Here is a 144,179-nt window from a genome sequence, read left to right as displayed (position 1 = left end):
CTCCTACACAGCTGCTTCCCCTTTCCTCTGATGCTACCAGGTGACACATTCCCGGCATTTATGAACCTGTTTTGTGAACAGAAGCAACTCAACAAGAAGAGTTCTGAACCAAATATTAGAATAGTATGTTCTATCTGCATCATATTATATCTGTATTTGAATGAGACAAAGTTAATGTCACGTTGAAAATCACTGGGATTAAAAAAAAATGACTTCTCAAAAGTGTAGCAAGGCCTTCATTACACTTGCCATTTAGATGAGGGCTTTAAGGCAATAAAAGATTGTGTTAGTTACTTTTCTCTCATTGCTGAGGCAAAAATACCCAACAACCAAAGTTAAAGGGGGAAAGGTTTATTTAGCTCACAGTTTGTAGAAGTTTCAGTCCATAATCGACTGGCTCCAAGGCAGGGTAGCACATGGCAGAGAAGCAACAGTTTGTGGCAACAGAAGACAGCAAAAGTTGGGCCGGGGATTTAGCTCAGCGGTTTCACTGCCGGCTGCGCAAGTGCAAGGACCCAAATTGGATCCCAGGTGCCAAAAGAAAAAAAAAGAAGCCAAAGACAGCAAAAGTAACAATGGAAGAGGGAGGGGCCCTCAACAGCATCTTTCTGCCCCTCTTATCTTATGCAGATTACTTAGGGTGGGTAGCACTCACACCCTCAATCCCAGTGCCCTGGACCCTAGCATTGCACCATGAATCTGTTTCAGAAAATCCTATGACTGCATGAGGCTTTGGGAGGAATCAAGACACAAGCCATAACAAAGGTTGGAGAATATCCCTAAAATGACTCTGGGGATAATGAATAGAGGCTATAAAAACACTCAGTTCCATTGGCTCCTATTCACCCACAATTCACAAGACCTTCCAGAGAAAAATCAATACGATTTTCTGAACATCTATAATGCACAGCTTGAAGCTTCACCGTATTACATTTTGTATTATTTCTTGTGGGTCTTTTCTCCTTGAGTTATGTTGTATGTTTTGCCATGTTAACATTATTGTGAATCTAAGTAAATTGATACTTTAATTATGACTAAAGTGACTATGTTTTGACAGCACTAACTCCATTTTGAGCTTTCTCTTGTTACATAAGCCGTAACTGAGCCAGGTGGCTGGCTGACGTTGACAACTGATGACTGTGTTCCAAAATGCAATGAGATAGTTGGTGTCTGGAATTTTTCCCTTCAAAATTGAAACCTGAGAATTAAGATAACATACCTTCTAGGACTATAAATCAATACCAGTATCATCTTTGGGCTACCATTTGAGACACATTTGCTGTGACTCCACTCTGTAAAGTATTTATTCAGGATTGGTACCAGCCACCAGAGGATTTGGTCAAGTGAGCAAGTCCTTTAGTTCACTGCTAATGACTTGAGAGCAATAGGAACACACTTGTGTGTCACCTTGAAGGGAATGGTCTCCCAGACCACTTGGACAATTGCCTCCATACACACATGGTATTTGGCTAGTTACCAGCCCTAAAGCTCAAGTAGTTTTCTTTTACCTACTTTTGCCTATATTTTCATATATTCTTGCTTATTCTGTTTTTGAGTGCCTTGCAATAAACAAACTAAATTGGAAACTACCTTTTTTTTTCCAACTTGACTTGTCATTTAATTAGAGAGTAAGAGCCTGACCCTTTTAGAGAAATTATGAGGTTAGACCTTGAGGTAAAGTAGTCACTAGGCACTGGAAGAGTAGCAGTGGTACAGTACTTGCCTAGCATGTCCAAGGTCCTGAGTTCAATTCCCAGTGTCCTCTCCAAAGAACAAAAAACAAAAACTGTCACTAGGTATTAGGGAACCCTTGTCAGTCCAGTGTGATTTCCTGATAAGACAATTTCTTCCAGGCTCAACATAATAATAAACACTTTTTCTATCTCAATATTAACAAATAGTCACCATATTCAAAAAACACTTTGGGGTTTAATTTAATAATTTTCTTTATACTACCAGTAATCCTATGAATAATAAGATAAAACCACTTTATATAGATGGCTTTATTGAAATTATTAAAAACAAACCTACAATGAACTTAGTTTAAGCATCTAATTGTTTTTTATTAGTGATTCTAGAAATGGGCAATAGGTCATTCATAAAACAGCATGGTGTGTGATGAGCTGAGTGGAGTAATTTGGGACTATAAACAGAAACGGACTGAAGAAAGCAGGAACAGGAAACAAAAGCAAATTGGTTCTTTCAAAACTACTGACACAGCAAAGTTCCTTATGATGCTGACTCAAGTAAACTGGGCCCCTCCTGATAAGCTGTTGTGAGTTTACTGCTTTTTGGAAAATATGCCCATTTCAAAATTCAGTATGAGTATGCATGGCACCTACCACGAGGGACTCCATGGTTTGCTGGATCCAGGAGCTCAGTGCAAATGATTTCCCATGAACTTCATTGAACAATATCTTTAAAGTGTCAGGAACCAGCATTAAAACAAGATGAATAAACATTTGAGCAAATTTTTTGGATGTATCATCACTTGGGATTAACCTTTAACAAAATGCTATGAAACATAGTTTTACACAATTAGATCAAGAAAATTTACCCTTTACTATTGCTTTATGCTTCCCCAGGAGCTTTTCCCCAAAGCTGTCTGTTTTGATTCTTCTATCTGGAGCCTAAAGGTATCTTGTAGCCCCTCTTTTCTTTCAAGTAAAAGCAGTCGCATGAAGAAAATAAAAAGGAAAGCACACTTAAGATAATAACAATACATGTCTGACTGCTAAAGGTGATATCTGGTGCTGTTTCCTCCTGCCTTTCCTTCCTTCCTTCCTTCCTTCCTTCCTTCCTTTTTGCTTGGGAAAAGGAAAAGGAAGGAAGCACAATGCTTAAGAGAATCTTGGAAATATTCTCTCACAGCTAATTTATTATTCTTTGGCTTTTATGGGATTTTTTTGCCCTCCTGTGGCCTTAGAGTTTCTATTGTGTTATACTTATTCATTTATACATCTTCCTCTATTAGACTGTTAGCATCTTGCACTACATATTGTGGTTTCAATGTGTCCCTCAAAATTAAAATCACAAAGAGGCTCCTCATCATCTACCTCCTTTTCAGGGGTAAATTTTAAAAGTTTCAGGATGAGTGATGGAATTATATACTGCTAGAACACCCATGGGCACCTTCTCATAGCATACCAGGCAAAATGCACTCTCCAAACATCACTGCCTTTCTTTTCAGGGCATTCAGAGAGGGTGCCCTTCTCAGAAGATAGCTGGGAAGAAATAACCATGGTAAGATTCTAACTGATTTTTCATTGAGTTTGAATACCTCTTTTCAATGCTGGAAAAAGCAGTCATGATGCAAGGATAAATTCTCCCTCAAAGGCTTATTGCTACACTCTCTCCTTCCCACACAGACAATTTTACAGCCAGCCTAATTCCTACCACTATTTTTTAAGGAGGAGACTGATTACCTTCCTGCCTTGGAATAATTACAGTAGATGCTCCACTATTATAGGCATTTGACAAATGTTTGGATATGTTCAGAGAAGGCAAATTTATAACTAATTAACAACTATGTTAGTTACTTTTCTCTCATTGCTGAGACAAAATACCTGACACCCAAAATTAAAGGGGAAAGGGGTTTATTTGGCTCACAGTTCATAGAGGTTTCAGTCCATAGTTGGTTAGCTCCAAAACAGGGTTGGCAAACAGACATCACAGAGGAGAAAAAACATGGCAAGCACAAAGTAGCAAAGGCAACAAGGGGCCCTTATAGTGTCTTTCTGCTCCTTTTATTTTATTCAGACTATCGAGATTAGGGTGGTACCAAAGCAATTACTCTCCAGTAGTGGTTTAGTAATCACACACCCTTAATCCTAGCATCACACACTCTAGATTCACCCACCTATGACCGCATAAGGCTTTGGGGGGACATCTAGACCCAAATCTTAACAACAGCTTCTGGCCATTGGCAGAGGCTGAAGAGTTCAAATGCAGAGCCTTGTTGTAAAATGACATAGAAGAGAAGTTTATGCAGTGGAGGAGTATTTTTATTTTAGATCTCATTGGCCCACAAACTGCAACCAAATGAGACATTTGAGCAGCATCTCATCTCCTCAAACGAGCAATATTCCAAATCTATCTCTTCGTAGTTACTATGGCTCAGATAACTTTAGCTTTATGTGAGGTGCACACCTATAATCCTAGCTTGAGGTTTGGGGCTGAGGCAGGAGATCGAAGGTCAAGGTCAGCCTGGGAAACTTAGTGAGACCATGTCTCAAAAAATAAAAAATTTGAAAAGTAAAGCATGTATCTCACCACTCCCTGGGTCCAGTAGGGAAAAAGAGAGAAAAAATAACAAGAAAGAATATATGCATTGTTGCCTTGAAGTGGAATATCAGAAACATGATTTTGTGTCTCTCACTTATCTGGAATTTAAAGTACTGAAATAGTTCAGCTTTGTTACTGTAAGAAATTGCTATAGCTGACCATACATGAAGTGACCTCAGTTGTTAGTTTATATTTAGTTCATAACATATGTTGGCATTTACCATTATATAAATTTGGAATTACTTGCTGTTAGAAAATAAACTGCTGTATCCTGTTGTCTATCTTTTATTTTGCTCTTTATTTATACTTTGGGTTTCTTATATAAGAGAAGCCACATATAAGCTTATACGTCTACTGTAGCACTTCAGAGCTAATACTGAGATTTGTCAAAACTCTTTCACTTTTAATGGCAATAAAAATCATTAGTCCCTCTGCTTCTGGCTTTGCAAATGTGGTTTTTCTACATACACATAAAATAAACCTGTGGTAATGATGAACAAATATTAAATATTCATGATGAAATAAGTATTTAAAATTATTAGTTGATTTTGTTTTATTTATATTAATAAAAATTCCTAGCCTGCTTTATTAGTAATTAAAATGATTTATTTTGATTCTTAATGTAATTTCTCTAAAACACAGCACATGATTCTGTCTGTAAATGTGCAATTACCAGTTGAAACTGCATTAATCTTTTAAGCTAATGAATTAAATTGTGTGCTTTGATAGAATTATTCACTAAACAGCTTAATATCAAATTATGGAAACAAAAAAATTTGAAGCAAGTCAAAAATAATAGCAAAATTATCATCAAATATCAGCTCCCATTTTCCTACACTAATCTGTTTCCACACGTGGAGTAGCATTGCCTCATTTGTAAGCCTATCTTAATGAATGAGAGGAGAGGACTATATTTTAATAAGAGCGGCTCATAGAATCCCAACTCTGAACTGGTGGTAGTGACAAGGTTCCTTTGCTCTGATTCATCTTTTGCAGAATTTCTTTACTGGAGAGTGGCAATCAGGTTTTCTTAAACAGTAGCAAAGTTTTATTAAAGGTAGAAAAAGAAACAAGGTCTGCAGAGCGAGTTTGGGCCAAGTAAAAGTAGGAAAAGAAGTACACCCTAAGACATGAGGATGGGCCACCAGGGAAGAGTGAACACAGTGGCCTGGCAATCCTATTTTTAGAACACTATGAAAGAACAGGAGAGGGGATGGCAATGACTGCTCTGAAAGCAATAGGATTTTTTTTCTGGTACCGGCAATTGAACTCAGGACCTTGCACTTGCCAAGCTGGCACACCACCACTGAGCTAAATCCCTGGCCCAGAAATAGGATTTTTAATAGTAGAAATCGCCTGGGAAACATTATATTCTCATCAGACTCTTGGGATCCCATAGAAGTTGTGTAAAGGGGCCAATCGAGACACATGGATAAAGTAGAACAGAAATAACATATGGTAAGTATATGAGGGGGAGCAGCTTGCCTCAGATAATCACTATCATTTCATGTGTTCAGGTGGACAAAACAGCAATAGGAAACTGGCTAGTCTGATACACAAAAAGACCTTTACAAAGTTGTAATAGTGTCCACACTTCCTGACTACCATTGTGATGCTGAGTTGAAATACTGCACTTCAAAAACATTTTTGCCACTGTCTTAAATCTTTTGTGTAAAGAAGGACCAAAGAAAGAAAAAGACATGAAAAACAGAAAGCACTAAGGTCGGTAAGAGTCACTGGGGCACCAAGATGAATGAGACACAGTCTGTACACTGCTGTCTTGGGATACAAAAATTACAGAGAAAGATAAAATGAAACATTGTAAGTTCTATTTAGAGGTAGGAGCAGGAAAAACATCAGTGGAGGACAGGGCAGGTATGTTTCTTGAGGGAATCAGAATTCTCACAGCATTTGAGATTGATATTGAAGAAATAATAGCTGTTTTCAAGGGGGAAAAATGCAGGTGTGATGTTACAGTCTGGAAAAACATTCTTAAAATCTGGCCTTTGCAAGATAAGAGTCCATAAGAAAGGAGCATAAATTGCACAAGACACAAATACAGAAGAGGCTGCAAGTTCTGGTAGCAGCCAGAATAAGAAGTTCTTCCAGCCAGAGGAGGCACTGGGTTTCTAGCTTTAGTGTCAATCAGGATCACCTGCAGAGCTTGTTGAATCACATACCTCTGGACTGAAGTGTTTCAGTTTCGGAAGGTCTGGGATGAGGTCCAAGATTTTGCTTTGCTAACAAGTTCCCTACAGATGTTGATTCTCTTGATCTGGGGACCACCCTTAGAGATGATAAGATATAAGGGGTTTGGAGTTCATCTGGAGGGCAATAAAAAGACAAAACTTTCCAGGAGAGATGGCCATAGTATTGGCTTTGGAGTCAATGTGTGAAATATGACTAGAATATGGGAGACTGGTAACAGGAAAATCAATTAGGGATTATTAAATATTCTGAGACATATCAGAGAACTTGCTATCATAGAGAAATCTGGGGGAAAGAAAAAATGGCAAAGAAATATTTCTTAGGTGAAGCAACTGTATTAGGCAAATGTATTAGGCATCCTGTTGGAGTTGAGGGTTGAGAAGAAAGAAGTGAGAAATGACACAACAAATGTTAACCCAGGACCAAAATGGCATAATAAAGGAATTAAATGAAGTATGGGATATAAAATATTGAAGTAAGTCTTAAGGATGAGTAGGATGATTTCCAGTTGCAGCAATATTTTCTTATACCAAATTCAAAATAATTCTTGTACAGTGCTAAATTCTAAGAAGAAATCTTTTTGACATACAAGAGTAGCATACAGTGTCAAATACTATTCAGAGGTTAAACAGGGTACCAGGTTTAATAATATTGGATTTTGCCTGCAAGAGGCAATGTCGTCTCAATCAGTTTTTAAAGTTTACTCAATGCAAGAAAATAAATTAAACTATAATCAGTTGGAGAATGCAGGTGAGGTAAGAAAGCAGATACATCAAGTGTGACTACTCTTAATAAATGTGGGCTTGGGGCTGGGGATTTAGCTCAGTGGTTCCGGTGCCTGCCGTGCAAGTGCAAGGTCCCAAGTTCGATCCCCGGTACCAAAAAAATAAAAAAGAAAAGAAAAAAGAAATGTGGGCTGGGCACGGTGGCACACACCTTTGATCTCAGCACTCAAAAGGATGAGGCAGAAGGATTTCTGTGAATTTGAGACCAAGCTGGGCTACATGGTGAGTTCAAGGACAGCCTGGATTACATAGTGAGACCCTGTCTCAAAAAAAAGCAAGGAAGAAAGAAAAAAGAAATGTGGTAAAGAAAAGGAAGAATAAAATGGTTTGACCAGATGGAATTAGTGGTTGTTTGAGGATAAAAGGAATTTTTAGCAGTTTGAAAGTCAATGCCAGTGGAAAGGAAAGATTCTGAATTCCTAAAATTAAATATGTATAGCTAGTTGAGCAAGACCCATAAGTAGGTAGGAAATGTTAAGATGACAGCTACAGAGTGCTCTTTTTTCTACTTTTTTCCATATCAATAATAGCTAAATATTTGCCCTCAGAGACACTTTCTGAAGGGAAGTTAGATGTGAATCTCAATTCCTAAACTCACTTGTGCCTGGTTCTTTATTTTTTAATAAAGCAACTTAGTTGCAGTTTCCAAACCTTATACCATGAAACTTAATTCTTCCTGGAGTCTTTTCCTGTCCAATCCAGATTTGCACTCTAGTTCTTGAATCACAGGAAGTGATATCAAGGACTTCTGGCCAACTGCAGCCATCTTTGGAATAACCCAAGTCATCCCTTGACCTTGTCACTACAGCTCCTGCAGCTTTGGCCATCTTTGCTGCTATGTTATCTCCTTTGGACCAAGTGATCTCTTGTGAGACTGCCCAGTGCCCTGCTAACCATACTCAGCGTCCTTCCTCCTGTGAGTCTTGCTAGCTTTTCAGGAACCAACACCAAGAAGCATGCAGAGTGCTTCTGCTCTTAGGACTTCTAAGCCTACCTCCTCCTTCTCCTTCATCCTTGGGAAGCTGCTTTGTGCTATGCAGGAGTATTTGCTCCTTTCTGTGTATTCAAGACACTCTATCTCTGCCGTTAAATTACACCTCATCCTTTTCCTGCTTTCTCCAGATCCTTTCAATTCTCTGAAGGTTTGAGGTTTGGAAGAAATAAAAGAACAATTTGCAAGCCAGTTTCACTTTCCATCCTGCTCATAAATTACTTGAATAGTTGAAATAGGGTTAGCATGGAGGTGGAGACAGAAGGAAAGCAAAAAATATAGAGGGGGAAACACACACACACACACACACACACACACACACACACACCATGTGCCAGTATGTGTATCATACATTTCGCATGTATAAGCCTCATAAAACCATAGTGAAGAAATAATATCTTCATCTTAGAAGAAAACTGAAGCTTAGGAGAATGAAGTTACTTGTCTTGGTTTACTATACATAGTAGAGCTAAGAATTCACCTTTTAAAATCCCCATTTGAGGGAGGCATGTTGGCACACACCTGCAATCCCAGCTCTCATGAGGCTGAGGCAGGAAGATTGCAAGTTTGAGGCCAGCATGGGCTACATATTAAGTTCAAGGCCAGTCTTACCATGTAGCAAGACTTTCTCTAAGAAAAACAAAATGAAACCAAAAATCTCATCTCAAACTTCTTTCAATTAATCACTTCACTAGCCTCTGATTTCATTTAGGAATGATGAATTTTGAAAGATTTAATGACATGCCTTTACATAGATTTATCAGAACATCAATAAGCTTCAGAAAGATCAATTCTCCTAGAGATAGAGGGAGATGGGAAAAGGGAGAAGAAAAGGGAGGAAATAAAAAGGATTAAGATGTGTTACATACATGTACCAACTCCCCACAAGGAACATAATCATTATGTACTGCCAATATAGACTAAAAATTTTTTTAAAAGAAAGGTCAATCCTGCCTTTTAATGAAATTTTAAAGATAGAGGGTAACCTTACTTCATAGAAAAATATATAAAAGTGAATTTTAACATAAATATAACATCAAATATTTTTTGAAAATTACTGCCTTAACTACAGGTTTTTTGATAATAGAGTTAAGACATATATGTCTCTAAAATGGTCTAATGCATTGCCTATAGTGAATATTAAACAGTAATTTATATTCCCACCTATAAATGGACCTGGGCATTTACTGAGTTAGTCCTGTATAGCACTCAGGGTGCTATATGTTGACATAGAGAGGGGAAAGGCAGACACTCCATCCTAGGAAAGAGGGGGAACACTATGACCACTTACTGTCAAGAAACATGCTTATTTTAAGATATCAGACATTAGTTAATTTTTTTAAATTTTGAGGGCACTGTCAACTGTGTTAATGATTCATAGTGTACTAGAATATGCAATTTAGTATGTACTCAAAGTAAAAGCAGAAAAAGACTGAGAAAACATGAAAAGTTTTATGACATTTTAGAAAAGAAACTTAATATACGGATCACTCTTTTCAACCAATGGCTCTGGACCTATTGGATATCTATGTACAAAAAAAAAAAACTAGCTAAAACCTTATACCTTTCTTTAAAAAAATCACTCAAAATGTAAAAGACCTAAATATAAAATACAAAACTCCTAAAGATAACATAGGGGAAACTCTAGACGACTTTGGGTTTGATGATGACTTTTTACATATCACACCAAAGGCAGCATCTGTGAAAGAACTGATAGGCTGAATTTCATTAAAATTAAAAATTTCTGCCCTTTAAGTGACACTGTGAAGAGAATGAAAAGACAAGCCACAGACTGCAAGAAAACATTTGCAAAATTCACATGAAATAAAGAACTCAGACTCAAATTAAGCAAAGATCTTCTAAAATTCAACTATATAAAAAACCACATGACTAATAAATGGGCCAAAGACTTTAATAAACATCTCACCAAGAAGACATACATATGACAAATAAATGAAAAGATGTCCCATGTCATGTGTGACCAGAGATGACAATAATGGGATGCTACTATGTGTCTGTTAAAATGCCCCAAATCAGAATGCTGACAACACCCAAATGGTGCAGAAAATTTGGAGCAGCAGGAATGCTCATTCATTGCTGACAGAAGGCAAAAATGGTATGTATGGTGACTTTAGAAGATGATTTGGCAGTTTCTCATAAATCAAAATATGCCATATCATCCAGCAATCATGCTCCTTGGTACTTACTCAAAGGACTTTAAAAACTTATGTGCACACAATAATCTGCACAAAGTTATTTATAAATGTTTTATTCGTAATTGTCAAAACTTGGAAGCAACCAAGATGTCCTTCAGGGTTGGAGATTTAGCTCAGTGGTGACGCTGCCTGCCTTGCAAGCACAAGATCCTGAGTTTGATCCCTGGCACCAAAATAACAAACAAACAAGATGTCCTTCAGTAGCTTCATGGATAAATAAACTATGGTATATCTAGAAAATGGAACATTATTCAGTATCACAACTAAGCATCAGTAGCTTTTGTCAGAAATGAAGTCAGAAAACTATGTATATATAGATGGAATCAGAACTATAGATCTATGAGATTATTTAAATAGTTAAATCAATGTGAGGTGTGTGCACCGAAACAAGATATGCAACAAATTTTCTGCCTCCTTGAATTTGTCCAGTGAAGAATAAAATTCACTAATATACCTTAGTCCCAGCTGCCATATTGAGTTGCCTGATTTCCAATCTGTTATCACATTTTAAAAGATATTGTATGCAGGTGTAAGCACTGTGGAGTACTATTCTGCCATAAAGAAGGATAACTTGAGTCATTTGCAGGAAAATGGATGCATCTTTAGACCATAATGTTAAGTGAAACGAATCAGACACACAAGCTTAAATATCACATGGTTTCTCTTATTTGAGAAACTGAGTAAAAACAAAGAGCAAAATAAAAGATAGATTATAGGAAATAAGGAGATAGATCATTCCAATAGGGAAGGGAATCAAGACATGGAGAGAGAAGGAAGGAGGGAAGGGATAGGGATTTAAAACAGGAATTGGGATGTCATGTTCACGTACCAACTCCATATAAGGAATGTAAACATTATGTACTGTAAACATATATCAAAAAAGGAAAAAAGGAAGAGGATTAAGGGATAGGTGGAAGGGGAAGGGATGGAAGGGAAAGGGGATGATAAAAGGAATTCAGATGTGTTATGTACATGTACTAACTTCCCACTACATACATGTACTAATAAATTAAAATTTTAAAAATGAATTATACTACCCCTTTTTCCTGATATGTCATTAATGCATTTATTGTGAAGTATATATCTATATGAATAGGAAGGTTGATACCACAATAGGTCAAATTAACAAATATATTTTTTATTTTATTTTTTCAACAAATATATTCTTAAGGGCACAATAACTTAAATACCAAAGGGTTGGTACTTGGTATTCAAATGCCAAATTCTGTTTGCCATGTGTTTCTAGACCATCGAATGAGCCTAGATTCTCATATTAAAAGGAGTAAAATTTTGAGATCATGCAGCAGGGTTTAGGCTAGTACTGTCCAACAAAGCATCTGTGTGCTTCCCTCCTCCAGCGCTCCTGGGGGTACCAGCTTTTTTGGAAGAACATCTTAGAGGAGGCGTGCTCCTTAGTCAGCAGTCCTGGACTCTGTGAGATCATAATCATAATTTCATACAGAAATTTTGAGAGAAGTCAATAAACTTTGGCAATGCAATTTGGGCCTATGAGCTTGTTAGAGAAAACATGTAGTGATCATGAAGGGTTGATGACAGTTCTGGATCCTCTTCTTTAGGACCATCTGTTTTCATTTATATTCAATTGTTCATCTGTTATTCATTCGGGAAGGTTTAGTGGTAGCCTAGATATTCAACCAGTTGAATATTCATAGAAAGGTAATATGGTCAATGGTCAGAAAATATTGATGGAATTCACTTTATATGTAATATACATATAATGGCAATAATATATAATATATACATATTATATATATGTATATGACTAAAATAACAAATTTCCTTTTGTGTGGCTTTTATCTTTTTCTTTGTACTGGGAATCAATATGAAAAATAATGGTGCAGCTTCTGAGGCAAGTATCCATTCATTTCTATGATTCTTAACCTTGAGTTCTTATATTCTGAAGGTGTACCATAAATGTTTTCCTTTAACCTGGAATATCAGATAAACACTCATATGTAAAGCTTTAGTTTTATGTTAAACCAAGTAAGATTGTTTTATTAAGTAGGATATAAAATTCACATAAGATTTTAATACAAAACACTTGGACCACTTGGGACTACAAACTTTAGACCTTTAGAGACACATTGACTCTTCTCTAAACACTTCTCTTTCACTCATTCATCCTAAAACAGAACAATAAAGGCACAAGACATGAATATTTTTAAAATGGTAAGTTGGAGTTTGTTAATATGAAAAGCTTTTGTTCCTTTAAAAATGTCATTGAGAAAAAGAAGAGCAGACAATAACTGAGAGAAATATTCACAATATACATACCTGACAAAAGTCTTATATCACTGATATATAGGAATGAAAATTTAATAAAAAGACCCATCAATTTAGAAATGGGCAAAAAAATTGATACATACCTCACAAAAGAATATAAATGTACTAATAACAAGTTAGCACATATAGTGGACAAAAATATGCTTAACATAATTAGTCATCAGAGAAATAAAAATTAAGACTACAGGCAGACACACAGGCCCCAGCTGCAAGGACACCAGTAGCATGAGTGCACAGGCCCCAGCCAGAGGACCACCAGGACACCAGCAGCACAGGAGCACAGGCACCAGACAGAGACCTGTCAGAATATGATCAGCAAGGATGTGCAGGCCCCAGGCTGAGGCCCACCAGGAGAGTAGTGCAGCATAGGGATCCAGAAGGCCATCATTCTGAGCCCAGGAATTGGCGCAGTAGTAAGCAGCAGAGAGAGGGCCTCTCTGAGGCTTGTTGAGTCTTGAAGCCCACTGGGAAAACAAAGAGTCACCTCAATAAAGGCACAACAGACTTCAGCAGTTGGTGAGTTGTTGGGGTCAACACCTCCTACCAGAACCCAGACTCTGTGGGGGAAGGACAGCTTGAACCTGCATTAGAATCGTGCAGAATTCAAATCTGAAGGAGGTCAGGGAGCTCAATTCCAGCCTCTCGGGCTGAAAGCAGCCTGAACTTCAGTGGACTATAGCTGGCTCACTGAGATCAACCGACACGGATCTGTATACTACCCACATTGTCCACCAGTGACAACAGAGACATGCCTTGAAGGGGGCATTTTTCTTCTTTTCTTTTCTTCTTCTTCATTTCTCACATTTCTTGTTCCTGTTTTTGTCCTGTTTTTTCTTGGTTGTTCTTATTTTTATAGGTGTGAGAATACATTTTCTAGTTTTTCTGTTGCAGTTAGTTTGTTCTGTTCTTGTTTCTGTTCCTTCTTTCTCTCTTTTACTTCTGTCTTCACCAGTTTCCCAAAGTTCACATGATCTTCCTGTGTCCTCTAGTCTTACTTCTAACATTTCCCTCTCCTTCTATTTCTCTACCCCCACCCTCTCCCCAGAGGGTAAATTCACTATATTGAAGGGGTTATTTTCTGCAAATATATTTCTAGTTGGTTCTAGATTTTGATATATAACCACAAGTCTAGTTCATGTGGTCAAAGGTGATAGATTAACAATTACAATAGTGTGCCATGTTCTAGGCTGTGTTTGATACTATTGTTGATGCTGATTGTATTACTTTGGCCAAGGTGATGTGATTGTTCTATTCAGTTGTCCTTGCTGTTATACCAAGACTGAGATTGCCTAAGAGCCATTACCAAAATCCAAAGACTCAAAACCCAAAGGGCAACTAAACCTTGAAGACAATACAAGAAGTAGCCATTCCCTAAGGGTTCTAAATGCTAGCAATAAAGATACTTGCAATAAGCAATTTACAAGCAGCAATCTGGGAATTAAACCAAAAACATCAACAACAAAAAATAGAAATGAGAAAACACCTAAACAAGACTCAAAATAAGACTTCCAGATCACCAAAGGCAACTCCAAGAGGTAAAGAGATGGTATAATCTGAAACTCAACCACCTGGACTCCCTGAATTGTCAATAAAAGAGGATCTGGAAAAGATGAAATCAGAAATAATTTCTCATATGAAAACAGAGATGGTGACCATAATGAAAGAAATGATTACTAACTCTAGAGTAGACAGAGACAAAAAAAAAAAATAGAGGAATTGAGGAAAATGATAGAAACCATGCATACCCAGGATAGGAAAGAATTGGAAAGCATAAAACACATCCAAGCAGATATCCAAGAAATTAAAAATTCCATTGAAAAGTTTCCACAGTAGAATAAGTGAATGTGAGGACAGAATTTCAGATATAGAAGACAGGATTGTGGTTAACAAATAGGAAAACAAAAATTTCTTAAGAATAGCAAGGGACCATGAGAAATCAGTCCAACAGCTACTACATGATACAAAAAAGAATAAGTTAAGATTGATTGGGCCGGCCCGGGTTCCAAGCGCGCACGCTGCTGGACTCTCCTTCCTGCTTTTCTCGGGTGTTACAGTCAGTACTGGCTTCTCTGTTTCTGGGTGTGGGGGACAGGAAGTGGCCTTGACACCCCACCCACCCCCACCCCCCACCGCTCAGTGAGGCCTCGGCTGTGCCTCACTGGAGGAGTGCGAGTGCCCTGGCATCCCTGCTCCATCTCACCAGGTCCGAAGAGCAAAGGGGGCAGGTAAAACAGAACTGCAAGGGAAGCCCATAGAAGATTCCCCAAAAGGCAAAGGATTCGGAAACTTCAGATACGAAATATCCCGCCACTCTTACATTGGAAAGTGCTGGATAGTTTACTACTCCAGTATGGAGTGGTGGAGACCTGTGAGCAAGTCAACACTGACTCGAAAACTTCGGTTGTAAATGTCACCTACTCCAGTAAGGACCAAGCTAGACATTTAATCTGATATTAAGAGTTACCGAAATTGCAATCAAAATACCAAAAGTATTCCTCACAGAACTAGAGAAAACAATCTTAAAATTCATGTGGAACCAGAATAGCAAAAACAATCCTGGCCAACAAGAGCAAAGCAGGAGCCATGACAATCCCAGTTTTGAAGTTACTTTAGAAAGCTGTAGTGATAAAAACAGCAGGGCACTGGCACAAAACCAGATGTGTGGGTCAGTGGAACCGAACAGAGGGAGCAGAAACAGCCGGGGGCACATTCAGTCATCAGATCTTTAGCAAAGGGAACAAAAACATGAACCAGAGGAAAGAAGCCTCTTCATAAATGGTGCTGGGAAAACTGGTTGTCCACAGGCAGAAGATTGAGTCTAGGCCCATACTTCTCACCTTGTGCTAAACTAAAATAAAAATGGATCAACAATCTAAATATTGAAACAATGTACCAGAAGATAAAATACATAAAACTCTTTTAAAAACACAGGTATAGTCAACACCTTTCTGAACAGGATGCCAATTACACAAGAAATAATGTTGAAAAATCAACAAATAGGATCATATAAAATTAAAAAGTTTTGTACAGCAAAGGAAATAACCAACAGAGTGAAGAGACAACCTTATACAATGGGAAAAAAATTTTACCAGCTATTCCTTAGACAGAGGACTAATATCTAGAATATATAAAGAAAAAAAAATATATATATATTAAAATGCATAAAAATATATAAAAAATTATTCCCCTGATAAAAGACCTAGTCAAAAAATGGGCACCTGAAATGAACAAATACTTCTCAGAGAAAATACAAATGGCCAATAATTACATGAAAAAATGTTCAACATCTGTAGCCATTAGAGAAATACAAATTGAAACAACACTGAGATTCCATCTTCAGAAAAAAATAGCTATCATCAAGAAATGAAATAATAACAAATGCTAGTGAGGTTGTGGGGGGAAAGGAACTTTCTACATGGCTGATGGGAATGTAAACTAGTACAACTACTATGGAAATCAGTATATAGAGTCCTCAAAAAACTAAAAATAGAAATTATATTTGACCCAACTATTCTCTTTCTAGTTATATTCTTGAAAGAGACGAAGACATCATATTACAGTGATACATGCATACCCAAGTTTATAGCAGCCAATTCATAACAGCTAAACCTTGGAAGAGGCCTGTATGTCCATCAACAGATCAATGGATAAAGAAAATGTATTTATACACAGTGGAGTACAGTACTACTTTGCCATAAAGAAGGATAAACTTGAGACATTTGTAAGAAAATGGATGTACCTTGAGACCATAATGTTAAGTGAAATAAATCAGACACACAGGCTTAAATATTGCCTAGTTCCTTTAAATGAGAAACCCAAAATATAAATGTAGAGCAAGATAAAAGATAATAGGAAGCAGGGAGATCTTTTGCAAAAGGGGAGGGGGACCAAGAGATGGGGAGGGAGGGGAAGAGAGCAGAGGGAGTGGAAAAAGAACTAAGGTGTGTTGTGTGCATGCACCAACTCCCCACACACAAGGAATGTGATCATTATATACTGCAAACATGGACTAATAAAAAATAACAGCAGCTGAAAAAAAAGAATAATACATGAGATTTCATAAAGACAAAAAAATAAAAAAAGATTGATTGGAGTTAGTGAAGGAGTAGGAGATAGCACAAAAGACATAAATAAACTGCTCACAGAAGTAATTGCAGAAAACTTCCCAAACAGGGAAAAAAGACTTTGACATAATGATAAGTGAGGCATACATATCTCCAACTAGCCATGATCAAAAAATTCTACACCTAGGCATATAATAGGAAAGATTCCAGAAATTCAACACATGAACAAAATATTAAAAGCAGTTATAGAAAAGAAACAAATAACATACAAAGGAAAGCCCATCAGAATCATAGCAGACTTCTTAACACAAACCTTCAAGTCAAGGACAGCCTGAAGTGAAATATTTCAAGCTGTCAAAGAAAATAACCTCCAATCCAGATTGATGTACCCTGCTAAACTATCTTTCAAAATCAGTGGAAAAATAAATACTTCATGATAAAGAACAACTTAGGAACTTCATGAATATAAAACTAGCACTCCAAAAATTTCCTAAACAATATCCTAGGAAATGACAATAAGGGTCACAACTCCAGGAAGCCCAACAGGATGAATCCATCAGGAAAAGTAAGAAATTAAACGCAAAGTGGGGGGGGGGTGCGGAATTCAACAAGAAAAGAGCATGACAAGGATAGGTCAATACATATCAGTTATAACCATCAATATTAATGGTCTCAATTCACCAATCAAAAGAAATAACTGGCAGAATGGATCAAGAAGCAAGATCCAGCAATATGCTGCATACAAGAAACAAACTTAATTCAAAAAGAAATTCATACACTGAAAGTCAAAGGATGGAAAAAAATGCTCCATGTGACAGGAACCCAAAAGAAATCGGGGTAGCTATTCCATTTACAGACAAAGTGGATTTCAAACCAACACTAATTAAGAGAGGCAAAGAAGGTTGCTACATCCTTGTACAGGGAACAATCCAAGAGGAAGAGATCACAATCATACATATATATGCTACAAATAGTAATGCATCCAACCATATAAAATAAATATTAATGGACATGAATAATCAAATCAGCACAATCAAATAAGCAATCAAATAATCAAATAAGTACATCATATAATCAAATAAGCGCAATAGTAGTGGGGAATCTCAATACTCCACTGTCACAAATAGACAGATCAACTAGGCAAAAAAATCAACACCAAAACAGTAAAACCCAACCAAACTCTTGGACAAATGGACTTAATAGATGTTTGCAGAATGTTCCACTCCACAAAATCAGGATAAACATTCTTCTCAGCTACACATGGGTCATTCCAAAAAAAGTTATACCACATGCTAGCTCATAGAAAGTACACACAAAGGAATTGAAGTTATCCCCTATATACTATCAGATCATAGTGCAATAAAATTGCAGAGAAATAGCAAAAGAAACCATAAGAACTTCATAAACACATGGAAATTGAATAACACCTTCCTGAATAACCAATGGGTCACAGAGGAAATCAAAGAAGAAATCAGACAGTTTCTAAAATTAAATGGCAATCCCTATACAACATATTAGAATTTATAGGACACAATGAAAGCAGTCTTACAAGGGAAATTCATAGCAGTGAATACTCATATTAGGAAAACAGAGTGAGCTCAAATAAACAACCTAATACTGAACCTCAAGCTTCTAGTGAAAGAAGAGTAAGACAGACCCAAAGCTCATACAAGGGAGAAAATTATAAAGATCAAGCAGAAATCAATGCAATGGAGACTAAGAGAACAATGCAAGAATCACCAAATCAGAGAGTTTAATCTTCAAAAGAATAAATAAAATTGAAAAACCCTTAGCCAACCTTATCAAAAAAAGGAAAGCAAAGGCTCAAATCCATGCAATTGGGAATGAAAAGGGTGAAATTAAAACAGATCCAGCAGAAATCCAGACCTACTTTGAGAACTTGCACTTCATAAGATGGAAAACACAGAAGAAATGGACAGATTCCTCAATACATGTGAATTACCAAAGTTGAACCAAGAAGATATAAAAATTCTAAACAACCCAATATCAATCAATGAAATTGAAAATGTAATTAAAAACTTAGCAAGAGAGAAAAGCCCTGGTCCTGATGGTTTCACTGCTGAAATCTGCGAGAAATGTAGAGAACTAATGCCACTACTGTTCAAACTCTTTAATGAAGTTGAAAGGGAAGCAGTACTCCAAAATTCATCCCAAGAAACAAACATTACCTTGAATCCAAAAGCTGATAAATACCAAACCAAAAAAGAGAACTACAGGCCAATTTTCCTAATGAACATAGATGCAAAAATTCTCAGTAAGATACTGGCAAACAGAATTTAGAAGATCATATACCTTGACCAAGTGGGATTCATCCTAGGGATGCAACAGATGTAAATCAATACATGTACTACACTATATTAACAGAGTCAAGGAAAAAACCATATGATCATCTCAAGCTATTCAGTAAAAGTGTTTGACAAAAATCCTAGACCCATTCATGATAAATACCCTACAGAAAATTGGAATAGATGGTCTTTATCTCAACCAGATAAATGCCATCTATGAAAAAACAACAGCCAACATCATACTAAATGGTCAAAAACTGAAACCTTTCATGCTAAATTCAAGAACAAAACAAGGATGCCAACTATTGCCACTTCTGTTCAATATAGTTCTGGAAACATTAGCCACAGCAAACAGACAAGAGAAAGAAATAAAAGTAATAAATATAGAAAATGAAGAAGTTAAATTGTCATTATTTGCAGTGAACCTCATACTCCATATAGAAAACCCCAAAAACTCCACCAAAAGACTTCTAGACTAAATAAGTAAATTCAGTAGGGTAGCTGGATACAAGATCAACACACAAAAATCAATAGCCTTCCTATACAAGAAAAGCAGACTCACTGAGAGAGGAATTGGAGAAACAACTCCTTTCACAGTAGCATCCAAAAAAAAAAGAAAGTCCAAGGAATCAATCTAATGAAAGAAATCAAAGACCTCTACTCTGAAACTACAGCACTCTGAAAGAAGAGATCAAAGAGGATATCAGAGAATGGAAAGACTTCTCATCCTCCTGGGTAGGAAGAATCAATATAGTGAAAATGGTCATACTTCCAAAACTGCTACATTGATTCAATGCAATCCGGATTGAAATTCCAACAGCATGTTTCACAGAACTAGAGAAAAGAAAATTAAAAAATTCATTTGGAACCAGAAGAGACCTAGAATAGCAAAATCAATTCTAGGCAACAAAGACAGGCAGGGGATATCACAATCCCCAACTTGAAACTATACTACAAAGCTACTGTGATAAAAACAGCATGGTACTGGCAAAGAGACAGATCAGAAGATCAATGGAACAGATTAAAACATGCAGAAACAACTTCATGCATACTCAGACACCTCATCTTTGACAAAGGAGCAAAACACCCTCACTGGACAAAAGATAGCCTCTTTAATAAATGGTGCTGGAAAAACTGGGTTTCAACTTGCCAAAGATTAAAAGTAGACCCATATCTCTCACCATGCACTAAACTAAAATCAAAATGGATTAAAGATCTAAAAATATTAAAACAGAAACAACAAACCTGGTGGGAAATAGGTAAAGTAGAACTCTTGAAGACATTGGCATAGAAAAAGACTTTATGGACAAAACCCCAGTTGCACAGGAACTAGCACAAAGAATCAACCATTGGTATCTCATCTTATTAAAAAGTTTCTGCACTGCAAGAGAAACCACCAACAAAGTGAAGAGACAACCCACAATATGGGAAAAAATATTTACCAGCTGTTCCTCAGACAAAGATTTACTATCTAGAATATACAAAGTACTTTAAAAAACCAGACCTCCCAATTTAAAGACTCAATCCAAAAATGGCCATCTGAAATGAACAGACATTTCTCAGATAAAGTAGAAACAGCAAATAAACATATGAGAAAATGTTCAACATCACTGATCATTTGAGAGATGCAAATGAAAACAATGCTGAAATTCCACCTCACTCCAGAAAGAATGGCTGCTATCAAGAAATCAACCAGTAACAAATGCTGGCCGGGCTCTGAGGAAAAAGAACCCTTCTCCACTGTTGGTGGGAGTGTAGACTGGTGCAATGACTGTGGAAATCTGTATGGAGATTCCTTGAAGATCTAGGATTAGAGGTCCCATTTGACCCAGCTATTCCCCTGCTGGGTATCTTCCCAAAAGAATTAAAAGCATCATACCACAGTGATATATGCTCACCTATGTTTATAGCACTACCGTTTGTAGTAGTTAAATCTTGGAAACAACCCAATTGCCTATCAACTGGTGACTAGATAAACAAGATGTGTTTTGTTTTGTTTTTTGTAAAATAGAGTACTATTTAGCCATAAAGAATGATAAACTGGAGACATTTATAGCTAAATGGATGCACATTGAGGCCATACTCTTAAGTGAAATAAATAGGACACACATGTATAACAACCGAATCATTTCTCTGGTGTGATATAATGACAGTGTAAATGAGGACCAAAATGTATAATAGATAAAACAAAATAGGAAGCAAAGGTTCAAAGCGGAAGGGGAAGTGGGGAGGGGTGGAAAGGAAAGAAGGGAAAGAAAAAATATGAGAAAAGAAGGAAAAAACAGAGACAAAGCTTTTCTAAGTAGGGTGGGGTGGAGAGGTGGAGGGGTGCAAGGGAGGGAAGGGGAATGAAAAAAAAAAACAAGAACTAAAATATATCATGTTCAGGTACACATTCCCAATGATGAACGTGGTCATAATGTATACCTAAAGTGTACCAATGAAGTTGTTTTTTTTAAATGAAGATTTCAATCCAACACTACTACAGTAGTAGTAATTAGCTAAAGTTAAAAATATTATCAGGTGTTGGTGAGTGTTCTGGTCTGATTAAACACCTCCAAAATTCATATGTTGAGTTCTCACTTTGGTAGCTCATTTACTAAAATTATAACAATACCAAGAAGATTACCAAGGCCCCTGCACAGTTGCAAATTCGTGAAGCTGTCAATATTCATGTCTGCAAAATCATGAAGTGATCAATATTTTTAAAAATTCATATATTGAAATTTAATCACCAATGTGATAACATTAAGAGGTGCAGCCTCTAGAAGATGGTTAGATCAAAGACTCTTTGTACAAGAGGTTGAACAGAGCACTGTAATCCTCTTAGCCAGTCTGCCCTGTGAGGAAGTAGCTGATGAAGTAGAGAGTGCGCCTTGATCAGACACCAAACACACAAGCAAACTGATCCTGGATTACTCAGCCTCTAGAACTGTAAGAAATAAATTGCACTTATTTTACCACAACCCAAATGGTCTAAACAGAGTTTGGGGCCTAGAACCAAAGTGCTTCTATAACAATTATTTTTAATGTGGAAGTGACTTTGGAACTTAGTAATGCATCCAGGCTGAAAGAGTTCAGAGGTGCAGGCTTTTAAAAGCCTAAATTGCTGTGAATAGAGCAGTAAAGGTGATTCTGGTGAAGGCTCAAAAGAAGACGGCTGAAGAGGGCATCTAGATCTTAGAGATTATCTAATGGAAAGGAACAAGATGTTTGCAGAAATATGGGTGATCACGGTAGTTTTGATGAGGTCTCCCAGAAATGAGAAAAAAAGGCATTGGAAACTGGAAAAAAATGGCCATTCTTATTATAAAGACGCAAACAGCTTGACTGAATTGTGTCTGTATTCAAGTACTTGTGAAAGGTAGAATTTAAGAGTTATGAACTAGGATAAGGGCTGAAGAAATCCCTAAGCAAAATTTTGAGGGTATGGTAAAGCTTCCTTGACTGCTTATCATAAAATTTGAGAGGAGAGAAATAAAATAAAGATAGAATTTATAATCAAAAGGGAAGCAGAATTTAGAAGTTGGAAAATCCTCAGCTTATAAAGAATGCAGAAGCCAGTTCAAGATAAAGCACCAAGAGTGCGGCGAAGGGAAGGTTTGATGAGGAGATTAGTATGGATAGAAGGAAGCAGACATTATGGGAAAATGACACAAAAGGCATTTTGGAAATCTTTGGTACTGTCATCCTCATCATAGTCCCAGGGTACCAGGGCTTGAGGGCAGAATGGTATTGAAGGAGAGGCCCAGGGCACTCACTGAACCTGGAGGGTCAATGCCCAGGGCTGCCTCAAGTTTGTGCCTTCTGCATTCTAGCATTCTGGAGAATTCTTCTCAGCCACCCCAGGTATGGCTGCAGTGACCCTGACTGTGGTGTACTCTGCCATGACTGTTCCTCTGGAAGTCACAGATACTAAAGCTATGTGTCATCAGCCTGATGCTAAATCTCCAGGTGCAGAGTGCACAAGACATGAAGACAGGGCTACCTCCAAGTAAATTTCAAAGGATGCCCTGAGGCCCAGGTAAAGAACTGCAGCAGGGGCAGGGCCACCACAGAGAGTTCATGATAAGGTAATATTTAATGGCATTATGTGATGGGGCCATCTATGAGACCCCAGACCAACAGACTCACTGGGGTGCAACATCAGCCTGACAGAGCCATAAGCACTCAACTCCAACCTGTGAGTCAGGACCAAAACCCTACCTTGCGTTTTCCAGAAGGTGGGACATAAGGTCAAAGATTATTCTTAACCTTCAAGATTCAATGTTGCTTGCTTTGATGGATTTTGGATTTACCTGGGACCTATTACTTCTTTCTTTTTCTCCCTTTGGGACTGGGAATGTCTAGCCTATGCCTGCCCTATCATTATAGGTGGGAAAAATATAACATTTCATTCCACATGTTCACAGCCATAGTCTAATTTGTCTTGGGATGAATTGTGCCTTGAATCTCACTCATAGCTGATTTTGATGATATTTAGATGAGACTCAGATTTACACTTCTGGTGTTGGTGCTGGCATGAGTTAAGATTTTTGAGGCTGTGAGAATGGAATGAGTATACTTTACACATAAGAAGGACTCTAATTTTGGGAAGGGCCAGGAGTAGAATGCTATGAGCTGAATCTACCCTCCCAAAATTCATATCAATATGATAGTATTAAGAAGTAGGGCCTTTTAGCAGACAATTAGGTCATGAAGGCTCCACCCTTATGAATGAGATTAGTGTCCTTATTTTCTTTTTAAAAAAAGACTTTATGCATCATCTATCCCTTTATCTCTTTGCCATGTGAAGACACAGTGTTTGTCACTTTTGCCATTCATTCCTCCTTTTGTCCCATGGGAAAAAAGCAACAAGGCACCACTTTGGAAGCAGAGAGCAGCTCTGACCAGTCACTAAAGTTGTCACATCTTGATCTTGAACTTCCTAGCCCCTAGAACTTTGAGAAATAAAATTTTTATTCTTGCACTGGGTCCTGAGATTGCTCTTCTATAGCTCTCCAGACACATAGGACAGAAACAACTACAGTGCTCTTAGGAGGAGAAGGAGGAAGAGAAGGATAGCAGGAGGAGGAGAGAACACAAGTTTTCTGGCAAAAATTCTTTTATTTTTTCCTTAATCATAAGGAAAAATCAAAGTCCAGGATTAAAAGAAATACTTCCTAGAACCCATGTACAGAGGAAAGAAATTTGTGACAAGGAGCAGCAGTACTTCAAATTTGAAAAGCCTGGCATAGGAATAATTAATTTGAATGCTCTGAGCTCACAGGTTTATGGAATATAAAAATATAAAAGTTGTCATATTGATCTTTAGTTAGACATGGATTAAATTCATAGTTAAATAAACCAGGGAAAAGAATCATAGTAATTTCAAATCCAAAATTAAAATCAACAGCCATAAGAACATCCTGATGATTCTAGAATCATTGGTATTAGTAAATAAAACAGCACGTAGACTAAAATAGACTCAGGGTGCATCAACATAACAGGCAGGAGATTGAATATAGGAAAGAATATTTTGTAATTCATTTTGTTTACTTGGTTTCTATCACACTGCCCAAAAGTCTACTCTCATATCTCAATAGCCACTCTAAGTTTACATCTTTAGTTTTCTATCCAAGAAATAATTCTTTGTGAGTAAACTAGCCACTACAGTTGATGATTTTCCTTTTTTGTCTTTGTTCAAGAGACTTGAACACTGGGGACCTATGGAGAGTCTGTGACATCCTTATTTAGATCTATTAGATTCTGTAAGGATTCTTTAACAATTTCCAGTTTGCATATTCAAAGGTAATAGCTTCATTTAAAAAGAAAAATCATAATTACTGACCATTATAGCTCCTCAGCATTAAGGCAGGTTTAGGCCATGGGTTAGCATTGACATGTGTAACACTGTGCTGAATGGTACAGGTTATGGGCTCCAATTTAAATCCAATTCCTTTACTTTTTAACTGTGTGGTCCTTAGCAAGTCATGACACCTTTCTTAGAAACAATGGTAGAATACAAAAATAATCACAGTGAAGCTCCTTCTTAGAAGTGAATGTATTTTCTCACTCTTTGAACCTGGAAGCCTTTGTGATTTACTTTGAGAACAGAGACAGTACAAACTAAATAGACCAGTTCTAAGTCTGGACTTTAAGAGCTATGTATTGCATTTTCTATTCCAGCGGTTTTAGAACTCTGAGAATCCCACAAGAACAAGCCTAGGCTTGTTGATAGAAGATTGAAAAATTGTATGGAGAGAGGAGTGCTAGAGAGAAGCCCTGCTAAAGTCTTTAAAGGTCGGTGAGGCCCCACTGACTCACGAGCTGATCACAAGTTCATATAGTTCAGCCAAGGTCAATTAAACCTTTCCAAGACCAAAGACCCAGCCAGCTAAGCCCCATCTGAATCACCAATTTATGGAACCATGAAGTAAATGAAAGATTGGTATTTTAAGCCATTGATTTTGTAATTAGTGTGTTAATTAAAGCTGAATATGTAAATGAGGACCAAAATGTATAATAGATAATGTGAAATAGAAAGAAAAGGTCCAAAGGGGAAGGGAAAGTGTATATGTGTATGTTGGGGTTGGGGTAGGGGAAAAGAAAAAATATGAGAAAAGGTAAAAAATGGAAACAAAGTCTTTGTATATAGGGAGGGATGGAAGAGTTGAAGGGAGGACAGGGGAGTGGGGAAAAAGTAAGAGCCAAGATAATCATGTACAGGTACAAATTCCCAATGATGAGAGTCATCATATTGTAACATAAAATGTATCAATAAACAGTGAATTTTTAAAAAGTCAATTGATGCAGATATTTCACCAGTAAAAAGAGATAACAAAAGTATCTAACTGATAGGATTGTTGAAAGATGTAAAGGAGACAATACATGCAAACTACTCTATGGTTGGTCAGAGTAAGTTCTCAAACATGTTATCATTGGTAAGGATTATCTTGTAGAGCTTTTTCAAAATTGTGACATTTCATGTGACTAATATGTTATCCCATAGCCAAGAAAATCCCCATTTTAGTAACACAGTTACATCCTAAGTTACAGTGCCACATTCATACCACACTGTCCAAAAACTGATCTCTGACAAGAGAGGTGGAGGTGCACCTCCAGTTGGTCACTGTTAGATGTGAATGTGTTGCTAGTGAGCAGAGACAGAAACCCTGTGGTTCTTCCTACTGATCAATAGCTTATATTGTTCTAGCCATTAAGTAAGCTTTTTGTCTGATGTCGCAACAATTGGTATCAGGCAGATGTAAGGAAGGAAGAAAGGAAAACATGGAAATAACATCATAAAGAAGACCAAGAGGACCATATAGAAGAAACTTGAGAAGAATATCTTGTTGATTTCTGTTTCATCATTACTGGAACACTTAGCAATATTCCATTAGACAGTACTGTAGACAATGATGTTCATTTAAACATAAGATTTAAATTTTCATTGAAATGATTTTTTTCTTCATATTCCCAAACTCCAAAATATAAAAGATATATTACCAAGATTAAATTCTAAAACACATTCCTAAACTTATAATGCTGATGAGACGCTAATCCTTTTTAATGTTCCCTTCATTTTTTGTCATAATTCTTTTACAAGTCTATCTCAGTAGTGCATTAACTGTTACACTGACAAGTGTTAATGTAGTTGCTTCTTCCTCCAGAATAACTATAAAACTGCAAGGCTTTTAGATTTAAGACATGAGTATAAATATTCAACCCAGGTGTTTCGTTATCACCTTCTACAATCACAAACAATGATATCTGTACTTACATAGCTCTTTCAAAATGTCTTAAATTGTAGTCTATGTGTGTACCAAGTTATGTTATATCCAGAATAAGTGGATAAAATACATCAAAGCCTGCTGACATATTTATTTTTAGGATAGTTCTGTCATATGCACTTTATAATCATATTTGAAAATCCAGCTGTAGAAATGTATGCATACTAGATAAATGACCATTGGGCACTTGCCAGAACATAAAATCAAACTGTATATTTAGTAAAAGAGATTTCAAACCAGAGTTAGAGCAATTCATCTTTTTAGGTTAAAATAGCCAATTAATCATATAATTTTTTATCAATATATAACAATTCTTTTATGCTTATTTAAAAAGATTACAACATTTTTCTGAAAATACTCCCTCAAAGTTATTGCTTTCCTGGCTTTTAAAAGTCTTTTCTTATCTTAAATGTTTTTATAAATAGTAGTGTCCTTTGTGCCCAATGTAATCAGTTTTCTATTTTCAGTAAATTCCAAAGAACTCTGCCCTGCGCAAGAAATATTGCTCAACATTCCAGTGGATTGTTTCTGTTAGCAAATGCAATAGAGAGAAATGTCTTCATGTGTTCTAGACCTCAGTTCCAGGAAGGTAACATGTTCAATCCAAGTTTTATATTCCTCCAACTAGGAAAAAAACTGTTATTCCAAAAAGACACCAAATGCACTGCTTGAGCCAGAGTTTATGGATATGCTCAATATCAGTTATTTTCTCTTTATCAAAGACATACTCTGGTTCTAGCCCTATGTACTCAGTAAACATCTGAACTAGAACAGCAAGTGGTCATTATTAGTAGATACTTTGTTTTAGATTTTTGGCAGTTCAAATGAGAAGCACATAAAATATTGGTCACTTTGAGATGCAGATCATTTGGGAAAATATTTTGCACTTTATGCTCCTAAAAGTTAAAATAAATTTTATTTGATGAGAATGATATATTAGCTTTTTTAGGAACCAATAAGTGCAATGAATGGAGCCAAGGTCTATTCTATATGGCCTATGGAAATGTGTTAGGTGGTTTTGGGGTGCTGGAGTCTCCTGGAGGTGGTTTCTTTCTGTTCCTGACAAACAATTGAATGAAACAAGCATAAATGGTGGAAAATTTTCACATTTATTAAAGGTAGAGGAAAAAACAGAAGGGTAGGGGGAAAACAGGCTCTGCAGAGCAAGTTTGGGCTGAGTAGAAAGGGAGGAAAAATAAAAATACAGTCTATAATGCAGGATAGGCTACCGTGAAGAGGCACCATAGCCTTAATGGTGACTCTTTTTTTATTTCCCACATTGGTATCACGTCAAAATCATCCTGTCAAAAACCTGCTCAAGTTCTCATGAGAAGTCCATATACAGGGATTTGGGAACAGTTCCGCACATGTACTCTGGGATCTTGTCACACCTCCTTTCCCAGCTAATTTTAGCCACGTCCTTATCTGCCTGCCTCAAATATATTTTATAAGATATGGGTGATTCAATTAATAGAATGAGTAGAGTGTTGTCAGTGTTGCATGTTCAAAGAATGAGCAAATGCTATCCCTGTTATTTTTCTTTCTTTCCACTGCCACTACCTCTCCTATTCCATTTAAATGAATGACATGTCTCAGCTTAGACTATGTCATCAATGGAGGTTTAGAAATCTTAGATATAAGGAACTTAATTCTTCATATTGCCCTAGCTTAGATGGAACACTATACTTCAGCCTACCAATCCAACAAAAGACAAGCTTATTTGTCCTGTCCATCTCTTTCCCTGCTGCTTTCACTTTTGAGCTATGTCTTGATTCTTACCTCCCTTAGTTAATATCTGCCTCTTTCAGCAGTTGGGATTTATAAGCTGTGTGAATTTAAGGGAAAATGGGAAGAATGCAAGAATGGACTGCTTTGGTGGATCTGTTGTGTTTGATTTTTCTCTCAAGGATCTCAAACAAACTGTATATTTTTGTACAGTTGATAAAATATTTAAGTTAATGAAATAGATCTTATATTTTAAGAAACATGTATTTTCCCACCCTCCACAGCCCTTGCAAGGACAGCAGAGAAAAATGAAAGCTATAAGCCTACATGAAGAAAATGGACAAAGGACTATCAACCAATGTTTACGACATTTCTAGAAAGTGGAAATTAGACAGAAGAGTTTCTTATGTATTAGCAAGGGAAAAACCATCGGTTAAGATACACACACTAAAAGATGGCCTAAGGAGAGAGCAGACTTTCCAGGCAGAATTTCTAGGAGGTCTTTAGGTTAAGTGGATGAGCACCACTAAATCATCAGAGTACAGACAGAAAAAGAAAGCATAGGATTAAAGAAATAAAGACTAAACACAGGAGAGAGGTCAAAGGAAGCTCCAAAATGAAATAGATGGAGTAGGTCTGAAGAGCACCCTGTTGAGATCAGAACAAGAACATGGAGTAATGCATGTGGGGATGCTGTAGAAAGGAAACCAGAGAGATAGACTAAGATATAACACAAATATATTGGGAAGAGGGGTGGAAAAGAATCACAGCAGTATCAGCATGAGATTTCTTCATTCCATGGTATGCAACCCCAATAATGATAAAGTAGACCAAACAAAAAACTACAACCACATTAGTTGCAAATATGTAGACATGAGCAGAAGCAACTAAAATGCTCATTTTTTTCTTTTGTGGTGAGGAACAATGGGGATAAGAAACCTAGGACTACCTCTAAACTGTAAACCATAAACCTTAAACCCTTAAACCTAACCCTAATATGAACCCAAACTCTAACCCTATACATGAACCTCAACCCTAACTCTAAACCTGAACCCTAATCTAAAAACCTTTTCTAGAAATACTTATGACTATCTTTATATTAATGAACTTCATAATAAAAACCATTGAATACTCAATAGGCAAAAGGCTACAGTGTTATGCCTGTCATACTGAAAAAAAATTTGATAAACTGAGAGAGAATATTTTATAGCTGTGAATCACATCTACAATGCTCGTAATTGACACAAAACTTGCACCTATATAATCTTTTTTTTTTTTTTTTTTCTTTCTGTACCAGGGATTGAACTCAGGACCTTTCGCTTTTGAGGCAGGTGGTGGCATCACTGAGCTACATCCCTGGGCCTATAATCTCCATTTTTAATAACCATACAATCTGCATAAATACACATGCAGATAGAAAAATGAAAAAAATAAAATATACCAAAATGTTAAGAAAAGTTATTTATGGATAAAATTTGCTCTTTGTACATTGGTGGGGGGCGGGGCTAAAAGAAACTTTAATGCAATAGTTTAAATAGATAGCTTAACAAAATCAGTCACTTCAAATAAATATATTACAAAGAACTAAGAAGCTTGGAGGGGTCACTGCTGGGAGAAAAAGGCAGATTCTGCCTAGAGTGAAAGGACACTGACCTCAAGGACTCACCCCATCCCACGAGGAGCAGCCATAACCACCGGGCTCTTGCAATACTTTGGGTAGCTCCACACAGAGGACAGCAGCAGAGTCAAAGACAGAGCCTCCAAGGGCAGAGTTCAGCCTTCCTACCAAAGGGGGCCAAGACTAAAGGCACCGGGGCTCAGATACAGCAGACTGTGCCAAGGACAAGATGGGGACAGCAGCTGCACCCTTGGGGAGATGGCAGCCCTGGAGATGCAGCTCAACAGGCTGCTCTGCGTGTCGCTGGGCAGTGTATCACCCACCTCTGCCCAGGGGTTTAGCCTGTTCAGATTAATTGCAAAGAAGGAGGGTCTGCTAACACTACAAGGCAGCACTCAGTCTGTACACAGTTGGGGCAGGAATAAAGCCAAGTGCTTTGCTAATGAGGACCTGTGTGTGACCCTCTCTAGCTGTCTGGAGTAGGAATGGGAACACTGCTCCAGCCTCACACTTTACCTGGAATGGGGAGTTTTGTGGCAAAACAATGTTTGTGCTTGACTACAATGGGCTTAAAGAAAAGCCCCACAAGGGGTGAAACGCTGCTGCCTCTTAGGGGCTGGGGTAGGGGGTGCTTCAGCGCTCCCTCCGGGGCATGCTGGGTTTCAGGGGTGGATGCAGAGGGAAGGCCCTGGCTTCCCTGCAAAGGTCAGGTAGAAAGCTCCTGCTGCCTTTTTGGATTTTCATTTCAGGTTCTGGATAACTTCCTGCAGCAATTTACGTGCAGGGCCGTTCCTGGGCTCTATCTGTAGGAGGCTGCTGATGTCTGCAAGGCTGGATTTGTAGTCCTTCAGTGCCTTATAGGCTTGAGCACGTCTGTAAAATGCCTTCACATTTTTTTCATCCAGCTCGAGGGCTGCTGTACGGTCCTTCACTGCCTCCTTGTACTGCTTCAGGACTAGATGGCAGAGCGCTCTGTTGCTGTACGTGGCAGATTTCAGGTTACTAAACAAGAGGCTTTCACTGTACTTCTCAATAGCTTTCTTATGGTTGCCCTGCTTTACAAGCTCATTGCCTTCTTCCTTCAGAACTCTGGCTGTCTCCACATCCCCAGAAGAAGGCACTCTGTTCTTCGTAGCTGTAGTTTCTTTGGATTTGTTTTTAGGTGTCTCTTTGTGGTTCTCTGAAGGCAAGGAATTTCACCTCTTCTGGGCTGAGACAGACACTACAGGGATAGCAGATAGCTTCAGTCGCCATTCAGGCCCATGTGAGTCCATGAGAGGTCTAGTCATTCTGTTGACACTTTCCAGGGCCAACGTGACACTATTGTCAATTTGCAGCACAATCCTATAGTCAACATAGGCCAGAGGTATCTCCGGAGCCTCAAAAGCAGACGCTCGCCGCAGCAGAAGCTTCATGCTAAAGGGAACCAAGGCCAGTGCTGAGGTGCAGTCTTTGGTGCAATCTGTGCAGTTTCCATCCTTTACGTGACAGGCTGCTCTGTTGGAGCAGCCATACAGCGCTGATGCTTCGAGGTACTGGCGGCTGCGGAAGCTCTGGTTGCCAGCATCGCGGAGCCCCTCCACAGAGTCTGGGAGTTTGGGAGCAGCCCGGCCCGACCAGCAAGAAAGGAGCGCCACGTTCCCCCACCTGCTCTTTGTACATTTTACATTTTAAAAATAAAATTAACATTTATTACTTTGAACACATTAAAAATGAGCATATTTTAAAATTCAGAATGCATTTATAATGAAAACATTAAAATGTATATTCTTATAAAATATTTTAACACAAAGTATGAAACTTGAATCTATAATAAATACCCTTGTCTTTTAAAATTTGAGTTTACGTATTCTTTTGTTTATTTGTTTGTTTTTTGTATGTTTTGGTAATGGGGATCAACCTCGGAACCTGAGCTAAATCCCCGGCCCTACATATTCTTTTTGATCTAAGGGTAGAGGATGTTATTTGTAATTCATCCAAACTCATCTTTAAAAATTTGACTAGACAGTTCAGTAGTCTATTTTTACCACATATCTATCTAGGGCAAGAATGATGATAACCTAAAGGTTAACATATATTCATTAGCAGTGTTTTTACTAAATCAGAGAACAACATAATCCAAACAGTCTTATCCTTCTTCTAAACCAAAATGGGGTGGGGGCGGGGGAGTGCCATGGACTACTTTTTGAACTTTTCCCCTCTGGTTTCTCAGAGCATAGTATTTTTAGTTCCATAAGTAAAGGACATTCTTAAAGCTATAAAGTGGGAGAACATTATCCTTATTGCTAAACTACCAAATATATTTTCACATTGACTACTTCATAATTTTTGTTACTTTGAAAGTATATCAAAACAACTTGGAAGCACATATCTCTTTTAGCTTTTACAACTTAAAATGAACTAACACTGCACTAAGAGCAGAAAAGAAACAACTCTTCTGAAAATTCTTATGATTAACTCTGTTAAAATGTATAATTTATTTGTGTTTGAACAAAGTACTTTCCTGTGATATTTTCCTACTCCTCCTGTTTAACTTTCCCTATAAAATGGGAAAATATAAGTCCTGTTACTTTACACCCTAAATGTAAATGCTGATGACTTATCATAATTTTTTCTAAGTAACTTCAGAATAAAAAAGCTGTTTAATTTATGTTGTTAAATGATGGTTTGGGTCTGGAAAGGAGGAATTGGTACTTTCTATGCATAATTTAATTCTCTTTGAGTTGTACAGTAACAGTATCTTTTACGTATGTTAAATATTATGGCTAAAAAATCCATACTTAATGAAAGCTCTTCCCTGCTGTGAAAAAAGAGTTAAAGAAATGTTTGTTTGGTTTTTTTTAATTACACACAACTTTCTGAATACAACATTATCACCAACAGGCCTCTGTAGCACTGGCAATATATAAGCTCATGCAAATGAAAAGTCCATAGCTAGACCTGGCTTTGGATGGAGCTTCCTCCAGCATTTCAAATAATGTCTTTTCATTGCTTCTACATGGTAGATTTTCTCTCAAATACAAATGGCTATCAATTTTTGACTCACATTCTTACCCGATTCTGCATAGAGAGAGTCTCCTGTGGTAGCTACTGTAGAAAGCAAAAATATTTCATTCTCTTAAAAGACCCAGCAAAATTCTTTACCTGCAGTCAGGTTTTCTCATCTGTCAGTGTCTGGGCATAAGTAGAATGAGCTGTAAGGAGAATGAGGTCACTTCTGAATTAATTTCCCCTAGAAAACTGAGTAAATTCCCCTAAAGAAGGGAAGTACCTGCTGGGCTGTAAATAAGTATGAGGGCCATCACAATTATGTACAGTTACTCACTGTTAACAATTGTTTTTGCTTCTTCATTGTCAGAGAAAATAACCAAAATAAAAAAAACAGTTCTATGGATTTCAATACTCTGACCAAAGGATGTGATATACTTTTGACTTGAATATAGATTCAAGTCTCAGATTGAAGAACAGAGAAGACAGGGATGATCTCATGATATGTCAGACATTATGTTAGTATTTGGAAATTACAGTTATATTTGAGCTTCTTAAAAGACATTTGTGAAGCTATTGCCAGAAAATTATGATTTAAATTATAGAGAAACTAAATCTTTGTAGCAAATGTCATATTGATCACATATACTTATAAACAACCCTATCCAACAAATAAATGTATTTATTTTATGTACTAGAGTTAAAGGTTGGAAATGATTTATTCTAGTGGGCCCATTAAAAGATAGAGCTCTTCGAAAGTTACTTTTCCATAGAGCTCCTCAAAAATTATGCTCTTTGGTGACTCTCATTTACCCAAGACAGAAATGTCCTTTCCCTTTTCCATTTCTTTCCCTTTCCCTATCCTCTTCCCCCTCCCCTCCCCTCCCCTCCCTTCTCTTTCCCTTCTCTTCCTTTCCCTTTCCTATCTAACCATTCAATAATTCCTTGATTTTTACCTCCTTAATATCTCTCTTTTCTTTATTCTTTTATCTCCATAGCAACTTTCTACCTTGATTTCCCTTTTCTTTCCTGGACACTAATAGTCCCTTATCCAGTCCTCCAGCTCTTACCTCTTAATTCCCCTCCTAAAATATTACCAGAGTATTCTTAATTAAATAAAATTCTAGAGTCCAATACTTCCCACTGTCTCAAAAGTTAAAGCACCTTAGGCTAATAACAAGATTCTGTTTCTCCGGTCTCATTTCCTGCAAATGGTTAGTGCAAATGTTTTGATAATTTCATGCAATGCTATTATAAATGTTATGAATAGTCTTGTATATTATCTAGGTACTTGTGAGAGAATTTATCTGAGGTATATCCACACTGTGGTATTGCTGGTTCTTTTTTTGGATACTGTATGGAATAAGCTAATTTTTTTATTTTTTATTTGTTTTCTTTTTATTAGTACATGTTTGCAACACATAGTGACTACCTTAATTGTGGGGGCTGGTACATGTACATGAGACATCTTAAATCTTTTCACAACTCCTTCACTCCTCTCTCTCCCTCCCCCTGGCCTCTATCTGGTCATTCATGTACCTTTTGCAAAAGATCAATTTACCAATTTCGAATTATCTATCATTTATTTTTTCTTACATTTATTTGCAATTTGGGCTTCTCAGTAAGAGAAAACATATATTTAAACATATTTCTAACATATTTCACTTAACATATGGTTTCAAGATGAATCTATTTTTCAAAAAATGACTGGAATTTATGTTTTTTTATATCAGAGTAGTTCTTCTCCCCCCATTAAGTTTATCAGTACATTTTAGGTATAAAATACATTTACATGCATCATTGCGATCTTGTACCATTACATGAGTATCTTGGTTATTATTTTTTCCCCTTCCCCTGCCCTCCCTTCACCCCCTCCACCCCTCCCTATTTGCAAAGATTTTGTTTCCATTTTTTTCCTTTTCTCATAGTTTTTCTTTTCCCTTCTTTCCTTTCCCCTACCACTCCCACTTCCCCTGCTCCTTTAGACCTTTATTTCCTATTACACAATATCAATTATAAATTTTTAAAATTAAAATATCAAGACCTAGGAGACATTGTGACAGACTTTACAGAATTTAAAAGGATATAGAAAGCATATTACAAAAATCTGCTTTGAAATAAATTTGACAACTTCCAAGAAGTACCTTGGAAGACAAATTAATGAAACTAACTCTGGAGGAAATATAAAATTTGAATAGCACCTATTAAAGAAAGTATATTCCTAGCTTGAAAACCTACCTATATGACAACAGCAGGCTCATATACATTTTAAATGATAAATTATATCAAACATTTAAAACAGAAAAAAAAGGAACACTTCTCCCCTCATTTTAGGAAATCAACATTGTGCTAATCCTAAAAATGGACAAAGATAATAGAAGAAAAAGTATGAATATAGATAGAAATTTGTTTTACAAAACAGGCTATTAGAAGTCAGATCTGGCAGGATGTAGAAAGTGGTTTTGTTATAGGGATGGCAGTGTTGGTTCAGCATTGGAAGATCCATCCCCAAAAGTCATCATTTTGACAGAGGAAAGGAAAAAGCCATATGATCCTGTCACTAGTCGGAAAAAAAGTATCAGACTAAATTCTGTTCATGGTAAAAGCTATCAGGAGACTAGAAGTAGAACAGAACCTTCTCAACAGATTAAAGGTATGTACTCCATACTTCCAGCAAAAATGCCTTATATGAATGGAGAAGATACAATGCTTTCTTCCTAAGGTGGGGAACAAGGGCAGATATGCTTACTCTTCATCTGTCCATTAAACTTTGAAACATAGGCCTAAACCAAAATAGTCTGGCAATAAAATGACACAATTAGGATAGGATTGGCAAGGTAGAAGCAAAATCTTTATATGTAGATGAAATGATCATCTACAGAGAAAATACTAAGAAATCTCTAGGAGCCCCTAGAACTTGTATTTGAATTTAGCAGGATTAGAAAACACAAGGTATATATAAAAATTCAGATCTATGTATACTTGCTATTAAAGAAGAATTGGATATTGCAATTTAAAAGTTATGTAGGAGTACAAAGGACCTAGAAAAGTATGAAGAAAAAGAAACAACAAGTGTTGCAAGACATTTAGTACCTAATTTTAAGACTTCCTCTAAAGCTACAATAATCAAGGCAGTGTTGATGTAAGGAAAGACACATAGATCATTGGAATAAAACAGAGGATCTAGAAATAGAACCACAAATACATGGTCCACTGAGTTTTGAAGGATTATTAAACATTAACATTTTATAGAATATAAACTCAATTCAACAGAGAGGAAAAGACAGTGTTTTCAGCAAATGGCACTAGAACACCCGGTATCTGTATATAAAAAATTAACCTCAACCCTTTATTTCCATACACAAAAATAACTTGAAAGGATCTATGAACCTAAATATGAAAGCCTAAAACTATAAAACTTTAAGAAGAAATTACAAGGGAAAATGTTTATGAATTTAGGGTAGGCAAGAACTACCTAGGATACAAAAAATATGATGTATAAAAGAAAAAAATTCATAAATGAGATTCCATCAAAATTTAGAACTTTAAATGACATCATTAAAATGAAAAGTAGTCCTTAAAGCCCTGCTGCCACTCCTAGCCCAGAGGAAGGGGCTTCCAGCTCACCATTTCTCCTGCTGCTCCCACCCCAGAGGAAAGGGGTTTTGGGCCGCCTTCTGTCCCGCTGCTCCCAGCCGAGAGGAATGGGCTTTCAGGCCACCATCTCTACCGCAGCTCCCAGTCCCTGTCCCACCTCTCCCAGCTCAGAGGAGGAGATCCATGTGGGTGCCAACAGCACCCTGCCGCCCCCCAGTAAAAATGCGAAAACACATAAATAAGCCTCAAAACCAGACTTCCAGATCACCTACAGCAACCCCACAGGGAAATGAGATGGAACACTCTGATACTCAACCACCTGGACCCTCTGAACTGGCAACAAAAGGGGATCTGGAAAAAATGAAATCAGAAATAATTTCTCTCATAACAGGAGAAATTGTGCTCCTAGTGCAAGACATGATTAATAAATCTAGAGAGGAGCTGATGAACATGATGGATTCCCAACATAGGAAACAAATGGAATCCATAAAACAGATGCAAATAGATTTCCAGGACATGAAAAACCCCATTGAAAGTCTACACAGCAGAATGAGCCAATGTGAGAACAGAATTTCAGATATAGAAGATAAGATTGCAATTAATGACCAGGAAAAGAAAAATTGTTTCAAAATTATAAGGTAAAATGAGAAATCAATCCAGTAGCTGCCAGACGATGCGAAGAAGAATAACATAAGACTGATTGGAGTCAATGAAGAAAGAGGAGAGAGTGCAGATGACATAAAAAAAAACTGTTCACAGAAGTAATGGCAGGAAACTTCCCAAGCAGGGGAAAAGAGCTTGGCATACAGATAAGTGAGGCATATAGGACTCCAAATAGCCTTGATAAAAAAAAAAATCTACACATAGGCATATAATTGTTAAGATTCCAGAAATTTAACAGAAGAACAAAGTTCTCCAAGCAGTTAGAGAAAAGAAACAAATCACATACAAAGGAAAGACCATCAGAATCACAGCAGACTTCTCAACACAAACCATCAAGGCAAGAAGAGCTTGGAGTGACATATTCTAAGCCCTAACAGAAAACAGCCTCCAACCCAGATTGATGTACCCTGCAAAACTATCTTTCAAAATGGATGGAGAAATAAGATACTTTCATGACAAAGAGCACCTTAGGAACTTCGTGAATACCAAACTAGCACTCCAAAGAATTTTACACAATATCCTAGGAACAGACATTGAGGATCACAACCCCAGGAAGCAAAGCAGAATGAAACCATCTGGCATGACAAGAAATTAAATGTCAAGGGGGAGAACCCAACAAAAAAAAAGAGTCATGGCAATGACAAGTCAATATGTTTCAGTTATAACCATCAACGTTAATGGTCTCAATCACCAATCAAAAGAAATAGACTGGCAGAATGGGTCAAGAAGCAAAATCCAACAATATGCTGCATACAAGAAACACACTTAATTCAAAAGGAAACTCAAACACTGAAAGTTGAAGGGTGGAAAACAATACTCCATGTGACAGGAACCAAAAAAAAAGCGGGAGTATCTATCCTCTTTGCAAATCAAGTAGATTTCAAACCAACACTGATTAAGAGAGATGAAGAAGGACACTACATCCTTGTAAAGGGAACAATCCAAGAGGAAGAGATGACAATCATAAATATCTGTGCACCAAACACTAGTGCACCCAACTATATAAAACAAATACTAACGGACATGAAAAGTCATATATGCACTAAAACAATTGTAGTGGGGGAACTCAACACCCCACTGTCACAAATAGATAGATCAACTAGACAAAAAATAAGTAATGAAATACTAGAACTCAGTCGAACACCTGAACAAATGAACTTAACAGATGTTTACAGAGTCTTCCACCCCACAAAATCAGAATACACATTCTTCTCAGCTGCACATGGGTCATTCTCCAAAATAGGCCACATACTCACACATAGAACATGTTTAAGTAAGTGCAAAGGAATTGAACTTATCCCCTGTATATTATCAGAGTATAGTGGGATGAAATTGGAGATCCATAGCAAAAGAAACCCAAAAAATTTCATAAACACATGGAAATTGAACAACACACTTCTGAATAACCAATGGGTCACAGAGGAAATTAAAGAAGAAATCAGACAGTTCCTTCAACTAAATGACAATGACAATACAACATATCAGAATCTATGGGACACAATGAAAACAGCCTTACGAAGAAAATTCATAGCAGTGAATATGCATATTAGGAAAACAGAATGAGCCCAATTAAACAAATTCATGCTGAACCTCAAGCTTCTAGAAAAAGAAGAGCAGGACAACCCCAAAGCTCATACAAGGGAGGAAATTATAAAGATCAGAGCAGACATCAATGCAATGGAAACTAAGAGAACGATACAAAAAATCAATGAAGCCAAGAGTTGGTTCTTCGAAAGAATCAACAAAATTGACAAACCCTTAGCCAACCTTGTCAGAAAAAGGAAAGAAAAGGCCCAAATCCATGTAATTAGAAATGAAAAGGGTGAAATTACAACAGACCCAGCAGAAATGCAGAGGATCATCAATACCTACTTCCAGAACCTATATGCCAATAAGATGGACAACACAGAAGAAATGGACAGATTCCTAGATACATATGAATTACCAAAGTTGAATGAAGAAGACCTAAAAATTCTGAACAACCCAATATCAACCAATGAAATTGAAAATGTAATTAAAAACTTATCACCTAAGAAAAGCCTGGGCCCTGATGGCTTCACTGCTGAATTCTACAAGACATTTAGAGAGGAACTGCTGCCACTACTCTTTAAACTCTTCAATGAAATTGAAAGGGAAGCAATACTCCCAAATTCATTCCTGGAAGCAAGCATCACCTTGATCCCCAAAGCAGAAAAAGACCCAACTGAAAAAGGGAACTATAGGCCAATCTCACTAATAAACATAGATGCAAAAATCCTTAATAAGATACTGGCAAACAGAATGCAGAAGATCATCAAGAAGATCATACACCCTGATCAAGTGGGATTCATCCCAGGGATGCAGTGATGGTTCAATATACGCAAATCAATCAATGTAATACACTACATCAATACAGCAAGGACAAAAACCATATGATTATCTCCATAGATGCAGAAAAAGCATTTGACAAAATCCAACATGCATTTATGATAAAAACCCTACAAAAAATTGGAATAGATGGTCTCTACCTCAAACTGATAGAAGCCATCTATGAAAAACCAACAGCCAATATCATACTCAATGGTCAAAAACTGAAATACTTCACACTAAAATCAGGAACAAGACAAGGATGTCCACTATCACCACTCTTGTTCAATATAGTTCTGGAAACATTAGCCATGGCAATTAGACAAGAGAAAGAAATAAAAGGAATAAAGATAGGAAATGAAGACGTCAAATTGTCATTATCTGCAGATGACATGATACTCTATATAGAAGACCCCAAGAACTCCACCAAAAGTCTTCTAGACTTAATAACCAAATTCAGTCAAGTAGCTGGTTACAAGGTCAACACACAAAAATCAATAGGTTTCCTCCACACCAATGACAGACTCACTGAGAGAGAAATAGGGCAAATAATTCCTTTCACAATAGCATGCAAAAAACTGAAATACCTAGGAATCAACCTAATGAAAGAAATCAAAGACCTCTTCTCTGAAAACTATGGCACTCTGAAAAGAGAAATTGAAAATGATATCAGAAAAGGGACAGACATCCCCTGCTCCTGGGTAGGAAGAATTAATATAGTGAAAATGGCCATAATTCCAAAACTGCTCTATACATTTAACGCAATTTCAATTGAAATCCCAGCAGCATACTTCATAGACCTTGAGAAAACAATCCAAAAATTCATTTGGAACAAGAAGAGACCCAGAATAGCAAAAGCAATTCTAGGTAACAAAGACATGGCAGGGGATATCACAATTCCCAACCTTCAACTGTACTACAAAGCTATGGTGATAAAAACAGCATGGTACTAGCAAAGAAATAGACCTGAGGACCAGTGGAACATATGAGAAGATGCAGAAACAACGCCAGACACACTCAGCCATCTCATTTTCAATAAAGGAGCCAAACCGCCTCACTGGAGGAAAGATAGCCTCTTTAATAAATGGTGCTGGAAAAATTGGCTTTCAACTTACCAAAGATTAAAACTAGACCTATATCTCTCACCATGCACTAAACTAAAATCAAAATGGATTAAAGATCTAAATATTAAAATAGAAACTCTGAACCAGTGGAACAGAATTTAGGTAGAACTCTTGAAGACATCGGTGTAGGAAAAGATTTTATGAACAAAACCTCAGTTGCCCAGGAACTAGCACAAACAATCAACAATGAGATCTCTTCTTATTAAAAAGCTTCTGAACAGCAAGAGAAACCACCAGCAGTGTGAAGAGACAACCCACAATGTGGGAAAAAAAATCTTAACCTGCTTTTCCTCAGAAAAAGGTCTACTATCTTGCATCTGTAAAGAACTTAAAAAGATCAGACCTCCCAAACTTAAAGACCCAATCTGAAAATGGGCATCAGAAATGAACAGACATTTCTCAGACAAAGAAGTAGAAATAGCAAATAACTACATGAAAAAATGTTCAACATCACTGGTCATTCGAGAGATTCAAATGAAAACAATGCTGAGATTCTACCTCACTCCAGGAACAATGGCTGCTATCATGAAATCAACCAATAACAAATGCTGGTGGGTCTGTGGGGAAAGAGGAACCCTGCTCCACTGCTGGTGGGAGTGTAGACTGGTGTAATCACTGTAGAAATCAGTATGGAGATACCTCAAAGAACTAGGAAAGGAAGTCCCATTTGACTCTGCTATTCCACTGCTGGGGATCTTCCCCAAAGAATTAAAAGAATCATACCACAGTGATATATGTGTTCATAGCAGGACAGTTTGTGATAGCTAAAACTTGGAAACAGCCCAGATGCCCATCAACTGGAGACTGGATAAAGAAAATGTGGTTTTTTAAATAAAATGGAGTACTACTCAGCCATAAAAAATGAGAAATTAGAGACATTTATAGCTAAGTGGATGCACACTGAGGCGATACTCTTAAGTGAAATAAATAGGACACACATGTATAAATACCAAATAGTTTCTCTCATGTGAGAAACTAAAAGTGTAAATAAGGACTAAAATGTATAATAGGTAATGTGAAATAGGAAGAAAAGGGGCAAAGGGCAAGGAAGTGGGAGGGGTAGGGGAAAGGATAGAAGGGAATGGGATTAATATGAGAAAATGGAAAACTAGGAACAAAATCTTTGTAAATAGGGAGGACTGGAGGGATTGAAGGGAGGGCTGGGCAAGAGTGAAAAATAAGAACCAAGAGAGACTATGTAAAGGTGCAAATTTCCAAAGATAAATGTCATTATATTGTATACCTAAAATGTACCAATGTTTAGAATGAATAATCGATAATGCAAAATAGGAAGAAAAGGTCCAAAGGTGTAGGGGTAGTGGGAGGTGCAGGGGAAAGGAAAGAAGGGAAAGGAAAAATGATGAGAAATGGAAAAAATGGAAATAAAGTCTTTGTAAATAGGGAAGGGTGGAGGGGGTGAAGGGAGGGCTAGGAATGGGGAAAAAATAAGAACCAAGATGCATTATGTAAAGGTACAATTCCCAATGAGAAATGTAATTGGGTTGTATACCTAAAATGTACCAAGAAAAGAATTTAACAAAAAAAAAGAAAATTAGTCCTTAAGGAGACCATATTTACAATGTATATAACCTATGACCAGAATATATAAAGAACTCTTACAGCTCATTAATAGACAACCCAATTAAAAAATAGACAGAAGTAGATGATAAAAAGCCAGTACAGCACAAGGAAAGGTGTGCAACTCTAGAATCAGAAAAATACTAATCAGTATAATAACAAGATTGAATTATACACTCATTAGGGAGATGAAGTTAAAAATTTTAAAACTCTTATCATGAGTTTTTTCTTTTTGTTGGATTCTCCCTCTTTGTGTTTAATTTGTCACGCCCGATGGATTCATTCTGGTGGGCTTCCTGAGCTTGTGATCCTCATTGTCTTTTCCTAGCATATTGTCTAAAAATTTGTGGAGTGTTGGTTTGGTATTCATGAAATTCCTAAGTTTCTCTTTATCGTGAAAGTGTTTTATTTCTCTATCAATTTTGAAAGATATTTTTACAGGGTACATCAATCCGGATTGGAGGCTGTTTTCCTTTAGGGCTTGAAATACATCAATCCAAGCTCTTCTTGCTTTGAGGGTTTGCGTTGAGAAGTCTGCTTTGATTCTGATGGGCTTTCCTTTATACATGATTTGTTTCTTTTCTCTATCTGCTTGTAGAATTTTTTTTCTTCTGTTTTGTATCTGGAATCCTATTATATGCCTATGTGTAGAATTTTTTTTTATCAAGGCTATTTGGAGTCCTATATGCCTCACTTATCTGTATGCCAAGTTCTTTTCCCCTGCTTGGGAAGTTTTCTGCCATTACTTCTGTGAACAGTTTTTTTATGTCATCTGCACTCTCTCCTGTTTCTTCATTGACTCCAATCAGTCTTATGTTATTCTTCTTTGCATCTTCTAGCAGCTGCTGGATTGATTTCTCGTGGTCCCTTACAATTTTAAAGCAATTTTTCTTTTCCTGGTCACTAATTGAAATCTTATCTTCTATATCTGAAATTCTGTCCTCACAATGGTTCATTCTGCTGCGTAGACTTTCAATGGTGTTTGTATCTCCTGGAAATCTGTTTTATGGATTCCATTTGTTTCCTATGTTGGGATTCCGTCATGTTCCTCAGATCATCTATTTTTTATCTGTGTCCTCTCTAGATTTATTAATCATGCCTTACACTATGGGCACAATCTTTGCTGTTATGTGAGAAATTATTTCTGGTTTCATTTTTTCCAGATTCTCTTTTGTTGCCAGTTCAGGGAGTCCAGGTGGTTGGTTATCAGATTGTTCCATCTCGTTTCCCTTTGGGGTTACTATAGGTGATCCGGAAGTCTGTTTTTGAGGCTTGTTTATGTGTCTTCTCATTTCCGCAGGGTGTGGGGGTGTGCTGCTGGCACCCACGTGGCTCACCTCCTTTGCCTTAGGAGCGGTGGAATAGCAGCCAGGGAGCCTCTTCCTGGGCACTGGGATTGGCTCACCTCCTCTGCCCTAGGAGCAGTCGAATTGCAGTGGGGGATCCTCTTCCTGGGTGCTGGGCCAGAGTAGTTCTCTAATATGTATAAGCATTACATACTCTTTATTCATCTACTGATTGACATATAGAGCACTTCCAAGATTTAACTACTATGAACTGTGCTGCTAGAAACATGAATATGCATATATCACTGTAACATAATGTCTTCAATGCTTTCAGGAAAATACTGAGAAGAGGAATAGCTGGGTCAAATGGAATTTTTACTTTTAATTTTTGAAGAATCTCCATGCTGATTTCCATAGTGGTTGTACTACTTTACATTCATATTGACAATGTAGAAGGGTTTCCTTTCCCCCACAGCCTCAACATCACTTGTTATTATTTGATTTCTTGATGAGAGACATTCTTTCTGAAGATGGAATCTCAGTATTTTAATTTGTATTTCTCTAATGTTCAGTTATGATGAACATACCTTCATGTATTTATTGGCCATTTGCATCTCTGAGATGTGTGTATTCATTTAAGTTAACCATTTTTTTATTGAGTTTTATTTTGGGGGTCTTTTTGAATTCTTCATATATTCTAGACATTAGTCCTCTATCTGAGGAATAACTAGCAAAGAATTTTTCCCATTCTTTAGGGATTGCCTCTTCACTCTGTTGGTTGTTTCCTTTGCTGTGTACAAGCTTTTTACTTGGATATAATTCCATTTGTTGATTCTTGATATTGGCTCTTGTTCAATTGGGGTTCTGTTTAGAAAGTCCTTGCCTCTGCCTATGCTTTCAACGGTTTTACCTATTTTATCTTCCAACGGATTGTTTCTGTTTTAATGTTTAGATCTTTGATTCATTTCAATTTTAGTTTAGCATATGGTGAGAGATAAGGGTCTAGATTCAGTCTTCTGTAGATGGATAACTAGTGTTTTCAGTACTATCTATTAAGGAGCCTATCTTTCCTCCAGCATGTTTTTGGCAGTTTGGTCAAAGATAAGATGGCAGAATGTGTCTGAATTTGTTTCTGCATCTTCTATTCTGTTCCATTGATCCATGTGTCTGTTTTTGAGCTAGCACTATGCCATTCTTATCATTGAAGTTTTACAGTACAGACTGAAATCTGGGATTATGATGCCTCCTGCTTTGCCCCTGTTACCCAAGATTGCTTTTGCTCTTTGGTTTTCTTGTTGTTTTATATAAATTTTAGGTTTTTCCTATTTTGCTTTCCTTATTTGGGTGAAGAATGCTATTGGTATTTTGACTGAGATTAAAGCATTTGAGGAGTACTGACATATTTTCTCTGAAGTTCTTGTAAAATTCACCAGTGAATCCATCAGTTCCTGGGCTTTTCTTAGTTGGTAGGGTATTTTTTTAAATAACTGCCTCAGGTTCATTGATTATTATTGGATTGTTTCACCATTTTTGTCTTCTGTGTTCATCTGTGTCTAGAAATTCATCTGTGTTTTGGTAATTCATCTGTGTGTAGGAATCTGTTCATTTCTTTAAGATGCTCCAGTTTGTTAGAGTACAATTTTTCATAGTAGCTATTAATAATCTTCTGGATTTTAATAGTTTCCATTTTTATTTCACCTTTTACATTTCTAATTACATGGATGTTGTTATGGCACATATCTAGATATTCTTGCAAAGCCTCATGTACTTGTAGATAGGGCTTTTGGGTATGACGGGATCATGGGTATGTGATACGAGATCATGTGTGTGTGGACTTGATTCATCCACTGATTGGTTTAGCATAGTTTGGGTGTGGATGATGGAGTTACTGAAAAAGGAAGACCCATCCTGAGTGTAGGTGACACCAACCAATAGGTTTGTAGCCTAGATGGAATAAAACAGAAAAGAAGGAGGAAGTCTTGCTGCCTCCTGCCTCCCATGCCATGGACTATTTCTCCTCTGCTATGCCCATCTGCCATGCTGCCTTGCACTGGAGCCAACTTACTATGGACTGAAACTTTTACAAAATGTGAGTTAAAAGAAACCTTTCTGCCTTTAACTTGTGAGTGTCAGGTATTTTGTCCCAGAAATTAGGAAGTAACTAAGAAGATTTAGGTGTTTTCTTTCCTTTGTTAGTAAGTTTGACTAAGGGGTATTTCATTTTATTTATTCTTTCAAAGAACCACCTCTTTGATTCATTGATTCTATGCATCTTTTAGTTTCAATTTCATTAATTTCTTCTCTGATCTTTATAATTTCCCTCCTTGTACTAGGTTTGGAGTTTTTTGTTCTTGTTTTTCTGGTACCTTGCTGTACCTCATTAGGTTATTTATTTGAGCTCACTTTGTTTTTATAATGTGAGTATTGAAATCAATAAATTTTCCTCCTAGTACTGCTTTCCTTGTGTCTCATGTGTCTCGTAGGTTTTGATATGACATACTGGCATTATCATGAATTTCCTGAGGTGTTTTTTATCATAGAATATCTTTACTTCTCCTTCAATTTTTAAAGATAGTTTTGCAGAGTATATAAATCTGTGTTGAAAACTGTTTTTTTTTTCTAGAGTTTGAAACACTTCACTCCAAGTTCTCCTGGCCTTTAACGTTTGTTCTGAAAAAAATCTGTGTAATCCTAGTGGGTTTACTTTTTTAAGTGATTATTTTGCTTTTCTTTGACAGCTTTAAAGATTTTGTCTTTGTGTTAGACTTTTGGGATTTTGCTTATGATATGTTGTGGATAGTTTCTTTTTTCATCATAGTTATTTGACATTCTGTAAGTTTCATTTACCTATACATTGAGTTCTTTCCCACACTTGAAAAATTTTCTGCTATGGTTTCTGCATACATTTTGATTCCATGTGTTCTGTCCTCTAATTTCTCACTCCACAGAACCTTAGGTTAGTCTTTTTCACATCATCTGGTAGCTCTTTGGTGAATTTTTCTTCCTCTCTCATCATTTACAGGTTTTCTCTAGGTGTATCATCCTGAGCTTCCATTTTGTCCTTGATTTCTGAAATCCTATCTTCACATTAAGTCATTTGTTCTGTTTATGAATTCAATAAGTTCTTTATCTCCAGATTATCTGTTTGGGACCTTTTTATAAATTCTATTTCTTTGGTAAATTTTCATTCATATTTTGAACATATTTTGAACATATTTTGATAATCTCTTCCAATTTTTATTTGTTTCTGCTGTGAGAACATTGGTCTTTTTTTTATAGTTCCGTTATCTTTTGAGTTATGTCATCTTTGAGCTCGCCAAGTTTTACTGGTTCCCTTTTACTTGTTTTGTAAAGCTCAGCTATCTAGAGATTGCTTTCTTTTCCATCAGTGCTCTTTGGATTTGCTTTGGGAGAGTTGGGAGGTATTTTGTCACCTTGTTTTTTCATGTTCCTATTTTTTTTTATTTGAGCTGAACAATGAGATCAAATAGAGTTTAGAGAACTTGTTGTTGGTATGAAGATCTCTTAGTGAAGTTCTATTTTTCAGTGATGTATAAAGAGATATTGTCCAGGGCCGAGGATTTAGCTCAGTGTTTCTGCTGCCTGTCTTGCAAGCACAAGGTCCCAAGTTTGATCCCCGGTACCGAAAAAAACAAAAAAGATATTGTCCACCATTTCACCCTATTCAATTTAATTGGGTTGGATCCTGTTGCTGCATTGTAAGGAGAGAATTTTACTGGTTATAACGGCAGCTACAGATAAAGCCATACATCAACAAAAACATTAAATCTTGTTTTGATAATTTCACCCTTTTGCCAGTACCATTTACAAACTATATATAGTGCTTTTTGTGGTTTGTCTGGGATGCAAAGGGTAGGGGAAAGAAAGGCAATATGTCAGTGGCAAAAAAGGGAGGTCAGAGAAATGTCAATAGGTAAAAAATAAGAGGTCAGACTCTGTTGGAATTATTTTTATAGCTGGGGTAAAGGGTTAGTGTTGAGGGAGGTTTAAAAGAATATTTGTGTAGGTGGGACAAGGTATGTAGATGGGTGGATTGTATTTAGAGATTAAGAGAGGCTGTGAAATTGTCAGAACCTGTTAAAATGTGTGTAGGTAGTTTTGTTTGGCTTCTCTTAGCCTAACTTTGTTGAGGATTATGCTGACCTGCCCCTGAATGCTGTTAATTTATACCACTAGTTAATTCTTATTAATTAATGCACTTATTCAGGCCCTGTTATATTTTTACCCTTAGATAAGTGGAAATAATGAGAAGAAAGGCAAGGAGGTGAGATAATAAGGAGAAGGGGGGGAAATTATTGGGATGGAAGAGAAGCACTACAAGAGTGAGCACTCGAAGAAAACCTTGAAGAATAAATTATAATAATTAAACAATGACAATAAGCAAGAATGAGAATAAAAAAGTGAAAAAAGAAAAAATAAAAAGATGACACAAATAGAACAAAGAAGGAAGAAAACAATTACAACCAAAATAAAAATAGAAGTAGAAATCTTCACACCGCTGTTACAGTATTAACTCAGAGCATCCACACCATTCTCTTTACATTAGAGTGATAGTCTGATTGTAAGCAGCTAAGGAGTCTTCTCCATGGACCAGACAAGTGCCTGCCCAGAGCCATGAAGTTTTGCTCCCTTTGAACATGTCCTAATTGCAAGCTGTGCTCCAGGTCTCCATGGATCCAACTGCCTTCATTGATTTGAGAGGATGTCAGGGATGCCTCATCTTTCCTCCACAGGCTTTCCTTTCCTAATATATGGCCAAGGGCTATTGGCCCAGCTGCAGTTCACCATTCCTATGCCTGCAGATGTCTATCTGTCTTGTCCCTGCCCATAGAACCTAGTGCCATCCCTAGGATTGGCTGAGAACTCCATTTGCCTTTGCAGGGCAAGGGACAGGACCTCACATGATCCTAGGCTTTCCAGATTTTAGAAAAACAGTAGGAGAGCACCTACTCTGTCCTGGCTTATAGCAAGTTGCCCTATGACCTGGCCACCAGTGTTTCTCCTCTGTCAGATCTGCCCTGCTCCACTTTGCTCTGTGTGTTTAACACAGACCCAGTTTCCCCTGTGCTCTGCAGTCCCCAGCTATGAGGCACCGGGGGCCACCTATGGGAGCAAGCAGCAATTGTGGATAATGTGCTGAATGTTCCAGGGAGAGTTGGGGGACAGGTAGGGCAAATAAAGAGTTAAATCCCTGCTAGAGAGAGAGTAGCTAAGAAAAAAAAAGGAGAGGCAAGCTGATAAAACCCTGGATTATTCCATGCCAAGGCCTCAATTCCCTCCTCCCTCCACCTCCAATTAAGCACAAAAGAAACACATTGGTTGGGGGGGAGTGACTATACTATGGAAAACTCAGTATATATAATATACACTAACTTCTGGACACTAACACACCCATATATGAGTACATATATATTTTATTATTCTCCTACCAATTAAACCCTAAATGTATCATTTTTGCTAACTAAGCCTTGAGTATGAGGCTGCTGTAAATCTCACAAGGTGAACACCTGGACAGGACAAAGAGACCAAAGAAGTGCTTATCCAAGAATGTACATGAAAGCAATGGAGGGGAAATGGTCAAATCAGGGGGTCTCAGAGCCCAGAATAGCTAATCAAGTTGTGACAACTCTCAAGGGGCATAGTCCCTTTCTTGCCACGTAATAAAGGAGGGTAAAAGCAAAGACCCGTGATCATGGGCTCCAGATTCCCTGCCTGACTCCAGCAAGGTAGCTGTCTATTTCCTTATTTCTCTCCCCTTTCCAATAAAGTGCTTTTGTTTCTCCTTCTAATTTATATCTCAAATTCTTCACTTATATAAGTTTAAAGACCCTAGATAAGGATCTACCTCGCCAGACACTATACCACGAACAGCACTCCCATCCTCTGTGGGGCAAATGAATAATTCACTTTTTTCTGTTGGTGAAAGCTTCTCCCTCCTCACAGTTCCACCACTCACAGGTACTGGAGTGCTATTGTTTACAAGATGTGGGTATGTGGCTATTCCTTCTGTCCTATTCTTCTGCTTTCAGGCTTCCCTAAATCCCCAAGTTGCATATGGCTCACTCACTGTGCCTGCTAGGGAGGTTAGAGAGATTGTGAGTCTGTTCAATCAGCCAGACCGACACTGAAAGGCTAGCTTCCTCCCTCAATCTGATTCTGAACCAACATGGTAACCCCTGGGTCTGGAGTGGAGGGTGGAGTGCTGTGATTCAAGAGTGGTCTGGTTTCCCTTTGTATACCCCCTAGACACTGGATTTTAGTCCGGCTAGATTCTCCTTTTATTTATCCTCCTGAATCAGACTTTATTTTTTGCTCCTGCCTCAAGGTATCTGCTTTTCTCCACCACCAATTTGAATTCACTCACCCTTGCTGTTATCGCCTAGGTGGCCATCTTCTCCCTTTCCGGTATTGCTGGTTCTAAGCATATGCCTATATTCACCCTTATTAGACTGTGCCAAATTGTTTTGCAAACTGGTTGTACACCTTGTACACTCACCAGAAAAATTTAAGATTCCTACTGACAATAACTTTAAGAAAACTTATTTGATTTTTAAGTTTTATAAATCTAACAATTACCTTATGATAGCATCTTTTCATGTGTACATTGCTCATTCAAGATACTTCTAAGAAATTTCTATTGCCTTTCACACACTTTTTCTATTGAATTTTTCTTCTATTACTTTTTTAGATGTTCTTTTTATATTCTGAATACTAACTTTTCACTATTTATACTTAAAAATTCTTCATTTCTAGTTTATTTTTCCCATTTTTTGATGGACATATGCATTGAAGGTATTCTCAAATTTTATTTCAGTGGTTGAAATCACATCAAGAAGTTGGAAAAGGAAAGATTGCCATATCAGCTGGGAATCATGGGAGATGAAAGTTTAGAGTTCTTGGGGCTTCTCCTGAAAAAAAGAGATCTCCCGTGATTTCCAAAACCTTCAACTTTTCCATGGTTCCTTGCTGGAGAAATTCTCTGTAAAGGGGAAGAAACTAAGTCTCACAGAGGTGAGGTACATGTCCCAAGAATCCTGGTGGTTACCCCCTCCATCACTAGAATAAGGAAGGAAGTGGTGAGGAAACATGCTGGAGTAAGAGAAGAGGCTCAGATGATGGCCTCAATCTCAGAAGACTTTCTGTCCTCTTCTAGCAAGGCCACTCCAAATATTTGGTCTTACAGATGTTCAAATTGAGAGCCTTAGGGTCATTTCAGACCTGAACCTGTGCCATTAGGATCCAGATTGCCAGCTCAGCTCCTCCACATCACTGACTCCACTGAGGATATGACATGAAAGAAGAAATATGAACACTGGGGTCACTTTCTTCAAGTGTTCTGTAGATAAGAACCTGGGTTGGCAGAGCAAGTGGGCATAAAAGAACCATGTGCAAAACACATGGATGGGGATGATTTGGCTATTCTCCAGGATTGGCCATTTGAGCTTTTGTCAGTTGAAGCCGAAAAGAATTTCCAGGTTGAAGGTGAATGGAAGATCATCCCTACTTCATATGAAGCAGCTCTGTAGTGAGAGGTCAAGCTTGAAATCCCAGCCATAAACCTTAGCATAACTCATGGATCTCATTGATGCTGTATTATCCACACAAACATCGAAGTCATATCTTGAGAGAAACCAGGGTGTTTGTTAGTTTTGGAGCTATGAAACTTTGACACTTTTTAAAGACAGGTTAGGCAACTGTCCCTCAGGGTACACACCTAAGCTTTGTGGGCAGGTGTCCATGAGAACGGCAAGTAATAGTGCAGCAGTAATGAGCCCTTGCTGTATTTCCTTCACTTGTACCTTGGCTGTTCATGCTAGGCTTAGCCCTAGTGCCTGATTCTCTTACCCTTTAGGGTTGGAATGCACACAAAGACATAATTTTAATTGTTTTTCCTTTCTTCTCTTTCTTGGTGGGATTTTGGGACTCTGCCATGTTATGGTTGCCCTTCCTTTTCAGTTAAATGAGCCAATAAATTCTCCTTCATGCTTCAAGCGTTTAAATTAAACCTCTGTCACCTGTGTGAAATAGCTGCAGGATACTGAGATCAATCTCTAAATAATTTTCATCCTGACATGTTTGCAGGTCTACCCTCACAACCAATCTTCCAAGAAACTGCCATTTTTTTAGCCAGTAATTAAAGTATGGAATTTTAATATCAAGTTAATTTCTTTTCATATTGTTTGTGCAGTTTGTTTTAAAAACTATTTTCTCACCCTAGTGTTATAATCTCCTTTGCAAGTGCTTCTTCAACTTTATCATCCCTATAATCATCGGAAAATATTTTCAAAATGCAGATTTAGCCTGAAGGTGATGTTGATATTGCTTCAGATTTTACTTTCATTTATATTGTTCACATTTTTGTCTTTAATCCACCTGAAAATAATTTACAAATGGTATAACACAATGCTGTATATTCTTCTCTACCTATATAAGTAGCCAGATATTTTTAGAATTATTTACTTAATAATCCACCTTTTGCCTACTAATCAATAATGCAGTATTTGTCAGACATAATTTTCTATACTCTGGGAGTTATTTTTAAATTGTCTGTCTTGCACTACTAATATTGCTATAACAATTTTAATTATAGTTTTATAGTTTAAATCTCATAGAACAAATCCCCCAACCTGTTTTTTATCTCAAAATTGTCTTAGCTATCTTCTGGATCTCTTTCAATTAATCTGTATAATCTTAAATTCAAAGAAAAAAATGTCTAGACTGGTTAGAATTGCACTGAAATTATAAATTATGTGAGCTAAATATCTTTATTGACATCCAAATATGAACATAGTATGTGACTCCATTTATTCAGGTTTTCTGTTTTTATCTATAATGTTCTATATGAAATTCACAAACATCTTTTATATTTGTTCCTAAGTACTGTTTATTTCCTATTTCTTTTATTTAAGGTTAATTTCCATTCATTCATTTCCTATATGGAAATAAATGTGGTTTTTATTTATTTTGGTACCAGGAATTGAACTCAGGACCTTGCAGTCGCTAGGCAGGTGTGGCACCACTGAGCTACATCCCTAGCCCTAAAACTGGTTTTTATATATTGATCTACTATCCAAAGATCTGCCAAAATTCCATTAATTCTAAACATTTGTCTATAGCTTATTTTTTCTACATAGCTCTCCTGAATATCAGTGAAAAAGAAATTTTAAAACACTGTCTTTTCCTCTGCTCTTGAATTGAGTTTGTGTTCTATAAAATGTTACTGTTAAATAATCTTTCAAACCTCAGTGGACCATATGTGTGGTTCTATTTTTAGATTCTCTGTTTTATTCCAATGATCTATATGTCTTTCCTTACATCAACACTGCCTTGATTATTGTAGCTTTAGAGGAAGACTTAAAATTAGGTACTAAATGTCTTCCAACACTGTTTTTTTTTCTTTTTACTTTTCTAGGTCCTTTGTATTCCTACATAACTTTTAAATTTCAATATCCAATTCATTTATAGCAAGTATATATAGATCTGAATTTTTACGTATACCGTGCATTTTCTAATCCTGCTAAATTCAAATACAAGTTCTAGGGGCTCCTAGAGATTTCTTAGTATTTTCTCTGTAGATGATCATTTCATCTACATATAAAGATTTTGCTTCTACTTTGACAATCTTATGCTATTTGTTTGTTCTTATTGCCAGTCTATTTTGTTTTGGGCCTATGTTTCAAAGTTTAGTGGACAGATGAAGAGTAGGCATATCTGCCCTTGTTCCCCACCTTAGGAAAAAAGTATTGTATCGCTTCCATTCATATAAGGTGTTTTTGCTGGAAGTATGGAGTACATGTCTTTTATCTGTTGAGAGGATTCTGTTCTACTTCTAGTCTCCTTATAGCCCTTACCATGAACAGCTGTAGAATTTAGTCCAACACTTTTTTTCCAACTAGTGACAGGATCATATGGCTTTTTCCTTTCCTCTGTTAAAATGATGACTTCTGGGGGTGGATCTTCGTGCTGAACCAACACTGCCATCCCTATAATAAAACCACTTTCTACATACTGCCAAATCTGACTTCTAATAGTTTGTTTTGTTAAACAAATTTCTATCTATGTTCATACTTTTTTCTTCTATTATCTTTATCCAGTTTTGGTATTAGCATGTTGATTTCCTAAAATGAGGGGAGAAGTGTTCCTTTTTTCTGCTTTGTTTGATATAATTTATCGGTTAAAATGTATATGAGCCTGCTGTTGTCATATAGGTAGGTTTTCAAGCTAGGAATATACTTTCTTTAATAGGTGCTATTCAAATTTTATATTTCCTCCAGAGTTAGTTTCATTTATTTGTCTTCCAAAGTACTTCTTAGAAGTTGTCAAATTTATTTCAAAAAAATTTTTGTAATATGCTTTCTATATCCTTTTAAATTCTGTAAAATCTATCACAATGTCTCCTAGATCTTGATATTGTGACTTTAAAAATGTATAATTGATATTGTGCAATAGGAAGAAAAGGTCTAAAGGAGTAGGGGAAGTGGGAGGGGTAGGGGAAAGGAAAGAAGGGAAAAGGAAAAATATGAGAAAAGGAAAAAAATGGAAACAAAGCCTTTGCAAATAGGGAGGGGTGGAGGGGGTGAAGGGAGGGCAGGGGAAAGGGAATAAATAAGAACCAAGATATAGCAAGTAAAGGTACAAGATCCTAATGATGAATGTAACTGTATTTTATACCTAAAATGTACCGATAAACTTAATGAAAAAAAAAAAGAAAGAAAGAAAGCAGCCAGGCATGGTGACACATTAGTAATGTCATCACTGTAGCAGGTCTAGGCAGGAGGATCACCAGTTGCAGCCAAGCCTGGGGAATTTAGCGACTTAGCAAGAAAGTCCCTGTCTCTTAAGTAAAAAATAAAAATAAAAAAAGCTCACTGTCAAGGCCTTGGGTTCAATCCCAGTACATCAAATGAATGAAGGAAGGAAGGAAGGAAGGGAGTGAGGGAGGGAGGGAAGCAAAACAGATCCAATAATAGAAAACGGATTCCATAAAGGAATAAAGACAGCAAACTTCTCATTAAAAACAATGCAAACCAAAGGACAGGAGATGTTCATTGTAGATTGAACCTATTCTTCTAAAACTGAATATCCAACAGAAATATCTTTTGAAAGTCAAGGTAAAATAAAGCTTTTTCACTATTCATCATTTTTAGTATTCATCATCAAACTACCATTATAAGAAAATTTAAAGGAAGCCCTTCAGGGAAAAGGAATACTGGGAGAAAATGTGGATCTGGAAAAGGAGTAAGCAGCACCTGAAATGGTAGGTACACGTTTAGACTTCAAATAGACTACTTACTACAACATTAGATGTTTTGTGGAGTTTATACACATGTAGAAATAAATATCTGACCAAAAAGCCTGTGCAGAGAGTGAAAGTAGATTGTTCTAAGTTTCTTAAATTGAAGTTATATAACAAGTTAATGATACATATTACGAGAGCAAGCACATACAGGTGTGCATGTGTAGGTATATACACACATATGCACAGAGCTATTATAAGTCAATAAAAAACTTTAAAAATACTCATACTAAGGCAAAAGAATCCAGAAAAAAGGTAATAAAAGAAAAGTAACAATAAATGGTAAACATATAAAAGGTGGTACATTAAATCCAAAATCCGGTTAAATGCAATGATCCAAACCCTTTAGATTTTGGGAGTCCGTAAAACAGCAAGATCAAACTACATGTTAACATCAGGAAATCTATTTTAAATACAGTTACAGATATATTAAGAGATGGGAAATAAGTACTGTAATAACATTTTCTAAAGCAAGCTGGGATGCTATATTAGTATGAAAGTAGATTTCAAATGAGAACATTACAGAGAAAAAAAAGGTCAATTAATAAAATAAGTCAGTTATCAACAAAAAGTCTTAAATATTTTGTGGATTTTATGCTCATTGCACATAAGCTCGGTTCTAAATTTTAAAATGTTGAGTTAAACACTTTGCATTTAAGAAACTAAAAAGGAAAATCAAATTTTAAAAATTTTATTAGTGAACCAGGTATAGTGTTGCATGCGTACAGCCCTAGCAAACTGGGAGTCTAGGCCAGGAGGTTCAGGTAAGCCCACAATTTCAAGACCAACCTGGGCAACGTAGTGAGACATTGTCTCAAAAAAATATATGTTTTTAATTTTAGTGATTTAATAGACTTTGGAGAAAAACATACACTTCTACAGCTCCCATTCCTACAAGTATTAAAAAATATAAATCACCAAATATATCTTTAAATTTTTTAATAAAAACAAATCTAAGGGCCAGGGATTTAGCTCAGTGGTTTTGCCACCTGCTGCGCCAGTGCAAGGACCCGAGTTCGATCCCTGGTACCAAAAAACAAAAATCAAATCTACATGTTTTTAATGTTGCTATCAGTAATGTACTGTTTCCCAGCTTTTTGTTCTTTAAGTGGCTTAAGAAACCTGCCATTTTCACTGGAAATATTAAAGCTCAAGTGACACAACAATTAAGTTTTAATTTTGTAGTTTAAAGTTTCATACTACCTCCACCACTTCACCCTCTCTGTATCCTTCAGCTTCAAAGAAAGGACAAAGACAAACCTGGGGAGTATTAAATGTAAAAATTAAAGCTATAATGTTATTTCAGCTCAAAACAGTGTTGTAGTTTGTAAAATTGACAAGGTCCTTTTATTTTTTAATGCTTCCCCAAGTGCTGGTCAATTATATAAAGCTGTAATGAATGGCATGAAACATAGCTCCAAAGTCTTTGAGTTTTATTTTGTAAGGAATGTATTACATGTTAAAACATCACATTAAAATGATAGAGTAAAACAAATATAATAGAACTACTTTTTCCAATGCAATAATTCTTAGCTTTGCTTTTGGTGGATGCAATTTTTTTTCAACCCTTTCTGATCAGTTACCTGATGCATTCCTCAGTTTTCCTATATGGTCATTTATCCAGATCTATTGAGAGTATAGGGCAGACAGGGCAACACTGACTAGTGATTTTTTTTAGCAGTATAACTTTCTATCCAGCTTACAGAAGAATTAAGAGGTCAGAATTAGTGAACATTCCAATCAACTAAGGTTTAATTATGGAGCTATAAATAACCCCTCCAGGACCCTTTTGCATTACTTTCTCAAGACCTTCAAGCTAATCAAAAGGGGCTAATTTATTGTTAGAAACTACTTAACCAAATTACCAAAGACAGAAAACTTTTTACTATTTCTAAAAAAGCATAATAAATAATTTGGCAATCTCTTCAATGAAGTCAAATTTGCTTTATTTTTCAAAAGATTATATTGTTAAACGAGTACAGAGAAATTCTTTGTAAGTGTAAACATATGGCTATTATTATGAATTGATTTTATTAGTTCCTGTTGAAACTGTTAAACGTAAAAAAACCTAGATTCTAAATTTCTACATGACAACATACATAGGTAATGTTCTATTGGACTTTCAGCAGATTCTTATGCTTTGTACATTATATGTAAATTAGGAGACTGGAAATGTTTCAAATCATCCAAGTGTATGTATATTCACTTTATATAAAGAAAAAAGGAGGCTAGAGACAAAGAGACTTTTCTTTTGTCTTCCACAAAAAGCTTGAAAAATGTTTCTTTGTAAAATTGGAATTGAGTTTTTTCAAAGTTAAAATAAGATCTTGTTTTATGGACCGGGAATGTAGCTCAGTGGTGCTGCACTTGCCTGGGAAGCGCAAGGTCCCGAGTCTGATCCCTGTATCTGGTACCAAAAAAAAAAATCCTGTTTTATGTGAAACTACTTGTTTTAACAAAAGATAAACTATTGGCACATTAACCACAAGGTGGTGCTATAATTCCATTCTGGTACTGATGCTTTATGCACTAACAGACTATACTAGTTATCTCTTTTTAAAAGAGATTTTTATAAATGTACCTCTCATGTAGTTGGAAAAATAAATCTAATTGGATTCATTACATATGCTATTAAAAGATAAGTAAATTTATACTAAATTGTATGCTTCTGTATGCTAACATAAAAGTTCAGTTTTAAATGACTAAACACTAATCAGAATATTAAAAATGCTTTAAGTCTTTACCTATACCTTAAAGGTAATATTTTATATTTGAATATTGAATTATATAACAGAAACAGATGAATAATAAAATATAATCAGATTATCAATAAAAGAAAAGTACTTTACCCTCCCAATAAGTCAATTTTCTTGATTTTCCAGGATTATACTTTTATTTACAAAGTTAGAAAAATGTTTACATAAAAATTATAAAATGATTTTAATTGTCTATTTAGCTTCATCTAAGGCTTTTACACTCCAAAAAATTTTAGTTTCTTGTCATTAAAACAGAAAGGAAAACCTCACTGTGTATCTCTGAACACTGGCTGAGGACCTCCTGGGTCTGTGCTGCTGCTCTTAAAATGTGACATACAATAGAGCACTAAAATACTCCATACATTTCTCACAGTGAACCTGCAGACCTGTTTTGCTACAAAAGGAGAATTACATTGTTACCTTCTCAATGTTAATATTACTACTTTTTGACTGAGCATGAAATAGCTGTGTTTTTGTTTTATTTAATTGTCAATGAGCACTTCCGACTTTTCATTACAACTTTTTCGTCAGCACAGATGGCAAGACGGTATGTATGAGAGCCTCTTGGGTACAATATGCAAGTCCTAGCTGGAATGCTTCCAACAGGATGTAAACCATGATCCTCAAGCCTGTACTTTAAAAAACATATTACTTAGCACACTGCCAACAAATGTCAACACAAAAATGCAGTGCTTGCTGTAATGACTTCACTCTGTAAAAGCAATGTACTAGCACATAAGTTTTTCCTAAGAAAAGTGAGAGAGTAATCAGTATAAGAATAGTTCAAAAATATCAAAGTATTTATTCAATAATGAATGGAAAAACTCATATACCAAAAGGAATACAAATTCTTAATAAAAATATTATAGTATATTAAAATTATATGGAATGTTCTTAAAATATACAACATGTACAGTAGCCAAAGTCCTACAGAAATTCATGAAGAAAATTCTACAATTAGTGACTTGGGCATTTTAATAACTCTGCAGTTTCTTCAAACCTGAAATATAATAAATAAATGATGTATAAGTAAATAAATAATTCATAATGAACAACAGGATATAAGTTGTTAAAATTATGCTTTTGCATCTAAAATAAGTTTGAATTTTTTCTTATTTTTAGCTAGAGGTACTACAGTACTAGTAAATTTTATACTATGGCCAGAGGAGAAAAAAATTAGCCAATTCTTGGTGCATTGTTATTTCAGTAGTTTTTTCAAGCTTTAAAAAATTATTGTATGTAGTTTATTTGGTTACATAATATTTTAAAAATTATATACAGTATTCTCATATAATTTTGCTTTATATTTCTTTTGAACTAGTCTTTTAAATATCAGATGTAATGTCATTTGTACTAGATAAAAGTATCATGACTAACATTACCTTATAATAACTTATTAGTGATACTTTAACAACTGTGAAAATGTCTCCAAATATCCATCTCTAGGTTTATTATTCTTATTAATCAGTTATCAAAAATAACACTTCATTAACTACCAACCAAAAATATCTTTGAACTCTTTAATCCAGAGTTAATTCCATTAACACTGTTGTACATCACTTGTTGGAAACCAAAACAATGACTCATCTTACAAACACATAACTGTAGGTGGATTTATTATCCACTGGAGTCTTGAAGGAAATTCCACACCTGACTGAGAGACCTTTAAGGTTTGAAACACATATGTACATTCTATATATATTGCAATCCAACACAATTCCCTATAGAGAAATGAATTTCTGTTGCCCATTTCTGTTACTTACATTTTTTTCATCCTTTCCATTTTCTGGATTGTTGTTTCCTTTAATTTAAAAAGCAACAAATTTAGGTGATTTCTTTAAGTAAATCATCCTCAAAAATGGACCATGAACAAATAAAACAGTCTGAAACATTTCATTAAGTACTATTTATTCATCACAGAGAATGTTTGAGACTAAGATTTACAGTTTTGCCATTTTTCTTGCCAATAGAATATGACGAAAATCAATGCTTGATTGTTTCCTTGACCTTTGGAAGAAATCATCTAAGCAGTTGTCAGTTTTTCTTACCTCTGAAGTATCTTTCAAACCACAGTAAGTAATAGTTGAGGCTCTGGGAGTTGAATTTGTTGATTCTGTATTATAACCAGAGGACAGAGGCATATTTGCTGGCCTCTCAATTTTGATTTTTTCATCTGTGAAGACAGAATTAAGCATCAAATTATCTTTTCCTTTTACAGTAGTGTCAAATATCTAAAAATTTTATTTACAGATGGAAGAAATATAAATATTTTGATCTAAAATAGCTACAGATATAGATCAAAATATGAATTTTTCGTATTCTTTCAATAGAGTAGCCTGTCTACAAACAGAGATCTAGATGTTAAAAATTGGCTCATAAAAAATACAGAAGGCAGCCAGGCTTGATGGTGCATGGTTGCAATCCCAGCTAATCAAATCAGGGGGCTGAAGTAGAAGAAAGGAGAGTTCAAGGTTAGCCTACGTAACATATATTTCAAAAAAAAAAAAAAAATTGCAAAAAGCAACACTGTCTACTATACTAACAATCAGTTTGAATAAAACAGTAATTTACCTTTAAATATAAGCCACTTATTCATAAGCCTCTTTTCTCAAAATGGTGGAATTTACATTAACTAATAAATATGATGAATTTATCATGATGATTTTATCCAGCAATGCTTGGATTTTTTACTATTCTATTAACTAGGGAATTTTTTACTATTGTTCTGTGGTAAGTGGCAATTATTATCAAACTGACTATACAGTATATACCTTTTAAAAGTCAAGAAACATCCCATCTTAAGTTGACACATATGGAAAAACAATACTTAAAATTCAAGTAAAATACACAGGATTTTTTTTGCCCCAAAAAACTAAACAACATTTCAGATATCTTGATATTATTAGTTTGACAAAATGTTGGTACATTTTTTTCTATCACTCAGTCAACTATGGGCCATCAGAGATAAGACATGCTCCTATCAAATTAATCCTATACATCCTGCCCTGCCTTTTAGAGTAAATTTGGCTGTGAAAACAACCCACTTCCCCCCAGAAAATCAGACACCCATTTAAACTGTTTTACACAAAAACTTTTACTGTAAGCCTTTTCTCACAACTTCAATTAGGTCTCCTAATTCCAAATCCTAAAGGAGAATGCAGTATGGCTTTTGGGATTGGTTATTTGCTGGGTTAGGTGCCTATTCTTGACCCAGTTGGCTGAGCGTAGGGGTCAAGATCACAACTCTGAAAACTAGCTAGACCCAGATTGTTTAGCAGGAGCTGTGGCTAACAGGTAATTGTAAGGGGTAATTTGAAACTAAGAAGGAACTATCATGCCCTAAATCTTTTCTTATTTTCTATGGGAACAGACAGGTGTCCTTTGAAGGTAGTGAGTATTTCCTATGTTAATCCAAAAAAGAGGGAGGGAGGAAGAAGCCAGAGCTGTGAAGATAGACAGCACAAAGGGTGAAGGAATGGCTGTCTTGGCCCAATGTTCTGGGCAGGGATGTGCTTCGTTAGTAGAAGAAATCTAGTATTAAGTAGGCTGGCAGATTATTCAAAGAGACAGCCCCTTAAGGGACTCCAGGGAGCATAGACAGAACACCAGCCATGAGTTTAATAGCCAGATCAGTTAAGTGCATATTACTTTCAGTGACAATTCTTCTCCTTGCTTTCCTGAGCCTTTTATAAGTCTTATTTGTTTAAAAATCATGGTTTTGCCCCCCAAAATTAAAAGAATCATACCACAGTGATATATGTGTGCCCATGTTCATAGCAGCAGTTTGTGATAGCTAAAACTTGGAAACAGACCAAATGCCCATCAACTGGAGACTGGATAAAGAAAATGTGGTTTGTTTATAAAATGGAGTACTACTCAGCCATAAAAAATGAGAAATTAGAGACATTTATAGCTAAGTGGATGTACATTGCGGCGATACTCTTAAGTGAAACAAATAGGACACACATGTATAAATACCAAATAGTTTCTCTCATGTGAGAAACTGAAAGTGTAAATAAGGACTAAATGTATAATAGGTAATGTGAAATAGGAAGAAAAAGGGCAAAGGGGAAGGAAGTGGGAGGGCTAGGGGAAAGGAAAGAAGGGAATGGGATTAATATGAGAAAATGGAAAACTAGGAACAAAATCTTTGTAAATAGGGAGGAATGGAGGGACTGAAGGGAGGGCTGGGCAAGAGTGAAAAATAAGAACCAAGAGAGAGTATGTAAAGGTGCAAATTTCCAATGATGAATGTCATTATATTGTATACCTAAAATGTACCAATGATTAGAATGAATAATCGATAATGCAAAATAGGAAGAAAAGATCCAAAGGTGTAGGGGTAGTGGGAGGGGCAGGGGAAAGGGAAGAAGGGAAAGGAAAAATGATGAGAAATGGAAAAAATGGAAATAAAGTCTTTGTAAATAGGGAAGGGTGGAGGGGGTGAAGGGAGGGCTAGGAATGGGGAAAAAATAAGAACCAAGATGCATCATGTAAAGGTACAATTCCCAACGAGAAATGTAATTGTGTTGTATACCTACAATGTACCAATAAAAGAATTAAAAAAAAAAAAAATCATGGTTTTGGGCCAGGGATATAGCTCAGTGATTCCACTGCCTGCCTCGCAAGCGCATGGTCCCGAGTTCTATCCCCAGTACAAAAAAAACAAAAACAAAACAAAAAAAACATGGTTTTTTTAAGCCATGCCATAGGGGATATCAAAAGAAGTGGTAACCAAATTCAGGTTAGAAAGAAAAAGGGAGGGCCAGGGATTTAGCTCAGTGGTGCTGCCACCTGCCTCACAAGCGGAAGGACCCGAGTTCGATTCCCCTGTACCAAAAAAAAAAAGAGGAAACCAGTCACCCCTGACACCAGGCCCCTGAAGCTAGTCATCTGAGAGCTTCAGTGGTGACTGCTAAGAGATTCCTGTGAACAAAGGAAATGTTCTAAGGTTTGGGACACTAGACCTAGCCACTTCTTCTTACATAACCATTAATCTTTTACCACCGACTTGGAGGATTACACCTTTAACCAGTAAGAGAACCAGATGAGTCTTTTACTGTTCAATAATTTGTAAGGCAGTACTTCCAAATCAAGGACCCATGTGTATATCAACCAACTTTTCAATATTTTTATATTATTTCATATATAATTTATTATATTCAGAAATGAATTCATCATTTTTCCCAAATCTCCTCCTCCTGAATTCCTTATTTAGGAACAACCATCCAAACACAGAGGCCAAACAAAAAGTCACTCTTGACTTTTCCTTTCTTTCACCACTTGTACTTCTATCAGACCAAGGCTTTTCAATTTTAACATCCAAATATCTCCCAAATAAATTACCTGCTTGTTATCATCATGACTGGTGCCTTAGTAGCAACTCTCATCTGAGACTATAAAAGTGTTGATAAAAATCTTTCTATGACTTCAGGGTAAACTCTATGATTTGGTCTTTCTACTCTTCTGCTTCAACTTCCTTCAAGTGCCTACATGTAACCTTTTTTAAAATCACAATGGAACAAATCACATTCTTTTTTAGAGCTATACTTTGGTTAATAATATATTCTTTTCTTCTGAGGGGAAACAGGAATAAAACAAAGTAAACAAAACAAAACAAAACACACTACTGAGAGTTGGTAGCAGTTGGTAGTATCTAGCAATTAACCCGAGTTACTATTTCCCCTAATGAAAATAAATAATTTCATAGAAAACGACATCATATGAGATCATGAAACAGAAAAATACAAAACCTGGTATGTGTGAAGAGACAAAACAAGGATGCTATGTAAATCACAAAAGTGACCAGATAAGCCCTCTCTCCACTAACATGAGTGCTTGTTTTCCCTGAAAATTTTAGCTCCACTTCATTCTGATCATCAGTCTTCAAACTTCTGCTCCCTAATAGCACCAAAATCAGAAGAGTCCTAATTTCTTTAAACCCTCTCTAAAATCATCCAACAGAAGTACAGTCCTTAGAAAGCTCTCCTACCTCAGAGACACTGAGGTGCCTTACTGAGGAACACTGTAATTTTGATAAAGGAAAAGCAAATCTAGAACCTCACAAAAATCATTCCCAATTGAACATGATTCTAATACTAGAGAGGCAATTACTGCTCTCTGCATCCAAATGAAATCAAACCTTCTGCTTCCAAGTAGCATGCATATGTAAGGTGTAATGTATACAGCTTTACAAACTTGAACCTTTAATTTATCTAGGCTAGCTTATAAACTCTATGAAACCAGCTATTTACCTTATTGATAATCTATAGTCTTTTTCAGATAGTGGTCCATCTTGTCATTCTGAATACAGTGGCTTAAACTTAGCTATGTCCTTTCTCAATAGGATTAAGATATACTGAATTCTGTAGTAATAATGTTATTAAAAACAGTAAGCTCAAACATTCAAAATCGAGTTCAAAAAAGGCAATGTTTTGCAAATAGCAGATTCAATGTTCTTTCAATACATAAATACTTGAACTCTACTGTATGTAGATATTAGAGACAGAAGTTATATTTTCTACCTGCTAGATAGACTACAAGATAACAATAGTGCTCTCAGGAATCTTTAGTTAAGCTTGAATATTTATGAATAGATGCATGAATAATCAAAGGAAAAAAAGTCAAAATTTTACTAAATCTGAAATTGGTAGTCTATAATAAACTTAATACCTAAAATAACATCACAAATGACTGAATTTAATAGACTAATCACTGAAATTGTTCTGTGCATAATGAAATAGGCATGAGCACTAAATATGCAGTGGTTAAGGAAAAACCTCAGAGCCAGTCCCCTGAATGCAAAAATATCCTTCATTCAATAACAATGTGACCTTTGGCAGAGTTACTTAATCTCACAGCAGCTCACTTCCTCATCTATAAAATACAGTACAGATAATAACAGTACTTATCTTGTATGGTTATTTTGAGAATTAAATAGATTAATATAGTAATTACAACAATGCCAGCACATAGTGCCATAATGTATTGTTACTATTGTTATATGTACTTTAAAGATATAATGATGTTGATGTTGAACACCCACATATATTAAAATTTAATGTCATGAATTTTGAATTGTACAAACTCTCTTTTATAAATGATTTAATATAAAAATGAGAAAATTTAGACCTTTGTTTTTTCAAAAAATATGAGAATCAAAAGAATAAAAGCTGCTGGTGAAAAACAGAAGAGATCCTTCTTGCTCTGTCACATTGAAAATATCACTATGAAGTTGAATGACATGAAGAGACCATCAATGAACTGCCTGAATGCAAGAGATTTGGAATACTTCACAGGTTACTAAAAATTTTTTTCTGTTATATGTCATTCACATACAAGAATGCTATTACCTATATTTGAAAATTAGAAATTCTAGAGGTCTATTTTTGTTGTTTTACAGCACTTTATTATACTAGAATGATTAAAAGACTAAAATGTCTCTTAAAAGTTTGCAACTTTATACAATGAAATTTATTTATCTATGTTATCTAAGATATGTAAGAAGTTCATAAAGCAATATTTCGCTTTAATTACCTATACATTCGTTAATTTCTTTGTTCTAGAAGATTTGAAATTTTTAGAAAATAAAAATAAGGCTTGAGAATAATAAAATTATGCAAAATATTCCTTTTCTGAAAGCCCTCTAGCATACCACCAATACTCATACCAGTAAGAACTTACCAGGAGTCACCAGATCTATGTCACTACTGGAAACATAGTCGTCACTCATTGCATTAAACTCTACATATTCATTCTGGAAAATGGTTAAATATTTAGAACAAAATGAAAAGTGTTTTCATTTTATAGGGCCAATCATAAAATATAACAATAGTACAAGAAATACTTAAGCAACTTTATTTACAAAGCAATACATAAGAATTCCTCTGTATGAGAAATAATCTTTTAACTGTGCAAGCAGATAGTAAATATTTTGAATCTACCAACTTTACTGTAGGAAAAAAAAGATAGACCAGAAATTGAATTCTAGGTAATAGAAATACATTTCTCAGACTTGATAAAGCAATGGTAAATTTCTATGAAATTCACATCTTGACTGAAGTTAGTAAGTAAAAAAAGAAGAGTTGTATTTGTAAATTTTCCTCTTTTATAACTTTTCCTGCAAACTGGAAAGACCATTTGTGCTATTTAAGATATAAAATAATTTGAAAGTTTACATAAACAAAGCACGTATATTCTTGCCTCAGTTTGAGCACTTCAAGTTCTATTATCAACTAAAAGCTCAGACTATCTTAGTTGATGAAGACAAAAATAGCCATAATAAGAACAAGAAAGTGGGCCACATTTAAACAGGACTTTATTCTAATTAAACATTTCCCCATTATCTAAGTATTATCATATTTAGTATTTCCAAAAGAATACACACATAATAAAAGGAATACTTTACTTATCTAAGATATGCTATACATCTCAAGGAAAGAAAATACCTTTTTAGACAAAAGCATTTCTGTTTCAAGAAGAGTGATCCGACTTAAAAGATTAGTCCAGGTTTTTTCATCTACTATCACTTTCCCTTTCATTGTTTCTTCCAAAGAGTCTAGCCTTTTCTCTATCCAAGTCAACTTATTAAGTTTTTCTTGACATTCAGCAAGCATAGTTTGTAGTGTAGTAATCTCTGGTTTACTTTTTATATCCTGAAATGATTAAAAAGATTAGAGACAATAATATATAAGCTGAAGTTCCTTTAAAATCAATGTATTTCAACTTCCATTCTATTATTTCAGTAGTTAGGAAAGGTAGTACAGCATGAGAATTAAGAGAGCTATTGGTGAGGACAGACTACTTAGACATGTAAACTACTTCATCTGAGAAGTATAATTTGATGCCCTCATTTCTTCATTTAAAAAACAAGATAACAAAAAACAACAACAAGATAACAATAGTATCTACTTAATATGTTTATTGTGAGTTAATATGCATAATATACTTAATACCAGGTAGTACAATAAAACTGTCACTAAATACTAACTAGCAGGCCAGGGATTTAGCTCAGTGGCCCTTGCAAGAGCCAGGTCCTGAGTTTGATCCCCAGTACCAAGCTCCCCAATACTAACTAGCTTCTTGTAAGATTGCTAGCATGAAGCCAAGAGGAAATAACTACAATGACAGTGCACTGACATTATTTATTGTATCTTGTAATAGGTAACAGCCCTAATGGCCATCTGGTAGGTTTTATAAATTGTCAATTATATACTAAGATGAACAGATGTCAGAGAACATAGAAAAAGAATAGAATAAGATGTTTTAGCAGAAACAGCAATTAGACACATAATTGGATTTGTGGCAATAAAGAATAATAAGCATGATACTCTTAGAGACAGAAAAAGGTAGCAAGAACCAAGAAAGGAAAATGAAAATGACAGGGCAATGAAGTACCAAGATTTTCCATTCACGAATGTAGGAAATAAGTGGTAGAACATCTCCACTGCACAAAATGTAGATACCTATCTTACTAGGTTATAAATTCCTTGAAGCCACATCATGTCTTACCTTTCCTTGCATTACTCACAACACATAGCCAAAATTCTAAACAGAAGTGAAATAACATCTGTTAAATTATATTCAGTAAAATTTAATGATTCTTAAGTAATAACACAGGTAATGTGTCATGATTAATAATTCCAAGTTAGAAATATTCCAAAGTTTAAATGCTGAATTAATCATGGACATCAAAGTAAGAAACCTTGGTCTTTTTAAAAAGTTCAAAATTCTTACTTCCTGCTCAGCCTTGGTTTCAAGGACCTGCACTTCAGTAACCTTTATTTCAGAAGCCTTTAAGTCTGATGCATCACATACTTCATTATCATCTGTTACCGAACATTCTGTATCTTCCGGAATGTTACCATTGTTTTCATTATACAGGTGACGAATCACCACAGCTTTCTTCTGCAGAGACAAACATGTAAGAAATACTTCAGTGGTTTTACTACCACTATTTTAAACATACATCCAATAATTTTGCAAAAAAGAATACTTAGCCTTACTTTACAGATTTAAAAAGATTTAAATTACCACAATTCATGTATATATCAAAATGTTATGAACTATTATTACAATATTCCATGTGTGATGATGAAATTATAGTTTGGACTTTTAAAAGCATTTTTGTATTTTAGAAAAAATACTGAAGTGTTTAAAGCTGTTTGAATTTTTCAAAACGTTGGGGAAAGTGGTTACAATGAAGACAAAACAAGATTGGCAGAGTTGATAAATTGCTGAAACTGGATGACAGATATTTACAGATGTTTTAAATGTTCCATAATAAAGTTTTCATATAACTTACAAATAAATAATAAAGAACTAGCTATGTGAGAACTCATTATCATTTCTATTAAATCACAATATATTAGACCTTTAGCAAATAACTCAAATTTCATGTCAAAAGGAAAATCATGACAAAAAAAGTTTGGGTCAAACTATGTAGTTTATACAACAGGGCTCTTCTGCCTATTTTTCCTCTAAAAATAGTCTGAATATCTACTATAGAACTTAGTATATGTGACAAAAAAAAAAAATCACAAACAGCATTTTGTATAAGACATTGAGAAGGAGACACTTTGCTGTGGCACTGACTTAATTTTTGTCTAAAAACAAAGACATCTACTTGTGGATTGTAACTTTTTTTTTTTGGTACTGGGGATCGAACTCAGGACCTTATGCTTGCGAGGCAGGCGGCTGAACCACTGAGCTAAATCTCCAGCCCTGATTGTAACTTTTATAAATCTGAGAACTTTTAATATTCACTCAGGTTCTTGATATTTAAAAATCTTATGTAGATCATTTAATTTTGATGGGAAACCAAGAACTTTAAGAATATTGAAAATAGGTCTAATGTCTCAAAATGTTGCATTTTTCTTTCTTAGAGCAACTTAGATTACCCTAGAACCCCTATATTGAAAATAAAAGATTGAGAAAAATATTATATCAACTTACACTTAATAAGTACCTAAGTATACCTAGTATTGTGCTAAGCACAATGAAGGTAAATAAAACCAGTTCAGAAAATCCCTATTTATACACAATATAAATCATTTAATAATTGGAAAATAAGATCATACAAAACTAGTAAGAGGTGACTTAGAGATGCAAGCAGATGAGAAATATGCACAATTATGCAGAATTTAAGCCTCTTATAACTCCTTTTTTATTGCCCTCATTACTTGGAGCAAAGCAAGCACATTTAAAAAAGTTATTGGCACAAGAACCTGTTTTGAGGGTAAAATTACTTTAAAAAGTGTGAAATTTTTTAAATATATTCTATTTTTATAAGTCATTTAGAGTGGATTCAGGTAGAAAGAGTTCCCTAGACAGTACTTCAGCCAGAAACTTCATATCCTTTAGCTTATTACATACTGATTATTCATCTGGTATTCTATCCTTCAATCTTATAAAATTTTCCACAAATGCAAGATGTCTGAAAGTACATTTATCACTACAAAATAATATTTTGGCTTAAATCTCTCTTGGACATGGAAAAACTATATCCCTGAGTATACTGGATTAATTTCACCACATATGCACAATGAATACAAAGGCAAAGATATCAAAGAAGGAAAATATTCAAAACACTAACCCCAAACCACACTTCACATTTGTAGTTTATCAACTGTTAGACAATTCATACTCCTGGTTACAGAAATATCAATGTATAAAAATGAATCATCATAACTGTTGGGAGCAATGCTACATAATTCTAGGGAAAAATCATTTGATTAGGCCTAGTTCTTCCACCTACAGGCCAGCTATGGCATTCCAAGACATAATTCCATTTTGGCCTCAGGTCACAACTGAGATCTCAATGATCCCGTGATGCTGTAATGCTCCAGGACAAGACCACACCTGCAGGAGACACCCTGGGAGGAACCAAATCTTCATCTGCATAGTTGCTCATTGTTCTTAGATTTCCAAGCCCCCACCCCTGCAGCCCCTCCCCCTTTTGTTACTCCTTGCTTATCCCAATGAGAAGTACTGAAATCTACATATTCACAAAGCTCAGCTTCTTCTCTTCTCATTTGTCTACCTTTCCTGTAATTCGCCATGTGCTGCCCTGGCTTGCAGGAGACTAGGACTTACTGCAGAGGTTCTAGTAATGTCCCCTTCCCCTGTTCCCTACACATAACCATCTTCATTACTAAGGGTAGGTTTTTCATATACTATATTCTCATGTTTTAAGAAGACCAGATACATAATAAATAGTGTGGATAACTGAATAATATAACTATATAAATCGTCAATATTTTCCTGGGAAATGAGGTAGAATTGAAATTAGAAATAGAAAGCTTAGTTGATTTTATATTTGTGCTTTTCTTGTAACTTCAGGAATGTCTTTCAAAGAATAAATGGTACTTGCTGTTAAAAAAATCACTATAATGTAGTATAGTGATGTGTCATCAAGTGCTAGACAGAGAAGTGAATCTTACATATCAGATTCATTAATTAGATAACTTATACTACATGACATGTTTTCTTTGTGTTTTTTCTACCTTTCCTGAAGTCATAAATCTGCCAGTGACATCAAAGCCAACAGGTTCTGCAGGTGCTTTCTCATTGCTTGATGAAGGCTCTGAATAAGCAGAAATGATTTTTTTTCTTGGTTGTGAAGGAGTCTAAAAATCAACAATAATGTGTTAGACATAACAAATTTTGTGTGAAAACATAATGTAAATTCCACTATCACTTAAATATTCACTTCTGAAATATAAGTGACAAATAACGACACTAATGAAACTATGTCTTTTAAAAAATAAGTGATGAAAATGCATTATCTTTGAGCTTACCACTAGCAGTTCCAAGTCACAGATGTGTACAGTGAGTAGCATTTAAAGCAAACATGAAACTTTATAAGGTTACCCAAAACTTTGAATAATGTAATAACTACACTATGTAATAATTTGCTAGTGTACTGATTTCATGTATCAAAATACTGAGCCATTTTGCATAAGTCAGCAGTAAAATCCATTCATAAAATTACCTTATTAACACCAGTCAATTCTTTGTGCTTTTTCATCACACAATTCAAAATATCACAAATAATCTGGATTTTCCATTCTGCGAACCCATGCTGCATAAATTGCGCTTTTGTCAAAATTGGTTTATAATCAAATTGATCACGAAGAAGCTGCAAAGGGGAAAAAGACTTATATAATAATTAGGAGCAATTCTTTCCTTAATTCAAAATGATAAATAGTCACCTGGTCAGGAAGAGTAACAGCTTTCTTTGAGAGGACAAGGTGGATCAAGCCATTAACTAAAGGTTACTGAAGAGATTTACAGAGCTGTGTGAGTCATAACCCAGGAGGAGAGGTATCCAGGTAGAAAGCAGGTGGCTAGGGATGTGCCAGAGAGATGGCAAAACACAGTCAACTGTCAGAAAGTTCAAATATCTTCAGAGGTAATGGAAAAATTCCTTAACTCATTAGAATACCATACTAGATGTCAGCAACCTACAGTTGTATTTAATTATTCTACCACTATGTAAATTTTAGATAAGTCAAGAGGCCTTTTGAACTCAATCTCTCATTTGTAAATGGGCCAATAGTTTCCATAGTTCTGCTACATGGAATCCTAGAATTTCTTAGAGTGCCACTTAGGCTTCTATGAAACCCTTCTGGTATTAGTGGCAAAAAAACAGGAAGATTAAATAGAGACTATATATAAAGCTCCTATTTCATCAAGTGCAATTCTCTTTGTTAAAAATTAGATTTGATAAATAGGTTATACCATAAAAAAGTTTCAGAAAACCATAGTATTTGACAAAAATGATAAAAATAGGTTTTTAAAAAAAGTCAAATATGAGTTTAAAATTCAGTATTCATATAGAAGAAATAAGATATAAGACTTGATATAAGATATAAGACTTGGTCTCAGACTTCAAAGAGCAAATTATCCCAAAGTTTGAGTCTTTTCTTACAAATAATTACTTCAGCTAATACTTCCATGAACTACAACTTTTACTGAATGTAGTTATAGTTCTTTTCGTGTTTTTTTGATACCAGGGATTGAACTCAGGACCTTGTGCTTGCAAGCCAGGTACGGTGCCCACTGAGCTAAATCCCTGGCCCAGTTATAGTTCTTTCTAACTTCTGCCAGTAGACCAAATTTTACTACAATTTGATAGAAAAAGGGCAAATGATAGCTATTAACCAATGTTTACCAGTTGCCGTAATTATTAGAGTAGAAAACATTCACAAAGCAAACTTGAATTGATTTCAATAGAGATTTTAATGAGACAGATGCATATAAAATATTCTGTAAACTATATGTACTGCATACACAGTGATGTACCATATTTAAAACATTTTGGTCAATGATGGAACATGTATACAGCAGTGGTCATATAAAATTACTATGGAACTGAAAAAGTTCTATTGCCTAGTAATTTTTTTTTTTTTTGGTTCCGGGGATCAAACTCGGGTCCTTACACTTGCGAGGCAAGTGGCAGAACCACTGAGCTAAATCCCTGGCCCCCTATTGCCTACTATTTTTACTGTACCTTTTCTATGTTTAGATACACACATACTTACTGGTATTACAATTGCCTATAGTATTCAGTACCCTAACATGTATGAGTTTGTAGCCTAAGAGCAGTAAGTTTAACATACCATATAGCCTAGGTGTGGTAGTAAGCTATACTATCTAAATTTGTGTAAACATACTCTGATATTTACATAATAATAAAGTCACCTACTGACACATTTCTCAGGATATATGCCCATTGTTAAGTGATATGTAACTGTATTTAAGGAGTTATTAAAATATTGATTTTAAAAAATAACATCTAAATAATTATTACTTCATAAGTTCAAAATACCTTATAGACAGTATCTGTAAAGCGCAGGTCATTCTTTGCTAGGAGCTCTACATTACATTCCATGAGATGTTCTGTTACAAAGGGTGAGTACGAGGTAAGAGAATAGCTGATGATGGGCAAAGCTGCTGCTGTGTCTCCCTTTATCAAACTGTTAGGGAAAAAAGAAAGGCTTTCAAGGAGCATAATTCTTAAAGTTTTATAATGAAGGAAGTATTAAAAATATTATCAATAAACAACACTATAGCCATAATAACTGAGTGATACATGTCCCTCCAGAGTCTACCTCCAACTCTAAATCTTTCTAGCAAGATTATCCAATACTATTATCCATCACTTAGTATGCTCAAAAACTTAGTACAGTATAGTCCAACAGTCTAGTCTAATAGTCCAGTGCCAACAGTCCAGTTGTAGTGCTAGCCACTTTATTTCTCAAGAACACCATAGTTTTCCAAGCAGTTATTGTTAGCTATCTAAACAGATCTTATAAATAGTTTATGTTGTGGAATAATCTAAAAAGTATCATTCTTAATGATAGTCTTGGGTCAATAAGAAAAATGTTTAAATACTACACAGAAAACAGGAAAATATTGGCACATTTTACGATCATTCCTATCTAAAATGTATTTTTAAATGCTGATATTTAAAAGTGATGACAAGAAAACTTCTCTACCCAATCTGGTTAAGTCCCTGAAATCCAGGATAGTCAAGATTTTCCTACTTTGAAGAACCAAGACAATAGGTACAAGCTGGGTACCAGAAGGTCAGGCCTGTAGTCCTAGTACTCAGGGAGGCTGAAGCAAGAGGATCACAGATTTGAGCCCAGCCTGGCAACTTAGTGAGACCCTGTCTCAAAAAGTAAAAAAGGGCTGGGGATGTAGTTCTGTACAAAGGCCCTGTGTTCAATTCCTAGTACTGCAAGCAAACACACACACACATACACACACACACACACACACACACACACACAATAAAACCAAAATGATGATATGCACATAGTATCGATTATATTTGTTTCCTAACTTCTGTTTCTCACATGTGATACCTGTAATAACCGTAACTGGACTTTTTATTCTCCTTTCATTCATAGTATTCTCTTGGGTTTAGCTCTCCCCAGTATATAACCACAATATCCACACTTAGATGTAAAGCCCATTACTTGAGCTAGCTGGTAAAACCATTACTGAGTAGCTGGTATAACCAAGTTTTACTCTATACTTGAATATATGCCTAACCTGGACTTGTCTCTCGATACTTGTCCATTCACTCAATCTCTTATCAGGTTCAGTTCTAGATGTGGAGACACAACAGTGAACAAAACGAAGTCCCAGACCTCAGCTTATATTCTAGTGGGGAAATATTAATAAATCAATCAATGATGACAGGTAAGAGTATGTGAAATGAAGAACCAGAAATTTTAATACAGAGAAAGGCATAAAGCCAAGAACAGTGGCATATGCCTATAATCCCAGTACTTGGGAGGCTGAAGCAGGAGGATTGGGAGTTCAAGGGCAGCTTGGGGTACATAGTGAGTTTGAGGACAGCCTAGGCTACCTCGCAGTATTATGTCTCAAAAATGAAAACAAATAAAACCAAAATAAAGTGTATCATATTAGATTAGCATAAATATAGGAAAAGTATATATTGCTACATTCTGTATAAGAATCTTCAAGGATAGCACAGGTTGCCATAAGAAATCCTGCTAACCAGAATCTTCCCTATCAAAAAGAACATATGGCTTAAATGTATAAAGTCTATGCTCCATAAATGAATGAACAGAAAAACTGATAAAAAATAGTAGCAATCTCTGCTCATTATAGATTTATTTAAAAATGAGAAATACCATCCAATTGAATGAGAGTGGTAGGCTATAAGAGTAATAAAATCCTTTATACTTCTATAAGTTTGAAATTATAGAGATAATACATTATATTGACACATACCATGTTTATAAACGTATCTTAAATTCTTGGGTTGGAATTTTTCATTAATTCATATCTATAAACAACTTTCTGAATTGACTGCTTTCCAAAATATTTTGAACATTTCAAAGTAAATTTAAATAAGAGCTAGACAAAAATCTTTGTCTTTCTTTAGGTACACCTCCCATGTCATTTAGTATTTCAAATTTTTAGCAAAAAGAATACAACAAATAAATCTGATATTATAGCTTACCCAACATAATCCACCTCTCTAGGATAATTTAATAAGCGAAGCACTTGTTCTAGTTTCCGTAAGCTTCTTTTTAAGTCACCTGTTGCCATTATTTAACATTAGATTCAGCTCCAATTCTTGCAATACAATTTTTCACCTAAAAATAAAAATCCATGAATCACTTTAAATCTGTGTATGTGTATGTTTTGAAGTTTCTCTATTTTATTTTGTACATTTCTCTGATGAGCACTTACCAAATTTTATTTTATCCTATTTATATTTCTCCTAACTTATTCTCTTCCCTACTGGCCAAGTACTTCCTGCTTAGAGTATATCTACTAGAAATTCCTGAACATAAAATAGGTTTCCACCTTATCCCCCAACATTTTTCCTTACAAAAATAAGTTTCCCCTATATTCATGTTATTATAATTCATGACATTTTTCCACATGTTTAAACTTAAACAATAAAATATCATTTGGAAAGACAAATCAAGTTGAAATAACCTCCATTAATGCTTATTTTAGATGCTAATGAAAATTACATAATACTATCAGTGAAAATAGAGACAAAAAAGAAATTTAGCATAGAAATGGTCATTGTCCCTACAGCTCTGACCTCAAATAGTCGCCAATCAGATGCCGTTTTTAAAAATAAAAATAAGTAAGTTAAAAATAATTCTGGGTTCACCAATAACTTATTCAGCTAAGCAACTACCTCTTTACTTCCTTGATAAAATAACAGAGTTTTACAGTCTGAAGAAATTGAACTAAAGAGGTATCAAATTTGGAACTATCAAGCAAGGCAAAGAATACGGAACAAAGAAAAATATAATTTCTTCGTATACCTCAGCTTCAACAAACTGCTAGTTATATCCTCTATGGTAGCAGATTGGCAAATTCTACTTTAGGCAGAGTAGATAAAACCTAGGGAAAAAATACCTTAAAACTAGGCTGACATTTGAGGGAGGCTTCCAATGAAAAGGTCAGGGTCAGATCCAATAAGCTTGGAGCAAAGTGCATCTGTACACAAGCTATAGCCATGCATCTTTTTTTAGGGACTCATGCTTAAAACTGAATATAAAATCAATATAAAACAAATTAAGGGAAGAAAGATTTGGTGAGTACAGTCAATGCATAAAATAAAAGATCATTTCAAAATGAAAATTATAGATACTACTCGATTTATGATGTGAGTTATGTCCTGATAAACCCACTGTAAGAAAAGCTGCAGCTTTGTTTTTTGGTACTGGGGCTCAAACTCAGGTCCTTGTGCTTGTGAGACAGGCGGCAGAACCACTGAGCTAAATACCCGGCAGTTTTGTTTTTTTTATTTGAAGGAGGGGCTGGAAATTGACAAGCTGATTCTAAAATTTATATGGAAATGTAAAAGCTAAAGGATAACAAAGTCTTGAAAATCAAATTGGAGGACTTAAACCACCGTACGGGAAGACTTATTATAAAACTAAATTTGGAATTAGTGAAAAGATGGCAAAGATGACTAGGGAAGCAGATGTGACTTGGTAATAATAAAATCCCAAGACACATGTGCAGAGCAGTTCCCAAAGTCCTGCACATGGTCATCTCTTGAGAACTCAAGCAGGTTTTCGATCTGATGTCAGCCTGAGGAGTGGGTGACACAAAAAGGTCGTTCATGCTGAGTCTTTGCCACTATGTCCTCTTGCATAGTGGTCCACCCTCTCCCTGTAGGGTGTATTTCCTTTCCTTCCTTTACTTGGCCCAGACTTGCTCTCCAGAGCCTTTTTCCTACCTTCAATAAAACTTTGCTACTGTTTGTACTTGTCTTGACCAATTCTCTGGTAAGGACAGAAAGAACTTAGAAACCACCTCCAGGAGATTCCTGCACCTCTAAATGCAGTAACACATACACTGACAACAAATTTATGTCAAAGGTGATACCGAGTAGCAGTGGAAAAGGGACAATTTTTTCCAACACATGGTGATGAAAAACAAGTTGCTGATTACACTTTTACATATGGATATTTCAATCACTACTTCTCAGCCAATTAATTGGACCATTTACATTTTTAGGCAGAGGGACTTTCAGGTACCATCAAATGGGAGATAACTGGAAAAAAGAGGAAGTAATCCTGAAATCAAATTATACAAAGTACTGGCCAAAAAAGATCAAACTTACTTAACATCTTTTAGGATGTCTGGGGTTAGATGGACGCATGGCAGCAGTAAAAGATTTTCTAGACTAAACCAGGTGTGGTAGCATACACCTGTAATCCCAGGACTCTGGGAGGCTGAAGCAGGATCACAAATTCGAGCCCAGCCTGAGCGACATAGTGAGAACTTGTCTCAAAATAAAAAATGGCTGGTGATATAGCTCTGTGTGAAGGCCCTGGGTGTCAAACCCTAGTACTGAAAAAGAAAAAAAGTATTTTCTTACCAGCCTTTACTTTCCTGAGAAAGATGAAGTAGAAACTAATTTGGCTGTAATTGAAAAAAATCTATGTTTGGGTTTCACCACTGGCTAATGTTTGTAGATCTTAGCTTGCTTTAGGTTTCTGGACTATGTAACTTAACACAATCCTTCTCAGGTGCTTTCTTCCCATAAGACATTCATTAACTTTTAAGTGTATCTCTTCCCTTAGTCCTTCCAAATGTACACTCTATCTTTCCAGTACATGCAATTTTGTTATGTGTAACACCGTGATATCTTTCCATTTTTCCTTTTTCTGATGTCCTGGGACACATTATTTCTACCCTGGAAATGAAATTTTTGAATGCAAAGTATTTCCCTGGAACACATCCTTTTCAGTAAGAGCAGAATAAATATTTTGTAGACAAGTAAAATACCAAGACAGTTTGGATCTGTAGGTGAAATCAGTAATAAAAATATAGGAAAAATAAAGGGATTAATAAACGTGAGCAGTATAGAAAAAGATTTACAGCTACTGCTGTTCATTTTCAAGAAAGGCTTTACTGAAAAAATTGTTAAAATATTGGAAAATAAAATTAAGATATTAAAAATAGCCAATCTATTGGTTGTGCATATTCAACAGTAAACCTAGAAATGAAAAATAACTTTTACTTTGAAGAAACTGATTGACATTTTTACTTTATAATCTTTATCAAAAGAAATTTTTTTTAAAAAGGAGATAGTACACTCCTTATACCACATTCCATCTTTAAGTTATCAATATTGCTGCTTCCTGGCTTCCTCCAGAGTTGTTTACAAGTCAAATTGCTCAAATGAATTTATGGAAGACGCCTTGAAATGGTACACCACAGTAGTTTAAGATTTTTAACCCAATTCAATGTCATGGCAGTTTTAAGTCATTAAAATGACTGTCAGTGGGATGTTACTGGATTCTGTGATTTCCGTTCAGAATGAAGCAACTACACTGACTGTAACGGTGGATGGCTAGGAGTGTATAGCTCATAACCCTCTGTATCACCTAAAAAAGTGTCAGAGGAACAAAGATGAGTAAAAATTAAATATATGAAGATTTTTTGCAAAAAAAAAAAATGTGAGGCAACTACTGCTACAACAGGTAAGAGAAGCTGAGGAAAGAAAAAGCACTTCAGTTAAAGAGCTTAGTGGCACTGCTGTGCTCATATAAAACTTGTTAACTGGTTTGCAAATATTTCTGGAAAATAGTCTAGGACAGCCATAATTTCAGATCAAATAAGAATTAAGATTTCAGGATTGGAAGACGAAGATAGGAAGATGGAGAAATATTTGAAACACCAAGAAAATACAGGTAAGGAAAACACAAACTACTTGGAACTCTTCCTTATAGTCAGCTTTTTGAAGGAGCCAGACTAATGCTCAGATCAGAGGGACCAATAGGAATCGGTCAATAAATTCCCAGCCCTAAGTACAACCCAAATTTGAGAGGATTAGCTGTCATGATTCCTCCTACTTCGTGTTATAACGAGCTGCGTACACAGGCAAGTCAAATCTAGGACTCCCCTCTCGCCACTTAATCTAAATGAACGAAAACACAGACCTGATAATTTGTCTGCACCGGGGGTCTCCGTAAGGACAGCAGAGAGAAGCGATCTCTGAACAAACTAGGGCGCACCCCGGCCAGTTCCCTCGGGTTCACCAGCAGCAACCGAAAAAAGAAGCGCCCTCACAAGGGCTCCGGCAGAGCCCAGCACGGGGGAGGGGTGGGGGGGAGGAAGCATAAGTAACCGGAGGAACCGGCCTCCAGCTGCCACTCCCCGCGCCCGGGCGCGGTTCTCGCGCCGACCGTTTGTATTCGCAGCGGCGGATTCAAGCCCGCCAGGCACCGCGGCGATATCTTCAAAGCGGCCGAATTCCGCCCTGCAGATTCCATACGGCGTTCGTCCAGACCCTGAGAAGACGTGACTCATCGAGAGCTTCCTAAATGGCCAATATTCGATATTAAGTTGCAGTTTAGAAGTAAGTATAATTTTGATGGTTAGAGTGGCTCAGACCTCGAAACGAGAAACAAGGAGTCTATGGCGAATGTGAAATAGCAGGAATTGAAATGCTTCTTTAAGGGTCAGAACTCGAACGTCACTTCCGGCAACAATAGGAAATGTCAACTCGGACAGTCTGCTACGCTGACTCCAACAGCTTGAGGTGCTCTGAGTTCCCGGACTTCTAGTGCTGTTTCTGGCAACTTCAACACTGTCGTCTTCACCGGCGTGAATACGTGAAGTTTAGACAGGCTTCTCCAGGGCCTGGGCACCAGTTCCCGGCTAAGTCACTTTCTTTTTGGCTAAAAGCCCCAGCCAAGAGGCCGATTCGTCGCGGCGGCGGTGGAGTTCGCAGCTCGCTCAGGTACAAGCGTCAGCCCAAATATTCCAGATCTCTTATGTTTGTTTCCTGTACACTCTCACTTTTCTACTCGGAAATAGCCGGTACTTGCCAGTTGGCAGAAACTGGCCGACCAGCAAGAGTTTAGAACCAATGACAGTGTAACGCATCTTGAGTGACAGCAGCGATGGCTTATTAAAGTGAAGAATCAATGTTGGGAGGCCGGAAAAGGTGTTCTTGTTTCTAGGCTATTGGGGTATAGGTCAGTTTGGAACTCTAGGTAGTGACCAGAAATAAAAGCCAGGAAATAGCAAGGGTTACTTTCCTTATGACCAAGTGTTGCTTTTCAGGTAGTGAGACTATCACTTGGGTGCTTAACCAGTTTTTGGTTCTTTACAAACTTTTCAGTAATAAAAATGCAAAACGCGTGCGATTAGGGTCACGTTAGATTGTCAGTTGCTACAACAAATGCGGGTTATAAATTTTGTTAACCTCATAATTTATCTTCTCTTGTTTGTTCCTCTGTGACTGGGCTCTTACTGCTCGAATGACAGCGCTGAATAATATTATTTATTGGAAAAAATTACATAGATGAGTCCCAATTCTCAGTCGTTAGATTTTTTATTTTTATTTTTAAATTCCATTGATCCAGTAGTGAAGCAAGGCAAACAACAAGGGCATATGAATGACATCATTAACCTTGGTTGGTAATCTGTTGTCTTTAACCTTGGTCTTAGTGGATGGGAGTGGATGATCCACCCTAGTGAGCTAATGGTCTTTGGGAAATCCCAAAGGGTGGTATTAATTACAAACTTCCTTTTATCCCTTAGGGAAGTATGTAAATCTGGCCATTTAATTTCAAGGTCTTACCTTCTTTGGATGCACCTCCTGTCACTGTTTTAGTGTGTTCTCATCTTCTGTACTGACTCCTTCCAGGGCCTTGGCCCTGTCTGACTGCCTGTTAATTTCTACCTAATTTACTTGGCTATGATAGATAGAAGGCAGGTCAGTGGCAACCTTTGTAATCAAATAGGGATGAGAGAGGTCAGTGTTAGAAGTGTATTTTAGATGTTTCTTTTACTCTTTTATCAAGTGCTTGTAGTAAATCCTTTTAAACTGAAAGGCCTTTTCCCTTGTTAAAAGAATTTTAGAAATTGCCAAGCAGTTTTGAGAGTATATTTCTTTTTTTTTACACTGTGCTCAAGGTTGAACCTAGGACTTCATGCCTGGTAGGCACATGCTGTGCCCTGAGCTAGTACATCCCCAGCACCTGGATGTTTCCTTTAAGTATTACTAGGTGGATTAGGTGGGAGGTACCTACTTCTTTCTGCATTGCATGGCTGCACATCACCAACTCAGCTTTTGTCAGTAAACCATATACACTTATTGGGAAAAAAAGTGCAGGCTTCAATGTCTGTTATAACTGTGTTTTGGGTATGACCTAAAAAATTGCCTATGCTTCTTGAAGGTTTGAAAATGTAAATCCTTACCTGTTAGTAAAATATTATCGAGTTTATCTCTTATGCTTCAGTTACCACCAACCTTAATTTGGCTATTCTCAAATTGTAAATTTGGCTTTTAAATTGGAGCTTCCTATCACGTTAACATACTTCATTGGGTATAGCCAATTAGCTACTATAATTTTGCGCCCTTAGATGACTGGAAAATTTTAAACACATGCTTGATAGAATTGCACAGTTGAAATGCTTTCATGCCCAAAATGTTTTATGGTAATAACTTTTAGATAACCCAAAACATTCATCATAATTTATTACCTATGATCAGTTTAATGGAGAATGCTTTGTGTTTTTAGTAGGCTTTGGGTAGATTAAAAATATTTTTCTTGCTTTACAATACAAAAACATTGAATTACCAAAGATTGCTCCTTTCTTTGATCGCAGTACATTAAAATTAGTTATTCAGATTTATGTCTTTGTAGTTAATTACAGCTAATTTTTTCTGCAGTATAATACATATTTGGAAACTGAGGCTATTCTATTGGCTGGTCCATGATAATGCATCACAGTCATTAACACACATACATACACACACACAAACTCATGTTGCTTTTCCATTAAATTATTTTACTTAAGTAATATTTTAGAACAATTTTAAGGAAAGACATCTATTTCTGGCAATTTATCTTTCCTGATTCTTTTGCTCTTATTGTTTTCTTTTTCTAAGAACTTTCTTGACAAAGATTCTATAATAAATATCTTTGGCTGACTTGAGTAAGTTCATAATGTGCCACCTTTGCAACTATCCATCTCCATAATTCACTTCATGTTGTAAAGCTGAAAATCTACATTCAGTAAACACCCCATCCCCACACCAAACCCAATCCTGGTAAATCACCATTCTACCTTCTATATCTATGATTTTACTACTCCAAATACCTCATATAAACAGGATTATACATTATTTGTCCTATTGTGACTGGCTTGTTTTAATGTAGTGTTGACATTTTAACAATAGTAAGTCTTCCAGTCCATGAATATGAATGTTTCTATTTATTCATGTCTTCTTTCATTTCACTTTTTAGATTTCATTGTAGAAGTCTTTCACTTGCTTGGTTAATTCCTAAGTACTTTATTCTTTTTATTGCTATTGTAGATGGAATTGTTTTCTTAATTTCTCTTTTATATTGTTCATTGTTAGTGTATAAAAATACAACTGATTTTTGTATGTTGACTTTGTATCTTGTAGCTTTGCTAAATTAGTTAGTCCTGAGGGTTTTTATCATTTTGAGTTTGTTTTTGCAGAATTATGGTTTCCTACATGTAAGAGTCTATCGTCTGCAAACAGTGATAGTTTTACTTTTCTTTCCTATTTGGATGCCTTTTATTTCTTTTTCTGGGCTACTTTCTCTTGGAACCATAGAATTTTATTGCTAAAAGAGACTTTGGCATTCAAAACCCTTGTTTTACAGATGGGACAATTGACTTCAAAGTTTGTGACTTCCCTAGTTCTTACAACTAGCCAAAGAAGGAGTGCGAGTCAAATCTATGTTTTCTGTTAGTCTCTTTTCACTATTAAATGTTTTCCAGTTTCTGACTTTCCTCATATTTTTGGCTACCCTCAATATTTATTTTCTTTTGACAGCTTGCTTTTTTATGTAAAACTGATTGAGTGAGAATTGTTTGTTTTGTTTTTTAATTCCCCAATGCTCATAGGAATAGCCATTGCAAGATAGTGTAATGGACATTTAGGAGGTGGGCTGGGTGAGCTGCCATGGCTGCTGACAACTACAATTGTGCTTACTAAATAGTAGTGCAGTAGAGTGAGAACCAGTATTAATCTGAATAATACTGGTGAGAAGTATGATAAATTTTATTACAAGAAGACAATAGAATATTTCTTTAGTAACAAATGCAAGCCTAAAACTCTCAGATTTTTGGTTATGTTTGAATAACACATCTTGCTTTTCACATTTGTTTAGATGCCATTTTGATAACATTCTTTATAGTATAAAATTAAAGATGGGAAAATTCTTCAGAAAACAAAATAATACTGTAAATCTTTTTACATTTAAAAAAACCTCTACAAATGGTAAGCCTCTTAGTAAAAAAAAAACCCTGCTCTTTCAAGACCAGATCTTTAAATTTAATGAGTGGGAGCTTTTTTATGTGTTTGCTGTACCTTGTGACCTCTTAGTACTTAGCTATTTCCCTTTTCTCCTTAGAAAGACCTCCTTGTGGAGTCACTTTTCTTTCATTTCTCTGCAATTGTTGCCTTTAAATTTTAGGAGTGTGATTGGTTATCAGGTTTTTTTCTTTTTAAAATTTCTCTGCCCACTATACTCTAAACTACTTTGGTGGTCTATTCTTTTGCAAGTAGAGAAATACTAGCTGCCAATTACATGTCTTGTAGAAAATATTTTCTGAGCTAGTCTCTCACATCTTATGCCATTGAATAAAATCACATGCTACGACTTCTATTTAAAAATATTGAGAGGGTGTAAGAGAATTTCTCTGTCCTTAAAACTTAATAGAATTTGTGTTTTAAGGATCTTTTTGTAACATATTAGACCTTTATCTGAGATAGAACATTTATTTACAGATTCTACTATTTGGATGCAATAAGAAATATTGATGAAAGGTAACCATTTGTAATGAGTATTTAAATGACATGACACTATTCATACATCTGTCGGTCGTCATAGTTCAGTAGTTTAAAACTGAGCAGAAAGAATTTTATGGAACTTTTCTACTTCAAACAAAAGTATATAATATGCCTGTTTGAGACCTCTAGACTCTTCTGTTCTTCCCATTTTCCCTTGTGTAGATTTGATATACCTATATGGTGTAGAAATTATTCTTCATACATAAAATTGTCTCTGCATCAAGTGTCATTTGAATGTTCACTACCGTGAAATTACTAAAAGCATTAGTACAGTCACTTTTTCTTAATGATAATTTATTTGTTTCATATGTTAATAGGAATTTTGTTTGTTTGTTTGTTTGTTTTTGGTACTGGGGATCAAACTCTGCACCTTGTGCTTGTGAGGCAGGTGGCAGAACCACTGAGCTAAATCCCCGGCCCTGTAGGAATGTTTTGATTAAAACTTCTTAATATTTAGTATGCAACAGCTGTTAATAAAATTATATCTATCTTATTTTATGGAAATACTCTTTGAAAAAAGCATAGCCATTACAAAAACAGCCAATCAAACATACTATCTCTTAGAAATGTAGCCATCTATTGGAATTAAATAGTACAGAATATTATTGTTCATATAAATCTAATAAATTAATAACTGATGTAGTTGTTGGTAATTAATTCTTAGTTTCACCTGCTTTCTAGGTGAAAGTTTTCTATGCTATGTTACGATAGATTTGTTTGGGCTAAAACTGTACTTCTTTTTTAAATACTCTTTTAATGAGAAAATTACATATAAACAGAACCATAGAATCTTATTTGAAATACTGAAGATCACACAGCAAGTTATATCATAAATGGAGCTTTAAATTTGCCTCCCATAGTAGGAGTGCCCTAAAAAAACCTTCTATACATTTCTATAAAGCACGTTATGTACTCTACATTCTCTAATTTTTTTTTTGAGACAGGGTCTCACTATATAGTCCAGGATGGCATTGAACTTGTGTGATCCTTCTGCCTCAGCCTCCCACGTGCTGGGATTACAAGTTTGCACCGCCATGCCTGGCAACATTCTCTAATTTAAGACTAATAAAACTAGAAGTTAATTTCAGTAAAACCAAAAAGACCTAGCTAACTACATCCATTTAGATTTGTTTTTTAAATAACTCTTCAATAAGTATTTGGTCAATATGTAAAAAAAAAAATTACTATTAATATTGCTATTGTTACAATTTTTTAATAGAAACAAGGATATTCAGTATAGGAATGTAGGAGACTTAAAACTTATTCTGATATTTAAAATGTTGTTAATAAATAAAATCATTATATCCACATTTATTACAAATATAATATTCAAAGTAATCCAAAATAACTAATGTTATGTACTTTTTAATTAACAGTTACACTGATTTTTACTACTCTGTTTTGCATGTACATTTGAGGTGTATGTGTGTGGTGGGGGTACGACCCAGGCCCTCACACGTTAGGCAAGTGTTGTATTGCTGAGCTACATCACCAACCCTACATTGTCTCTTTTATAGAGAGGTAGGAGGCACACAAATAATCTTTGCAATTATATCTCAACCTAGTTACCAGTACAACTTAGGATATAGTCAAAACATCACTATAGGATTTCTGTGGTTGAAGATTTGTATTCCTTGATTGTGTCTTCCTTTGATCTATGTAGTAAATTATATGACTCATAGGTCATAAGTTTTTGACAGCTGAATTTCCGAAAATGCAAAATAGTTATTATCAGATCACACCAAGAGCATTCATTAAAGTTCCTCCTCTATTCTTTTTTAAAAATAATTTAGTTGAGGTATCATTTTACAACCAAAAATCTTACTTATTTTAAATGTACAATTCTCTCTCTTTCTTTGTTTCTCTCTCTCTGTCTCTCTTTCTCTCTTTGTTTCTCTCTCTCTCCAGAGGTAATTATAGACACATATGTTTCTTGTATGCTTTACCTAGTTTCCTTGGCAACATTTTATAAATTATAATACACTATCACCATTAGGATATTGACATTGATACAGTTCAATTGTCTTATTCAGATTTCCATAGTTTTATTGCTCATAAAAATGGATATATGTGTGTATGAAGTTCTGTTAAAGTTCATATAGATGACACCACAATTGATGTACTCAGCAGTGGTAACACCACAGGATTTCTTCATGCATCCCTTTTATAGCTATACCTAGCTCCCTCCTAACTAATAATGAGTATCTTACCCCTTTTTTTAAATTGAAATTTTTCTCTTAATTGAAAGAGTGCCCTAAATATAACACATTTGCCAATCTTGGGTGGTTCTTGTTGCCAGTACATTGACACAGAGGGCAAGAGAGCTATCTGCAATACAGGCTGAAGCTTATAGCTGAGGCCCTGATATCAGTTTGAGTGGCTGAAAGAGATGTGTTTAATAAACCCAGAAACACAAAATTATCAAAAGAAGTCCCAGATAATTAACTCAATAATTTTTCTTGTGGAATATGTCAATATTGTTAGAGACCTTCTGTAATGATATTTTGGAAAAGGATAGTGGTAGAATGTGTATATGAAAAAGTGTACCAACTCCAATGTCAGTATTTGACATAGGAAAATCACTTTACTTAGACATCGAGAAATGAAAGACCAAGAATCCAAAAGAAACAAGAAATGAAAAGCTAGTTCATTATAGATTGTGAATTTTTTTCTTTACATGTTTTAAGCACTTTGTGGAGGGTGTGCTTTCTTATAAAGCAAATGCAAAGCAGACTGTTTTTCTCATAAGCAGATCACAACCTATAAATGCTTCTTAATCCACCTTTCATTTTGACTGATAACCTCCAGTCCCTGAAAACTTACACAAAAATAAAGTTAAAAAGCACATTTTTTAAAGTCTCCATTAGGTCTAGGGATATTTACTATCTTGGGCTTAGTTTTCTTCACTAGGATATATTAAATGGCACTTTCAAGTTTTGAATGACAATATCATATTAAATTCATAAAAGAAATCTATCAGAAAAATATAGATAATTTTTGTGAATTAAAGTTCCCTATTTTTTATTTGTTTTAGAATAATTTATACTTGATACTTCCTAGAACTCAACTGAATATTGCTTAATTTCTTTTTTCTTAAATTTTCACTAGTACATGTTTGCAATATATAATAATTACATTCATTGTGGGGAGTTGGTACATGCACATACACATATTAATTCTTTTTATATACCCTTCCCCTTTTTCCCTCCCCTCTTTATGGAATTTCTCATGCTACCCTTTTATAACTATACTTCTCTCTTGGCTAGTGTTGAGTATCTTATTATGTGCTTATTTACTCTTTGTATATCCTCTTTGGTTAAATGGTTGTCTCATGCCCATTTTTTAAAGTGGATTATTTTTTTACTCTTAGGTGTTTTTGGTTTTGGTTTTGGGCTTTTTTGAGATAGAGTCTTGCTATGTAGTTCACTTTGGCCTTGATCTCACTATGTAGCCCAGGCTGGCCCTGAACTCATTATGCAGCCCAGGCTGTCCTTGAACTCATGGCAATCCTCCTGCCTCTGCCTTCCATCTACTAAGATTACAGGCATTACTCCACCCAGCTACTTTGGGGTTTTTGAGAATTTTTTATATACTCTAGATAATAGTCTTTTGTGAGATGAGTGATTTGAGAGTAATTTCTTTTAGTCTGTAGGTTACACTTTTAGCTTCGAAATGTAAGTTTTTTAAATCAAAGATTTTCAATAATGATGAGGTCTACTTTAACTTTTATAGATCATGCTTTTGACACTAAGTCTAAGAACTCTTTGCCTAGCCTTACATCCTGAACATTTCCTTCTATGTGTTTTTTTCTAAAAGTTTCATAATTTTATGTTTTACATTTATGTCTATGATTTGACTTTTTTTTAAAGGTATAGAGTTTAGGTCAGTGTTGATCTAATTCAATTCTTATTACTGTTTACCATTCATTTATTCAATTAATCAACAAATATTAAATGAGCATGTGATGTTCATGGCACTGTTTGGTCCTGGATTTGGTCCATGTAGCCTATTTTGTGGCATCAGTTCCTCATACACACAGTGACGCTAGTGTGTGCTGGAGCTGTGGACTTCTCTGTGCAAATCTGTGGTATTGTTAATGAATAAATAGTTAACACAGAGCCATACAAAGCAAGGACTATGTATATGTATATATGCATGTGTGTGACTATGTATTATATATGCATATATGATATATATGTGTCTATGATATGTATGCATTTAAATTTATACTTATTAAAACATAAACTTTATAGAAGTGACTAAAAGTGCAAAATGATACATGAGTTCTAAGCTTTTGCTATTACGAACTGTGCAGCTATAAACATGGATGCACATATATTGCTGTGGAAAACTGTTTTTTTATATACTGTATCAATCTTAACAAAGTTAGCTCCAACTTACTTTACAAATTTAGTAGTTAGTTTTTTTTTTCCTAGTAGCAAAACTAGAAAAAACTAGCAAGTTAGAAAAAACTAAAAAATTTGGGTGGGTGAGGTAGGAGGATCACATGTTCAAGGCCAGTTTAAGCTGCATAGTGACTTCAAGGTCATTGTGGACTACATAGTGAAACTATCTCAAAAAAAAATCTAATAGGCATTTTTCTAAAGTTCACAGATCCTAAATTATTGAAATCTAAGATGAACCAGAATTAGGACTACTCAGGTATTTAAATCCAAAATAATTAGATGTACTCCAAAATGAAAGAACAAAAATAAAAGTTATTTAAAAGGAATGGAATTAATGAATGAGTTAAAAATTATTATTCACTCAGCACCCAGAAGGAGGCACCCCACCGCTATTCCACTTTCCTAGGGCAGAGAAGGTGAGCCAGTCCCAGCACCCACAAGGAGGCTCCCCTGCCGCCATTCCACAGTCCTAGGGCAGAGAAGGTGAGCCAGTCCCAGCACCCGGAAGGAGGCTCCCACACCAGCATTCCACACTCCTAGGGCAGAGAAGGTGAGCCATGCAAGTGCCCAACCTCCCCCCGTGGAAATGAAAAGACACGTAAACAAGCCTCAAAAACAGACTTCCAGATTACCTACAGAAACCCCAAAGGGAAACGAGATGGAACAATCTGATGCTCAACCACCTGGACTCCCTGAACTGGCAACAAAAGAGGATCTGGGAAAAATGAAATCAGAAATAATTACTCAGATAACAGCACAGATTGTACTCATAGTGCAAAACATGATTAATAAATCTAGAGAGGACACAGATAAAAAAATAGATGATCTGAGGAACATGATGGAATCCCAACACAGGAAACAAATGGAATCCATACAACAGATGCAAACAGATTTCCAGGAGATTAAAAACTCCATCAAAAGTCTGCACAGCAGAATGAATCAGTGTGAGGACAGAATTTCAGATATAGAAGATAAGATTGCAATTAGTGACCATGAAAAGAAAAATAGCTTTAAAATTGTAAGGGAACACAAGAAATCAATCCAGCAGCTACTAGACGATGCAAAGAATAACATAAGACTGAGTGGAGTCAATGAAGAAACAGGAGAGAGTGCAGATGACATAAAAAAAACTGTTCACAGAAGTGGTGGCAGAAAACTTCCCAAGCAGGGGAAAAGAACTTGACATATAGATAAGTGAGGCATATAGGATTCCAGAAACCAAACAGAAAAAGAAAATTCTACAAGCAGGTAGAGAAAAGAAACAAATCATGTACAAAGGAAAGCCCATCAGAATCACAGCAGACTTCTCAGTGCAAACCCTCAAGGCAAGAAGAGCTTGGAGTGATGTATTTCAAGCCCTAAAGGAAAACAGCCTCCAACCCAGATTGATGTACCCTGCAAAACTATCTTTCAAAATTGATGGAGAAATAAGATACTTTCATGATAAAGAGCTCCTCAGGAACTTCAGGAATACCAAACCAGCACTCCAAAAAATTTTAGGCAATATCCTAGGAAAGGACAATGAGGATCATAACCCCAGGAACCCCAACAGAATGAATCCACTGGGTGTGACAAATTAAACGCAAAGGGGGAAAATCCAACAAAAAGAAAAAGTCATGACAAGGCCTTTAAAACTTTTAACTTCATCTTCCTAATGAGTGTATAATTCAATCTTGTTATTGTACTGATTAGTATTTTTCTGATTCTAGAGTTGCACACCTTTCCTTGTGCTGTACTGGCTATTTATCATCTAATTGTGTCTACTTTTTAATTGGGTGGTCTATTAATGAGCTGTAAGAGTTCTTTATATATTCTGGTCATAGGTTATATGCATTGTAAATATGGTCTGTTTAAGGACTACTTTTCATTTTAATGATGTTATTTAAAGTTCTAAATTTTGATGGAATCTCATTTATCAATTCTTTTCTTTCATACATCCTGTTTTTTGTATCCTGGGTAGTTCTTGCCTACCCTAAATTCATAAACATTTTCCCTTATAATTTCTTCCTTAAGTTTTATACTTTTAGGCTTTCATATTTAGGTTCATAGATCCCTTCAAGTTATTTTTGTATATGCAAATGAAGGGTTGAGGTTAATTTTTTATATATGGATACTAGGTGTTCTAGTGCCATTTACTGAAAACACTCTCTTTTCCTCTGCTCTTGAATTGAGTTTATACTCTATAAAATGTTAATGTTAAATAATCTTTCAAAACTCAGTGGACCATATATGTGTGGTTCTATTTCTAGATTCTCTGTTTTATTCCAGTGATCTATATGTCTTTCCTTACACCAACACTGCCTTGATTACTGTAGCTTTAGAAGAAGTCTTAAAATTAGGTACTAAACATCCTCCAACACTGGTTTTTGGTTTTTCTTTTTACTTTTCTAGGTCCTTTGTACTCCTACATAACTTTTAAATTTCAATATCCAATTCTTCATTTATAGCAAGTATACACAGACCTGAATTTTTATATATACCTTGTGTTTTCTAATCCTGCTAAATTTAAATACAAGTTCTAGGGGCTCCTAGAGATTTCTTAGTATTTTCTCTGTAGATGATCATTTCATCTACATATAAAGACATTGCTTCTACCTTGCCAATCCTATCCTAACTGTGTCATTTTATTGCCAAACTATTTTGGTTTGGGCCTAGGTTTCAAAGTTTAATGGACAGATGAAGAGTAAGCATATCTGCCCTTGTTCCCAACCTTAAGGAGAAACCATTGTATCTTCTCCATTCACATAAGGCGTTCTCACTGGAAGTATGGAGTACATGTCTTTACTCTGTTGAGAAGGTTCTGTTCTACTTCTAGTCTCCTGATAGCTTTTACCATGAACAGCTGTGGAATTTAGTCCAATACTTTTTCTCCAACTAGTGACAGGATCATATGGCTTTTTCCTTCCCTCTGTTCAAATGATGACTTTTGGGGGTGGATCTTCCAATGCTGAACCAACACTGCCATCCCTATAATAAAACCACTTTCTACATACTGCCAGATCTGACTTCTAACAGTTTGTTTTCTTAAACAAATTTCTATCTATGTTCATACTTTTTTCTTCTATTATCTTTATCCAGTTTTAGGATTAGCACAATGTTGAGTTCCTACAATGAGGGGAGAAGTGTTCCTTTTTTTCTGCTTTAAATATTTGATATAATTTATCATTTAAAATGTGTATGAGCCTGCTGTTGTCATATAGGTAGGTTTTCAAGCTAGGAATATACTTTCTTTAATAGGTGCTATTCAAATTTTATATTTCCTCCAGAGTTAGTTTCATTAATTTGTCTTCCAAGTTACTTCTTAGAAGTTGTCAAATTTATTTCAAAAAAGATTTTTGTAATATGCTTTCTATATCCTTTTAAATTCTGTAAAATCTGTGGTAATGTCTCCTAGGTCTTGATATTTTAATTTTAAAAATGTATAATTGATATTGTGTAATAGGAAGTAAAGGTCTAAAGGAGCAGGGGAAGTGGGAGGGGTAGGGGAAAGGAAAGAAGGGGAAAAAAAATATGAGAAAAGGAAAAAAATGGAAACAAAATCTTTGCAAATAGGGAAGGGTGGAGGGGGTGAAGGGAGGGAGGAACGGGGGAAAAAACATAAGAACCAAGGTACTCATGTAATAGTACAAGATCCCAATGATGTATGTAAATGTATTTTATACCTAAAATGTACCAATAAACTTAATGGGGGAAAAAAAGAACCTAAAAAGTAATTATTATTCCGTATTTTATTAATAAGAAACTTGAGGACCAGAGATCTTAGGATAATCAAATTTTGTGTTGAAGTTTGATCCAAATCTTTTTCACATCAAAGTTTTTGTGCTGTCCATAAAAACAGTAGCCTGAGAGAGCAGCTGCAGATGGGAGCAATAATAGACGCAATAAGCAGTGACAGAGGTAAAAGAGATGAGAATCAATGATGAAGAAACAGATGGTAGAATGCTGTTATTCTGCATAGGCACCAGCAGCTCTGGGCATATGGTGTGGTAGTTTAGGATAAATGCTTTGGATTCAGGTTGACCCGGAGTTTGAATCCTAAATCTTGCACTTGCCAGCTATGAGACCTCAAGCATATTTACTTAATGTCTTTATTAGGATAATGATACCTACTTATTAGGATTGTTGTAAGAATTAAAGTAAGATAATAAAATAATTAAAAGTGATTGACACAGAGGATTAGTTTATTGCACAAAAACAGTATTGTTGATTAACATTTATATTATTAAATTCTATGTACATTAATATTCATAATATTATGCATAAAAGTAAGGAATATGGCCAGGAATTCTTAAGAAGTAAATTGTCACACACAAAAAAGGGTTCTGGTGGTGGGGTTTTTTTTGATGTTTAAAAATAATTTCTCTGCCTCTTAAAATTTTTTTTTAAATCCTTATCAAAAAATGCCAAAAGTAATTCTTACCTAATGTTTTGATGTTTTCCCTAATAGAATCTCTATTTCTACTCATTTCCTTAGCAGTGGTTTTCAGTGTGGTTACAATGAGCCATAGGGGTGTGATTCTTTTTTTTTTTTTTTCTTTTTGCTGCTTTCTCCTTTCTACATCCTCTCCCCACCCAACCTCACCCCGTGCCCCTTGTCTTTTTCTTTTTCTTTTTTTTTTGTTATTAAATTCTTTTATTGGTACATTGTAGGTATACAACACAATTACATTTCTCATTGGAAATTGTACCTTTACATAATGCATCTTGGTTCTTATTTTTTCCCCATTCCTAGCCCTCCCTTCACCCCCTCCACCCTTCCCTATTTACAAAGACTTTATTTCCATTTTTTCCATTTCTCATCATTTTTCCTTTCCCTTCTTTCCTTTCCCCTGGCCCTCCCACTACCCCTACCCCTTTGGACCTTTTCTTCCTAGTTTACATTATTGATTATTCATTCTAATCATTGGTACATTTTAGGTATACAATATAATGACATTCATCATTGGAAATTTGCACCTTTACATAGTCTCGCTTGCTTCTTATTTTTCACCCTTGCCCAGCCCTCCCTTCAACCCCTCCATTCCTCCCTATTTACAAAGATTTTGTTCCTATTTTTCAATTTTCTCATATTAATCCCATTCCCTTCTATCCTTTCCCCCTAGCCCTCCCACTTCCTTCCCCTTTGCCCCTTTTCTTCCTATTTCACATTACCTATTATACATTTAGTCCTTATTTACACTTTCAGTTTCTCACACCAGAGAAACTATTCGGTATTTATACATGTATGTCCTATTTATTTCACTTAAGAGTATTGCCTCAATGTGCATCCACTTAGCTATAAATGTGTCAATTTCTCATTTTTTATGGCTGAGTAGTACTCCATTTTATAAACAAACCACATTTTCTTTATCCAGTCTCCAGTTGATGGGCATTTGGGCTGTTTCCAAGTTTTAGCTATTACAGACTGTGCTGCTATGAACATGGGTGCACATATATCACTGTGGTATGATTCTTTTAATTCTTTGGGGAATATCCCCAGCAGTGAAATAGCAGGGTCAAATAGGACTTCCAGTCCTAGTTCTTTGAGGTATCTCCATACTGATTTCCACAGTGATTACACCAGTCTACACTCCCACCAGCAGTGGAGAAGGGTTCCTCTTTCCCCACAGCCCTGCCAGCATTTGTTATTGGTTGATTTCATGATAGCAGCTCTTCTTTCTGGAGTGCAGTGGAATCTCAGCATTGTTTTCATTTGCATCTTTCGAATGACCAGTGATGTTGAACATTTTTTCATGTATTTATTTGCTATTTCTACTTCTTTGTCTGGGAAATGTCTGTTCATTTCTGATGCCCATTTTCAGATTGGGTCTTTAAATTTGGGAGGTCTGGTCTTTTTAAGTTCTTTATAGATTCGAGATAGTAGACCTTTGTCTGAGGAAGAGCAGGTGAAGATTTTTTCCCACATTGTGGGTTGTCTCTGCTGGTGGTTTCTCTTGCTGTGCAGAAGCCGTTTAATAAGAAGCGATCCCACTTGTTGATTGTTTGTGCTAGATCACGGGCAACTGACGTTTTGTTCATAAAATCTTTTCTGACACCGATGTCTTCAAGGGTTCTACCTAACCTCTGTTCCAACTGGTTCAGAGTTTCTATTTTAATATTTAGATCTTTAATCCATTTTGATTTTAGTTTAGTCCATGGTGAGAGATATAGGTTTAGTTTTAATCTTTGGCAAGTTGAAAGCCAATTTTTCCAGCACCATTTATTAAAGAGTCTATCTTTCCTCCAGTGAGGATGTTTGGCTTCTGTATTGAAGATGAGATGGCTGAGTGTGTCTGGCGTTGTTTCTGCATCTTCTCATATGTTCCACTGGTCCTCAGGCCTATTTCTTTGCTAGTACCATGCTGTTTTTATCACAGTAGCTTTGTAGTAGAGTTGCAGGTTGGGGATTGTGATACCCCCTGCCATGTCTCTGTTACCTAAAATTGCTTTTGCTATTCTGGGTCTCTTCTTGTTCCAAATGAATTTTTGGATTGTTTTCTCAAGGTCCATGAAGTATGCTGCTGGGATCTCAATTGCAATTGCCTTAAATCTATATAGCAGTTTTGGAAGTATGGCCATTTTCACTATATTAATCCTTCCTACCCAGGAGCAGGGGATGTCTGTCCATTTTCTGATATCATCTTCAATTTCTCTTTTCAGAGTGCCATAGTTTTCAGAGAAGAGGTCTTTGATTTCTTTTGTTAGGTTGATTCCTAGGTATTTAAGTTTTTTGCATGCTATTGTGAAAGGACTTATTTGCCCTATTTCTCTCTCAGTGAGTCTGTCCTTCGTGTAGAGGAATGTTACTGATTTTTGTGTGTTGACCTTGTAACCAGCTACTTGACTGAATTTGGTTATTAAGTCTAGAAGACTTTTGGTGGAGTTCTTGGGGTCTTCTATATAGAGTATCATGTCATCTGCAGATAATGACAATTTGACTTCTGTATTACCTATCTTTATTCCTTTTATTTCTTTCTCTTGTCTAATTGCTGTAGCTAATATTTCCAGAACTATATTGAACAAGAGTGGTGATAGTGGACATCCTTGTCTTGTTCCTGATTTTAGTGTGAAGGATTTCAGTTTTTGACCATTTAGTATGATATTGGCTGTTGGTTTTTCATAGATGGCTTCTATCAGTTTGAGGTAGAGACCATCTATTCCTATTTTTTGTACGGTTTTTATCATAAATGCATGTTGGATTTTGTCAAATGCTTTTTCTGCATCTATGGAGATAATCATATGGTTTTTGTCCTTGCTGTATTGATATAGTGTATTACATTGATTGATTTGCATATATTGAACCATCACTGCATCCCTGGGATGAATCCCACTTGATCAGGGTGTATGATCTTCTTGATGATCTTCTACATTCTGTTTGCCAGTATCTTATTAAGGATTTTTGCATCTATGTTTATTAGTGAGATTGGCCTATAGTTCCCTTTTTCAGTTGGGTCTTTTTCTGCTTTGGGGATCAAGGTGATGCTTGCTTCCAGGAATGAATTTGGGAGTATTGCTTCCCTTTCAATTTCATTGAAGAGTTTAAACAGTAGTGGCAGCAGTTCCTCTCTAAATGTCTTGTAGAATTCAGCAGTGAAGCCATCAGGGCCCAGGCTTTTCTTAGGTGATAAGTTTTTAATTACATTTTCAATTTCATTGGTTGATATTGGGTTGTTCAGAATTTTTAGGTCTTCTTCGTTCAACTTTGGTAATTCATATGTATCTAGGAATCTGTCCATTTCTTCTGTGTTGTCCATCTTATTGGCATATAGGTTCTGGAAGTAGGTATTGATGATCCTCTGCATTTCTGCTGGGTCTGTTTTAATTTCACCCTTTTCATTCCTAATTGCATGGATTTGGGCCTTTTCTTTCCTTTTTCTGACAAGGTTGGCTAAGGGTTTGTCAATTTTGTTGCTTCTTTCGAAGAACCAACTCTTGGCTTCATTGATTTTTTGTATCATTCTCTTGGTCTCCATTGCATTGATTTCTCCTCTAATCTTCATAATTTCCTCCTTTGTATGAGCTTTGGGGTTGTCCTGCTCTTCTTTTTCTAGAAGCTTGAGGTTCAGCATGAGGTTGTTTAATTGGGCTCGTTCTGTTTTCCTAATATGCGTATTCACTGCTATGAATTTCCCTCATAAGACTGCTTTCATTGTGTCACACAGATTCCGATATGTTGTATTGTCATTGTCATTTAATTGAAGGAACTGTCTGATTTCTTCTTTAATTTCCTCTGTGACCCATTGGTTATTCAGAAGTGTGTTGTTCAATTCCACGTGTTTATGAAATTTTTTGAGTTTTTTTTGCTATAGATCTCCAATTTCATCCCACTATGGTCTGATAACATACAGGGGATAACTTCAATTCCTTTGCACTTACTTAAACATGTTCTATGTGTGAGTATGTGGTCTATTTTTCAGAATGACCCATGTGCAGCTGAGAAGAATGTGTATTGTGATTTTGTGGGGTGGAAGACTCTGTAAACATCTGTTAAGTTCATTTGTTCAGGTGTTCCACTGAGTTCTAGTATTTCATTACTTATTTTTTGTCTAGTTGATCTATCTGTGACAGTGGGGTGTTGAGTTCCCCCACTACAATTGTTTTAATGCATATATGACTTTTCATGTCCGTTAGTATTTGTTTCATATAGTTGGGCGCACTAGTGTTTGGTGCATAGATATTTATGATTGTCATCCCTTCCTCTTGGGTTGTTCCCTTTACAAGGATGTAGTGTCCTTCTTCATCTCTCTTAATCAGTGTTGGTTTGAAATCTACTTGATTTGCAAAGAGGATAGCTACACCCGCTTTTTTTTTTGGTTCCTGTCACATGGAGTATTGTTTTCCACCCTTCAACTTTCAGTGTATGAGTTTCCTTTTGAATTAAGTGTGTTTCTTGTATGCAGCATATTGTTGGATTTTGCTTCTTGACCCATTCTGCCAGTCTTTTTTTTTTTGATTGGTGAATTGAGACCATTAACATTGATGGTTATAACTGAAACATATTGACTTGTCATTGCCATGACTTTTTCTTTTTGTTGGGTTCTCCCCCTTGACATTTAATTTCTTGTCATGCCAGATGGTTTCATTCTGCTTTGCTTCCTGGGGTTGTGATCCTCAATGTCTGTTCCTAGGATATTGTGTAAAATTCTTTGGAGTGCTAGTTTGGTATTCACGAAGTTCCTAAGGTGCTCTTTGTCATGAAAGTATCTTATTCCTCCATCCATTTTGAAAGATAGTTTTGCAGGGTACATCAATCTGGGTTGGGGGCTGTTTTCTTTTAGGGCTTGGAATATGTCACGCCAAGCTCTTTTTGCCTTGATGGTTTGTGTTGAGAAGTCTGCTGTGATTCTGATGGGCTTTCCTTTGTATGTGATTTGTTTCTTTTCTCTAACTGCTTGGAGAACTTTGTTCTTCTGTTGAGTTTCTGGAATCTTAACTATTATATGCCTATGTGTAGATTTTTTTTTTTTATCAAGGCTATTTGGAGTCCTATATGCCTCACTTATCTGTATGTCAAGCTCTTTTCCCCTGCTTGGGAAGTTTTCTGCCATTATTTCTGTGAAGAGATTTTTTTATGTCATCTCCACTCTCTCCTGTTTCTTCATGGAGTCCAATCAGTCTTATGTTATTCTTCTTTGCATCATCTAGCAGCTGCCTGATTGATTTCTCATGTTCCCTTATAATTTTAAAGCAGTTTTTCTTTTCCTGGTCACTAATTGCAATCTTATCTTCTATATCTGAAATTCTGTCCTCACATTGGCTCATTCTGCTCTGTAGACTTTCAATGGAGTTCCTCATGTCCTGGAAATCTATTTGCATCTGTTTTATGGATTCCATTTGTTTCCTGTGTTGGGATTCCATCATGTTCCTCAGCTCTTCTCTAGATTTATTAATCATGTCTTGCACTAGGGGCACAATTTCTCCTGTTATCTGAGAAATTATTTCTGATTTCATTTTTTCCAGATCCCCTTTTGTTGCCAGTTCAGTGGGTCCAGGTGGTTGAGTATCAGAGTGTTCCATCTCATTTCCCTTTGGGGTTGCTGTAGGTGATCTGAAAGTCTGGTTTTGAGACTTATTTACATGTTTTCTCATTTTGACTGGGGCAGGGGCTGTTAGCGCCTGCATGGATTATCTCCTCTCAGCTGGGAGAGGTGGGACAGGGCCCAGGAGCAGTGGTAGGCATGATGGCCCAAAAGTCCTTTCCTGTGGGCTGGGAGCAGCAGGAGGGATGGTGCCCAAGGAAGCCCCTTCCTCTGGACCAGGAGCAGTGGGACGGCAGCTCAGAAGGCCCTACCTCTGGGCCAGGAGCAGCGGGACTCAGTACCTTGGTCTGGTGGTCTGGTGTCCTCTGCGTCTTTGTAGTGTGGAACCAGGTGGCTGCCTGTCTGCAGTGGCGTGATTCGGTGTCTTCTGCAGGACTTGGGACCTTGGTAGGGCGTGCACAGACCTGCCTGTCTGCAGCAGGCTGATTCTGTGTGTTCCACAGGACTGGGGACCTCGGTAGGGCATGGGCAGACCTGCCTGTCTGCATCGGTGTGATTTGTCTTCTTCCGTGCAACTCGGGACCTCATTATGGCGTGCACAGACCTGCCTGTCTGCAGCAGGGTGATTGGGCTTATATTATAGGCCAGTAATTCTTAAACTGAGTGCACAAACTCAATCTCAGTTTTTTTCATCTGCACATGCTCAAATCTCAGTTTTTTCAACTGCACATGCTTTGATTACAGAACCAGGAGGTTTCCGGTTGCAGAATGTTTATAAGATTAATGAAAATAACTCCCGTACAGCCTTTCCCCAGATTCACCAGTTTTTATCATTTTGCCCGATCATCTTATTTTTTCTTTATAAACATGGATGTTGCTGTTTTTCTGAAACATTTTATGGTAGGTTGCATAAATCATGGCTTAATGCTTCTGTGTGTTTCCTAAGAACAAGTATATATTCCTTTTTAAAAATTTTTTTCTTGTAGTGGGAATCAAACTCAGGACCTCGCACTTTCAAGGCAGGCGGTGGCACAACTGAGCTAAATCCCTGGCCCTAAGAATATATTCCTTTTAACAATTGTATAGTTACATAATTCAGAAATTTAACGTGGGTTCAATATTTTTATCCAATCTCTAGCCCAAATGTCTAGTTTCTCAATTACCTCAATGTCCTCTATAGCAGCTATTTTCTAGTACAGGCTCCTTTTCACATACTGCATTCAGATGTCATGTTTTTATTTCCTTTCATCTGGAACTATTGCTCTAGTTTTCTTTGGCTTTCATGACATTATCATTTTTGACAGAAAAAATTCTGTTCTACAGGCCGCGTTTGAGCTTTTGTATTCTTCATGATTATATTCACATTATGGTTTTGGGCTGGAATCATGATTATATTCACATTATGGATTTGGGCTGGAATATAATTTATGTTATATCTGTCTCAGAGTACCACAGCCAGAGACACATGGTATCTATTTGCTTTTCATTGATAAATGCTAATTTTCATCATTTGGTTCAGGTATTATCTCATTTCTTCATAATGAGTGATATGTGGGAAGGTATTTTGAGACTGTAAATAGTCCGCTCTTTATCAAATTTCATTCAGCATCATTAGTAATTATTGTTTGAGTTATCTTTTCTCTGAAGGCTGTAAAATGATTATTTTTCTAACTCCATTGTTTACATCTTTAATAGTTGGCATTGTACTGTTACAGAGCTTTTCCTGCATTGGACTCAAGGGATTCTTTTCTTCTGTAATGGATTATAACTCATTACTATCATTTTTATTTTGATGCCCAAATCACCCCAAGTTTAGCTAGTAGGAGCTTCCTTCAGTTAGCTCTAAATGTCCCTTTTGACATTATCTTATTCCTTTTGTTTTGATTTGCTTTTAGCTCCATGGACATGGCTTTAGGAAACATTGTTTTAGGAGTTTTCCGTTATCTCTTGAGGGGACCTTAAGTAGACTGAGAAAGTGAAAGTTGGGAAAAGGATTCACCTTTTCACAATATTTCTGTAGAGCAGAGCTTCAGTGGATATCTAACTGTAGGCAAACCTCCCAAATATGTAATGTATAGAGTATAAGATTTTGTAATTGTATCTGTTAAAATAAAGATTAAAATAACTTGTTAACATTGATAGACAAACCACTGGATACATTCACGAAAAAATAAACCAAATAATTGTGCAAATGTTTTAGCCCCACTTTAATAATCAGACATTGAATCTTTGGGGCAGGAAAAAAAAAGTTGATTTATAGATGTATGGGCCCCTACAGGACTGGCTGTTCTTGCTTTAAGGTGATTGGTTTGACAGCCATTGTACTGGACTACTTATAAATGTCACAAGGATGGTGGAGGAGTGTCTTTTCTCTGAGAGTCATTAAAATTTCTTAGAGAAATTACTTCTGCATGTTGCTGGGTGAGGTAATTCTAAAAAAGAAAGTCATTAAAGGAGGATATTTTTATTATTATTGTGTAGGGAAGAAAATAGTGACCTAGAAATGTTAAACCCTTAATTTTTATTACTCATTTCACTCTGAACTTTCCCTTTCCTTACTCTGTGTTTCCGAGTCCTGAACTTCCTGGAGATTATGTAAGATATATAACCTTATGCTTTCCTCTCTACACTATTCAAAACTATCCTTTGTTTTTTATGTACATGGCTTCATTAGTAATCATTATTACATTCACTATTCATGTTATAGAAATATGTTGATTTTTTTATGGTAGTAGCTGTTTACTCTGTAAAGGAAGCTTTATGCAGTCTTATAGGTAAATATTTTTCAAACTTTTTTAAAAAATAATTTTGGTTTCTTGTTACTTTCCATTTATGTCATCCCATCTATTATGCTACAGAAGCATAGGATTTTAATAACAAAGTTTAAGTTTAAATGTAAGAAAAATAATGAATAAACCCAAAATATGAAATTGTTATGCATGAGATTAAATTAATAAAATAGCTGCTGTTCTATTATTGTGACACATTCCACCTGAGTTTTCAAAGTTATTCAATTTGGTTACTAGTTCCCATTCAATAGCTATCAGCACAAGGCTTCAGAGTCTCTTGTCCTCTACTGTACTTCATGAGTGTATTTGTGGCAATGCAGAATTGAACATAAATAGTTTCCCCTTAAACCAAAATAGTTTATAATAGTCCTGAGGCACAAGGAGCATTACTTGATGACTATAATAATCAGGATTAATTGATAGCCATGTTTGATAATTCTAGGAAGATAGAAATTCTTGGATTATATTCAGGAACTTGTATTTTCCATAGAAACTATGACTCGATATTCACTAAGCAGTGTTTGTAGCAAATTTATAGAACATAATTACCATAAATAACAGCTGTGTTTCTTTTATTTGTATATGAAATAGACTAATAATCCTATTATAAGAATATTTTTTTAAGAAACAATTATCCATTTCCTCAATCTATTTTATGTAAACAAATAAATTATCAGCAATACTTTCATCACAAAAAATCCATACTTACACCCAAACTAGTCATTTCAAGTACAAAAACTATTTTGTGTTTCTTATCTTGAAATTCTTTTCATATTCAATGATTATAATGTGCAGCTTTTTTGACCAAATAACTGCTACAGGTGGCCATACTGTATTATATTGTTTCAGTGTTGAAAATATTTGTGTCAAGATTTTATTAAAACTATGAGACAAATCTGAAAACATGGTACCTTGAAGTCAAGTTTTGATTGGTTCAGTCCAAACATTTATTTTCAAGAATTCAAAATCATGCAAGAACCCAGCATGAAACTGCATTGTATCTTATATCCTTTAGGGCCAGATGTTGACAGATTACTAGAGATGACACAAGGACCTGTTTCATGACATTGCTGTTGGCATTATTGTCAGGTGCATTGAGTCATGAAATTTTTTATGGAAGATAACAGGCATTCTTACTCTTTAAGACTTTTTAGGGGGAAGGGGACTGGTCAATTACATTTACTAAAAATTTAAATAAATAAATGAATAAATAACTATGGCTGACATGTGAGATAAATAAAGGAAGTGAATCATTTTGTGTACTTACCCAACCAACATGAACAATTGCATTTCTTCAGTGAGCAGAACATCAGGATTGTTGAAGTATCATTAAAAGAGGTTTTATGAAAGTGCTAATCATTTTCACTTGACGAAAATGATTTTGTCAAAATAAAGTAATACCTAACGTGGATTGATTATGAGCCATGATATGAACTTAATATGCATTGTCTCATTTAATAGAACAACTTTTGAGCTGTAAGCATTATCATCGTTATTTTTCCACATTACATACGAAAAAGCTAAAGCTTAAAGTAAATAGTCAAGTAATTTCCCCAAGGTCCTGGAATAATAGCTAATAGACTCAGTATTCAGACTGAAATCTGACTTCAAAGCCCATAACACTTTGCTCCTCTGTGACTTACTTCACAGTGTGCACAATGTTTGTCATGTCTTTTTGAAAGTTTTATCGCTTTTCGAGTTACCGTAGTCTACATCCCTAATACATTAAAGAGGATTGGGAGTGCAAATGGAACACTGTAGATGTCCTTTCCTTTTTCCAAATGCTAAACTTATGACATTAATCTTCTTTAGTGCAGTTTATCATACTGTGATCTTACCTAGTATCAAGAACTGCTTTAAAAGGAAAAGGAAATCCCAAAGGGGCCACTTACAGTATTGTTTTACAGTGAAGGATACAAAATGAGGTTTAATCTTGCAGTTTTCTTCATGTGCCTCAACCTTCCATCTTCCCCGTTGACTTTTTTTTTTTTAAAGAACCAGCTGCTGGCTTTACCTCTTTATACCTGCCGGATGCTTTTTGAATCACATTATCCAGTGCTCTATTTAACTGATCCTCATTAAAGTCCAGAGCCTAGGGAAATCGCCCTGATTTTTTTGTTCCCTAGCAACAGCCCTAAGAGTAACAACAGCTGCTTAACCATATGCCCTAGAAAGATGTTGTGGGGGAAATACACAGAAATTCTTATTAAATGCCTTAAATCTTGAGACTTCAGACACCATAGTTACCACATTTGATTACTTATGTTTAGTGGTACAAAAGCAAAGAGAAGAATAAATTTCATTATTTCAAATGATATCATACTCTAGATGAGGTTAGCAGTTAATGTGATTGCTAGATATTTTCTTGTTAATTTAAGCCAATAGCCGCAATGGAAATAAAATACCTTTTCCTATCGCTGAAAGTCTTAAAATGTTACATACCTGTTAAAATTAAATGTACTTATTTTGTAATGTGATATGGCATATTTAAACTGAGCAAATTAAAAACTGGGATTCTGTATTTTTTCTGCTAATAATTTTTTACTCTCTCCATAATTTTGCCTTTTTCAGATTTTCGTATACTTGAAATGGTATTTTCGAATTGCTTCTTTCGTTTGCGCTTAAGTCTCTTCCATGACTTAATGGCTTATTTCTTTTTAGTGCTAGGTAATATTCCATTGTGTGATGTGCTGCCGTTTATGTATTTACCTACTGAAGCATATCTTGGTTGCATACAAGTTTTAGTAATTATTAATAAAGCTGTTATAAATATTCACATACAGATTTTTGTACATACATGAATTTTCACCTTTGAGGGTGGATACCAGGGATTGAAGCCAGGGCCTTTGCACTGAGCTACACCCCATGCCCTTTAAAACTTTTTTTTTTAATTTTATTTTAAGACTGTCTTGCTACATTACTAAATAGCCCTGAGTGGGCTTGAAATTTCAGTCTTCCTACCTCAGCCTCCCAGAATCCCAGAATTACAGATGAGTGCCACCGTCTCCAGCTAGTTTTCAGCTTATTTAGGAAAATATCAAGAAGTGTGAATACTGGATCATATGCTAAAAGTATGTTTAATTTTGCAAGAAACTCCCAAACTATCTTCCAAAGTGGCTATATTACTTGGCATTCCTACATTCTCACCAGCATTTGGTATTGTCAATATTCAGTATGCTGGATATACCATTCTCATAGGTGTGTAGTAGTATCTTATTGTTTTAATTTGCAGTTCTGTAATGAAATGTGATGTTTACGATCTTTTCATATACTTGCTATTTTTAAATCTTTTTTGGTGAAGTCTCTATTGAGATTTTTCTTTATATAAACAGTAAAAAGAACACAAAATTTATTACATGCCTATGAGATGGGAATATTTTTAGACTCTCTACTGAGACCTTTTAAGATATACACTAATATACTTCAAATATATATACTATATACTTTAATATACTTTAAAATCATTGCAACTTCTCATATACACCCTTTATAATTGAAACTGTTGCAATTTCAAGCAGCTTAGATAAGGATAAAGAGTTAAAAAATATCCTGAAATATTTTTTCTGTTTTGATCAGCAAGTAAGCTAATACAGTACATATAAGATAATATTTAGTATCTATAATACTAATAGTAATTATACTATGTCTAATATAGTAGACATTGTCTAGACAGTAGCCAACAATTTAGTAAATATACATGTGTATCATTCCTTTTTAAATATGAAGAAAAAAATATCTTTGATATTTTTTGAACTTCTCAATTTTCAAGTTTTTCCTAAAAATTTTCAAAATTTCTGATCACTGGTATTGTTTTTTTGTTTGTTTGGTTTTTTTTTTTTTTTTGCTTTTATTTCATCTTTCTAATAGTTTTCTTTTAAAGTTAATATGCTATGATAGTTATTTGACTATTTTAATGATTTTATGTAAAATGAGTATTTTCCCACATTTTTGAAACACACACATGTATTAGTAGTCAATTTAGGTTAATAAAACAAAAATATTTTGTTTGAAATGAGATAATGAAAATAATTTGTATTAGTTAAAAACTTTTTCTGCTTTAGTTTTTCTCACTGAATTTATTCACTCAATAAAAACTACTTCGTTTAAAGGCAAGATCAAATTAGTCTAGGCCAGTTATTTTCTAAATATCTGTATATGGAGAGGTCCGATATATGTAACAGATAAATGTGGAGCTCTTCTGGTGGCAGGTCAGATGAAGCAGGGGAGACCATAGCACACCTTCTTGTTCCTGTTCCTGAATACCTCAGAGGCTATGTATGTGGGGGAAGATTGGAAAATTAATGCAAATTATGGTTTTTAGTTTAAAGCAACAGGAAAATCAAATAGTAAATTATTACTGAGCTATTTATCATGGAGTTCTAGGTGTCTAATTTATAAGGTTTGTGAATTAGACTTCAGGGCCTATGTTACATTTTATTACACTCTACAACATAAATATAGACTGGCAAGAATTAAACTAAAAGCCTGTTTCACAGCTGTTATACATCTGGGAGTTTGGTTAAAAGGGGCTAGCTTAGCTTAACCTGAATTGTGATAAAAACCAGGGTCTGGAGACCTTTTAACTAAAGTCTTGTGCTCTGATCAGAGAGGTACTTAATACTGGCCCATAAGTCCACAAAAATTATAATTTGTAAGAGTCTTTAGGACATCAGTAACTTTTAAATCTTACCATGTGAAAAATGATTATGTCACCTGTGGACTTTTAAAAGTAGTTAGCAAGCTGGAATAAAGGCGATGATCAGACCAAATATCTCTGGAACATTTTTCTATCCAAGTTTTGTACTTTAAGAATTCCAACTATTCTTTGTAATATACTGCTGGTTTTACTACAGGTTTTACTGAATTTAAATTCTGATAAATGAATGCTTTATGTCAGATCTGTTATACCACTGGGAAAGATAGTTTACTTTTTTAATGTCACTCTTGTTACATTCTGGCTTTCTCCCAGGCTTGCAGATGGGTCAAGGGCTGTGGAGAGTGGCCAGAAACCAGCAGCTACAACAGGAAGGCTATAGTGAGCAAGGCTACCTCACCAGAGAGCAGAGCAGAAGAATGGCTGTGAGCAACATTTCTAACACCGGTCAACGCAAGCAAGTCCAAGGAGGCATTGATATCTATCATCTTTTGAAAGCAAGGAAATCCAAAGAACAAGAAGGATTCATTAATTTGGAAATGTTACCTCCTGAACTGAGCTTTACCATCTTGTCCTACCTAAATGCAACTGACCTCTGCTTGGCTTCATGTGTTTGGCAGGACCTTGCTAATGATGAACTTCTCTGGCAAGGGTAAGTTAAACCCACCAGTATTGATTCAGACCACTCTAAACATATTAATACTTAGTGTTCTTTTTGTATCATACATATATTATGAAATAATTTCTTCTTAATTTGGGATTATACTCTGAGTTGCTATTAAGGCCTGTAAAAATAAAAATGCAATTATTGTTGTCCAATTTGATGCTGAGTAAAGAAAATAGAAAAGAACAAAAAAAAAATCTCTTATAGTGAGAAGAGAAATTGCTAATCAGGGTAAGTCAGTTTATTATAAATCAGAAATGTTCAGCTTATTTTAAAAATTAAAGTTCTGAAGTAAGACTTTGTAATCCAAAACTTAGACCCTTTACATCCCTGGTATAATTTGTGCTGCACACCTGTGTTCCCAAAGGTATTCGAACATCTGAGGAATAGGCCTACTTAAACATCAATAAATACTCTTCAAATGTTTTTGGTTCCATGAGTTTCAAAGAGAGTGTGTTTAATTGTGTTTGTTTACTTGTATTATTCTTTTTATCATAGGTGTTTGCTAGCATAAACTTTTAACTGGTGAAAACTTCATCTACTTTTAATTTTAACCATTTCATCAATAAAGTAGACAAATATTAGAAAGCAAGGATATAAACATCTACTTGCTGAATTTAAAGTAAACTATAGGAAATTTAGCAAATATTGAACTAGTTTAAATTAAACTACAAATTTAAAAACATTTGGTGGAATAGAATCCATTTTATTGAATATGTTACTCCTTAAATAGCATCACATATTTAGAAAAAACTCATAGGTACATTTTTTTAAAATGTACCAAACATAGAAGAATTATTGTATCTTAAATTTTCTAATATTCTTTACAGAAGTTTATTTAAGTCTCTTTGTTTTAAAATGGGACTTCATAAAGATAATGCTAGGTTAGGGAAGCATAAAAAACAAAAATAATTTAAATATGTTATATTCTAGCTTCTCATGATGAATGTAATCATTATGTACTGTGAACATGTACTAATAAAAGCTTGAAAACTAAAAAGAATGATAATGAACAAATCTAGAAAGCAAAACCCTTTTTAAGACTGAATTATTTCTATCTGGGAATATAATTGAAAGAATTAACCTAAATTACCAAACTTTCTAGTAGTGTTATGTCTAACGTAGACTTCCTAATGGTACAGAAATAAAATATAAAATTATGTAGGTAATTTATCAACTGCCAAATACAAGAAAATTGTCATCTTATTATTCTTTCAGTGCCTTGTCATAGTGAAGGTACTGTTAATATGAGGAAATTATATTAATTAATAGCATTTAAATAAGGTATTGACTTCTTGCTCATTTGAGTATATAAGGAAATTAAACTACTTTAAAACTGGTTCATTCTTTATAACCTCTTTTCTGCATTTTAGTATTCCCCACAAGTTAATTTGTGTTCCTATATTTAAACTCTTTTAAAAAAGTCCATTTCTAAGCTTATATGAACTCAGTCATTACATATTTTCCATTTGGAGTTTAATTGTGGATTGTTTATCTCTGGGAAAAATTGTTTTCCTTATTGTTTGCCTATATATATAATACATAATTATCCCTGTACTTACAATGCTTGGATTTTATTCTTAATGATAAATTGCTTCTATTTGACAAAAAGGCTGGCTGAGTTTTATGTTAGTCTTGAATGTGCTGAATATTTACTAAAGTTGGGAGAATGTTGCTATCGCATAGCATAATTATAAAACTCAAAATCTGTGATAATAAAGAGACCGCTAACTATTGATAATTTTCTAAATAGCTTATTTACAGTTTTAGAGTAGTGATTTCATGTGGTTAATAAAAATAATGCAAGGGTATAAATTAACTAGTGAGAGGATAGTCTCCCACAATTTTTGATGTTATATAATGGGACAATCCTTTTTTCTGGTTTTCTTGTTCTCTATGTGTGAAAATAAAGAAATTTGAGGTAAAAACCAATATTAGAGGGCAAAACTTTTTTTTTTGTTTCAACAAGTAGCAAGTGTTTTGAAAATACACACAAAAATTTATATAATTTTGAGGCGAAGATTTACGAAAAATGTAAGAAAATTGTGAAATTTATGAAAAATGTATCAGAATATAGTTTTGTATTTTCTGTGTCTCTGAAGCAAATGCACTTATACTGAAGGCTTTGTAGGATACATCCAGCATTGAAATACGATGAAAGTTTAGGTTTCAGGGCACAGGTAAACAGTCATTTATTAGTGTGATAGTGAAGTAGGAAAGAACCAGTGTTTTTGAAGCAGCGTCTTAAAGATAGCTACACTTAACAGCGCACCTTTTGATATATGTGTTGAAGTTGAACCATTACAAATTTTATGTCTAATTTTTCTGTTGTTAAACTATGTTATTAAAAAACAAAAGATTGTTCCCCTGCCCAGCAATCTTTATCCCTGCTCATTTAGTTTTATTTCACAAACAGGCTCAGATTACTTAATAGATAACATTTAATTTCTTGATCAAGATTGCAAAGTCTGGAGGAAGACTCATTAGGTTCAAATCCTACCTCTGTCTATGTTAACTAAATGACTTCAGGAAACTTTTTTGTCTCTGTCTTGTCTGTTTAACCAGCATCAGTAGAATTCTTGATAGTATTGAGCAAGTTAATACAATTAATATTAAAATTTTAAGTAAACACCAGTAATTATCAGCTGTTATTACTATTATTATTGATTGTTTAACTTCAGAGAACATTCAAGAATATTATCTTTATAACTCAAATTTGTAGGTGCTATCAAAATTGCTAAATTTAAGGCATTTATTATATTCTTATAAACAGAACACATGTATAAAATTAAAATCTTTAAGTTTTGTACTTATAAAATCCAATTTTATATTATTTAATTGACTATTTTATCCTATGCATGCATGTTCAGTTTAGGAAATTAAATACAGCAATTTCTTTTCTCATTTTCTCTTATTTTCGTAGGTTGTGCAAATCCACTTGGGGTCACTGTTCCATATACAGTAAGAATCCACCTCTAGGATTTTCTTTTAGAAAACTGTATATGCAGCTGGATGAAGGTAGCCTTACCTTTAACGCCAACCCAGATGAGGTAGGTGAAGAATGTATATATTTGTATCAGGTGAACTCATCACTATCTTGCTGCATCTTTCTAATATAATAAGCTTGCAAGTAAAATAAGTCACTGAACATGCCTTTTCAGTCACTGAGAAGCCCAGTATTTTCAGTTACTGCTGATGACATAGTCATTTTTTTTTTTGCCTTACCATGTCCTAGTTCACTCTTTCTATCTGCTCACTTTGTCTGGCAGCTTGCATGACAGATATGCAATCCTCTGCTGTTCTGATTGAGATAGATATTAGTGGTAAACAAGATTTTGTTAATCAGAACACAGAATATCTTCATAAATTTTGTCTCTAGCATTTTCCACCTATATACTATTTCTATTTAGTAGGATATCCTTTTTAATCTTTTATCAGGGATAATCAGAGTATCATTTTAGTTTTCAACATCAAAATGTTATCTTTAAATAATTCCTTTACATAATTTTTGTTAATATAAAAACTACATATAGATTTTGTTATAATTGAACAATTTTGTTTTACTTATTCAGTTATTTCTTAATATATAAGAATGATCAAAATGTGAACAAAATTCACTGTCTTTTTTTCCTATTCTCATTTTAATATATCATGGAAAAGTTCACATTGTCAAAAATGTTGAAATATCTACTAGACTTAATTCTTTGAAATCTGAGTGGAAATTGTACTATACTCAGAACTGCTATTCTGAGTGCATTATTGTTATGGAGGACTGTTTTAGGGCTGAGATGTAGCTTAGTGGTAAAGTACATTCCTAGCACGTGTGAGGCCCTGACTTCAATCCCCAATACCACTAAAAGAAAAAAAAGATTGTTTAAATCATGAAGCCAAATATTTTCTAAAATTATTTTAACTTTTATTATAATTAAGGAAATATTCTCCTCATGTAAAACATTTTAATCTTTATTTTAAACAAAAATATTGATTTAAAAAATATGCAATATGTATATTATACTTGTAATACCATGTTTTAAAATAGATTTTCACATGTCACACATGGTTTCTATGTTAAAATTTCGAATAAAACCCCATTGCAAAGGTTTATTGTCACAAACACATCTTTTTATTCTTATCCTTACCAATATAACAAAGTGTGTATTTTATAATGACTGATATAATATTGAAATTTAGGTATTTGTTCTCTTTCCTCTCACCATTGCTTAAAGAAAAAAAATGATGTATTAAAAGTTAAGTTCAAATTACACTGTTTTTTTTTTTTGAGACAGGATCTTGCTATGTAGTTCATGCTGACCTTGATCTTACTATATGTCTCAGGCTGGCCTGGAGCTTGCAGTTACCCTCCTGCCTCAGCCTCTGAAGTGCTGGGATTACAGGCATGCACTACCACACCCAGCTCAAAATATAAATGTACATTTGAAACTAATTTACGTTTTAGAATCTAATGATTATTCTTTATAAAGACAAATGAATGGATAACATCATAAATTAAGTTTTATTATTTATCCCCTTATTGTAATTTTTATGATGTCTTCTGTTATAAAATGCACTTGTTTTTACTTTGTTTTGGGTCAAATCTAAGTTATCTTCCTTGTAAACATAGCAACATAATCATGTCACCTTTTTGATCTTTCATTGTGGCATACCTGTTCTGTACAAGAGATTCTGCTGCAGTTACATATTCAGAGAATGTCCTGGCTTCAGAGACTTTATTATTTATTTTAAATTCTTTACTGGAATTAGACATTATTTGTTGCTAATTAAAACAGTTGATATTCTGAACTTTATAATAAGATAACAGTCTTATTAAAAGTAATGTAGACGTAATTGAATGATGATTAGTATGAAAGAACTGAGGAAGAATACTACAGTAAAATACTGTAGTAAGAATCAGGAGAGGCAGCTATTGTAAAAATCCCAATTTTATTATGCCCAATTTATCAAGTCATACTGCTTCCATCACAAATTATACTAATGTTGAGTAAAACTGTTTTGTTTAATTTATATAACTTGTTTTGTTTAATTTATATTGTAAGGAAATTAACTTGGTGAGTAATAATTTGTAGATTTACAAAGTCAAAAAAATTGAATTTAACTACTGATATTGGTTATGGTAAGTACTTATTCCTTAGTAAAAGAGTATTTTAAAAAATATATAAAGCCATCCTTTTTCTGCAAAAATGAAAAAAATATATAGGCCCCCATATAGTGGAATGTAGGTAGTTTTAAATATCTAAATTAGAAAAGCTAGATGTAAAAATGTTTCTGTTTTTTGCAACTACATTTATCAGACTATAGAATGCTCCTTTAGAGCAACTGGAGGGGAAGCAGAGAAAAGAGGTAAAATCCAAGGTTTTTTTTAATCTGACAGAACCTTAAAAATTTTTAAATCTCATGTTTGTTTAGGGAGGGGACTGAAATTATTAATTACAATACAATTTTTAGATCAACAGATTTTATTTAACCCATCCTACCTTCCATTGTTTTTGAGAGTTGGCTGTATTTTCTTTTTCTTTACTCCTTGGCCTGACTTAAAGACATCATGGATATCAACTTGTTCCTGGTGCCATTTGCAGAAGCAGCTGTCTTTCCCACATTGAATTGCTTTTGCAACTTTATCAAAAATGATTTGGATGTTGAGGGTGTAGCTCATTGGTGGAGCCCTTGCTTAGCAAGTGTTAGGGCCTGGGTTTGATCCCCAGTACTGAAAAAAGAAAAAGATTTGGGAATAGAAGTCAAAAAAAAAAAAAAGACATCATGGAGCATTCTAGACATGCTGAATTCACAGTTCTGAAAGAGTCAAATAGAGTTACCAAGAAGCATACAGCTTCCTCAATGTCTTGTGGTTCCAGAATTTAGATTCTAAGCTTTTATGATTATCCATATTTTAACAGCATTGCCTAATAGTAAAATACAATTCTATCTTTACCAGAATGTACTTAAGATATAAATAGGCAAAAACAGACATCAAAATATATTTAATATGTTCAGGGAAGTGAGAAATATTTTAATGACTATTCTTTACTTTCATTACTAATATTATTAATGTTAATTTGATTACTTGTCCAAGTTAAGTCTTCAGAATTGAAATCATGTAAGTGAAACAGTTGTCCCCATGTTCTTGTATAAAACTTATCTGTATGAGTCATATAAGGTTCATAGGTCATTGGAAGACTCTTTGTAAAGATTTTTGATTTCCAGAGTACTTTTTTAAGGTGGACAAATTATTTATTTTTTGCATGCAAATACATGTCAGACTTTTTCCATTAATTTTCTCTCAAATACTGAAAATCATAATGTTCTATTTCATGAACAGCCAAAGCTAGTATCTCATTACTTCAGTACTTCATACAAAACAGAGTACTTTGTGGGGCTTGATTCCCTACTCACCATCCACATTCACAAGAGCACTGTCATCAGACATGTTATTTGGGGTTCATTTAACCTTGAGCAATAAATTACTTTTGGTAATATGTTCATATGTGAGTAGTAAATTTATTGAAAGTGCCTAAGATAAGATGTCTACAATTGTTCAGTATTATAACAAGTCTACTTTTCCATAATTTCTAGTTTTGTACTTAACATTTTAATACCATCATTAGAATATTATAAAAATAATACTTACAGCCACAGGGAACAAGATTCTCCAAAGGACACCGTTCATGTCACGGATATGGGTAACCAAACTCCACAGCAACTGCTGGCAGTGGCTTATGGGGTGGGGGAGAACATCTGCATAATTTGTGGTACGATTATCTAGCACGCTGTTGTTTTATGCATGACATTGTGATCTCAGCTGTATGTAACGTCTTGATCTTGTGCATGAGCTTGTGAACTTTGTGGCAGATAACCACATTCTAGTAAAGGAATGTGCTGAGACCAATCTGTGTACATTCAGTTGTATTTCCCCTGCATGTACAAGTTGTGTGTGTCAATTTTATTCCACTACCAGTATTTTAATAACCAACCTGTAAGCTGTATTTCTTTTGTTCCTTTTTATATTAAAATTTTTTCTTGACATAGGTTTAAATTTGGAGTCTCCAAAACTAGTGGCGAACAGGTCTAACTTTTAACATATTACAGGCTTATTTTTATTTATTTAAACATGTTTTTTTTTAAAAATCCTCATTAGGGTCAAGTAAAAAAGTCTTTTTTTTTTTTTTTACCATGTGAGCACATTTTGCCTATATACATACAGAAAGACCTACATGCTTACAATTCTATACATTTTACTAGATTAACCTTGGACAAAATCTATTATGAAAAATATTGTAAGTTTATATATATATATATATGTTTTAGATGAAAACAAATATGCATTTTTAATATAACATGTTCTTTTTGTTGTTGAGCCTGCTGAAAATATAAACAGGAAATTTATAAGAGTTCTATGTTATAGAAAGGATATTAATTTATTCCCAATTCTTACTGATACTGAATTTTACTTTTTACTCCAAGATATAGTAACAACATGACCATTACCATTTTTTCATAGCACAGTAACAGTGGTGAGAAATGAATTTTATTCCTAGGGATAGAAAACGCTGGCTGCCATTATCAGAATATACTGACAAGCATTTCTCAAATGCAATTTTTGAGGATACATAATTAGAAAAAGTTCTAATAATTTTGAATGTGATAGTTGACTTATTTAAAGCATAAATTTTCAATCTTCAGTATATCAGTGCACATTGTGACTATTTAACAGGGAATGGTCATATGCAGTATTAGCAAAATTTATTTGAGATAGCAATATTTTTTGTATGTGTGTGATAAAAGATCATTCCAGGGAACACATTTTGAGATACAATAGTGTAGATTACCTGTAATCTGACTGTGTGCAAATAAATACGTTAGAATGGTTGAAATACCCTATTTTTTATTTGTAGCTATCTAAAGTAATCTCTCTTAGGAAAGTCTGTGGATCTATAATTATTTGTTTTGCTTTCTATAGCCTGAGAGTACCTATTATTTAAAAGAAAGAAAAAAACCTGAGGGTTGAGTCTTGACAGAGATATTTTTTCATGTTCTTCAGTTTGTTGTCTAATTTGTTAATCAAAGTGTTAATTTGGAAAATAACGATAGTAAAATAAAGCTGAAAGCAATGCTGAATTTAGCATTAGCCTATAGACCTTGGTACAAATGTCTATGGCAAATATTTTGGAACTCATAAACAATTCATCATCAAATCCTTGATATTTCATTCTCTGTTAAGTATAAGTGTATTGTATTGAAAGTAGATTAGTCTCTCAGGAATAAACACATTACTGTGTAGGTGACAGAACATGAGCCAGATGCCAAAAAGGAGGATAAAAAGAAACTCAAAGGTTCTAATTGTTGGATGTAATGTGAACCAAAATCTATCTAGGTGTGATTGAGTTCTAAGTACTCTTCTGTATTAGCTACTTTCACATTGCTGGGATAAAATACTTGACAACCGCAAATTAAAAGAGAAGAGGTTTATTTTTTTATTTATTTTTTTTTGGTACTGGGGATTGAACTCAGGTCTTTGCGCTTGCGCAGCAGGCGACAAAGCCACTGAGCTAAATCCCCAGCCCCTAGAAGAGGTTTATTTTGACCTAAGGTTTCAGTCCATGGTCATCTCCAGCGCAGAAACAAGACAGCAGAGGGCGTGGTGGTGGAAAAAGTGTGGAACCCAAGGCAGCCAGGAAGTAAAGGGTGAATAGAGGAGCTGGGGAGAGAGACAAACTTCCAGGCCGCACCCCCAGTGATCCACCTTTTCAGAGCAGATTCAGCTGTGAACGCTGTCGGGAACCAATCATCTGTCAAAAATCCTACCTCAGCACAGGAAACTTCTGGGGGACATTCTAGATCTAAAACACAGTACCTTCACTATGCTGTTTCAGTCAGGTAGTTCCACATTTTATGATCTTTTTCTTACCATTTTAGGTCCTCCTGCTGCAGGGCAAACAGACAAAAAGAAAAGAAAGTACAGAGGGAGGTAGTTATGCTGATTGAAGTTAAACCTCATTACTAGAGGAAAATAATTACTACTGCAATGGGAGGGAAAAAGGGTAATCTAGATAGAACCCAAGAGATATTTTAGACTTCTTTCTAATATGACTATATTCTATGGTAGAAGTATTTTTTATAAATTCATACTAGACTCCTTACTAGAGAAAGTACCTCAGCCAGCTGAGTGGCAGGCCTCACTTCCAGCCTCATGTGATGAATACAGATTATTCCAAGCTGATCTTTGGCCTCCAAATCATTGCTATAATCCAGTTCACTCATGAGATGTAAGATGTGTGCAAAGAATTTTTACATTTTAAAAAGAAAGAGAAGTAGCTCTTTCTGTGTGCGTGCACATGTGTGCTATGTGTAACTGGGCATTGTATGAGAATGTAATGACAGATCTACAGCCATCTTGCCACCATTTAACAACACATTAAGAATAGCAGGTTGGAAAGAAAAAATTGGGACTGAGATGCCATCAATAAGCCTAACAACCCTAGAGCCCTGTTTAGAAATTCTTGTTATACAAGGTAATTTTATTTTTTAAAGGAAATTTATCCTTTTGCTTCATTTTGAGTTAGGGTTCTCATTGTTTGCAACCCAAACTATAATGATGTATCATTATTGTCCATATTTATATGAATTTGTTATGTAATCCTGAATGGAAATTATTTTAAAACATTGCTAATTACCAAATCAATTAATTTATCCCAAGATTTACTGATGAGAATATAATCAGAACAAAAGAAGCTAGTTGACAATGAGAGGAGTCCTTCACAAAACACAGCTTAATTAGCTTCTCCCTCTATAAAAATATTTTACTCAAAAGAGCTAAAATGTTCATGTTCACTGCTGGAGCCCCTTCACCTTGATTAACAGTAGAGCTAAAGTGCCAACTTAAGCCTCTGAGATGGTGAATACCATCCTGTCTACACAGTTCATACTTTCATTCAGCTGGTCACGCTAATCCAGAGGGCATTGACTTTTTTGAGAGTAATGTGATATAGGTGGATAGCTAGCTATATCTATCTACTGTTGTAACGGCAGACTTACAGTCCACAGTGTGGCAGCTCTTAGTGGTCTAGCAAGATCAGGCCAAGAACAATCGAGAATGCACCTGGAAGTTGGAGGCAAGTGTACAGCTTTATTATACCAGCAGACTGATCGGAGATTTCTCCACAAAACGATAACCCCAGAGCTGGCAGTGAACAGGGTTTATATGGGTCAAGGGAAAGGAGGTAGGGATGCAGAAGCAAGGCATTTATCATCAGTTTATTGGCTGAGGAAGTTACATTTAGTTTACGTGATTTGATAGAAAAGTATACTGGATACAGCCACTTCCTGAGAACAAACAACAATGAAGGAGGATGTGTGTTAGGTGTGGGAGGGGTATGAGTTGGGGGTGGCTCTTTGTCAGGTCAGCTAGCCGCAGGAGAAACCTTTTCTTTGCTCAGAAATCATCACTGTATCTAATGTTTTCAGTCTGATCGATGAGATGATTTTATGGTTAAGAAGGCATCTTCATCATAAGTCTGTTAGGTCAATTTTATTTCACACTTTACCCTAACTATACTGTATCATGGCCACTCTTCCCCATCTCATCTTCAAGAGTCATTGCAACATGTGGTTTAGAACAAGTCCACACAAAGATGTTTGAGGATTCACAGTAAACATTTTAGATGCTTTAAATAGAAACAAATTTTGCATAGCTTATTCATTGATCAAATCACTTGATGTATTTTGCTCTTGTTTTCTTCAGTATGCTATGAGAGATACTGATTTGCTATCATTGAGTGTGATGTGTCAGGAATAACTGAAATTAGTGTATTGGCAAACAATGTGTTAAGTGCTAAAATGAGCATGATTTTTTCATTGATTTATACTTTTGTTAGCAATCTAAATTCAATTAGAGACTTTGTAATGCATGATAAATATTTTCAGTCCATTTTACAGAAAAGCCTGTTTTCCCTGTACCCTACCTGATCATTTTGCTACCTCCAAAATGTTTTTCTTTATCTGATGTAACCACACTTTGGATGAAATAATAACACTTTCTAGATACAGTAATTGAAAGTAAATGTCTCTCCTATAGATGTCTTTCATGAATCTAGTACTAGTTACTAGTATCAATGTCACGGTAGATGTCACTGCAAAGTTTGAGTGCTTTATCAGCAATCTAAAGCAATATTTTCCCACTTCTTGGATACTGTGAGGTATAAGGCATACATCCACTTACCTACAGCTTTGGAAGTATGAGAATATGAAGGACACACTCTATTACATATCTTTTTTAACAATCTAATTGTAGGGTACATTTATCCATAAGATTATGAGTTTTATTATTTCATACCATACATTTTGTATAAATTTATAATCAAGGTCTTCATTGTGAACCACTTTTGGCCATTAGGAGTTAAATATAGCATCAGAGTAATATACTGGTTTTGATTATTTGGATTAATGACTGACTTTTGAGAATTTATAATTTGAGATATTTCAAAGTGAATTATAGGGCTGGGGATTTAGCTCAGTGGCACTGTGCCTGCCTTTGCAAGCGCAAGGTCCTGAGTTAGATCCTGGTACCAAAGGAAAAAAAAAAAAACACAAGTATATTATGGTTTTATCTACCCTTCATATTGGGTCCAACTCATGAATTTGAGGAGAAGATTGTTTTGGTATTATTTTCTTTTTACCTCCCAGTCAAATTATCTAACCCTTAAAAGTTTACAGCTTCTCTTGAAAGTGAGCTGGAAGCTTGGTATATATAGATTCAAATAGTCATTCAAAAACTATTTATTAAATATCCCTACCTCTTACTAGTGATGTGAATTTGATTAAACTCTGTGCTTCAATCTCATGTAAAATGAAGCAATAATAATACCTATAGCATGGTGTTGCTGGGAAGATAAATGCTATATTAATATCTTTAGTGCTGCTAACTGCTCACCAAAGTGTATTTAGATATTTATACTAGAGGTACAAAAACAATGACCTAAAATTTGAGGAATTAGGTGCTGCTCTAGGTCTTAGATTTTTTCTGGAACTTGTAGATTCTAGTAACTACTTGATACTTGAGTAATGGTCTTTTTTGCAGAGTATACCAGTCACACAGTTGTCTCTAAGCTTCAGTGATAATTGTATTTCCTGACATACGATGAATAATCTTGTATATACAAAAAACATTGTTTTTCAATTATACTTCCTATTATAATTTTTGAAGACATTTTAAACAGTAGCTAGGGTCCAAAATAATGTTCAAATTAAACCATGTGTCTTAGCTGACATAGTTGTAGCATGAACAGATACTTTGTATACATGAATCAGTAAACATGTATATGCAAGCAGTAAAACTACCATTGAAATCCAAACTTGATTCTTTGTCTACTATTAAGGCTTTTTAAAAATTCTTATTTATTTCAAAACTGTTCCAGAGATTTTATATGTATATGTTAGAATCTAGGAAATGTTAAAATTATATTTTTATCAGAGTTAATAGTTACATATGCATACAAGTGCAGCATTTCTGTATAATTTTCATAAAGCCGGAGTTCTAAATTAGCTGATATCAGTCACTTTCATTAAAATGTTTTAGTCCTACCTTAACCTAATAGAATTTTATATTCATAATTTGATTATGTTTTCCTTTTTCCACTTTAGAGACAGATTAGAAATAGAAAGGGCTTTTCCAAGACTCTTCTCTCAGCTAACAGCAACTTCCTCATTAGTAATTACAATATGATTATTATATTTTTTACTAGTAATTTATAATTTGGGAAGTATCTTCATATCTATCATCTTATTGATCCACATCCCAGTCACTGCTGTGGCTCTTGTAGGAAATACTGGAACTCCCAAATGTGGTGCATTTTCTGTTTGAGAATATTAAACTAATTACAATGGCTTTTAATTGTTGAATTAAAACTTAAATAGTAAGGTTCATATTATTTGCCTGATGTCATTGCTTTCTCTGTCTTGAAAAATAAGCAGAAAAATCTGTTCTTTCCCTTCATATTTCCTAGACTTTATTGGAGGGAATTTTCCAAATTTATTTAGGTTTTCCTATAAAAACCCTTCCTTTATGTGAAATTTCCTGTTGACATCTTCTAGGTACAAATAAGTTAAGCATGTATATGACTGAAGTTGGCAATTCCTCACCCTGTCTTAATTTAAGTACCAGAATATCTTTCATAAGTTGTACTAGAAAGCTAAAATCCTTGCCAGTTTAAACAACATCCATAAATAAACTCATTTCTTTCCATGTCCGACACTCAAACCTGAACAATATGATTTTTCATTATCTTCTGGATGAAATGTGATGTTACAATTCAACTCAGTAGATGTGCAGTAGATATTGATACATTTTCTTCTCTTCACAACTGTTATTTCTGACGCATAAGCTGTGGACAGTTCTTTGTACTTCCTGTGGGAAAAGAGGAGATTGAGATCTCTATTTCAGATTTCAAACTGACATCAAAATTATCTTTACTTTTTTCCTCCAATTTTATTGTTAGCTAGCACAGAGCCTTCCAGTGGACACCTTGGTTGTGGTTATATAAATAAGAGGAAAATGTATTATTCTTATCAAATAATTTTAGTAAGACAACTTTAAAAACTTGGGCATCTTATTGAAGTCTGATTTCACACTGCTTGAAAGCCAGTATGTGGGAGAGGAGAATTGGTGGGAAGGAAATCAGGTTTGTTTAAGAACTGGCACCCTGAGAAGCTGGGAGAATGGAGCCCAACTAATAAGCCCATCTTGGAGGACTCATGGACACAAAAGAACTTTTATATGGGGGAAAGGAGGTGTAGTGGGATAAGGGGCAGAAAAGCTGCATGCTAACTAGGGTCTTTGTCATCCAGGGCATGAGTCTTTTTTTCTCTAGCTGGAACATTGCAATTAACCTTGACCACTGGGGGCTAGTTCCTGTAAGTTTTTGCTTTTCTGAAAGTTTAGCATTCTCTTACACATTCTGATATACTATAATCTAAAGGTCACCAGATATTCTGGGTGGAGATTTCCTGATTTATTTAGGTTTTTCTGTAACAATCCTTCCTTTAAGTGGGGTTTCCTGTTGACATCTTCTAGCTACAATTAAGGCCCAGAATCTATATGACTTAGCATCCTCTACTTTGAATATGGAAATGTCTTTCTGTAAATCTAAAGAAAGATTACTTAATGTTATGAGTTACTCATTGAGGTACAGTTTTTCTTTAGAAGTTAGAATGCAGGGCAAAGCAAGGGGAAGTAACTAACTGTAATGGACAACTTGTAAAGGAGTAGCCACTGTTATGGGCATATTTTTTAGTTTTAAATCTAACATCTGGACTAGAAATAACAATTATGTGTGCACAGTTTAGATTGTTATTAATAAAATGCAGTAAAGTGAAGTTTTAAATTTTATCTTTTCTCTCCAAAAGGTTGGTAATTTTAGTCAATGAAACGAACTGGCCATAGACAGATTGACGGGGGCCACGGGGAAGGAGGAGGGAAGAAACAAATTTGTAAATGTGCAGAAATACAGGAGCCATATTCAAGTTATGGGACTCAAGGAAAGGGCCAGATGGTTGAAGCTTCAATATAATTTTGAGTTGCAGAAAGAAAGAGGGCTTTGAGTCTGGGGGAAGTAGTACACATGTTTTAGAAGGACAGAAGGAAAATGCACCCAGCAAAAATTGCCTTTGTTATATAGATATAGCCTCAGTTAGTCATCAGAAGATTGCCTGTCTGAGCCAGGTGTCAGATTTCTAGTCACTTCTTTCAGTGAGAAGATCTTCTCTAGGCAGATTGAGGGGATATCAGGTAAAAAAGCCTCTGGTTGTGTCTGCTGTTTACTAATTGTACATAGACATAACTTTATGGGAAAGGACAACCTTTCAAGAGCCATTCTTACCTCTGCGGTCCTTCTGAAGAGCATCTGGAAATGCACAAAAGCCATGTGTTTTGAAATGACTGTTTTATTACCTTCAAAAATAATGTCTAAGGAAGGCACAGTGATGTTCACCTGTAATCCCTGCTACTTGGGAGACTGAGGCAGGAGGAGGGTCACAAATTTGAAACCAGTCTTGCCAAATTAGTGAATTGCTGTCTCAAAATAAAAATAAAAAGGACCGGGTTTATAGCTTAGTAGTAGAGTTCCTGCCTAGTAGGTTTATTTCCAAGTACTGCAATAAATAAATAACCAATGTGGGGCATTTCTGAGCTGTGTGCTAAAGGATGCTAGGCAGAAGAGAGAGCATGCACACTTACAGAAGGGACAAAACGTTACAGAACTTAGTGTGTGTAATAAAATGAAATGATAATATAAAATCATAGTCTTAAATTCAGTCATTAAATAAATCTTCTGCATTTACTTAATTGCCAGTAAAAAAAAAACAATGTGGTTGATTTTTGTATTTATGAATAAATGTCCCCAGATAAATTATTCTCAAATATACAAGTTCTGCAGTTTCTTTTTAAATTCCTTAACTTAGGGCACATGTTCTCTGATCAAATTAAAAGAATTAGAACTGCTGGCTAGAACAAAATTAATAGATTGTACATTTACATTAGCCAATATGAAAGCCTGTAGAAAAAAAGAAAATAGTACCAGAACAATCACCTTAATCATTGTTGCTGCTGTGTTCACACAAGACAATGGAAATTCTTCCATTTCACCTGCAGAGCACTGACTTCTGATGTGCTAATCATTTGTTTCTATCTAGAAAGTTAAATTTTCACAACATATTATATCTCTTAATTTTTTATTAATTTTTCTGCACAGACATTACAGTTCAATTAAAATTTCATTTGTTCATTTCACTGTTGTTGAAATGTACACCAAAAAACTAATATATAGGTAAATAATCTCATATTGAAGGAAAAATTAGAAATCTAGACAGAATTATTTTGTTGTATAAATACTTATTGTTAAAATGTAAGGATTGTTTTTTTAGTCTTCAAAGTATCATTTTAAAAATAAAATTAAATACAGTGTCCAGTTTGCTTTCTATTATATAATATTGTATGAACAAGTTTATCATCATGGTACTGGATTTTTCATTTTAAATAAGGACAAGATGAATAAAACTAGCTAAATTAATTTTTTTCTTGATTTTTTTATTAAGCTACTCTTTAAGAAAATAATTTATGGATATTCCCTGGTATGACAGTTGTTACATTAGTGATTTCTTTAATTGATACCAACTCTTACACAATATTTCTGCCATTTGTCTGTGTGATTAGCTAGTATATTCAGTACCAATAGTTAGTACTTTTTCACTTGGTTTTGCATGCCTAATTTTCTAGAATTCACTTTGTCCCAAAAAATATATTTACTTATTTTGAACGTATATATGGTAGATTTTGCTAAATATTAACTTAAGATGGGATTAATTCACATGGACTTCACTTACATTCTTATTGCTGCTTGGCACTCCTTTGCTTTATTCTAGTGGGTTCCCAGTTATCCCCTGCACTGTTGCTAATAGAAATCTTCTCTGCTTCGCTCAAGGATCCACGTCAGATTTTTCTCTCCTACTTCTCCCCAAACTGTTAGTCTTCCTTAGAGGGAAACCAGCATGGGTTCTGTTTTCTGCTTTCTGCTTTCTTAATACCTGTCTGAACCACTACTACTACTACCACTCTGTCCTCCAGTCTTAGAAAGCATTATGATCTCAAACCGTATTTTCAGTTTTTTTCTCTGTTCTCTCCTAAATGCTTTGCTGATCCTACAGTAACATCTTTTTTCTACACATCAGTCCTTTCCTTTCACTTTCTTTCATTTTTTTGACATGCAAAGGTAAAAATTATCTTGAAAAGCATTTATTTTTCTCTTTACCCATTAGTTTTCCACTTTGGACTAATGCATTTTTCAGTTGAGTGGACTATAGTCATTTTCCTTACCTTGAGCTCATTCCTTAACTTTCTGCTTAAAATTAATCCTCTACTACTCTGTGGAGACTCCTTGAAAGTCACTACTTGTTTTTGTTTTTCTCTTAGTCACCAAATCCAGTATCTTTTTTTCCCATTTAGTCTCCTTGAGCTATCTGAAAAATAAAAAGGATATTAACCATGTTTCTTTTGCTAGGCACTTTAATGTCTTCACAATAGCTGTTTAAGATTTTTGCTGATTGGGAAACTGAGGCTCAGAAAGTTTGAGTAAATTGTGTATATTCACATCATCAGTGAATGGCAGAGCCATGGTTTTTGGTCCCTCTGAAAAGTATGCTCTTTGAACTCTGTTATATATTTATCACCCTTTTCTTCTTTAACTCTGAAAGACTCCTGGCCTCTGGGACATTATTCTCCTGTTTGCCATGGTCTCTGCTGCTGACCCTTCTTATATAAGATCCTTACTTTATATTTACAACACTCACTTTTTTTTCTATACCCTATTATTGTTACCAACTGTCTACCATGTCTTTTTAGTTTATCATCACCTCAAATTAATCATTCTAAGACCAAACTTAGCACTGTTTCCTCCAAATCAACACCTTCTATAACTTAGATTTTTCCCCCTATCAGACATTTTTTTTGTCAGTCATTTCTCTCTTTGTTAAGGTAGAAACATGAATTATTGTTCCCTTTCATTATCCTTTGGCCTGATAGCTAGCATATTTATCAAGTATATTCACTTCTTTTCATTTATGTAGTATATGGAATTTTAATAATGTTTTTTAAATCTGTTATTTCCTATTTTATTTTTCCATGTGTTCATACCTGAACAATTATAATAGCCTACTAATTTATTTCTGTTATTTCTCTTTATACCATAATAGTCCCTTCTTACTCAGAGGGGCTATATTCCAAGATTCCCATTGGATGTCTGAAACTGGATACTGCTGGAGCTATGTATACTAAGATTTCTACCTATGCATACATACTTATGATAAAGTTTAATTTCCAAATTAGGCACAGTAAGATATTAGCAACAGTCATAAAACAGAACAATCATAAAAATGTTTTGTAATAAAAGATATATAAGTGTACGCTCTGTCTCAAAATATCTTATTGTAATTTTACCTTATCATGTAGAGGCAGTACTTTATGGTTTCCCTTTGGCAAATCTGAATTTTTTGCATTACTGTTCTTATGCTTTGGAGCCATTCTAAAGTAAAGAACACAGCACTGTGATACCACAAAATAAGATCTCCTAACCAAAATGGCTACAAAGTGACTAGTGGGCTTTTAGTATACCGTGAGGACACATATCGGGTAGGATGGAGCTAGACAGCAGATTTTATCATGCTACTTAGAATGGTGCACAATTTTAAACATATGCATTATTTCTGGAATTTTTTCATATAGTATTTTTGGATCACAGTTGAATGTGCATAACTGAAAAGACACAGCAAAACCATGAATAAGGAAAGAATATTGTACTGTCAGGTTGACACGGCAGGCTATTGCTTCATCATTTTAAAAAGGCCTACAAATGCTTGCAATTGTATATGGATAAAGAATAAAAATCTTACTTTAAAATTCAATGCTACTCTGTAGAATTTAGTCCAATACTTTTTCTGCAACTGACAGGATCATATGGCTTTTTCCTTTCCTCTGTTAAAATGATGACTTCTGGAAGTGGATCTTCCAATGCTGAACCAACACTGCCATCCCTATAATAAAACCATTTTCTACATACTGCCAGATCTGATTTCTAATAGTTTGTTTTGTTAAACAAATTTCTATCTATGTTCATACTTTTTTCTTCTATTATCTTTATCCAGTTTTAGGATTAGCACAATGTTGATTACCTAAAATGAGGGAGATTCCTTTTTTTTCTACTGTAAATGTTTGATATAATTTATCAGTTAAAATGTTTATGAGCCTGTTGTCGTCATATAGGTAGGTTTTCAAGCTAGGAATATACTTTCTTTAATAGGTGCTATTCAAATTTGATATTTCCTCCAGAGTTAGTTTCATTAATTTGTCTTCCAAGGTACTTCTTAGAAGTTGTCAAATTTATTTCAAAAAAGACTTTTGTAATATGCTTTCTATATCCTTTTAAATTCTGTAAAATCTGTGGTAATGTCCTCTAAATTTTGATATTGTAAGTAAAACAATGTATAATTGATGTTGTATAATAGGAAGAAAAGGTCTAAAAGAGCAAGGGAAGTGGGAGGGGTAGGGGAAAGGAAAGAAGGGAAAAGAAAAAATATGAGAAAAGGAAAAAAAATGGAAACAAAGCCTTTGCAAATAGGGAAGGGTAGAGGGGGTGAAGGGAGGGCAGGGGAATGGAAAAAAATAAGAACCAAGGTACATCATGTAAGGGTACAAGATCCCAATGATGAATGTAACTGTATTGTATACCTAAAATGTACCAATAAACTTAATGGAAAAAAAATTCAATGCTACTTCTACTGCAGTGTAGTTCCAGACTTATTCTCAAACCGGAGGTATCTCCCTCTTTCCCCAAAATTACCTTTTTATTTTATATTGCTTTTACTTATATAATACAATATTAACTGAAACGTTCTCCAGTGTTCCCCTCACTCTGAGCTATCGAAACTCCTATCATTTTTTCAAACTTTATCCAAAAATCTCACAGCAATTTTCCTTTCATTGAACTATTAAAACATTTATTTTTAGTACTCATTCATTTAGGCCATATTCAACTACCATGTATAATTGATTCTAGTATATTCTAGTTATTATTCTAGTTATTTCTGTAACTGTCTCATCAGCACAAATAAACTTTAAAATTTTTTTAGGGCAAAATTGTGTCTTATACTACTGTCAGTTATTAAATACGTGACATATAGTACCTGTGTTTAATATATTTTAATGAAAATGTAGAAATTTTAATTTGTTTTGATTTCTAAAACACACACATATATTTTCCAAGGAAAAATGAGGCCATATAACTATTTCATACCAGGGCCATTTGTTTAGGGCACCTATTTTGGCCAATAGTTATATGTCAGCTAATGAGAGCTTATCATTATGCTATAGAGCCAACCCATCATAGGACCAACAGACACCATCATGATTTAGCTCACAATTATTTGACAAGAATGTCTTGGAATTCTCCCCACATGTGAAAAAGAAACTACGATGTGACTACAACAATTTAAATAAGTCTTAAAGTTGAACAGAATTGAATTTACATAAAGGAATTAAATGTATATAAACAAATTAAATAGTAAGTTTGAAGCTTAAGTTTACTTTGGAAATGGAAAAAAATAAAATAAATGGCAAACTTTTGACTTTTGAACAACTCAGCTATATTACAAGCATGGATTTTCTTATGTAGCACTGACTTGCCTACCTGTAACTGACACTCACTGATTATCCTCCCACACACATCTACAATAGATTCCTAACCTGCAGTCCTTTGATAGGCTTTAGGCATTCAATTTCTATTTTTAAAATGCATACACAAAATAAAGTAAAAATGTTTAAATGCTGTATGCATATACTATAATTACAAGGAGTTTCACAGAGTTTTCACCATACTCAAAGGGGTCCAAGGCCCAAAAAAGAACTTAAGATCTTCACTAATGCCATAAGACACACAATCCTTCAGATCTTTTCTTCTTTTTTAAATATTACCTTCTTTGATAAATATTTTCTTCTTTAATACCACTACATCTCTCAACTCCTCCTTATATAACATGAATTTTACACCATTCAACAAAATCCCAATAGGTGCTGATTCCTTTATCCAGATAGCTTTTAGTTTGTCAATATGCCTCATAAAATGTGATTTTCAATAGTAGATACTTAATAGTGGATCATATCATGTGTACTATACCAATCTGCAACTTTTCTTCTACTGGAAAATATATTTATATTAATATAGACTAATATCAATCCTTATAATTTCCTTTGCCTGTGAGAGACCAAATAGATGCACGAGTATACACAGACAAGCACACACACAGCTGAGAGTTTGTCTTGACTGATCATTAGGTTCTCTGTGGCCTAGATATTTCTCTGTATCATTCTTCTAAATCTTTATTAAAAAACAAAATACTTAAACCACTTATTAAGTAAACATGAGTAATCGACACAACTGATGCTGCAGTATATTTTTGTATTTCATTATTACATAAAAAGATAGGAATTCAGGTGGTTGCCAGCTTGCATATTAGAGCCAATTGTGAAGTGGCTCCATGCTTTTTCCTATCTGTCATTCTTTTACCATTCACTTTGATAGCCCTTCTAAAGTAATCTTTGCTAGAGAAATCTCAGACTTTCCTCATAAAACCAACAGAGTTGGCTTATTTCAGGATTGTTCCCAATTTTCAGGATTTGATTTAAAATTCTTTGTGGGTGTGCTTATTCCTATATAGTATATCTGATTGATTTTTAGAGAAGTCAGGTTAGATATTTAAGTTCTCAAAAGGTATTCCATAAAAAAGGGAACAGCCAACAGTATATTTTTACATGAAATGAATACAAAGATTACTTTAGAACTAAGTAGGCATCAAATAATATTAAAATACCATGTGTCATTAGAGAATTATATCCCACTCACTGGATCATATTACTGGGTTTGCTTAATGTTTAAAAAGTAGATTAGGATTAGTTTTATATCTCTTAAATGATGATTTAGGTATGAATAAAGAATTAACAAATATTGCTTAGTTTACATTTCTTTGTCTTAGTCATTTCAATTAAACAGTGGAAATAATTTTAAAATAGTGTTATTCTTTTACTCTGAAGAATTTTGGAAACAAAACTGAATTGACTTTTGCTAAGCAGATTAATTAAATATACAGTCAACTCTCGATTATTCAAACTAATGGATGAAAGGATGGAACAAGCTTTACTATTTCTGTAGTGGTCCCTCCCAACCCAAGACAATCTCTCACAGCTTCATTCCAAAAAAAATTTTTGGCTTTCTGTCTTGCTTTTATTACATTTTCTAACCCTTGTATCCAGGATTCAGTGACATGTAGCTTACAATTGAGTTGATTGGAAAGTTTCACTCTGGCTTTTTATGTACATTTTTTAAGCCAGTGCCTAGCTAAATTGTCTTTGTACTATGAAAATTCACATTAGAAATTAGCATTGTTATTAAGGTATTTTTCTTATACCTCACACATTAGTTTTTTATAAAAGTCTTCTCTTTTAACTACAATTTACAATTTTAACTTCAAAACCATTACCTCATTTTATCAAATTGCTGTTTAAATTTTTTAATATAAACATTTTATGAGAAAATTTTTCTGAGTCTTTTATAGAAATTTTTTCAATTTTTTGAATTCTAATATGTGCAATATTTCTGAATATTATGTGTTTGTAAAGAATGCTGAAGAGATGAAGGAATTTATGTGTGAAAACAGTGTGTTGTGTGTATACAAGACGTCATTTTCTCTACCAATTAACTGCACACATTGTGCTAGTGTCCAGACATAAGCATTCATGAAAATGCATGTATCTGGATAATTGCAAGTTGAAATAAACACACCTGCCTTTTATTTCAATAACTGCACATTCAAATCCACCCAAGACATTTATTTGAATGTGACCTCCTTATATGTGAGATAGCACTGGTTTCAGCATTTGACTTTTTTGTTGATGTTTTGTTGGTGTTGATTTAAATCTTAGGTAGATACAAACTGGGTAATGCTTCTCTGAAAAACTTTGCATGCAGAGAAAAGGAAATTCAAAGATAAATCCTATGAACAATATTGAAACTATTTTGTCTTATTATGTTTTGCTTTGGTTTATATTATAGCTAGATCCTTGTAAAATATAGTGATGCTTAAAGCCAAAGTAGTAAGACCTATGAACCAGCCTCAAGCTTAGCCTACTTTAATTACTTTTCTTTTCAGAATAAAATTGTTAATCTTTCATTTGAAGAATATTATTTTTTTCTCAAAAACATGCATCTACAATATGCATCTAAGCTTTAAGAAATCATATTTCCTTTAAGCAGGGGAAGTGTTTGTTACAAGGCTTATTTTATAGTCTGTATTGTGGTTTCTTCCACATCCTCTCCCAAATTAGGCCATATTTCTGTAGTTAGTTTTACCTGACATGAGCCAGAAAATTAAATTAAAATATCTTTAGGAATCTTAACTTTGAATTTCCTACTTTTCATTGCATGTAAACTGTCAACCACAAATAATAGTTTCAGTTCAGGTTCTAGCTTGTATTTTGCATGATAAAGCTATAAAAAGTCTAGTGATGCTGGAAAGAATTTATAGCTATGGTTCTGCTATTGCTTAATTGTTACGATTTATAAATAAAGGCTGACTTTATTTACATAGACTTGTCTTTCTGCCTTAGGGGGTAAACTACTTCATGTCCAAGGGCATCCTAGATGATTCGCCAAAGGAAATAGCAAAGTTTATCTTCTGTACAAGAACGCTAAATTGGAAAAAACTGAGAATCTATCTTGATGAAAGGTAAAAAAAAAAAAAAAGCTTAAGTTTTCATCATAAATTAGTTAAATGATTCTTTTGAATAATTAAATTTTATTTTTTAATTAAATTTTATTTTTAAAACTATTCTACATAGCACTTATCTAATTGAAAAGTTGAGTAACCACAGAAAAAAAGGTACTGTATCTTGTACATTATTTTGTGAGCTTTAACTTGCTAAAGAAAGTTACAACTATAAAAGTAAACAAAGCCCCTGAACATACACCAAATGGTAGTCCAGAATCTTTGTAATGGTAACCAAAGTCAAATATATTTGTGGAACCAGAAACCCTGACTTTTTCTTTATAACTAGGCATAATCTAAGTAACTAGAAGTTCTAGATTCAGAAATTGTATAAATAAAAGTCTACTATAAAGACATTATAATCATAAACACAAAACTTATGGGTGTAAGGATGTATAAATATTTGTGTAGCATAATACACTGAAGTATTACGTGTATGTTTGAAAATTCTGAAAATGTTACAGTAGTATATTTTACACAGAGGTGATGGTTAGTATGCTATTCTCATTTCCTAATCCTTCACTTGTACTCCTTTAGACTGGTTATTAATGAACATAAAGTATTGGAATATATTGATGTAATACAGCTAAACTATCATTTAAAAACTATATCTAATACTAATGTATGTCTCAAAAATGTGCTTGCCTTACATTGGGATTCTCAGTCCTTTTGGTTCCTCAGGACTGTTTCAACACCAATCTGTAAATTTTTATGCTAATACAGAAACTGCTAGAAAGTAGAGGTTCGCACATGAATAAGGTATAATCCTTGTTTTGAAGAGTTTACAGTCTAGCCTACCGGTCATTGAAAGCAGTCCCTTACATAAAGATGTCATTAACACTTTTTAATCTTTAAATACTAGCTAGGTACCTAGAGACTGTCAGGGTTTTTTTTTTTTTTAGAACCAGATCTTTCTATAATTTGGTTTAGGCATTGCTGACTTTGTGATCATTGTTGAAACTACTTATAACTCTCTGATTGTGTTGTAAAAGCAGACCCAGATAGTTTATAAGCATATAAATGTGATTGTGTTCTAATAAAACTATTTACAAAAATAGGCAGCAAGCCACATTGCAGAAGAACAGCTTGAAACTGCACTGAGCAGGCTTTAGATATTATTGACTTGGCTTATGAATCCAGCTATTGATTAAGATTGTGAGTAACTCCAAGGCCTAAATGTGAATTACTAATTGACCTTTCAGCTGGTGTTTGGAGATAGACTTCCCTATTCCAATGGTCACAATTGAGGTCTCAGTGATCCATGAGGTTGTGATGTCTCTAATAGTAAAGAAACAGTGCAACTGCAGAATTATGACTGTGCAGCCATTCTCCAAGATCAAACGTTAGCTAAGATAATGCAGGTGGCTTGTTAGCTATGACCTGCAAGATAGCACATGTGCCTTGTTAATTGTGACCTGTCCTTCACAAGTGTGCATAGTTACTCCTCTTTTTCCAAGCCTGGCTCATTAAGTGCATTAGTTCTGCTCTTCCCTACATCTACCTTCATGCCCCTTGCTATGTTGTATAATCATAAATACTGACTAATGCAGAGCTCATGGTCTTAGCCATGACAGAGCTAAGATCAGGTGATCTTTAGCCAGGAAAGAGCTAAAGATCAATGCCTGACCCCCTAGAAGTAATAAACTATTGTTCATTATTCTCTGTTCCTTGTTCTTTGTATATTATTCTTTCATCCCCTGCTGTCCCCTCATCAGGCGACTGGGCATCTCCCAGTAACTGGTCATATAATCGTATAATTGTAGATGAGTTCAATAAGAATTAAAAGATAGCATGACTATCTATTAGAATGCTATTGATTACAAATAATGTAGGACATGTTTATACAAATATTTGTATAGCTACAAATAACCTAAGTATATAAAAATAAGATTGTTTCCCTGTAAGGAGCCATTAAAAAGAATGTGATAGATCTATGTTTCTATAATCCCTCTACTCAGGGATGCTGAACCAGGAGGATCATGATTTTAAGGCCAGCTGTAGCAACATAGTAAGACCCTGCCTCAAAAACAAATAAGGGCTGGGATTTAGCTCAGTGGTTCAGCCGCCTGCCTTGCAAGTGCAAGGACCTGAGTTCAATCCCGGTACCAAAAAAAACAAAGCAAAAAACCCCAAATAAACAAACAAAAAACCGTGTACAATAAACTATGTGAAAAAGCAAAGCCAGATTCTAAAACAATATATGTATATATAAGCATTATAAGATTTTTAAAAATCTATATAGTTGTTACCTTTAGAAATGTGGCTTGATGTGGTACATGAAGAATCTCTTAACTTTTATAATTTGAAAAGTAAAGAATTCTAGTGCTAAAAAAGAAAGAATTTCTACTACTATTGGAGTTAGCCAGGAAAACACTTGAAAAATTTTTATTACTGAAAGTTTTTCTTTATTTTATAAGTTGTAGTAATTTCTTTATTTTATAAGTATTCATTGCACTTTTCTATGTTTTATTGTGACTTATTCATGAATGAATTCAAACTATTTTTTAAAATAATATTTATTTTTAAATTTAAGAATATATACTTTTATAGGATTGTCTGAGCTGATAATCAAACATTTTTATCCACAATATGACAGATTACGATTTTATCATTTTTTTTTAACATATTTTTTTCTTTTTTTTTTTTTTCTTTTTTCTTTTTTGGTATCAGGGATTGAACTCACAACCTTGCGTTTGCCAGGCAGACGCGGTGCCACTGAGCTAAATCACCCGCCCCGATTTTATCATTTTTAATAAAGGTAACTAAAGCTGTAATCTTTTCTCTTTCTGTAGGAGAGATGTCTTGGATGACCTTGTAACACTGCATAATTTTCGAAATCAGTTCTTACCAAATGCACTGAGAGAATTCTTTCGTCATATCCATGCCCCTGAAGAGCGTGGAGAGTATCTTGAAACTCTTATAACAAAGTTCTCACATAGGTTCTGTGCTTGCAATCCTGATTTAATGCGAGAACTTGGCCTTAGTCCTGGTAAGTATGCTTATGTATATATATTTATGCATATATATGATATATGTATGATATATATATATATTTTTTAACATTCCTACCCCATCTCCTGCCCCTTTCATGTGAAAACAAGTCTCTTGTGGGCCAGGGATTTAGCTCAGTGGTGCCGCCACCTGGCTCGCAACCACAAGGTCCTGAGTTTGATCCCCGGCACCAACAAAAAAAAAAAACCAAGTCTCTTGTGAAAAACTTTTCTCACCATGGATAAAAATGTTTCTACTAATTAAAAATACTTCTTTTAATATAGTAACAGTTAATGCATTTAGGGAATACTTCATTTATGTGATCTTAGAAGGACCTTTAGTCACGGCTGTAATTTATATATAATAAACTTTTATGAAGAAAGTTGGACATACCTATGTAAATTATTTAACATTATTCTTATTTGAGTGCTGAATATTTTTACTTGTCTAATTGAAAACTTGAAAAATTACTTTTAAAACTTGAATCTACACATTTCATAGAAAACAGTGGTTTTCTACTAAAATTTTTTAATACAATTAGCTTTCATTGTGTGTGCGTATGTATATTTTGCATATGTATATATCTGTGTATGGGTGTATGTGATCCTGCCTGAGTCTCCTACATATTTTTTCACTTGATTCAGCTTTACTTATTTCTTCATGTCAAAAAATGTTCTGAACATATCTTTTTAAGCAGAGATTATAAGACGTTTATATATCATATTAAATTTGCTAAACCTCCTTTATAGGATATAATGTTTAACTTAGCTTTCTTAAGACTGCAGAATTCTGAAATATAAGTAGTAGCAAGTAGCATAAAATTTGTTACCATTGTAATGTTAATCACCTATTTGCCCTAAATTTAGGTAAAGAAGAAAATTTTATTGATGCATGGTGCTTAGTTAGGTCTAGGAATCTTTTCCCTAAAGATTTACTCTTGAAATTCAGGTATAAATTCCATAGACTTTTAAAATAAATATCAAATGAAAATATTTATCTAATAATCTTTAAAATCTTTTACATTTTGTTTTAGTGCTAATTCAGTGTAAATAGCATATTTGAAAGCAAAAATAAAATAAAGAAAATTCTGAAATTTTTAAATCCAGCATGAATTTTCACAGTGAACTCCTAAACCATTCATTGAAGAAAATGAAATAAAGCAAATTCTAAAATTTTTAAATCTAAAATGAATTTTCACTATAAACTACTAAGCCATTGTAAAATTATTTTGGAGTCTACAGCCATACCACTCTGAATGTGCCTGATCTCGTCTAAAATTCTTTTGAATTAAAGATAATGCTCACTGAATTGGCATTCAGATGAAATGATAACTGTCCCACTTTGCCCAGTACTGAAGAATTTTCCAAGACACAAGACTGTCAGCACTAAATTAGAAAAAGTTTAGGCAAATTAGAATGTGTTGGTCATCCTATTTTTAGTTATAAACTAATCTTGATATCTTAAAATTATGAACATTTTTGCCCAATATAAACACTTTTGGGATATCTTTTAAAGTAGGTCATAATTTCAAGTGTTTCTTTTTCTTTCCAGATGCTGTCTATGTACTGTGCTATTCTTTGATTCTACTTTCCATTGACCTCACTAGCCCTCATGTGAAGAATAAAATGTCAAAAAGAGAATTTATTCGAAATACCCGTCGTGCTGCTCAAAACATTAGTGAAGATTTTGTAGGGCACCTTTATGACAACATCTACCTTATTGGCCATGTGGCTGCATAAAAGGCACAATTGCTAGGACTTCAACTTTTTACTTCAGACTAAAGCTATCCAAGGACTTACTAGCAGATGTGGAGTTACATCCATGTTGGTCATTCTAGCCTCTGTATACAATCAAGCTTGAGTATACAACTTCTTTTCCTTTCATTCTTTCCTTTTTTAGTAATTTCCCGGGGAAACTAAATAATTTTGCAGGACTTTTCCTAATTTTGCTTATTATGTTTTGCACAAAGCCGAGCCATTATCTAACCCAGCTGTTAAGAATGTTAAACTGACATACATTATACTCTGTAAGATGGTGTATTTGTGCATTAGATTTGCCTGAAAAACTTTATCCATTTCCATTTTTTAAAAATACAATGGATTGTGTACATATTTAACTAAAGAGATTTATAATCATAATTATTTTATTGTAAAGATTTTAACTAAAATGTTTCCTTTTCTCTCAAACTGAGTTCTGAAATTTATTTGATTCAAATCAGAAAATGTTGTCTGTAAAAGTTGGATCTGACTTCAGATAGAAACCAATACCAGCTTTCCTTCTCTTTGAACTTTGAGAATAGTGTTTATTTATTACTATATTGCTATGCAAACCCAGCATTTATTTGTATAATATAAATTTATCATTTGATTCTTCATTTTAAAAACTTTCAGGTTAGTCAAGTCTTGGTAAGTCCTTTAAGCCATTTAGGATTTTTTTAAAGTGTGTTACAATTTAAGATTTACACTTACAAAAACAGAATAAAATAGTATTAGAACTCTGGTAAATCTTTGATTGCTTATATCTGAGTTCATTTGTCAAATGACTATTTTCCTAATCTTGATGATCTATGTTCAGAGTCCACTGAAGGGAGTAGTGTAACAGATAGTATATACTCTTCATTCATTCAGTACATCTCTATTGAGGGCCTTCCACATGCTACTTACGCCCTTTGCTGGGTACTGGTGCCTGGTTTTCTTCCAAATCTGACTCTAAGTCAGCAGAGGTTGTTAATTTTACAACTGTACAGTTAATACTACATTTTTTTCAATGACAAAACCTAAGATAATTGAATATATTTTTAATATCAGAGGGATGTTTTAACTACTAGGAAATAATTTCTAGATTCTGAAGCAGATACCTAAATAATTTTCACATATGCATAATATTGAATTTCATGACAAAATAATTATAATGTTTTGTTTGTTTTTTGGGACAGAATCTCACTCTGTAGTTTAAGCTGGCCGTGAACTCACTATACAGTCCAGGCTGGCCTTGAATTTATGGTGATCCTCCTGCCTCAGCCTCGCAAGTGCTGGGATTATAGGCATGCACCGCCACACTGGCAAAGTAATTACAATTTTTAACCTTCAGACTAATTTTCCAAAGATAAAAAATAGCAATGACATTAATTTAAAGCTGACAGTTAACTTAGTTAAACTCCCAATTGCATACTCTTGCTGACCTACAGTTGGTGTCAGCTCCAATTTCAGTTCAGTTCTTTGACCAGGCTGCTTCCCTTGGAATCTGTTCTGTTCATGCACACTCCAGAGACCAGCCAGAATTTTGGGCAAAGTTAATGCACAGGATTTGCATCTCTCTCACTGGTTCTTTACTCAGGATTTCCCTCTGCATGTTTTTGGTAGCTATCATTATGCCAAACTCTATCCTGTAATTCATCAAGTTAATGAAACCACAGGCTCCACATGATGCAAACTAAAATCTATAAAAATGGGAAGCTCAACCGATGCTATCCTCTTCTTCCAAGCATTCTCTCTGTTGGATCAGCCTGCCAACCCAAAGGTCATTTTCCACCTCTTTCCACTGGTTGATTTGTAAATTTTTTCCAGTTTGTAGTTTTATCTCTTGGGGAAATGATCTGAAAGCTAGAACCTCTCCAACTGAGCACTACTCTCCTTTTTAAGATTATTGAATAGGGATTTATCCCTCGTTATTTTTAAAACTAGATGAGTAGAAATGTTTAACATGTACTATCAAAAATCACAATAATAAACATATTAATAATAATCATTTAGTAAATAAGAATTTAGTATTTCCCAGTAGTAGTCCCACCAACTTTGGGGGAAATATATTCTTCATTACTGGAAGAATTAATGTACTGTATGTACTGTCCCATATAATGTAGGATATAAGGATGCCGATTTTGCCTCTTACATGCTAGGAGCATCCCTGAGTCATTGTGCTGCACAAATAATGGCCCCAACATATTTCCAGGTGTCTGCTGGAGAGACAGATCATCTGAAGTTTGGAAATATTTGATCTTTCAGATTTCATAATTGTATCTTTCTACAACATAAATCTCCTGATGACACTTCAGCATTTCCTTTTGCTTTACAGAATTATCCTGGTATATAAGATCTTTCCAAACCTAGCCTCAGCTTATCTTTAAAGCTTCAACAATATTCCTCAAGTGGGATCTGTTCTTTGCCTTTTATAAGCTTTTTTTTCTGATATCCACTTTTTCTTGTTTTGTATCTAAATTTCCCTTACTCACCTGAGATCTACCTCAAATGTCTTTATCAAAGCTTTCAGAATGTATCAAACATACCACTCGTGTTCATTTCTTCTGTCTTTGTAAACTATGGCACTTTGTACATATCTTCTTACAATATTTATAATTTTAGACAAGTCCAAATTTTTCATCAGGTGTGACTTTGTTAATGTCAGACTGTACCCAGCCTGACAGGTTCTATTTTAAGGCCTGACCTAGGGAAATGGCAGAGGGTATAGAGAGGAGGAATGATTTTCAAAATCCTGAAAATTGATAGCACTGAGGATTTGGCAAAAAGTTTTCTATTATGAGCAATTGGTAGTCCTATTATCAAAGGTAGCTACTAAGAGAACAACAGGTGAGTGAAAAACTAGGGATCCCAATTTTAGCATATTTTGAATTTCAAGATATTAGAGTATTCATTTTTTTCTTTTTTATCATGTATTTTTTAGTATATGTTTACAATGCATAATGATTACATTTATTGTGGGGGATTTGAACAACGTGTGTGTAACACATCTTAATTCTCTTTTTGTCCCTTCCCTTTCCATCCCTCCCTGCCCCCTCCAATTCTCAATCCCCTAGACTATTCACTACAGCTGGAGAATAGGACTAGAGTTAGAACTTCGTGGAGCTGGATATGCAAGTTGGTCATATTAGTAAAGTATACTAAGTGAGACAGAAGGAAACAGCTCCTCTAGGGAGAATGTAGAGTAAGAAGAAACAATTGGGAACCACAGCATTTTAGCTTTTAGTAGGGAAAATGGAGTCAGAAGAGGATTCACCAAAACTTTAGAAGGACTAGAAAATAATGACATCCCACAAGCTACAGCAGAAAAGTGTTAGGAAGGATGCCAAGGGCTGGAGGTGTGGCTCTGTGGAACAGCACTTGCCTAGCTGGCAAAAGATGCTGAGCTTTACATTAACTGCAGCCCAAGTAAGTTTTTCCCCTCTATATTCATCCTTCTTGAGTCAACTTTTTCCACCCAGGGCTGAGTTCTTTAAGGCTAGAAAATCACAGTACTGCTAATGGCTTTTATATTCGTCGCTAGACAAATATTCATTCAATGTGTAATCTAAGCTCTGTTGAACCCCACAGGATGCTTAAGCCTGTCTACACCTTCCCCAATAAGGGCTGTGTTGTTTCTAGCCCAGAATGTCCCCAACTGTACCTATAGTGTGCATTCCTGTAGAATAACCAAGAAGGGCTTCTAATACACAAATCATATTTTAAAAGAGAAGAAAGGAAGGAAAGGAGGGAGGGCAAGGGAGGGAAGGAAGAAGAAGGAGAGGGAGGAAGGAAGGAAAGAAGGGAAAAGAGGAAGGGAAAGAGAAATGGGAACAAGAATAGGAAGGAAGGAGAAAAGAATGGAGGGAGGGGAAGGAAATGAGAAAGAAGGAAAGAAAAGAAAGGGAAGAAAGAAAAGGTGAAGCAAAAAGAAAATCCTTAAAAACTTAGAGCTTCCTCTAAATTTGTCATCGACAGGATTTTTGTTGAGTACATTTTGTTGAAACTAACAGCACCTGATCTTAATGAGTCATCTGTGTTTATCCTTTTAGTCTGTTTTCTCTTCTGGAAATCTGTTAACTCCTTCCTCATATTTAAAATCCTCATATTTTGAAATAGTATTTGTCCTCCAATTCTATTCCTACTATGACAACTTTATCAAGTCTTGTAGGTGGAAGTTTAATTCTTGTGTCTTCCTCAGAACCTAACATAGGCCACTGGCCCAGAACAGTTTCTTGATAAATTCCAAAAAATGAATGAATTTGATAGTTCACTCTAACAAAAGAATTATTTTGGCTCTTTCTCAGTTTCTATATAAGCGTTTAGAAAAGCGGCTTTACTACTACCACCTTTACAACATACACTCAGATACTTTAGGTGTCCACAATTTACAAATCAGATTATATTAACTTTTAAAAATATTAAGACAGGTTCAACCTATGTATTATTCTAGACATAAATTCATCTCTCCAGGACTGCTAATTTTAACTACCTGGATGAATCACTGCTACTTTAAGTTTGTCTACTATTTTTAACTTAAAGAATAGGTAGTTGATCTCGTCACCTGTTGTTTTAAATTTTAGCAATATTATGAATATCATTGATTATAGTGTTCAGTGGCAGTAGGCTTATTCAGAAATCCTCATGTTTAAAATATTCATTCTAATTAAAATATTTTTCAATGCCTAAGAGAAATTTTTCTTAAATATCACTATTAATACAACTTCCCACTATTAACACAGCTGCATGCTCTTTCCAAGTATTCATAAGTGAATATATTCCAGAATACCATCATAAGGGAATAATCTGATACAAGAAAAGGCAGTATGCACACCTTTTATCACATCATTAAAACAAAAAAAGATGGAAACACTTGGAATGCCTAAAACTTAAGGAAAGCTCCAAGAACCATCACATACTGTATTTGTGTATGTACTCTGTACCAGGCGCTAAACTAGAACTGGTCAGAAAGACCAAAATATATTCTCATGACCTATTACTATGAAGCCATGAAATCAATGAATAACACTGGAAAATATTTCTTTTAGATACATATTAACAGAAATTACAAACATGTACATACATACGTATAATTACCATATAAAACGAAGCAAAAACCTATGAATGGGAAGGAGAGACTGCAATAAAACATACCAAAATGTTACAATGTATTTTTAAAATACCTGTTTTAAATCTTTTTAAAAATAATATATCTTAGAACAAAATAAATTTATTGAACTATTAAAAAATAGGATGACAGTGTTTCTAATGTACCTGGTACAGACTCCACTCAAAATGTTTTTATATATTTTTATTCAAAATTTGTTATATTTTTAAAAGGCATTTGGTTAAACTGTTAACTTATATTTAGACAAATGTTTTGTTTCCAAGCTTAGAAAAGTAGATTGTTTTATTTTATTTTTGTCTAATTGAATTAAAGACCAACAAGAGAAAGATACCAAATCTCTACTGAAGAAATTCTCATTTGTTTAAAAAAAAAAAATGAAAGAAAAGCTTTCTCCTTGGAATGGTTAGACAGGAAGGTTGGAATTAATTTAAAATGATTAATGAGATTTTGTCAGGCTCCTTGACTTTACCACTACTGCAGTTTGTCAGGGGAACAACCTGGGAAGCCTGGACGCCACTCTGTCGCCCAAAACCACTCTCCAGGGAGAAAATTAACTGGAGGGACTCGTGCCAGGTACACGTCAATGGCATTGTCTCTCTGGTATTGACAGCTTAAAAGTCTAAATCAGAAATATGCATGTTTGGGGACGCACATACCTAAGATATTGTTTTCAGTCTCTTTGCAAGTAGTTAATCACTTTCTGAATATTTAAGTTGTTGACATTTTCCAAAGGAAATTATTTGAAGACAAAATCTTTACTAATGTCCCTCCCTCTTCCCTAATTTGTCTTAAAATAAAAAACAAGGAATTTTAGAATCTCAAGTTCCTCTTTTTCTTTTTAACTTAAAGTATTTGAAAAGTAAAATCATTTATCATTTTTGAAAACTTTTGTTAAAACTATAAGCATGACCTAGTTTTGTAGTCAAATTTTTACTTTAAGTGATAAGGTTATAGTCTCTGATTTAATAAACCCTTTTTTACTTACTCGTGTAAATATTTAAAAATGACACGATTATCTAAAACCAGATTGCTGAATATGGCTTGTTGTTAGGTAGTACTATAAGTGCAATACAAATTTTTTGCCCTAGTATTGGTATTTTATTTGGTATTATACAAATTATTGTGTTCAGTATTTGTATTTAACTTAAAATTAATTAAACAAATGTGCCCACACTAATTAAACACTGTGTGTGAGTTACCAATATGAAATAAACATCAATACTGAATTACAGTAACATTGAACAGATTGTTATTTGTATTTATACCAATTACCAATACCGATATAATATCAATGCTTATCATCTTATTTAAAAATCTTTCAAAAAGTTCAGGCAAAAGGAGTTTCTTCTAGTGAGAACGTCACAGAAAGGACTTGAGAATATAACAGACATTGGAAAACTCCTTTTATAGAAATTTAGCATAATATACACTTGTCAATTTTTAGTAACAAAAAAATGAGCAGAGTGATTTATGTTGAACAGTATTGGATTGTTATATCTTCCGAGTTGTGTAGATGATATACATTAGTTACCAAGGAGAGAGACCTACCAGAGCAACACCTCTAGTGAATATCTACAAGTGTGGCCTAGAAAAGTTTAGCAAGGATGCTGTTCTTATTGAGAAGACCGTAAAAGGAGATGATTACCAATACATCTGTCACCTATCACATTGCCCTGCAATGAGTTTCTTCAAAATAGATATTGTTCTCAATCCTGAGGCTATCAAATACTTTACTGTGTTTTTAAAATTCTCAAAATTCATATACCCTATTTTCAATGTGTATGTTTTAACATTATTGCAATTTAGTTGTTGCATTATGTATTCTACCCCTAAAAATGGCCTCCAAAATCTAATGTAGGCAATAGTTGGTCTTGGAACAAGAAGAACACAATATTTTCTAGAATGTTTGTTCAAAAAAGACTATGCCCACTGTCAGAGAGACAAACACACACACAAGCACCCTTGAGTGGGTCCAGGCTCGAACTGTACTAGGTGAGATCCAGTGCAATGTAACAGCTGTCCCATGAGGGCGCTTATCACCATGATGGATTAGCATGGATTCTGGGACTGGTTGTCAGCCTCAGAAATTTGCTTGAGAACACATCTCAAGCAAATGTATTTTTGGTGACATTTATTTTAAATACAGAACATGGGAGTATTATAGTGAAAACCTACTGGTCAGAGCCTTCTTTCACTTTACCACCTCACCTACACCGTAAGTTGATTGGTGACCCTGGAATCAGAGAAAGGGAGTTAACCTGAATCAAATGCTTCATACTTTGTCAGACTATAATAACCAGTGCTTTTCTAAGTAGAAATAATTTCACACATTGAAACTTTGACTGCTAAAATCACTTTCTTCTAGATACTACCAACATTTGCTTCCGTATTTCTTTTTATTTTACTCTGTTAAGTAGAACACTGTTTTACTCTTCCCCTCACCAGTTTCTCTTTTCCTTGACTCAGAATGTTTCTAATACTTCCACTTATTAAATGAACGTATTACAGTTTTAATAATAGCCTATCACATTATACACAAAACCTAGGGTCATTAGCACGTACTCAAATTCTGCTATACATAGTCAAGGCCACTAGCCTCCAAGTACCTATAACACGGCCAAAACTTTAGGACACTATTTTTCATATTCTAGTAAATTTTTAATTTAAATATTCAAAGCAGCATTTAAAGGTAGTCCTTTTTGTGCAAGGAAATAAGATACAAGAAAGAAGAAAACTGTTCCCTGTTTTCAAGGGCGTCGGTGAATGGAAAGCAATCATAATCACATCCAGTTCTATGACACTTCATGTCAGCATAGTTCTTTAGAAGTTTATAGGAATAAAATGACATTTGAAGAATCACGTAACCATTTATAAGGCCAGGAGAGACACTTTCCCACGTACTTTGTGTATGTTACTAACTTAGGGAAAAGCAGAACGAAATGTGTTACTTCAATATCTGGACAGATGATCAAAGTCATGGAAACAGAAGTACAAGTCATTGAGTAGTGAATAATCTGTTAGAAGTGGAGGGTAAAGTGTTAGCAACAATTTAGTGAAAGAAAAGCCTGAAAAATATAAGTTGCAGAAAGAAGAGGTTGAAATAGAGTTGGCACTTGATTTTTGCAGACACTTGGAGGTTTTCAAGAAGAAATGTATCATTCTGATCTGTTTTCTGAAGATCTTTCTAATGCCATTCTAAAATATAAAATAAAAGTGCAATAGAACGTAGTATAAGGTAATCAATGAAGATTTGTAACTGTGTATTTGTAATTTTGCAAATGAAATGTGATGGAAATCTGCACTTAAGCAGTCCATTGGGGTGGAAGTGACGGAGGAAAGATTTGAGAGACACTTTTGAAGTAAGCAGTCTTGCCCCACTGCTAGCTGTCAGACATAAAAAGAAAAGTGTACAATGACTCCAAATAGTCTGACGGTGTTGCCTTCCAGCAAATTCAGCTAAAGGCCGTGTTTGATGGAGTGGAGAGGAAGTGTCTGTTAAAATATAGCGAAGGCACTTATGTAAGATACTCAGTAGTTACTTTTTAAGTGTAATGTGCTGAGATGGGAGAAGAACGTTAAGGCAATATTTTGAGAGTCCTCGGCATAGAAATGGTAGAATTATGAGAAAAGTTGCATATATTGGCATAGTTGTGAGCACTTAGCATAATGCATGGCAAAAAATAGAATCTAGATAAATATTTGTTGAACAAACTGATTTTGACAAGAGTTCTCAAACTAAATGTTCCAAAATATCAAAATACTTTAGTGACATGCCATGGATATAAAAAGAGACCACTCTGTCTCAATTTACAGAATCTTTCACAATAAAAATTTAAAACTAAATAGCCAAATTACTCTGTTCAGAAAGTTTCCTCTTGCCATTCCATGTATTTGCCAGTGAATGAGGTGCTGAACTCCTCAAATATTCTTGGTGACTACAGATAATTATAATGTACTGTATGCTTCAACAAGCTTGAAGAAAGGATAGTGAATATTTTCACCATAAATGATAAATGTTTGAGGAGATAGATATATTCATGCTGACATAAATATTATACAATGTACAAAGTTTGATTGAAAAATATGGCATGTGGTTAATTTTTTAAAGGTATTATGGTAAAAGACACATTGCCACTAATCCCCCTCAAAATACTCCCCCTTGCTTTGAACACACTTATCCTATCAATCTTTCTACTTTCTGAAAAAGTTCTGGAACTCCTCTTCCAAAAATGTCTTACGGGCCAGGGATTTAGCTCAGTGGCACAGTGCCTGCCTGGCAAGTACAAGGTCTTGAGTTTGATCCCCAGTACAAAAAAAAAAAAAAAAAAAGAGAATGTCTTTACAAGGTGTAATCAAAAATACAGTGAATGCCACTGCCATATGCCATCCAATGGAAAAGCAGGCTTGTAAAAATATTATGGTGTGTCCTCATCTACCTTACTTGCGGTAGCTGCTACCATAAGATTTCGAGATCATCCCCAGTGTCAAAATCACTATGAAAAGTAAATGCTTTGAATCAATTCAAGACATAGAGGCAGCCACAATAGTGTAGCCAAAAGCATGAGAAAAGACTTCCAGAACTACTTATGAAACTGGCAAGAATGAAGAGATAACTGTTCAAAAAGAGAGAATATTTTGAGGGAGATAAATTTTTAAAATTTAAATATTTATTATATTTTTAATGATACCT

General features: G+C 34.9%; 2 protein-coding genes, 1 non-coding gene and 1 pseudogene across 8 annotated transcripts; 2 read left to right on the top strand and 2 right to left on the bottom strand.

Moving 5' to 3' along the window:
- The first annotated feature begins 21,731 nt into the window (after positions 1-21,731).
- LOC147826728 (U6 spliceosomal RNA) lies at positions 21,732-21,833 on the top strand. The gene has a single exon (XR_015438758.1). It is a non-coding gene; the product is annotated as a U6 spliceosomal RNA (small nuclear RNA).
- An 8,322-nt stretch (positions 21,834-30,155) lies between these two features.
- On the bottom strand, positions 30,156-31,940 carry LOC101707115 (mitochondrial import receptor subunit TOM34 pseudogene; annotated as a pseudogene).
- A 26,106-nt stretch (positions 31,941-58,046) lies between these two features.
- Positions 58,047-79,075, bottom strand: Cep44 (centrosomal protein 44). 5 transcript variants are annotated; one of them, XM_013075205.3, is made up of 11 exons: positions 78,892-79,075; positions 74,931-75,066; positions 72,759-72,906; positions 70,920-71,066; positions 70,432-70,554; positions 67,664-67,834; positions 66,376-66,582; positions 65,612-65,684; positions 59,977-60,101; positions 59,692-59,729; positions 58,047-58,928 (listed from the first exon to the last, which is right to left on the bottom strand). In XM_013075205.3, exons 2-11 carry the CDS (start codon positions 75,017-75,019, stop codon positions 58,886-58,888), a joined length of 1,164 nt encoding a protein of 387 aa, XP_012930659.2. In that variant the 5' UTR covers positions 75,020-75,066; positions 78,892-79,075; the 3' UTR covers positions 58,047-58,885. The 5 variants fall into 5 exon arrangements, with proteins under 5 accessions (XP_012930659.2, XP_021120598.1, XP_004853001.1 ...); XM_021264939.2 differs by lacking the exon at positions 59,692-59,729 and having other exon boundaries at positions 58,791-58,928; XM_004852944.3 differs by lacking the exons at positions 58,047-58,928; positions 59,692-59,729 and having other exon boundaries at positions 59,820-60,101.
- Positions 79,076-79,369: 294 nt separating this feature from the next.
- Fbxo8 (F-box protein 8) lies at positions 79,370-135,129 on the top strand. 2 transcript variants are annotated; one of them, XM_087217013.1, is made up of 7 exons: positions 79,436-79,694; positions 105,916-106,252; positions 109,188-109,314; positions 112,910-112,959; positions 129,477-129,595; positions 132,427-132,623; positions 134,177-135,129. In XM_087217013.1, the coding sequence occupies exons 4-7, from the start codon at positions 112,945-112,947 to the stop codon at positions 134,362-134,364; spliced, it is 519 nt and encodes a 172-aa protein (XP_087073139.1). In that variant the 5' UTR covers positions 79,436-79,694; positions 105,916-106,252; positions 109,188-109,314; positions 112,910-112,944; the 3' UTR covers positions 134,365-135,129. The 2 variants fall into 2 exon arrangements, with proteins under 2 accessions (XP_004853000.2, XP_087073139.1); XM_004852943.4 differs by lacking the exon at positions 112,910-112,959 and having other exon boundaries at positions 79,370-79,694.
- Positions 135,130-144,179: the final 9,050 nt, after the last annotated feature.

Source organism: Heterocephalus glaber, unplaced genomic scaffold (assembly GCF_053883595.1).
Source record: "Heterocephalus glaber isolate CG9 unplaced genomic scaffold, H.glaber_assembly_v1.0 deba00001461, whole genome shotgun sequence".
Classification (NCBI taxonomy): domain Eukaryota; kingdom Metazoa; phylum Chordata; class Mammalia; order Rodentia; family Bathyergidae; genus Heterocephalus; species Heterocephalus glaber.
This window is presented reverse-complemented; position numbering and strand designations above follow the sequence as displayed.

Coding starts and splice junctions, on each gene's coding strand:
- Fbxo8 (XM_004852943.4), top strand. CDS start 105,924: ATGGGTCAAGGGCTGTGGAGAGTGGCCAGAAACCAGCAGCTACAACAG. Junction 109,315..129,476: donor TTAACGCCAACCCAGATGAG/GTAGGTGAAGAA, acceptor TTTCTGCCTTAG/GGGGTAAACTACTTCATGTC. Junction 129,596..132,426: donor AGAATCTATCTTGATGAAAG/GTAAAAAAAAAA, acceptor CTCTTTCTGTAG/GAGAGATGTCTTGGATGACC.
- Cep44 (XM_004852944.3), bottom strand. CDS start 75,019: ATGGCAACAGGTGACTTAAAAAGAAGCTTACGGAAACTAGAACAAGTG. Junction 71,067..72,758: donor TTACAGATACTGTCTATAAG/GTATTTTGAACT, acceptor TCCCCTTTGCAG/CTTCTTCGTGATCAATTTGA. Junction 65,685..66,375: donor AAATGCTTTTGTCTAAAAAG/GTATTTTCTTTC, acceptor ACCATTTTCCAG/AATGAATATGTAGAGTTTAA.